This window comes from Pan troglodytes, chromosome 14, assembly GCF_028858775.2.
Source record: "Pan troglodytes isolate AG18354 chromosome 14, NHGRI_mPanTro3-v2.0_pri, whole genome shotgun sequence".
NCBI lineage: Eukaryota > Metazoa > Chordata > Mammalia > Primates > Hominidae > Pan > Pan troglodytes.
The window spans coordinates 2,709,797-2,853,975 of NC_072412.2; the positions used below are offsets into that span (position 1 = coordinate 2,709,797).

Sequence of the window (144,179 nt, forward strand, 5' to 3'; positions counted from 1 at the left end):
CCCTCTCTTTGCCGCCACAATTTGGAATGTGCTATTTACTCATGAGGCACCCTCCCCTTATCCAGGGAAATTTTTTAATACGACTTTCAAATGAGGAGCTCAAAAACCCAACAGGAACTGACATTTTCCCGTGACTTCAGACTCAGGGTCCAGTGCTCTGACACGTTTAGCTCTATCCCATCTTTATCTACCCAAAATGCCTCTGGAGTGGCCATGCCTCTCTCTGATTTGAAGGGCCTCCAGGGAGTAGAAGCATTTTTGCAGAGTCTCAGAGCAAAGAGTCTTAGTTCACCAATGAAGAACCAAGGCTGGCAGACACTTATGAGTATGTGAAACAATCGAGGTTACCCACTTCGAGCACCCCTATTTATGAGGAAGAAAACAGTCTTTTCTGTAGCCATTGTCTACATTAGGCTGAGGTGGAGCATAGCTCATTTTACTTCCAGCTCTCCACAGAGGTGGATGCAGAACCCCAGTCCTGTCCTCTCGAAACCGACCTGGAGAGGACCCCAGGTGAAGCACAACCCTGGAGCTGCTCATTCTCTGTGCCCCGGATATGTATCTAGGGAAGTGGATGCCCTTGCCTTATGACAGATCTGCCCGCCCAGCTATTCATTTGTAATACATGGCTTTTAATGCTTTGAAGTGAATTTATTTTACACCTAATTTGTTGAGAGTTTTTATCATAAAGCGATGTTACTTTTTGGAAAAAAGTTTTCTTCGTCTATTTAAATGTTATGCTTGATCCTGGGTCTGTCGTTCTGATCAGAAGCTGACAGGTGCATCCATTCCTAGAGGACAGCATGAGAACATCAGTTCTCACATTCTGTGAACATGACCTGCTTATGATGTCCACTCTGAGTGTCTGACTCCCTGAAGTAAATTGTGGCCCAGGAACTGTCATCTGCTGTCTTCACTGAATTAGGCCAATTGTCTGGGAAAATGCGTTATATATATGTGATGAATAAATAAGCCCTAACTACAACCTCTTTAGCTATGTCTGAGTGTGCCTGGGGCCCCTTTCCTACAGGATCTCTCTGTTTCAAAGACAAAGTCCAGCTAACAGGAAGCCCAAGTGCCCTTTACAAATGTAAGAACATGTTTGTTTTCTATATGAATGTCCAATTATAGAGGAACATGAGTCATTGTGACATGAAAGGCCTTCTGGGGTGAAAGAAGAGAAAAAAATAATAAATACCAACAATCAGAGCATGCCCCAGCAGCCTTTCCACAAAGCTGAGCATTAGGGAATGACTTTTCATGTTTTATGCCATTCATTTGTCACAAAAACCATATAAGGTTGTGGGGGAAAGTTAAATATTAAATTTGAATTCAATTGAACATGGACAAAAGCAATGGTCATTAAGTCCCAGAACAGATTGCATGAGCCACTTGAAGCATTCGTCCAGCAGTGTTTTGGAGAAATGTCTATTTCAATCTATTCCTATGTGTTAGTTATTGAAAAACAACAGACAATTGCAAAAACAAGATAACCTTTTCAAGTCCCTTGAGCCCAGTTGTGAATAGCCCTCGTGACTGGGCCTCATGCCAAACAACTCATTACAAAAAGAACTAGGGCCCTAGGCCACGCCGAAAGTTCCTAAGACCTCTTCTTGTCTGCACGGACGGGTGACCTACTCTGGAGTCGAGGCTATTGCTTCCCGGTCTGGTAATGAATCCTCCGCAGTCTGGTGAGCATAAATATGTATATATGTTTCCCTTCTCCCCTTCCCATTGCAATTTGCTTATTATTGCTGCAGTGCCATTTATGTGAGATAAAGCTTGTTTACCCTTAAAGGTTTTTTTTGTGTGTGTTTTCTTCTCTCCTTGCATGTCTCTCGTACAGAACAGAGGTTCATTTTACAATTCTCTATAAAGATGAAAATTGAGGCTGATAAAGATGCACTGGTATGCTAAGACATAGTTAGTAGCTGGCAGAGTCACCACTGTGCCTTGAAGAAGACATATGCTCAACTACTAGACAGCTGGGCCAGGAATTACAGAGTGGTGAGGAAGTCCTGGTAAAAGTTGAGAAAAATGATAAAGAAGAAGAGAGTTTGACCCTGGAAGGCTGCTGTCAGGGACTTCGTCATCTTCTCCGTTGTGCCTGGTTTGGCGCATTGGCATCATTCACACCTCTAGGTTAAGAATAGACTCATTTCCTCCTGGGGAGGGGACAAGGCTTTTCATGGTAAGACCATGAAACACCAGAGGCTTGGAATGTAGAGCTTAGATGAGGAAATCTCCATCCTTCAGAGACTTGGGCACGTGGACGACATGGGTGTTTATGGTGAAAAAGGTTTTAGGCCTCTGATATCAAATTTAATGTGGAGGTAGAGAATAATTAATCCATGAATACATTCAAGGCCTTCACGATATCATATCAGCTGTAAGACAACATCACCCACTTTTATTAATAATCTTTATGAACAGCATTATCCCAGAGGATTCCCAAAGAAAATACTCAGCCTACAAATGAGAAAACAAAGCTTTGTGATGTCAAATGGCTGCTCAGAAAAACACAGGTAAGAATGAGAATCTTCCACGGTGAGGGTTGCATGAAATTCCCTCTAAGCTACCTGAGGCTCTATGTCTGTCTCTGACATAGGGAGAAGGGCATGGGGAAGCCTCACTTTCTTTCTATTTTAGAGACAGGGCACAGGAAAAGATACCCTAAGACAACCCTTTTGACTTAAAGCAACTTAATTGGGTCTTTTAAAACCTTAAAGGGAGTCTTGAGAAACAACTACAGCAACCCCACACCTGACAAAGGTGTAGTGCTCGGGGACTCCAAGGTGAGAGAAACCCCTCACAGGGCCAAGGAATTGAGCGGATTAACTGAGAGAACAGAAAACTCAAATAGGTATAAATCAACTGAAAGGTAACTCAAATATATCAGTTGAAAAATTGAAATAGAAACATATTTTTTTGCCACATAGCTAGCAGATTGACAAAAAAATTAAAAGAATGTTGACATCCAAGAGGGTCTGGATACATAAAAGCAGATAAATTCAGAAACTACTCTTTACAGTATACCTTTCACAACCCTTTTGGAATATATTCCGGCTTTACCTATTAAAACTTTACACTTTCCTACTGTTTCACTGAGTAATCATTTTCCTGGGAGACTATAATCTACAAGGGATTAGTAAATGTTGTGAGCTAGATTGCATTCACTTCCTAAAAATTATATGTTCATGTCCTAACACCTAGTGCCTCAGAACCTGACTATATTTGAACATATAGCCTCTGCAAATGTAGTTAAGTTTAAATGAATTAATTGGGGTGCATCCTAATTCCAGATGACTGGAGCCCTTATTAGAAGAGGCAGGAAGGACAGAAAAGCACAAGAGAAGATCTTGTGAACACAGAGATAGTAGATGATGATCTACAAGCCAAGGATGGAGACCTCAGAGAAACCACACAGCCAGTAGCTTGAGGTTGGATTTCTAACTTCCGGAATTGTGCCACATTCAATTTTTGTTGTTAAAGAACTTCAGCCTGTGGTACTGTATCATGGAAGTCATAGCAAACCGTTACAGCCTATTAGGACACAGATAAGATGTTCCCTGTAGCGGCTGGGCGCTGTGGCTTACACCTGTAATCCAACACTTTGGGAGGCCGAGGCTAGTGGATCACGACATCAGGAGATTGAGACCATCCTAGCTAACACGGTGAAACTCTGTCTCTACTAAAAAAAAAAACCACACACACAGAGAAAAAAAATTAGCCGGGCGTGGTGACAGGCGCCTGTAGTCCCAGCTACTCAGGAGGCTGAAGCAGGAGGATGGCATGAACCCAGGAGGTGGAGTGCAGTAAGCCGAGACTGCACCACTGCACTCCCACCTGGGCGACAGAGCGAGACTCCGTCTCAAAAAAAAAAAAAAAAAAAAAAAAGTTACTCCCTGTAGCATGGCTGAAGTGGAAATAGAATTTATTATGTCAGGCTCCACCAGTATTAAAAGCCTAAATTACTGAGGGAAAGGCCCCACTTATGGAATCTTATGAAGACATATGAGGGCACAGCTCCTGTCCTGATGGGGCTATAGAGGTGGGCTCTGGGAGACACATGTAAAGAGTTATATAAGACCCTTTTGCGTAACTCCCACTTTTTGGGTAAAACGTCTCTCTAGTAACAGTGTGAACTTCTAAGAATTAGAGAAGGTCTGGCAAGGCAGCGAAGCTGCCTGCTACAGGAAGTATCTGGGGTGGGTAGATATAACAATAAAAATAATACCAACATGCAAAGATACTCACAACCTAATGTAAAGTAAAAACAACACAAAAGTGTTTCTTTTTTTTTTTTTTTTTTTTTTTTTTTCTTTTTTATTGATCATTCTTGGGTGTTTCTCGCAGAGGGGGATTTGGCAGGGTCACAGGACAATAGTGGAGGGAAGGTCAGCAGATAAACAAGTGAACAAAGTTCTCTGGTTTTCCTAGGCAGAGGACCCTGCGGCCTTCCGCAGTGTTTGTGTCCCTGGGTACTTGAGATTAAGGAGTGGTGATGACTCTTAACGAACATGCTGCCTTCAAGCATCTGTTTAACAAAGCACATCTTGCACCGCCCTTAATCCATTCAACCCTGAGTGGATACAGCACATGTTTCAGAGAGCACAGGGTTGGGGGTAAGGTCACAGATCAACAGGATCCCAAGGCAGAAGAATTTTTCTTAGTACAGAACAAAATGAAAAGTCTCCCGTGTCTACCTCTTTCTACACAGACACGGCAACCATCCGATTTCTCAATCTTTTCCCCACCTTTCCCCCCTTTCTATTCCACAAAACCGCCATTGTCTTCATGGCCCGTTCTCAATGAGCTGTTGAGTACACCTCCCAGATGGGGTGGTGGCCGGGCAGAGGAGCTCCTCACTTCCCAGTAGGGGCGGCCGGGCAGAAGCGCCCCTCACCTCCCGGACGGGGCGGCTGGCCGGGCGGGGGGCTGACCCCCCCCACCTCCCTCCCGGACGGGGCGGCTGGCCGGGCGGGGGGCTGACCCCCCACCTCCCTCCCGGACAGGGCGGCTGGCCAGGCTGAGGGGCTCCTCACTTCCCAGTAGGGGCGGCTGGGCAGAGGCGCCCCTCACTTCCCCGACGGGGCGGCTGGCCCGGCAGGGGGCTGACCCCCCCACCTCCCTCCCAGAGGGGGCGGCTGGCCGGGCAGAGGGGCTCCTCACTTCCCGGTAGGGGCGGCCGGGCAGAGGCGCCCCTCACCTCCCGGACAGGGCGGCTGGCCGGGCGGGGGGCTGACCCCCCCACCTCCCTCCCGGACGGGGCGGCTGGCCGGGCGGGGGGCTGACCCCCCACCTCCCTCCCGGACGGGGCGGCTGGCCGGGCGGGGGGCTGACCCCCCCACCTCCCTCCCGGACGGGGCGGCTGGCCGGGTGGGGGGCTGACCCCCCCACCTCCCTCCCGGAGGGGGCGGCTGGCCGGGCAGAGGGGCTCCTCACTTCCCGGTAGGGGTGGCCGGGCAGAGGCGCCCCTCACCTCCCGGACAGGGCGGCTGGCCGGGCGGGGGGCTGACCCCCCCACCTCCCTCCCGGACGGGGCGGCTGGCCGGGCGGGGGGCTGACCCCCCCACCTCCCTCCCGGACGGGGCGGCTGGCCGGGCGGGGGGCTGACCCCCCCACCTCCCTCCCGGACGGGGCGGCTGGCCGGGCGGGGGGCTGACCCCCCCACCTCCCTCCCGGACGGGGCGGCTGGCCGGGCGGGGGGCTGACCCCCCCACCTCCCTCCCGGACGGGGCGGCTGGCCGGGCGGGGGGCTGACCCCCCCACCTCCCTCCCGGACGGGGCGGCTGGCCGGGCGGGGGGCTGACCCCCCCACCTCCCTCCCGGACGGGGCGGCTGGCCGGGCAGAGGGGCTCCTCACTTCCCAGAAGGGGCGGCCGGGCAGAGGCGCCCCTCACCTCCCGGATGGGGCGGCTGGCCAGGCGGGGGGCTAACCCCCCCACCTCCCTCCCGGACGGGGCGGCTGGCCGGGCCGGGGGCTGACCCCCCCACCTCCCTCCCAGACAGAGCGGCTGGCCGGGCAGAGGGGCTCCTCACTTCCCAGTAGGGGCGGCCGGGCAGAGGCGCCCCCCCCACCTCCTGGACAGGGCGGCTGGCCGGGCAGGGGGCTGATCCCCCCACCTCCCTCCCGGACGGGGCGGCTGGCCAGGCGGGGGGCTGATCCCCCCACCTCCCTCCCGGACGGGGCGGCTGGCCGGGCGGGGGGCTGACCCCCCCACCTCCCTCCCGGACGGGGCGGCTGGCCGGGCAGAGGGGCTCCTCACTTCCCAGTAGGGGCGGCCGGGCAGAGGCACCCCTCGCCTCCCGGATGGGGTGGCTGGCCAGGCGGGGGGCTGACCCCCCCCACCTCCCTCCCGGACGAGGCGGCTGGCCGGGCAGAGGGGCTCCTCACTTCCCGGTAGGGGCGGCCGGGCAGAGGTGCCCCTCGCCTCCCGGACGGGGCGGCTGGCCGGGCGGGGGGCTGACCCCCCCACCTCCCTCCCAGACGAGGAGGGAGGACGCTCCTCACTTCTCAGACGGGGTGGCTGCCAGGCGGAGGGGCTCCTCACTTCTCAGACGGGGCGGTTGCCAGGCAGAGGGTCTCCTCACTTCTCAGACAGGGCAGCCGGGCAGAGACACTCCTCACATCCCGGACGGGGCGGCAGGGCAGAGGTGCTCCCCACATCTCAGACGATGGGCGGCCGGGCAGAGACACTCCTCACTTCCCAGATGTGATGGCGGCCGGGCAGAGACGCTCCTCACTTTCCAGACTGGGCAGCCAGGCAGAGGGGCTCCTCACATCCCAGACGATGGGCGGTCAGGCGGAGACGCTCCTCACTTCCCAGATGTCATGGCGGCCGGGAAGAGGCGCTCCTCACTTCCTAGATGGGATGGCGGCCGGGCAGAGACGCTCCTCACTTTCCAGACTGGGCAGCCAGGCAGAGGGGCTCCTCACATCCCAGACGATGGGCGGTCAGGCGGAGACGCTCCTCACTTCCCAGACGGGGTGGCTGCCAGGCAGAGGCTGCAATCTCGGCACTTAGGGAGGCCAAGGCAGGCGGCTGGGAGGTGGTTGTAGCGAGCCGAGATCACGCCACTGCACTCCAGCCTGGGCGCCATTGAGCACTGAGTTAACGAGACTCCGTCTGCAATCCCGGCACCTCGGGAGGCCGAGGCTGGCGGATCACTCGCGGTTAGGAGCTGGAGACCAGCCCAGCCGACACATCGAAACCCCGTCTCCACCAAAAAAATACGAAAACCAGTCAGGCGTGGCGGCACACGCCTGCAATCGCAGGCACTCGGCAGGCTGAGGCAGGAGAATCGGGCAGGGAGGTTGCAGTGAGCTGAGATGGCAGCAGTACCGTCCAGCTTCGGCTCGGCATCAGAGGGAGACCGTGGAAAGAGGGGAGAGGGGAGAGGGGGAGGGGGGAGGGGAGAGGGGAGAGGGGAGAGGGGAGAGGGAGCTCTATCTACCACCCACAAAAGTGTTTCTTTTGGCATTCCTGCAAGCATATGACCTGTGACTGTGTGCCTAAGTTGCCATTATGGACTAATGGAGGCCAGATTTCTCTGGGAATGAACTGTGGGTCCTTAATTGAGAAAGCCCTAAAACGGTTTCTGGGGAATCCTCACATTTGGGTCAGAGTCCTGGGCTTCCCTGGTCTTTTCCATTTGGAGACCTCTCTGTGCCCACCTTGACTCCAGTCTAGCACGGGCCATGGTTGTTGGCATGGTGCACCTGCCTTTTGTTCAATGAGATGGAGTAGTTGGACTCATCAAACAGCTCCTCAGGGATCTCCTGAATAGAGTTCTGCAAAGAAAGTGCCTGGAAGCCTGGCCAAGAGGCATCATTGGCATCCTGGCTTTCCCCACAGGGGAAATTCCAGTTAGAAAGTCTACTTCCCAGATCAGGCATATGGGAGCATTTGCATAGACCTCCAGCCACGGAGAAAACAAGATGACAGCTTGAAGCCTTAGAATAAACGTCTGAACGGACAAAGATGACCCCCAGCACTCACCTTCCCCTCCTGCCAGCTGTAACCTGCGGTATAAATTTGACAGACTTTTAGCCTCCGAATACCTGGAAACCTGCTCCTGTCAAGAAAGGACCCATTATCTCTTTATTTCCCACAAGATGTGGAGATGACGGGTGTGTGGCTACTGAGATGATATCAAAGGTGAGACCTGGCCTGGATAGGCCTGCCATGGGTGGCCTTGTGTTATCTATGGGTAACCCTTTCCAAATGACCAGAAGAGCCAGCGGTGCAGAATCAGCAATGTCTCCATCATAAAAAAAAATCTCTCAGTTCAAGCCTTCCTGAGATGAGAGCCTCAGAAATTCAAGACATAGCAGTAGAACATCTTGCTGTCTTCAGAGTCTCCTTAGTAAATACAAGGCTGTCTCTAGAATGAGGGCTGCAGGTTACCAGAGTTCTAAACTTTCTTTGAGTTTGTAACTAAGGAAGTGAGGTCACTTCGAGATTCCATCACCTGGGCTCCTGTGCGGGAAATGCACGAGGGGAAAAGAAAAGGCACCCACAATAATTTTAAGGATAAACAGCATTTATGCCAAGTGTATGGCAATACAGACATTAAAAGCAAATAATATAATAAGCAAATTTCAATGGGAAGGAGAGAAAGAAAAAATATATATGTATATTTATACATAAATATACATATATATATAAATATACATATATATATAAATATACATATATATATGTATATTTACACTCACCAGACTATGGAGGATTCATTATCAGACTGGGAAACAACAGCCTGGGCTCCAGAGTCGGCCACCTGTCCACGTACAGATGAGGAGAGGTCTCATGAAAGTTCGGCACAGTCTGGGACCCAGCTCTTTTTGTAATGAGTTGTATGGCATGAAGCACAGTCACAGGTGCCCTTCACAACTGGGCTCAAGGAACACAAAAGATCAACTTGTTTTTGCAGTTGTCTGTTGTTTTTTCAATCACTAATGTATAGGAATGGATTGAAAGATTTCTCTGAAACAGCGCTGGATGAACACCTCAAGGGGCTCATGCAACCTGTTCCAGGACTTGGTGACCATTGTTTGTGTCCATGTTCAATTGAGTTCATATTAAATATTTAACTTTTCCTCCATATTAGATTCCCAATTCTCAGAACCAAGTCCACCGCCACAGGGCCTGGCTGGGAATATTGTCACTCATAGAGTTTAGAAGATGGAATGCTGATCAGTGGTGATGCTAGGGTGTTGAGTGAAGGCAGCTGGGACAGTCCCTCCAGGTTGACAGAGGAGTTGGCCTCTCTTGTGGAGTCCTTGGCATGTCATTTCCCCTTTGGGTCTCTGTTTTCTTATGTGGAAAATGTAGGAATAATGAGCCTATTGGGCAGGCCTCACAAGGCGATGATGGGGCTCAGAGAGAAAGAGAATATGAGGGTGCTTGTGTCTGGCTCATCCTGAGAGGGATGATGGCGAGAGCAATCCTGACAGCCACATTAAACCGAGGTGTTAAAAGTCGTTGTGAGGTAGTTGGGTCCCACCACAATTTCCAGTTGAGGAAACAGCTCAAGAAAACCCGACTGCATGCCCAAAATGACACATCCAGGGAGTGTTGGACCTGGGAGTGAGTCTAGAGTCAGAGCTCACTGGAGGTGGTCATAGCATTGGACAAGCTGACTCAGGCCACTTATCCATGTCCAAGGTTAGCGTGGCTGTGGCATAACTGAAAGAAGCATATTTTCACTGACCTTGTCCCTCATCCTAGCAGGTGGAGACCTACAAGTTGTGTACCCTGTAGTGGAGTCCCAGAGAGCCCAGATGAGGCTGTGACAGCAGAAGGTGAATGTGCCTATGGTGGGGAAGGGCTCCAGGGTTTCAGAGAACAGAGCTTATTTCTCCCAGCTGGAAACCTCCAACTCAAAAAAGCAGAGGGCCTTTCTACTCCAGCCCTTTTCTCCTGGGGCTGCAGTGCCTAAAACACCTTCATTAGACAGAGCAGAGCAAGGCCTGGGAGAGCTGGGCTCCGTGTGGCTTTTAAAACAGGTGGAGCCAGGGACCACATGACCTTGTGGCTTTTAAAATCCCCCCAAGGAAGTAATTATGGTGAGGTTGGTGGCCATAGAGGCCAGCTAATGGGAAGACATAGAGAATTGGGAAAAGGCAGCTGAGGGTTCTCAGCTACTCCAAGTGGGTAACCTAGGTAGAGGGTGCCAGGAGGCAGGGGTTTATAAGATTTCAGGGGACAGGACTTGGGTGGGCACCTGAGAGCAGGTGCTCCTCACCACTACCACTCTGATGGTGCAGGTGTCATGCCCTCTCTGGGGACATTCCTCACTGATGTGGTGATGCTTGACATTCCCATGAAGGAGTGTGTGGATGTGAGTGAGCCTGGAGCAGACAGGTCAGGGACCAGGATCCTGAGGCCTGGGAGAAGAGAGTCTTGAACTGAGCTCCTAGATCTCAGTCCTTGCCAAAATTTTTTGCGAGGGCCTCACAGCCCTCCCCACCCCACAAACAGGGTATTTTACTCATGAGTGATGGAGGCTCCACAGCAGCCATCAGTCCCACTCCCTGAGTGGTGAAGCTGCAGAGCTGCAAGGCCTGTTTTGTGCACATTCCCTGACCCTGGTGGCTCTGATGGTGGTGAAGCTTGGAAATCGCTGGAAATGGAGGCTACTTATGGACCAGCGGACCTTTCTGATGGTCTTTGGCTTTCTGTCTTCCAGAGAAATGTGATCAAAACCCAGAAAAACTGAAAGGTGAGCAGTAGCTGAAGTACTGACTTTGCGGGAGGGTGGAGGTGGAAATCAGAAATCACCCTGGGCAGGACATTCCCTGGTCCCTTCTTCCGCATCTAAGATTTATTGAAAGGGAGTAATACACAGAGAAGGAGGAGACCTATCCTAATGCAGAGTGCAATCAGGGGAGTGAAGTTGATGACAACTTCCTAGAGGAAGGGCCGTGTACATTCAACTCTTAGAACCAGTTAGGGCTCCATGATATTGGAGGGGAGGTGAGAGCCCCTTAAAATAAACAAGCCAGACACCAGCCCTGCTCCCTTCTTCTTTTATAAGTCCCCTACAGAGTCTTTCACCCAGGCCCTGTCAGCATCCTGTCTTTCCCTCTGTCTCCAGAAGATTAAAGTCCTCCTGGAGATGCAGCAGTTCCAGATAGCTGGAAACCATCATCATCTTCAGACTCAAGAGGAATTTCGGGCTTGGTTCCAAGCCTGGAGCAGCACAATCAGAATAAAAGCCAAAGACCTAGCAGATGAGCATAGGGTAGGAGGGGAGACTGTCTTGCCACCAGCCTCACACAGCCTGCGGCCATGCTTCCCTGGCTGGCATCAGGTCCTGTTGCACCTGGATTCCAGCTGCTGGGGAGGAAATGGGGGACCAGAGGTGTGGCTTCTGGAACCTCACAGCTGTCACTCTTCTCTGAAGTTGCTAGCCATGAAGAACAGTCTGTGATAAAATCTCAGAGCCATTAAGTGCCTGTTGTTGGAATTGCTTTCATGGCTCATTGAAGTTTGTACTAAGCATGGGCTCTGGAAGTCAGGCAGCTCGAATAGGGTCCCAGCCTCACCATTGACCAGCCCTGCGAGTGGGGCAGAAAGCTCACTGCTCTGGCACTTGAGGCATCACGTCATAAATTTAATGCACCCAATTCCCTTTTCACTGTTACCTACCTTTCTCTATAATCACCATGACCTGATCTCTGCGAGCATTTCCTTTAAATGGATAAACATATGTTATATAGTATATATTATTATTCCTCATGATTTTTTTGCTATATTGTCTCTTTCCACTCATATGAGATATTTACAGCAGTTTAGTTCATAGAAACACAAAGTAGAAGAGTAGTTTCCAGGGACTACACAAAGGGCAATGGGAGGGGAGTGTTGTTTACTGGGTACACAGTTTCAGTTTTAAAAGATTGAAAAAAAGTTCCTTATGAACGTGGACAATGGTTGCAAAACAATGTGAATGTATTTAATTTCTTTAAACTGCACACAAAAAATACTAAAACGGTTAATTTTATGTATTTTTATATTTTACTAAAAGGTAAAAACTACTTTCTAAAATGAACAGACTATAGCTATTTGCAACTGGTGGGTGAATATCACAAATGTAATGTTGCATAAAAGAAAGCAGACATGCCAGCTTGGGCAACATGGTGAAACCTTGTCTCTACCAGAAATACAAAACAATTAGCCGGGCATGGTGGTGCAAGGCTGCGGTCCCAGTGACTCAAAAGGCTGAAGTGGAAGGATATCTTAAGCCTGGTAGGCAGAGGTTGCAGTGAGATCATGCCACTGCACACCAACCTGGGGAAAAGAAAGAAAGAAAAAAGAAGAGAGAAAGAAAGAAAGAAAGAGAGAAAGAAAGAAGAAAGAAAAGGAAAGAAAGAAAGAAAACAGAAAAGGAAATAAAGAAAATAGATGTACAAGTATACATACTATATAATTTCATTTATATAAAATACTACAATCAAATAAAACTGAGGTTCTGACTTCCACTAAGTGTGGAGTAGCTTGTTGAACTCTCACAAATAACAATGATGAAACTTGAATAAAATATATTATTATAGAAAAACGCCTATGCGTAATACATATATGATATGTGTGTTTAACAACTGAATGAAGATTTCAGCTATGCCCACTGTAGCGGAGATAAGCATTGGTTTGACACTAGCCCAATGAACTCTGTTTATAAAACAAAAGTCTTCAAGGTAAAACAACAAAATCCTGAATTTCTATTCTATAATTATCGTTTATAGTTTCTAGTACACAATTTTAAAATTCATAAGACTTGTAAAGAAATGTGAAAATGTCATCCATACACAATATCAAAAGCAGGCAGTAGAAGCTATCCCAGGATGTTGCAATCAGCAGACAAGAATTTGAAGGCAGTTTTTATGAATATGTTCATGGGGAAAAAAGAAAATATTCTCTTCATAAACAAACAGATGTGGAACTTCAGCAGAGAAATGAACTTATATATAAAAAAACTAATAGATAAGGAAATGAAAAAAATCTTTTGAGTTTAGCCACAGATTTAAAACAGAAGACACAGCAATAAAAATTATCCAGTCTGGGGAAAAAAAAAGTACAAAAAGTTTAAAGGAAATGAACAGAGCTCTCGAGACCTGTGGAATGACTGAGTCTAAGGAGAAGGGAGAGACAAAAAAAATTAAATAGGGAACAAAAGTAAATCAACAACTAATAGCGGAATACTTCCAAAAACTGTCCAAATACCTAAATATTTATATCCAAAAGGTCAATAAATACAAAACAAAATACAAATAAAACCACAGCAAGGCCATAACGTGGTTTATGAAACAGGCAATGCAGGGCTTTTGCTTGACTTGCTATGATATCTAATTGCTACTATTTATGGATACTATGGAAATAAATAATAAATAGAATGGGAGATAGGTTATTCTCAGAGTTTTTTTTTTTTTTTTTGCAAAGATGACTGTTATTAAAGGTAGATGACTTTCCAGCATGTCGAAAGGGGCGTGGCAGGGGAGGGGCGAGGAGGAGGGTCGGGGCTGAGGGAGGGGCCCTGCAAAGGTCTGGGCCCGCCCAGCTCCCCGAGACCAAGCGTTATGGCAACGCTGGGCAGGCTGTCGGAAGCTCCCGGGCTCTGTCTTGTCAGAGAGAAATCAAACTTCAGGCACAAATAGTCGTGCAACTGGCAAGTGGGGAGACTGTGTCACAATTACAAGTGAGACCACCTGCCCTGGCCACGCTGTCTCCTCGCACGCAGGAGAAGTTTGGGAACAGATAGGCTCCCCTCAGCAGGGCGGAATTGCACTGGAAACATGGAGGGGCGGAGGAGAAGATGAAATTTTCCCCGCAGTGTTGGAACTGTAGTCTCAGAGAAGATGAAATTTTCCCCGTAGTGTTGGAACTGTAGTCTCAGATCCACTCCCAGGCTTTTTGTCGCGGCAGTCGGACTATAATCCCAGCATGCGCTGGGCTTAGGGGAGGTGCCCAGCCCTGGAGGAAGGGTCAACAGGGTGGGTCCCTCGCAAGGCATCCTGGGAGTCATAGTCCTTAAACGGTTTCCAGCACGTTGATCGGAAGGCTACCGAACTACAATCCCAGCATGCACCGGGATTGGGGCGGTGTGTAACCCTGGAGGGAAGGATAGAGAGGCTCGTCCCTGGCCAGGGATGCTGGGAGTTATGGTCTCTTAAAGGTTTCCAGCGATGGCCCCCGGCCTGCAGACTACAATCCCAGCAGCACCGGGCTTCGAGGCGGTGTGTAGCACTGAAGGGAAGGACAGGGAGGTGCGACCTTTGCCAGGCGTGCTGGGAATTATAGTCTCTTAACAGTTTCCAGTCAGTTGGTCTCAGGGCTACCTGACTACAATCCCAGCATGCGTTGGGCTTGGAGGCGGTGCGCAGCCCTAGAGGAAGGATTGGGACGGCGGGTACCTCGCAAGGCATTCTGGGGGTCATAGTCCTTTAAGTATTTCCAGCCCATTGGTCGCGAGGCTAACGGACTACAATCTCAGCATGCGCTGGGTTTGGGGGCGGTGTGTAGTATGGAAGCGAAGGATAGGGAGGCGCGTCCCTAGCTAGGAGTGCTGGGAGTTATGGTGTCTTAACGATTTCCAGCCCATTGGTCGCCGACCTGCTAACTACAAAACCAGCATGCGCTGTCTGTCCTCCCCCGTGGTGCGCAGCCCTGGAGGGAGGGACAGGGCGGTGTGGACCTGGTCCTTTCCTAAGCGATGCCACATGCTGATTCTGTGCCAACCCCTCGCCAAGGGAGTCCGCAGAAGGACTTGAGGGGCAGGTCTAGGCTGGGCGATGAGGACGGTGTGACCCTGCGAAGTGCACCTCCGTTGCTCAAATCGGAGGTGTCTGGTCCTCACTGCACAGCCCACTGCACATCTCGGTGTCCTCTCAGATACACACCCGCGGGGGGTTTCCAGAGCATCGCACCTCTTCCAGCCCAAGAAGCCGCCTGCTCTGCTAAACTCCATGGGAACTGAGACATCCACCTGCTGCGTGGCCCAACCGTGAGCAACTCCATAGCTTTCAGGGGGTGATGCGGGCTGTGGCTCCTTCGTGAAAATGTCACCGTCTGCAGCGCCTTTCTTGTGATATAGAACTTGACGCGTGAGAGAGGGTATTTATTGGGTTACCCAGGATCTGCTAACAGCAGAGGAGAAAACCACAATTCCCAGGCATAAGAATCTACCTAAAGATGATGGTTTAGATATTTTACAGTTGAAATCACCAGCCTTATCTCAACTGAGTCCTGACTGACGAGTGTCTCAAAAACGCAGTTGGTGACCTGATCCCTCAGGAACAGGTGGTGCTCCAGCTTTGTGGGGATGACTTTCAAGGTGCAGAGCACTTGAGCAGTATTTGAAGTCATTCATGTTTTACATCTCTGCTTTGGATGGAAAGTTGATCACCCACAGCCGTTGGGGATGTACCTTAATATACTGGGGCTTATCAGTTAAATTTTTCTGTCTAGACAATGAAAACCCAGAAATTCCACTTGCAGGTAGCCTCTTAATAATCGACGTCCCTAAGTTCCTTATGTCCTCAGGATGGTTCCTTTTGTTCCCAGATGTTACCAACTTTCATCATGCATCTAATCTGTACAAACCTGTGTATTTCTCTATGTGAAAAGAATACTTTGTTCAAATTACATGTTCTTATAATTTTCACTTGTGATTAGTGAGTATAGGACACTATTAAAAAACCTGAAAAACCTCATCATAGCAATTGAATCACGTTACTGTACTTTATGAGGAATTAACCCCTTCAGGATTAATTACACATGGGTTCATCAGCACATTTGTAAAGAAAGGAAGAAAAACTGTATGGCCTTTATAAAATTGGAAAAATAAAGAACTATATATAGGGAGACCACAGAACAAAACTAGGGCCATTCTCTTATTTTAAATAGACTCTATGGGGTCGAATGCCTGCATTCTTAAGCTATCCTGCAATATTCTCATCCTACTCTTCACTGTGTATTTAGGTGGGGTTTTCTGAATTCACTTGTCCAGAGCGTTAGTGGGGATGTTGTAACGTGAGGGTATCCATCGTCTATCATCTTAATAATTAATGAAGAGAAGAGCCTTGAGATCTGTGTTCAGATGCACTGCTGCTGAGTATGTGCCTGCAAAGACACTGCCCACAGCGGTGGCCTCAGAAATTTGAACCTGATGCCACCACACCTGCTGTTCACAGATCTAGGTGCTCCTTGTGATTTGAGTCTCCTGCTTAGATTTGTGGTTGTGAACCTGCTATGCTCACTGCATTTATGGTAGTATCTTTTGTGTTGCCTTTTCTATTCCATTTGTTTCCTGGTAACTCACTGTGTAACTGCAATTCAGAGAATATGTGCGGATTCCACCCCCCACTACCTAAGTCACTGTACACTGGTCACATTTGTGTCATGTTGTCAGACTCCACGCACTTCCTCTCTAATGGAATTTGTGGAAGAAATATAGTTACCTGCAGATCTCCTCAGTGTAATGTGGCTGGGATTGATTACGAAGATGGGCATGTTGTCCTTGGCCTCATTGACATTATTCAAAATACCTTTCCCATATTTTGAAGTTTGATACTACTTTGATAATGTGAACACTTGCCATAGCAGGCTCTATTAAATATCTTTGTGAATTTAACTGTCAAAACAACTTATGAAGTAGGCACATGATCCCCATTTTACAGGTGAGGAAACCAATGTTCCAGGATTTTGAGTAATTTAATGAATTTTACACAACTTTCTGGTGCATTTTGAATCTTAAGTTGAATCTCTGCCTCCACAGTGTGTGGGCTTACCTCCTTTTCTATTTTGTGCCTCTCTTCTAGCATCTGCAAGCGTACATGTTTTATTTTTAGTACATCTACTACTTGATGGTAGGAAACTTGACAAACAGGTCCTTAGTGGGAGAGAAAACTCACTGGCATTTGTCCTTCTCTCTGCTGCTTCTTACCCTGGCAGGTGTGAGATTTATCAGGTGAGATGGAGCAGTGGTAGATCCTGACCAGTCCTCACCTGGAATATTTGTTATTATAAAAAAAATAGTCCTCTCACTTTTTACAAGTGTAATTTCTTTGCCTTAAAGTTTTGTCTGGGCTTTCTCTTACAGGTTCCTGCGAATGAAGTTGCAAATATTGATGAAGATAATACTACTGCCTTGCTGTCAAACAGTAACAGTCACTTTTTTTTGTATCTCCAATTATAAATGCAATACATACTGTAAAAAGAAAAGAACACATCATAAATATCTTTATAAAGTAAAATTCTTGGCTGGTGGCCGGGAGAAGTGACTCATGCATGTAATCTCAGCACTTTGTGAGGCCGAGGTGTGTGGATCATGAGGTCAGGAATTTGAGACCAGCCTAGCTGACATGGTGGAACCCCGTCTCTACTAAAAAATACAAAAATTAGCTGGTCTTGGTGGCGGGTGCCTGTAATCCCAGCTACCCACGAGGTTGAAGCAGGAGAATCACTTGAACCCAGGAGGTGAATGGTGCAGTGAGCCAAGATCGTGCCACTGCACTCTAGCCTGGGCAAGAGAGTGAGACTCCATCTCAAAAACAAAACAAAACAAAAACTTGGTTGGCCTAGTGGCTCAATCCCAGCACTTTGGGAGCCCAAGGCAGGTGAATTGCTTGAGCCCAGAAGCTCAAGACCAGTGTGGGCAACATGGTAAAACCCTCTCTCTACAAAAATACAAAAATTAACCAGTTATGGTGATGTACATCTGTATTCCCAGCTACTAGGGAGGCTGAGGTGAGAGGATTGTTTGAGCCTAGGACGCCAAATTTGCAGTGAGCTGTAATCACACCACTGCGCTTCCATGTGGACAACAAAGTGAGACCCTGACTCAAAAAATAAAGACATAATAAACTGAAAGTCCCCTTTATTCCCTTCTCTTCAAACTCACTTTTTTTTATTTGAAAAAACTGTTAAGAGGTTGTTTTTTATTCTTCTGGCTAAGTTGTATAAATTTCTTTTCTTTTTTTTTTTTTTTTTGAGAAAGCGTCTCGCTGTGTTGCCCAGGCTGGAGTGGAGTGGCACAATCTCGGCTCACTGCAAGCTCTGCCTCCTGGTTTCACACCATTCTCCTGCCTCAGCCTCTCGAGTAGCTGGGACTAGAGGTGTCCACCACCACGCCCGGCTAATTTTTTGTATTTTTAGTAGAGACAGGGTTTCACCGTGTTAGCCAGGATGGTCTTGGTCTCAATATCCGCCCCCCTGATCTGCCCACATCGTCTTCCCAGAGTGCTGGGATTACAGGCGTGAGGCACCGCGCCCTGCCTGTTCTATAAATTTCTAAGTGATACACATAAAGTTTATTTTAAAATTTACATCACACTACATTTTCTTAAATCTTCTGTTTCTCCAGGTGTATTCTATCTATCTATCTATCTATCTATCTATCTATCTATCTATCTATCTATCATCTATCTATCTATCTATGACAAGGCCTTGCTCTGTCACCCAGACTGGAGTTCAGTAGCTCAATTATGGCTCACTGCAGACTCAAACTCTCAGGCTCAAATGATTTTCTAACTTCAGCTTCTGAAGTAGCTGGGAGTACAGGTGCATGCCACTACTCCTGGCTAATTGTTAGTTGTTTTTTTTTTTTTTCTTTAAACAGGGTCTCACTCTGTCACCTGGGCTGGAATGCAATGCACAATCACAGCTCACTCTAGCCTTGACGACTCAGGCTCAGGCAATTCTCCTGCCTCAGCCTCCTGAGCAGCTGGGACCACAAATGTGTATTAGCACACTTGGCTGTTTATTATTATTTGCAGAGACAGGGTCTCCCTATGCTGCCCAGGCATGTTGTGAACTCTTGTGCTTAAGCAGTCTGCTACCTCGGCCTCCCAAAGTGCTGGAATTACAGGTGTGAGCCACCACAACTTACTCAGCCTTTTTACTTTGTGTAAGAATAGCATCAGTGTATTAAAAATATAACGGAAATTATTTATGGTGTCTTTTCAATTCTTATCCATTAAAATTCTCTTGTTAGAGCCTTTTATTAATGGTTATACTGTATTTTCTGTGAAATTTTACTGTCATACACTACATGCCAATGATTCAAGGTACCCGAACTTCATGACTGCACAGTCACAGTAGAATATTTTAGTTATCTAAAAAATATTTTTATAAATGATATATCAAGTTTATATGCAAGGTAGCCTGGTCTGGTAGCAGGTGCTTGTAATCTCAGTGAAGGCTGAGGCAGGAGAATGGTTTGAACTCAGGAGGCGGAGGTTGAAATGAGCCGTCGTCTGGCCACTGCACTTCAGCCTGGGTGACAGAGTGAGACTCTGTCTCAAAAAAAGAAAAAAAACTTTGCTTGCAAGATTTTATGAGTAAATATGTTTCTTGTTTTTCTTTACAATTCCATATTACTGTCTCGATTATTTAGAATAGGTTTCAGGGCAGCTGTTGATTTTATTTTCGGTTTTACGTATGTATTATAACATTGGATGTTATAATTTCCAACTCTGCCTGTACACTTCAAGTCAATGTGGATTTTTAAAAAAATTTTAATAGTACAAACTATTCATGGATTCAACTTCATAATGTTAAAAGCAATGGCAGCTCCTGGTTTAAAAAGGGAACGGTGGAAGCAGCAGGCCATTTTATTTAAAATCGCGTTAGGTTTTTCGGATGGATGATAGTTAAGATCATTAAATCCCATTACTGCTTCTAAGATTTCCACAAAATAGCACATTAAATCCTCAGTCCTAAGCAATCACGACAGAGATTCAAAATTGCCTCTCAATGTCAAGGTAAACAGCGCACTGTCTTCTCTTCCAGTAAAGGAACATCATTTGATATGCAAGGGAGAATAGCAATCAGACACTTACAAGATCCTGCTGTAGAAATAACTTCCATGTTTTCATCCGCCATGTGTATCCTCACCTCTGTCTCCCATGCAGTAACACTATCAGTTTCCTCATCTGTCCTTTCTACTTTCTTTGAAAGAGCATGCTGATTGCAGACAATACACGACAGAGGCATTTCAAATCAGAAAGCAGTTTCTTGAGATATACGTGATTTTAGTTTTAAGTAGAATGTCCTGAAGAGTTTTAGTTACAATACCACCTTCAAGAGGATGGTGGTGAAATTCATAGTAAACATTTGGCAAAATATAGGTTATGAGGCAGCCATCTCCTAGAAACACTTCATCGGGGTTTATATATGAAATGTGAAGTATCGTAGGTTTAATCCTGGCACAGAACCAAAACTGAATGCATTGCACTTGAACAGCTGACCAGTCCCCAGCACAGGTCCATATCAAGAAACGGAGAAGAAAGAATCCTTTTAACCACAGAAAGGTCTTCATTTGCCCAAATTGAAAACCAAATTTCACTCAGGAAACCAATGTTGGGTTTAATTAAAATATAAATCGGTCATACGTTTTCAAAATTAAATTATATGTGTGTTTGTTTGTCTCTATAAATATGTCCCCAACTTTGCTCATGGCTTATCTTCCATATTTTTTGGCTGATTTTCAGTGGCTGTCTTTTCTTGTGTGGATGAATAGTCAATGAAATAGTCTTAATTTCACAATGTGTTTAATTATAAATCTATACTTCCTTTGTGTGAGAGAAAATCTTTTGTGAACAAAATTTAATTTTTGGAAAGCTTTATAAGTCCATATCTTTCCTTTTAAAAATTGCGATTGTGGTAAAAACACATAATGTAAAATTTACCATTTTAATTCTTTTTAAGTGTATATTTCATTAGCGTTAAGTACATTCACATAGTTATGCAAAAGACCTGCGGAACTTCTGTGTCTTGCAAAACTAACATTAAATGTCTTTTAAGACAATTGCCCATTTTACCATCTCTTGAGCCCTTGACAAACACCATTCTAACTTTTTTTTTCCTATGAGTTTGTCTACTTAAGATACCTGATTATGAATGGAATCATAGACTGTCACTTTGTTCCTGGCTTATTTCAGTTAACGTGATATTCTCCAGAATTATCATATAATGTGACTTTTTAAAGACTGAATAATATTCCACTTTGTGTATGTGCCACTTGTTATTAATCTGTTCATTGGTCAAGGGACATCTGGATTGTTTCTGCCTTTTGGCTTGTGTTAGTAATGTTGCAATAAATTTGGGTGTGCAAATATCTCTTCCGGATCATGTGTTGTATATTTTAAATACATAGCCAGAATGGGGTTTGCTGGATTGTATAATAATCTCATTTTAAATTTTTTGAAGAGCTTTCATACTTTTTTAAAAATAGGTTTGAGGTGATAGATTATTGTGACTTTTCTTTGTATTTTTCCAGAAGAGAGTTGTCGAGTATCCTTTTAAATGCCTAGTCATTTCTATGTCTTCTTTGGAGAAAGTCATTTCAAACATGTGCCATTCTAAATCAAGTTATTAACTTGTTTTGTTGTTGAGTTTTAGGAATTTATATATTTTGAAAATTAACACCTACCAAATATGTGATTAGAAAATATTTTTACTCTTTTTTGTTATATGTATGTATGTATGCATATCTGTAACCCTATACAAGACAGGGTCTTGCTATGTTTTCATGGCTAGTCTCAAAGTTTTGGCCTCAAGTGATTGTTCTGCCTTGGCCTCCTAAAGTTGTAGAATTAAAGGCATGAGACACCATGCCTAGCTTTCACCCACTTATTAGGTGACGTTTGTATGGCACTAAATGTTTTATTTGATGTGTAGAATAGTTGAAGCTTAATGTAGTCCCTTTTTTTGGTCGTTGTTCTTTTCCTTGTTGCTTATGAATTTGATGTCAAACTTAAGGAAAGAGTTTTAAGACTTATGTCATAAACTTTTCCCTTATGTTTACTTCTAAGAATTTTATTAGGTTTTATGTTTAAGTATTGAATTCATTTTAAAAACTTTTCTTTTTATATATGATACAAAGGAAGCATCCAACTTTATTTTTTTCTCTGTAAATATTCAATTTGGAAAATTATTTGTTAAATAGATTCTTATTTTTCTATTGTGTGGTCATGGAAAGCTTATGGAAGATTATTTTATCACATATGCAAGGGTTTATTTCTGGGATCTCTATTCTGTTTCATCATCTATGTATCTGTTTTTGTGGCAATACCATATTGTTTTTATTTTTGTAGCTTTGTATCATGATTTTGAATCAGAAAATGTAATACCGCTTTGTTCTTTTTAAAGGGTGTTTGGCTAGTCACCTTTCCTAAGCAACCTTTAGAATTATACACAAAAATTCTGCAAAAAAAATACCATTGGGATTTTGACAAAAATTACCTTACATTTTTATATCATCATGAGTAGTACTGACAACATTTTTTTTTTTTTTTTTTTTTTTTTTTTTTTTTTTTTTGGAGATGGAGATTTAGTGAGTCACTCAGGCTGAAGGGCGGGGTGTGAGATGTGCTCACTGCAGGCTCCGCTTCCCAGGTTCAAGCAATTCTCCAGTCTCAGCCACCAGAGTAGCTGGGATTACAGTCATGCACCATCACATCTAGCTAACTTTTGTATTTTTAGTAGAGATAGGGTTTTGCCATATTCACTAGGCTAGTCTCAAACTTCTGATCTCAAGTGATCCACCCACTTTGGCCTCCCAAAGTCCTGGGATTACAGGCATGAGCCTCATGCCGGCCCTGACATCTTAACAATATTAAGTCACCTGACACTTGAGCAAGACTATATGAAAGATTTTGCTTAATTTCCTCTTATTTACATATTTGCCACATTTTCTTGCTTTTGTATTCTAGTTTCATTTACATTGTATGGCTTCAATTTTCTTAAATTTAATAAGACATGTATCCTAACAGAATGTACCATGTGTGATTTAGAATATTGCAGATTTTGCTCCTTTAAATTGGAGAGTTCTGTAAATACTAGTTGGGTCTATAATGTTCAGGTTTGGCTTTCTTACTGATATTACTTCTGACTATTCTAGTCATTACTGAAAGTGGAGTCTTGAAGTCCACCATTGTTGTGTTGCTATGTATTTCTTGCTTGACTTCTGTCAATATTTGTTTTACATATTTGAAAGACGAGAATCAGTTGAACCTGGGAGGAGGAGGTTGAAGTGAGCCTATCGCGAGATCGTGCCACTGCCCTCCAGCCTGAGAGAAAGAAACTCTCTCTAAAAAAAAAAAAAAGAAAGAAAGATGTCAGTGCTATTTATAGTAATACAAAAATTTAATGTAATTTCTGTCAAAATCTCAATGGTATATTTTTGCAGATTTTTCAAATTATATATATATGATTTATAAATTATTGTTATAGATTCCTGGAAAGTTAATCCATCTCAGCATTACATAATACCAATCTCTCTCGGCCGGGCGCAGTGGCTCAAGCCTGTAGTCTCAGCACTTTGGGAGGCCGAGGCCGAGGCGGGTGAATCATGAGGTCCAGAGATCGAGACCATCCTGGCCAACAAGGTGAAACCCCATATCTACTAAAAAGTACAAAAATTAGCTGGGTGAGGTGGCGGTGTGTGCCTGTAGTCCCAGCTACTCGGGAAGCTGAAGCAGGAGAATCGATTGAACCAGGGAGGTGGTGGTTGCAGTGAGCCGAGACCGTGCCACTGCACTCCAGCCTGGTGACAGAATGAGACTCTGTCTCCAAAAACAAAAACAAAAACACAATACCAATCTGTCTCTTGTTCATATTTTTGATTTAAAATATATTTTGTTTAGTATAATTATGACCATGGCCCTCCAATTGTAGCTACTGTTTGCATAAAATATATTTTCTTTATACTGTTACTTTCAACTTATTTGAGTCCTTAGAGCTGAAGTGACTCTTGTAGAGAGCACATTGCTGGATCTTCTTTGTTCTTATTCCATTAAATTATTTATTAATTTTCTTTAAGGTATTTAACTTTTTATATTTGAAGTAATTACTGCAGTTAATGAAGTTACTTTATTATTTGTAATTGTCTTCTGTGTTTCTTGTAGATGTGTTATTTATCATTTTTTCTCTTACTGCTTTATTTCTGTTTGTTGATTTTGTAGTGACGTGATTGAATTTCTTTCTCATTTGCCTTTGCTTACATTCTACAGGTTTTTTTGGTAATCATCCTGAGAAATAAAGACTTCATAAATCATCTTAAAGTTATGACAGTATATAACAACTATATTTCAACTGAATGCAAAGTTGTACCTCTTCACACCCCCACTGTTTTATTAATATCACATATTATCTTTCCTTATGGTCTAAGAACACAAATTTATGCAGAATTTGCTTCATGTTTTAAACTCCATGGCAATATTTTGAAAGTTTTGTGCACCATGATTATGACAGTAGAGATTTCTTTACCTGTTTATATATTTACCTTTAATAGAGAGCTTTCTATTTTCATGTGCTGTTATGATGCTGTGCAGCATCATTTCATTTTTGGACGTGATAGACTCTTTTACATTTCCTTTAGGACGGTTCTAGTGGTTAGTAACACACTCAACTTTTATTTATTTTGGAAAGGTTTAGTTTTTTTATTTCTGAAGTGATATTACTCCAGTTGAAGGTTTTTGTTTGGAAGTATTTCTTCTTGTTTAATTACGTTGTCATCTGGGGATTTCTCAGCTACTTTTTAAAAATAACCTCTTTATTACTTTTCTCCTATATTGTTTTTGTAAGACTCCTTTCATAAATATAATGGTCCACTTGATGGTGTGCAATACGTCCCATACTTTTTTCTTCATTCTGCTTAAATAATTTGTTTTCATCACTCAGTATTTATAACTACAATGTCGTCAACTGTGTAATTTTTTCTCCTGTATTAGTCTGCTTTTGTGACTGTTGATTAAATTTTTAATATAGCTATTATGTTCTTCAGATTCACAATTGGTTTTTAAAAATCTATTTATCAATATCTCATTTTCTTTATGTATCACTTCTTCTAATATTCTTTTGTTGTCTATGTTCTGTTTTTGTTCATTAAGCAGTTTTTTCTAATTACATTTTATTGAAAACTGCACTGAATGCTAAATGTCCATCTTTACAATAAACAACTACAGTAACGGTAACTCGCACTACACTAAAACAAAACGTACTTCCGATAGCCATTATTTTTCTGCTTGGGACAATTTAAAAAATTTTTCTTTTCTTACAAAAACGGGAATGTACCTAATCAAAGGATCAAAATAGGCCATCTTTTTAAACAAAAAGACAATGATTCACAAAAGACTATGAATAGAACATGTAACTAATTGATGCAAATCTAATAGAATTTGTTAAAATCAGTCACATCGAATACGTCTGAACTGTTCTTGTGTAAAACACAACGTGAAGAAAAGAAGACTTTATCAGTGTCTTAAAAAGTGGGTTTTTCATAGACCATCTGACAAGTTACCATTAAAAGTGTTTCCTGTGACATAAGAAAATGCAATATTATTTTTCTTGAACGCTTTTAGTGCAAGACTTTCCACTCGATAAAATAGCAGAGGATATGAAACTGAGAAAATATACTTGATTACAAACAGGTTGTGAAACTTAATACTTTTTTTTTTTTTGTATTATCGGAGGCTTTTACTGAACTTAGAACCAACTTGCCCTCTCAGTATGTAGTTCAGATGTGAGATGCTTCTCTGTACAGGAGCCGGTACTGTCTTCAATCCTATGCGTGCAGGTGTCAACCACAGGCAAACAGTTTACTCCACATTTTCTAGTAATGTGATCTTCCTATTAGCAAAAAGCTGTAAACAGTCCCTGTAGACTGAGGGGACTCAAGTCACAAGATGGGGATTTCCTCCTCATGGTTTTTATTTTGATGTTTGAAGTCTTGATGCAACATTCTGAGCAGGGTGTTCCGGACCTGCTGTGCCCAAGGGACTGATAAAGGAAAAAGTTGTATTTATTCTTTGTGATTTGACGAACAGATGAAAAACTTAACACACAATAACGGAAGCTGGTTGTTAATAAATCACACTCTAGTCTTTCAGAGCTTCCGTAAGCAGACGACATCTTCAGTTTTCTAGCTCTTGTAGTTTTAACACCGCAATACCAATGAGCGTACGTACAGAATCAGCTAAAAAGAGCGTCAGATTCTTTTTCTCTTAGTTTATCTATTTTTCACTGTCTCTTGTTCCCAAGTGTATCTGAATGATTACCTTCCGGCATTGTCTGTTATTTCTCGTTGGCGTACTCTCGATTGTCCCCGTGTTTGAGGGCTGGTTGGGAGAGGGCGCTTGGGAAGGATGTGCCACTGTCGGGAGTTTGTGAGTCACCGGGATGTCTCCAGGGAAGATCCCTTCCATGGATGCAGGAAGTCCTCCTGGAGCCACACCCATGATGCCTGGACGAATTGCTTGCTGGTCTATTTCCCACCAAAGCACAGATGTGACAAAGAATTCCTTGTTCACACAGTTTCTTAAGCTTCCTGGGATGCGACCTGTGATGGCTCGGCGGATCTTGGTGGCAGCTGTCTCCCTCATCTCCAGTGACACCTGCTGGCTGTAGCAGGCAGTGTGAGGAGTGCAGATGAGATTGGGGGCATCTTTCAACGGACCCTGAGCAAAGCTAAACGGCTGCGACTCATTCACGTCGAGGACTGCCCCTCCTATCCTGCCCTCCTTGAGGGCCTGTGCTAAGGCTTTCTCATCCATCAGGCCACCACGGGCTGCGTTCACAAGGAATGCTCCCTGCCTCATCCGCTTTATGGTAAATTCATTGATGAGGTGATGCTTATGTTCGTTGAGACTGCAGCGCAAGGAGACGCAGTCGCTCTGATACAGCCAATCCTGCAGGGTGTAGACCCTCTGCATGCCCAGGGACTGCTCGATCCCATCCTTCAAGTAGGGGTAATAAAATATGACGCTGAATCCAAAGGCTGTGGCTGGAACTGCAAAAGCCTGCTGCGTGCGACCGTAGCCGATGAGGTCCGGCGTCTTCCCACGAATGCGGGCCACTCCCGAGGCCACCTCGCAGATCTGCTCCATGTTCTGAACCCGCTTGCCTTCCACAGTGCCTGGTACAGCCATGTGTTCCTCCGGTACATGTTGAGAATGTGGCAGTTGGTGGAATTGGCTGTCTCTTCCACGGCTGCGGACAGGATGTTTCACACAGCAATTCCGAGCTCACTGGCAGCCTTGATGTCCACGTTGTCATAGCCACTGCCCACCCCACGATCACTCTCAAGGACTTGAAATTTGCCAGAACCTCCCTGGTGAGGTGATTGTGTGGTGCATCATGGCGCCCACGGCTCTGTTTAGAACTTTCTCGTGGGTTTCCTGCGTGGGCTGCATCATAGAAGGCCACGGTGGCCAGGTCCTTCAGGATGGGCATGTCCACGGTGCAGTCACGGCCGACCAGGACCGCTGCCAGTGAGCGGGGTCTTGGGGGGTCTTTCATGATCTGGCGGCGAATTCCTTCACAAATTCTGTCCAATCGCTGTCTCTTGACTTAGCGCTTATCCACAGGGCCATTCTTTACGGAACTTTGCAACTCTCAGATCAAAAGGTAAAGCAGTCCTCTAAGAACTTAGGGGAACTCGCAGGAGTCTGTGTGCATGATGCCACTATGAACCCAATATAAATTTGTTCACAAACTCTATAGTTCACACGATGGGCTGTCCGTCTTTTTAAGGGAATATAGCTTCATTGGTTCAAAACCATTTAAGGTGATGAAACCCATTTGCTTGCAACTCAGCCACCATCGCGCAGTCAATCAACGAATCTCACCACCACCCCAGGTCTGGAGCTCCTGGAGTCCGCGACCGCTGGGGGTGGACGTGGCTTCGGCCTGGTGCAGCCAGGTCCTTGCTCCTGCTCTGAGCCTCGGGCGTGGGTTGGGGGTCCACCCGGGTGTCCCGCATGGTGTCTAGGCTCCTCCCTTGCCGGAGCCCTGCGGACCGGAGGAGTGTTCATATTATTAAGGAGCTTTGATAATTATTTTGATTTTTAAAATTATATAATTCAAAAACAACAACAACAAAGAATAAACCTACAAATTTTGACCTTTAAAAGTCAACAAAGATTTTTAAAGGTCAATATTTGTAGGTTTATTTTATTTCTTCAATTGGGACATGTTTTCGTCCTTTTCTGTATGCCCTGCAATCTTTTGATGAGATTCAGAAATTTATAAAACAACTGTGTAATGTAGTATGTACAAACTTGCTTACTACAAGATAATACAACAATCAGTGAGGCTGTACATTCTGGTACTTCATTAACAGTGTCTTCAATGTGTCTTCTCTGGGCTTGTGTGTGTATTTTTAAGGTAAAGATATTTTTCCCATTGTTTTCCAGACACTGTAGTCCTTTGCTTCCGCAGTTGATTGTAGTGTTTGTTTCTCTGAGGCTGTGATAAGCATGTAACTTCTCTTCTCAGCAGTCATAAGTTGTCATTCTCATTACTCTGCCATTTCCTTTAGCATTCTGTGTTGGGGGAGACAGAATCTAGTCATCAGCGGTAGCCCACAAAGCCAAACCTTTGAACATATGTTCCACTGTTCTCATTCTATACTGAGGGAGATACTAAAAGTTGGACATTTTCTCTTGAGCCCAATTGCTGTTCTGGGAAAGAAGAAGGGATGTGGTGAATATAAGCCAGACCTGGTTGCCTTGTACAGCAAGCTTTTCCAACCCACCTTGTTTTGTTTTTGTTATGGCTCTGTTTTGTTTTAGGTTTTTAGCAGCCTGCAGCAATGGTTTTTGGGTTCTGTCTCTAGTCATAAGTGGAAAAGGGGGATGAGGAAAGGGCCTTACTGGCTCAACCAGAAACAGAAACTAAGAACTCATGGCTGTAGTCTCCCATGGATGCCCCTGTTCTACAGTAAAGGAAATATCTTTGGAATGTAAAAAGAGAGAAAATAATAGGCATCACCCCAATAGGGAAGAATGAACAAATAACAAAGATGAGAGGTGCAAAGGCCAAGGAGAAAACCTTAAAAATGTGGTGTGGGAAGTTCTGCTTCAAAGAAATTGGTTCTGGAAAATTATAAATTTACTTCTTTTGCTGCCACAGGTGGAAATTTCCTACCCTATGCTTATTATGCTCTTAAATCTTCTAAGGCTTCTCCTGTTCATCCACTAACATTTCAGGGCATTCACAGTGAGAGCCAAAGTTCGCCTCTTCTTTCTGATATTCCCATGAAGGCCTTGTGGTCTGAGTGCTTTTCCATTGTTTTTGGGATCTGAGGAAATCTGCACATTTTGTGAGACTTCTATGTTAAGCTGTTTTGTAAAAATCTGTGCCTCATGTCAGAAGTTTGTGAGAGTAAAAGTGCAGGCATTGGGGTTTGGTTCACATATTTCAGAAACTCCAAGGACAAATGTTTCTTCCTCATAATTTTCAGTCCTATGATTTCAAATGTGTTCCTGCAAAAAAATCAGAAAAAAAATTTATCAGAGCCCAAAGCACCTCAGCACATATGATAAAGCTGAATCTTCTATTTCACTTTATTCTTTTTTTCATCTCTGGTAATGTAGGTCAAAAAGTTTTCTTTCCCTTAGTAGAAACTAACTGAGAAATGTGAACTCTCTATGCCAAACATCTCACCTGTGGAATAGTTTATTGTATCTACTCATCTCAAAGAATTTTTAAAGATCTTAATCCATAGAAAAACTTAGAAACATGCCAGGAATAGAACAAATTCTTAACTGTTACATTATTTCTTAATGAGTTATTTTATTAATTAATCTTATATAAAGCTTAGTGGGACTGTGATCTGTACGTTTTCCCTATCCTGTTTTTATGTATGTCAAATTAGCCTATAATTTTAGCTTCAGGGGTTTCAGAAAACATACTTGAATTTGTGTGTTATATAAAAAGTGAATTGGATAGTATGCACATCACATTAAGAAAAGTTTTAGTTTGTGTCTAAGTTCACTGCATAGAAAAACTTATCATTAGTGTTTCCATTTACTTTCCTCAACATTTATCTGAATGATAGTATAATTTATTTCTAATTGCTTATTATATTGTAGTTTTCCACAGCATATTTTACAATATTCATGTTGTTCCCATATGTAAAAATGTAAGGCTTTTCTTTGCTTTGAAAAAAATAAATTATAGGCCAGTGCTGTGTTTCATGCTTGTAATCACAGCACATTAAAAGGTTGAGATGGGTGGATCACGAGGTCCGGAGTTCAAGACCTTCCTGGCTAATACGGTGAAACCCCGTCTATACTAAAAATACACAAAAATTAGCCGGGCGTGATGGTGGGCGCCTGTAGTCCCAGCTACTCAGGAGGCTGAGGCAGGAGAATGGTGTGAACCCGGGAGGTGGAGGTTGCAGTGAGCCGAGGTCTCGCCACTACACTCCAGCCTGGGTGACAAAGCGAGACTCCATCTCAAAAAATTAAAAATAAATAAATAAATTATAGCCTTTCCATTTGTATAAAAAGAGGAGTAATATATTAAGAACATAATAAAAAGTGTCTCTAATATCATTGAAATCTTTATTAAAATTTTCTTCTAAATGCTCTTTATGGGAGATTATAATGTATTTGTTGTGCAATTTTGTTACTGTAACCATATGCTAAGAATTCAAAATCTGCTCTTTATGGGAGCCCAGTTATGGTTGAACATGCTTGTTATATAGAAAGAGTCTTCTTCCATTGCATGCTTTGTTTATTCGGTATTTCACAGGCTAATGTTTATTTAATTTTATTTTCTAATATTATATATTCTTGTATTTCCTTGTTAGGATAGGCTGCCTTACATTATTTAATTGTGTTTTTAGATTCTGCCTATATATTATAATTTTGTATGACTATATTCAACTGTGTACAGTTGAATATGAATCAGTCAAATATGAATCAACCACACGTCTATTGCCAACATAATTCTCTGTTCATTTGCCTGTATAAACATTACTCATTCTTTATTTATGACTTGTGTATTTGTTTTATTAGTTGGTGGTCAATTATTTTTTTAATCCTCTCTGGGTGAGTAGTTGTGGAAATTGTCTTAATTTCCACTTCTATATGTTAATGAATCTATATTACTTTTGTGTTGAAGGAAACACTTCTGTGATTTGAAGGTAATTTTTTTTTACCTCTGAACTTTTTACTGGCCTCCTGCTCCCCAAAGGGACCTTGCTTCTCATGGCTTACCACAACAAAACGTCTGTATTGTTGGTCTCAGACACCACTTTGCCGTCCACTATCCTGTGGGGGCTGTTCTTTTGGATAGCTTGCAGGTATTTACTGCTGTCCAGAGCATCCGGGAGATTGAAATCCTTCCCGTCTTCTAGCAGGCGGCAGTAAGTGGCAATCTCAGCCTCCAGCGCGACCTTGATGTTCCACAGGTCCTCGTGCTCTTGGGCGTGGTGCCTCTCTTCCCGGTTTTGGGATAGCTCTGACTCCAGGTGCAGCAGGATCCTGTTGAGCTGCTCCATCTGCATCTACCTCCCTCAGGCTGTTCTCCAAGCTGACTTTCAGATATCTCATTGAGTCCAGTTCGATATCCAAGGACTGGACTGTACATCTCAACCCCCTGAGCATCCTCTCAGCAGTTCCGATCTCAGCGGACTGCATGGTGACTACTCTGGTGCTCTCCTCAGTCTGCTGGGACCAGGACTTGTCCAGCTCCTCTCAGCTGTTCTCAGTCATCTCGTCATATTGGGCCCAGATGCCTGTCATGATCTTGCCAAGGTCCTGAGACTTGGGGACATCTACCTCCATGGTCAACCAAGAGCTGGAAATCAGGTATTATAGACCTTCAACTTCCTCCTCATGATTCTTCATGAAGAGCAGCTCTTCCTTGAGGGCCTCCATCTCTGTCTCCAGCAGAGGCTCAGTGACACTGGTATTATCAGTAATGTCGCTCTCCACAAACTGGCACATGGCCATCTCTGTCTCACACTTTAAAGTCATCAGCAGCAAAATGATCATTGTCAGTCTGCAGGATGATGCAGGCACTGTCTGCAGAAGTGGCAAAGATTTTTTTATTAGTCTAATTGTCTGTCTTTATGCCAGTAATATAAGATTTTGATTACTGTAGATTTCTAACATGTCTTGAAATCAGGAATTGTAATGCTTCCAACTTTTTTTATGTGGTCCCCTGAAATTCCGTATACTTTGGGGAGTCACATTCTCTGTTTCTGTCAAAAATAATATTAAGAATTTCATAGGGATTGTATTAAATCTTCAGCTCACTTTGGGCATTATAGATACGTTCAAAATATTAAATTTTTAACTCTTGAACAAAAACATGTTGAAGAATAAATTGTTTAATTATCATGTATTTGTGAATTTTATGAATTTTATTCGGTTATTGATTTCTAGTTTTAATCCATTTTGGTCAGAAATTATGGTTTGTAACCTTCAATTTTTATTACACTTTAAGTTCTAGGATACATGTGCAGAACGTACAGGTTTGTTACACAGGTATACATGTGTCATGTTGATTTGCTGCACCCATCAACTCATCATTTACATTAAGTGTTCTCCTAATGCTATCTCTTTCATAGCCCCCCACCCCCAAACAGGCACTAGCGTTTGATGTTCCCTGTCCTGTGTCCACGTGTTCTCATGTTTAACTCCTTCCTATGACTGAAAACATGCAGTGTTTGTTTTTCTGTCCTTGTGATAGTTTGCTGAGAATGATGGTTTCCAGCTTCATCCATGTCCCTGCAAATGACATGAACTCATCCTCTTTTAAGGCTGCGTAGTATTCCATGGTGTATATGTGTCACAATTTCTTAATCCAGTCTATCATTGATGGATATTTGGGTTGGTTCCAAGACTTTGCTATTCTGAACAGTGCCACAATAAACATACGTGTGCATGTGTCTTTATAGTAGCATGATTTATAATCCTTTGGATATATACCCAGTAATGGGATTGCTGGGTCAAATGGTATTTCTGGTTGTAGATACATGAGGAATTACCACACTGTCTTCCACAGTGTTTGAACTAATTTACACTCCAACCCACAGTGTAAAAGCATTTTTTTCCACGTCCTCTCCAGCATCTGTTGTTTCCTGACATTTTAATGATCCCCATTCTAACTAGCGTAAGATGGTATCTCATTGTGGTTTTCATTTGCATTTCTCTGATGACCAGTGATGATGAGCAATTTTTCATGTCTGTTGGTTACATAAATGTCTGCTTTTGAGAAGTGTCTGTTCATATCCTTTGCCCACTTTTTGATGGGATTGCTCATTTTTTTCTTGTAAATTTGTTTAAATTATTTGTAGATTCTGGATGTGAGTCCTTTGTCAGATGGGTAGATTCCAAAAATTTTCTCCCATTCTGTAGGTTGCCTGTTCACTCTAATGATAGTTTCGTTTGCTGTGTAGAAGCTTTTAAGTTTAATTAGATTTCATTTGTATATTTTGGCTTTTGTTGCTATTGTTTTTGGTGTTTTAGTCATGAAGTCTTTGCCCATGCCTATGTCCTGAATGGTATTGCCCAGGTTTTCTCTTAGGTTTTTATGGTTTTGGGTCTTACATTTAAGTCTTTAATCCATCTTGAGTCAATTTATGTATAGGGTGTAAGGAAGAAATCCAGTTTCAGTTTTCTGCATATGGCTCGCCATTTTTCCCAGCAACATTTATTAAATAAGGAATCCTTTCCCCATTGTTTGTTTTTGTCACATTTGTCCAAGATCCAATGGTTGTAGATGTGTGGTGGTATTTCTGAGGCCTCTGTTTTTTTCCATTGATCTATATATCTGTTTTGGTACCAGTACCGTGCTGTTTTGGTTACTGTAGACCTGTAGTATAGATTGAAGTCAGGTAGTGTGATACCTCCAGCTTTTCTCTTTTTGCGTAGGATTTTCTTGCCTATGCAGGCTGTTTTTTGGTTCCATGTGAACTTCAAAGTAGTTTTTTCCAATTCTGTGAAGAAAGTCAGTGGTAGCTTGATGGGGATAGCATTGAATCTGGAAGTTATCTTGGGCAGCATGGTCATTTTCATGATATTGATTCTTCCTTTCCAGGAGCATGGAATGTTCTTCCATTTGTTTGTGTCCTCTTTTATTTCATGGAGCAGTGGTTTGTAGTTCTCCTTGAAAATGTCCTTCACATCCCTTGTAAGTTGGATTCCTAGGTATTTTATTCTCTTTGTAGCAATTGTTGAGTGAGAGTTCACTCATAATTTGGCTCTCTGTTCGTCTGTTATTGGTGTATGGAAATACTTGTGATTTTTGCACATTATTTTGTATCCTGAGACTTTGCTGAAGTTGCTTATCAGATTTAAGGAGATTTTGGGCTGAGACAATGGGGTTTTCTAAATATACAATCATGTCATCTGCAAACAGAGACAATTTGGCTTCCTCTTTTTCCTAATCGAATGTCCTTTATTTGTTTCTCTTGCCTGATGGCCCTGGCCAGAATTTCCAATACTATGTTGAGTGGGAGTGGTGAGAGAGGGCATCGTTGTCTTGTGCTGGTTTTCAAAGGGAATGCTTCCAGGTTTTGCCCATTCTGCATGATATTGGCTGTGGGTTTGTCATAAATAGCTCTTATTATTTTCAGATATGTTCCATCAATACCTAGTTTATTTAGAGTTTTTATCATGAAAGGCTGTTGAGTTTTGTTGAAGGCCTTTTCTGCATCTATTGAGATAGTCATGAGATTTTTGTCATTGGTTCTGTTTATGTGATGAATTATGTTTATTGATTTGCATATGTTGAACCAGGCTTGCATCCCAGGGATGAAGCTGAATTGATCGTGGTGGATAAGCTTTTGGATGTGCTGCTGGATTTGGTTTGTCAGTATTTTATTGAGGATGTTTGCATTGATGTTCATCAGGGATATTGTTTTTTTGTTGTGTCTCTGCCAGGCTTTGGTATCAGGAGGATGCTGACCTCATAAAATGAGTTAAGGAAGATTCCCTCTTTTTCTATTGATTTCGAATATTTTCAGAAGGGATGGTAGCAGCTCCTCTTTGTACCTCTGGTAGAATTCAGTTGTGAATTCGTCTGGTCCTGGACTTTTTTTGGTTCGTAAGCTATTAATTATTGCCTCAATTTCAGAACCTGCTACTGGTCTACTCAGAGATTCAACTTCTTCCTCGTTTAGTCTTGGAGGTGTGGATGTTTCCAGGAATTTATCAATTTCTTCTAGGTTTTCCAGTTTATTTCCGTAGAGGTGTTTATAGTATTCTCTGATGGTAGTTTGTATTTCTGTGGGTTTGGTGGTGATATCCCCTTTGTCGTTTTTTATTGTGTCTCTTTGATTCTTCTCTCTTTTCTTCTTTATTTGTCTTAATAGCCATCTATCTATTTTGTTAATCTTTTCAAAAAACCGGCTTCTGTGTTGATTGATTTTTTGAAGTGTTTTCTGTAACATTCAATTTTTTTAAATTCTGTTAAAAATTTTTTTTCCTTATATTTATTTTTAGGACAAAGTTTTATGAGCTTTTGACAAGACTGTGAGTTTTGTTGTTGTGTAGAGTGATCTCTATGCATCTGTTACATCTAACTGTTTTACAGTATTTTCATGTCCTCTGTTTTCTTTTTAACATTCTCTCTGGCTTTATTATTAATTACAGAACTGGTGTATTAAAATATTGTTCTCAGTATATTGCAGTTTTTTGTTTATGTTCTGACAAAATATTATTGATTTATTTTAAAATCTTCATGTGAGGTTCATATATATGTGTGTCTGTATACATAATTAGATAAATACACACAGTTATATAAATGTATATTATATAAATGTATATAATTTTCCTAGGTTTCCAGTGAATAAACTTTTTTATTATTTTGTCCTTTGTTTTCTTTGACAGTTTTAACTTATAGTTTATTTTATAAACTAAGACAGTTATTTAAAAAGTATTTTGCATAATGTGCTTGTGACGTTGTCTTCATTTCATTACGATTTGCATAAAATTGTTTTGATGCATCTTGCCACTTTTAGTCTGTTTTTGTTACTATATAGTAAGATGGCTCATATCTGTCATCCAAGCATTTTAGGAGATTGAGGTTGGAGGTTAACTTGAGCCCAGAAGTTTGAGACCAGCCTGGGAAACAAAGCAATACCATGTCTCTAAAATAAATAAAAAAAAAATAAATTGAATCCCCTGTAGACAGATGTAGTTAGATTTTATTTTATTTTTTATCTCTGTACTCAATTTATGACTTTTGTTTGAGAAGTTTAGTTTGTGAGTAGCTACATAATTTCCTGCATTTGAAGGAATTACTTTTGACACTTTGTGGAGTAAAAGGTAAATATTAAATTTGAACTCAATTGAACATGGACTCAAACAATTGTCACCAAGTCCCGGAACAGGTTGTGTGAGCCCCTTGAAGCCTTCATCCAGCGCTGTTTCAGATAAATCTGTATTTCAATTTATTCCTATATCTTAGTTATTGAAAAACAATAGACAATCAAAAAAACAAGTTGACCTTTTTGTGTTCCTTGAGCCCCGTTGTGAAGAGCCTTCCTGACCAGACTTCAAATTTTAATCTGACTTCCAGACTGGCCCTGGTACCATGCCAGGCCTGTCTTGACTGATTAGGCTCAAAGCTATCAGCCTGTTGCTGAAAAAACAGCTGTCCGAGTGGCCCAGTCAGGGTAAAACTGAATAACTAGTCAGTTTTCAGGGCTTGAAGAGGGTAAAAACCCAAATCCTATCTCAACGATGGGAAGTTAACTCTAATAAAATTCAATGGCCTGCACAAAGTGTAAAGTTCCTTGGCATCCTATGGACTGCAGGGAAACAGTCCATTTTACCAAAGGCTAACGCTAAAATACTAGAATTTGCAGCCCTACCACTGAAAAGGAGGTCCAAAATTGTATTGGCTTGTTTGGATTCTGGAGACATCATATTCCCCACTTGGGTAACATATTACAACCTCTGCATGAAGTCACTAGAAAACACTATGAATATCACTGGAGAGAGAAAGACAGCCTGGCTTTTCAACAAGCAAAACAAGCGGAGCAACTGGCCCTGGATCTATGGCCCTTATAGGATGAGTCAACAGAACTGCAAGTAACTGTCCTACATCAACATGCTAATTGGAGCCTTAGGTAGAAGCAAGATGGGAAAAAGATACCTTTGGAGTTTTAGACCCAGAAGCTGCCAGAGGCTGGCAAAGCTTATACTCTTTGAGAAGCAGCTGTTGGCCTGCTACTGTGCTTTACAGGAAGCAGAACACCTTTGTTTTAATCATGATGTTTTTATGATGCCCCAAATTCCTATTATGACTTGGGTCATGAGCTCCCTCAAAACCCATTGGATAGGGTACACTCAAGAATGTAGTATCATAAAATGGAAATGGTACATACAAGACCAGGATAAGCCAGAACTAAAAGGGGTATCATTTTTACATGAAGATGTGCAAAACTTGCCAACTCAGGAAACCACAGGGCAAGTCCTGCAGATAGGGAAGGAAACCTCCCCTGCCCAATGGGGCAAATCCTTTAAAGAACTAAGCCCAGAGGATCAGAAACACGCTTGGTTACTGATGGTTCCACCAAATACATTGATGGGACCCGATGCTGGGAGGCCGTGGCTTATAATCCTGTTAAAAACATAAGCATTTCTGAGGAAGGGAGGGGTGTGAGCAGCCAGCTGGCTGAACTAGAAGCCATCCTCCGAACTATTCAGGAGGAGGCCAGAGCGATTTGTTGCTTGTATACCGACTGTTGGTCAGCAGAAAATGGTCTTACTACCTAGTTGCCCGAATGGCAATGAAACAAATGGTGAATAATGAATACAGAGGTTTGGAGAAAACAATACTAGGAAGATACCTGAATCCTGATGCACATTACTATTATTGCTGTTTTTCATATCGATTCTCATGCATCTCTGCATTCTCTTGACAGACTAAACAGCAGGTAGATCAACAGGCCAAAATTTCCAGCATAAATGCAAACTTGAATGTGGGTGAATGGATTACAACACGTTCAAGCCTGGCAATGAGACACATTATAATGTATGGTGGTATAATTGATAATGATTACCGGGAAGAGTTAAAGTTCACTTTACACAACACCACTCCACATTCTTTTGTTACAAGACTGCAGATTTGGGTTGCTCAATTGTCAGTGGTACCTGGTACCTTGTTAACAATTAACCCCTGAGGAAATCTCTGCCCCAACAGAGGCTACGTACAGAACTGGGAAATTAAGATCCACTGGTATAGGTAGCTTAAATCCTGAAGCGAAAATATGGATACAGCCTCCATCAGATCCTGCCCCTAAGGCTGGTGACCTTGTAGCTATGGGAGCAGAAAATAAAAGGGTAGTACAATTTCCTAAAAATGAAAAACAATATCATGTTCCCCTTCAGTTTTGTTGTTACAGAGAATAACCTGTCTACTAGTAATCAGTACCTGGGTCATCATGTCTGAGGTGGAGAGTGAATTCATCAACTGGGCAGCAACCACTGCAACAGAAGCCAACCGCAGTCAATGCTGGCTATGCATCAAATTGCCAGAGGCCACAGGAAATGGACTGCCTTGGAGAGTTGTCCTTGCCAATATTTCTGAATGGCTCTGTCACTACAAATGGGGCCAAAACAACAACACTTGCAATCCAACCTGGACTTCCTTTGCTACTTTAATAACATCTTAATACACTATAATTGTAGTTTAACCATTGCTGTCCCCTGGGGGGCCCTCTGGGTATGCAGACCCTATGGGTGGCCTACCTGCCCCCTTATTGGATGGGGAGATTCACTTGGGGGTGCCATTAATTCCATTCACCATCCGGGATAATATTCCCTTCCCCAATAATCTAGATGCTTACAAAGGTAGCTGGTTATGAACGTGCCAGACTCCCTGGTGTTGGAAACCTATCACAGTATTCTCCCTTGCCCCTTGTACAATCCTGCTTCAGCAACAAATTAAAATATTAAGTCTACATATAGAAAAAGCTCCTAAGATAGTAGCACTGGACTTCTGTTGTTATCAGAAGAACTTGTTCAGCTGTGTACTTGTGTTGCAAAATCGAATGGCATTAGGTATGTTTACCGCAGCCCAAGGAGGGGTTTGAGTCTTGCTGCATTCTGAATGTTGTGTGTATCCCTGACAGTTCTCACAGTATTACTCTCCTTGCCGAAGACATGCAAGGACAAGTAAAACAGTTAGAATCTAACCATCAGGACCCCAACGTGGACTGGCTGTCAAACTGGCATTGGCGTTGGCCATGGTGGGTGTGGTTTCTATTAATTGTGCTTTTAATTCTCCTCTGCTCTATCTGTAATCTATACCAGTTGTGCCTTCCCCGTATAACTGTAAAAATATTTTCCTATGATTCAGTGTCAAATTGAGGCTGAATGAGGAGGAAAAGTTAAATATTAAATTTGAACTCAATGAACATGGACAGAAACAATGGTCACTAAGTCCTGGAACAGGTTGTGTGAACCCCTTGTGGAATTCATCCAGCACTGTTTCTGAGAAATAGTTATTGAAAAACAACAGAAAATCGCAAAAACAAGTTGGCCTTTTCGTTTTCCTTGAGTCCAGTCACGAAGGGCCCTTGTGAGTGGGCCTCATGCCGAACAAATCGTTACAAAAAAAGCTATGGTCCCAGACTGTGCTGAAGCTTAATGAGACCTCTCCTTGTCTGTGCAGGGGTGGGTGGCTGACTCTGGAGCCCAGGCTGATGCTTTCCTATAGGCAAAGCTCAGGGAACAGAGAAGAGTCACATCAAATAGTTGATGAGTCAAGAGATATGTCACAGGGACTCCTGTATGCAGGGTCCAGACAGGAAATCCACATCGTTTTGGTGCTGAGCCCAGCAATATATTACAATGTCTTCTGAGGGAAGAACCAAGGCAAAAAAATTAATGTCACTTTGGTGTTAAGCCCAGTGATACATCACAATTTCCACTGCAGGAAGAACCTAGGCAGAAAAGAATAGTTACATCAGCTAGATGGTTCCCCCATTGATATGTCACAATCTCCACTTGAACAGGAATCAGTCAGCAGAAGCAAGTCACATCACCTGAGTGATGGGTACAGAGATAAGTCACAATGTCCCCTGTAGGCAGAGCACAGAAAGGAGAGCTGCATAACCTGGGTGTTGGACCCAGCAATATAGCTTATTTGGTAGACCCCTGGCAGAAAAATTACAACACGTGGGTGCAGCACCAAGTATGTTATAATGTCCCCTGTGGGCAGCACCAAGGCAGGACAGGAGACTCACATCACTTGGTTGCTAGGACAAGTGATCTGCTACAATCTTCTTCGTAGGCAGGGTGCACACACTTTTTCTAGGTGGTGAATGCAGAGAGATGTCACAAAGCCCCCTGTGAACAGGGCTCAGGCAGTAGCCATCAATTCCCTAGGTATTATGCCCAGCAGTATGTTACAATATACAAAATATGCAGGGCCCAGGCAAAAGAGGAGAGTCACATCATGTGGGTGCTTGTCCCAGTGATTTGTCACAATCTCTCTTTTTGACAAGACCCAAGCAGAAGAGGAGGGTCATAGGTGCTGGGTTCAATAATGTCAGAATTTTATCATGGGCTGGGCTACGCAGAAGAGTCAAGTCACTCACGAGCTGGGCCGAGATATATTTCACAGTTACACCTCCAGGAAAGTCCAGGGTTGAGACTGACAATCCTGCACGTGTCCCATATCTAGGTGTGAGAGCAAACACATTCTGTTTGTTGGGTCTAAGTGTACAAGTCACAGCCTCAATGGTGCACTGGATCTGTGCATGGCAGCTTCAGTCTTTCCCGAGGACCGTGGCCCCTTAATGGAGTCACAGCCTCACGTGTTTGCTGAATGTTGGTTTTAGAGTCACTGACTCAAACATGGATCGCATCTACTTATGAGAGTCAATTGTTCATCTCTCAACTGCCTCCAGGTGTGAGATTTGGAACCTCAACAGTGGGCTGTGTTCATGTGAAAAGATGACAATTTTTACTCTTGGCTCATAGTAGATATGAGTGTCACAATCTGTTTTTGTTCTAGGCCCTGTCAGGACACTCTCTTCACCACATGAAGTCTTTATAAAGTATGCATGAATGTAAAAATCCTCTCTGAAACCTTAAGCAGGCACCTCCTTAAGCGGAACCCTCCTTGTACCTTTAGCTTTAAGCCCTGGTATGACAGTCAACATCTTTCTAATTGGATGGGTCCAAATAAGAGTTCTTAACTGCCTATGAGCTGTGTTTAAAAATGAGTCACCATCCCACCTGTGGCTGGATGTTCACATATGAAAGTCACAATCCCAACTGTGGACTGTGTCTGCATGTGTAATTCAGGACCTCAAGAGTGGGCTCTCTCCACGTGTGATAGAGACCATCCTGAATATTGGTGGGGTGTGCATCTGAGAAGCATAATCTCACCAGTGTGGTGAGCCCTGTGGTGACAATTTCTCTACCATAGTTTACACAATATGTATGACAGTGGTACTCCTCCGTGTGACATATCACTGGGTCTTGCACACAGGTAATCTGAGTCTCCTCTCCTGCCTTGGAATGCTCACAGGAGGCATTGGGACATACCACTGAACCTGATATTCAGGTTATGTGACTGTCTTTCCTGTGCTCTGTCCATGGGCTTTTGTGACATATTTCTGGGTCCAAAACACAGGAGACATAACTCTCCTGTCTGAACTCTGCCTAGAGAGGGCATGGTGGCATATCTCTGCACCAGCCACTAGATGATGTGACTCTATCTTCTGTCTAGTCTCTGCCTACAGGGTGAATTGTGAGTTATCACCCGGCACAGCATTTACCTAATGTGACTCTTCCCTTTTTTCAGGTTCTGCCCTCGGGGGAGATTGTGACATATCGATTTGTAAAACACCAAAATGATTTTACTCTTTTGTCTTGGCTCTGCCCTCAGAAGGCTTTGGGATATATTGCTGAACAAGCACCAAGGTAATGTGATTGTCCTACCTGAACCCTGCCCACAGGGAGCATTGTGACATATCTCTGAGCCCATGAAATATTTGATATGGCTCTATTCTCTTACCTGGGCTTTGCCCATGGGAAAGATTGTGAAGTATTTCTTGATCCAGTGCTTAAGTAATGTGATTCTCCTCTCCAGCCTGAGACATGCCCACAGAAGTAAGAGTGACATCTCCAGGCCTAGCCCACAGGTGATGTGACTCTTATCCCTTGTTTCTGCCCAGGGGAGTCACTGTGATGTATCTCTGAGACCATTATTACAATGATGTGACTCTCCTGTTCTTACTGCGACCTGTCCACAGTGGGGATGATGATGTATCACTTAGGCCAGCACATATGTGGTGTGACTCTCTTCTCATGCCTGTGCCCTGCCCCCTGGGTTAATTGTGACATATAACTGGGCCCCTCCCCTAGGTTATGCAACATATCCCTGTGATAACACTCTTTGTACCATTTAAGAGCTTTATATAATATGAGAGAGTTGTATTCCTCTAAGACCTTCATACAAAAGGAAGACTTAAGACCTACCGGTTTCCCGAAGCCTCCCTATGAAAAATAGCATTTCTCTTAGTGGCAGGTTTGAGGTATGAGAGTCATTATTACACCTGTGAGCTGGCCAAGATATATGTTTGAATCTCTCCTGTGGGTAGGAAGTGAGCAGGAGAGTCACGTCACCAGGATGCTTGGCCTGAGATCTGTCAATATCTTCCCTGATGGCAGGGAACAGGTAGGAGAGTCACATACCTAAGGTTGGGCCAGGGATATGTAACAATGTTTTCTGAGGTCAGAGGCTAGGAAGGGAGTCCCATCACTTGTGTGCTCACAGGGGATATGTTACAATCCCCTCCTGAAATCAGAGTACAAACAGCAGAGTCAAATCACCTGAATATTGAGCTCAGTGATATGTCACCACACTCCCTGAGGGCAAGGCCATAGCAGGAGAGAAACATCATCTGATTACTGATTACTGAGACCAGTGATATGTCAGAATGTTTCCTGTGGGCAAGGTGCAGGCAGAAAGGAGAGTCACATCAACTGGTGTTGGAAGCAGAAATATGCTACAAGGCTCACTGTGGACTGAGTTCAGGAAGGAGCCTCTAATCTCCTAGGTGTTAAGTTCAGTGATACGTTACAATGCTCCCTGTGGGCAGCACGAAGGCAAGAGAATAGAGCCACATCACCTATGTTCTAGGTATAATGATATGTCCCAATTTTATTTGTGAGCTGGGCTTAAACAGAAGAGTCTAATCACTCAGGTGCTGGACAAATGTGTATGCTTGTCACAATGACACCTGCAGGAAAGTCCAGATATGGGATGAATCCCGCACATATTCTGGTTTTACGCATGAGAGTGAACACCTTCTGTATGTTTGATCTAAGTACACAAGTCACTATCTCAATAGTGGACTAAATTTGTGCATGGCAGCCCCATTTTCTCTTGCGTACTTTGTCCCCTAATTGAAATCACAGCTTCCTAGGTGTGCTGACTCATGATCTGAGAGTCATCAACACATCTGTGACTCTCAAATATGAGAGTCAATTTTTCAACTTTTCAATCTGCCTTTGGGTATGGGATTCAGAGCCTCAAAAGTGAACTATGATCATGTGAAAGAACGACAATCTTTAATGTTGGCTGGGTGTGCATCCCAATGTCATTATATTACTGTGTGCTGAGCCCTATTAGGACTTTCTGTGTTGCACCTGAGGGCTTTATGTGGTATGCATGACAGTCTCAATTCTTTCAGAGATTTTCATGCTGGTATGGACCCATGATCAAACCTGTGGCCCTAAGCCTATATATGAGTCAACATCTTTACAATTGGCGGGGTCCAGATAAGAGAATCATCACCTTTCTATGCGGTGGGTTTATAACGAAGTTCCCATTCCAACTGTGGCCAGATCTTTACATATGAGATTCGCAATTCCAACTGTAAACTGCATTCATGTGTGAAATTCAGGACCTCACCAGTGGGTTCTGTTTATATGTGAGGGTGAAAATCATAATGGTCAGGAGGGTGCAGGGTGCGCATAGGAGTAATAAATTTCACTTGTGTGCTGGGCCCTGTGATAAGACTCTCTACCACCCGAGGACTTTCTGTAATATGTGAGAGAGTGGATGATTTTAGCGAGGAGACCCAGGGCTTTTTTTCATTTCCCTAAGTGTAGCTAGGAGAAGCAATATCTCTTCTATTGGCTGGTTTGACATATGAATGTCATCATTGCACCTGTGTGTTGTGTTCCAAGATATATGTCACAATTACACCTGCATATAGGAAGAGAGCAGGAGAGTAAAATCAGTTGGACGCTGGGCCAGTGATATGTGGCTTCCCTGAGGACAGGGACCAGGCAACAGTCACGTTACCTGAATGTTCAGGCATCAGTATGTTGCAATCCACTCCTCACATTAGGAACCAGGCAGCAGAGACACATCACCTGCATGCTGGATCTAGCAATATGTCACAATCCTCTCTGTGGTCAGGATGCAGGCAGAAGTGTCAAATCTTCTTGGTGATGAATGCAGAAATATGTCACAAGCTTCACTGCGCGTAAGGTAGAGGAATAAACCTTTTATTCCCTAAGTGTTGGGCCCAGGGATATGTCACAATACCCAAAATATGCAAACCCAGGCAAAAGAGAACAGTCACATCACCTTGGTGGTAGGGTCAGTGATATGTCACAATCCCCTCTTTTGGAAGGGCCCAGGTAGGAGTGGAGAGTCACATCGCCTAGGCAATGAATAGAAGAGTATGTCATAATACCCCTGTTGGCAAGACCTATGCAGAAGAGTCACATCATCTATGTGTTCAACCCAGATATATGTTACTGTACACCATGTATGCAGGGCCCAGGCAAGAGAAAAGGCCACATCACCTCCGTTCTGGGCCCAGCAATATATCACAATTCCCTCTAAGAGGACGTAACAGACAGGAGAGTCACATCACCTAGGTCTGAGGAGCAGAGCTATACGGTAGTGCCCTGTGTGTGTGGGCCCAAAAATAGAGGAGAGTTACATCATCTGAAGACTGTACCCAGCTATAAGTCTCAATCACCCCTGTGGGCAGCACCCAAGTGTGAGAAGAGAGTACCATCATGTAGGTGCTGTGCCAGGCTGTATTTCACAATCTCCACTATGGATAGGTTTCAGGGGGAAGAGGAGCATCACATTATCTAGTTGATGAGTCTAGAGATATGTCAAAATGACCCCTCTGGAGACACCAGGATGCAGAATCACATGACCTGTGTGCTGGGTCTAGGAATAACCCACTCTCCCTTCTGTAAACATGGCCACGCAGAAGATGAGGGTCACATATTTAAGGTGATGAACGCGGAAAGATTTCACAAGTCTCCCTGTAGGCAAGACCCAGGCAGGACTTTCCCTTCCCTCAGTTGTTGGGAGGAGAAATACATCACAATGTGGGGCTCAAGCAGAAAACAAAAGAAATATCACCTATTTTCTGGGCTCAGAATTATGTCAAAATCTCTCCTATGGGCAAAGCCTTTGTTAAAAAAGGAGAATCTTGTCAAATAGTTGATGGGCTCAGAGATATGTCCCAATGCCATATGTTACAAATTGCTGTAGGCAGGCTTCAGGCAGGAGACTCACCTTGGTTTGGGCCCAATAATGTGTCACAGTGCTTTCTGCTTGCAGAGCAAAGTCAACAGAGTAATGTCACTGAGAAGTTGGACCCACCAATGTATCACAATCTTCTTCCAAACAAATCCTAAAAAACAAAAGAAGAGTAACATGAGCTAGGTGCTGGGTACGGTGATATGTCACAATCCTTTCTTTAAGCAGGGACTAGGCAGGAGAAGAAAATCACACCACATGGGTGATGGGTTCATAGATATTTCACAATGTCCCCTTAGGCAAAGCTCAGGAAGGAGAGATAGATCATCTAGGTTTTGGATGCAACAATATGTCAAAATGGCCATTGTGGACTGGGCACCGGCAGAAGAGTCACATAACATGGATGTGGGACCCAGCAATACATCACAACACCCCTGTGAGTAGCACTAATGCAAGACAGAAAACATACATTACCTAGGTGCAAGGCCAAGTGATATGTCCCAATGTCCCCTGTGGGCAGCACCAAGGCAGGAGATAAGAGTCACATAACTTAGGTGCTGGCTTCAGTGATATATCAGAATCCCATCTGTGAGCTGGACACAGGAAACAGAGCTAAAACACTCAGGAGCTGGGCAGAGATGTATGTCACAATCCCACCTGCAGAAAGCGACAGGGATGAGATGAACAACTCCACACATGTCCGGATTCCAGGTATGAGAATTTGTATGTTTGGCCTAGGTACACCAGTCCCAATCTCAACAGTGAACTGGATTCATAAATGAGTCTTCTCTGGCTGAGAAGAACTTCTCCCCTTAGGAGAGTTACAGTCTCACAGATGTAATGAATTTTGGTTTGAGTGTCACACACCTACCTGTGGACAAAATCCATATATGAGAGTCAATTTTCTCTCTCTTTCTTTCTTTCTTCCTTTCTTTCTTTCTTTCTTTCTTTCTTTCTTTCTTTCTTTCTTCCTTCCTTCCTTCCTTCCTTCTTTCTTCTTTCTTTCTTTCTTTCTTTCTCTTTCTTTCTTTCTTTCCTTCTTTCTTCTTTTGGTCCCTTGAGACGGAGTTTCACACTATCGCCAGGCTAGAGTGCAGTGGGGCGATCTCGGCTCTCTGCAACTTCTGCCTCCTGGGTTCAAGCAACTCTTTTGCCTCAGCTTCCCGAGTAGCTGGGATTGCAGGTACGTGCCACCACGCTCAGCTAATTTTTGTATTTTTAGTAGAGATGGGGTGGCCAGGCACAGTGTCCCATGCCTGTAATCCCAGCACTTTGGGAGGTCGAGGTGGGGGGATCACCTGAGGTCAGGAGTTTGAGACCAGCCTAATCAATATGGTGAAACCCCGTCTCCACTAAAAATACAAAAATTAGCTGGGTATGGTGGCATGAGCCTGTAGTCCCTGCTACTCGGGAAGCTGAGACAAGAGAATTGTTTGAACCCGGGAGGCGGATGTTGCAGTAAGCCTAGATGGTGCCACTGAACTCCAGTCTGGGTGACAGAGCAAGACTCTGTCTCAAAATAATAATAATAATCATCATCATCATCATCATCATCATCATCATAAATAGTAGAGAGACGTGGTTTCACCATGTTGGCCAGGATGGTCTTGATCTCTTGATCTCGTGATCTGTCCGCCTTGGCTTCCCAAAGTGCTGCGATTACAGGCATGAGCCACTGAGCCACACCGGTTGTGCCCATTTTTGAGGATGGTAACTTTTATTGTCACCAGAGTGTGCATGAGTGTTAGAATCTCACCTGTTTGCTGGGCCCTGTTAGGACACTATGTACCTCCTGTGGGCCTTGTAGAGTATGCATTAAACATAATCCACTCTGAGGTCTTCATGCTGATATGAACCTATGATCACACCTGTGGCCATAAGTCCAGGTATGAGAGTCAACATCTCTCCAGCTGGCTGGATCCAGATAAGAGGATCTTTACTTGGCTGTAAACTGGGTTCAGAAATAAGTCACTATCCCAACTGTGACTGGATGTTCACATATGATAGTTACAATTCCAGCTGTGGACTGCATTCAGGTATGAGCTTTAGACCTCCCTAATCACCTCTGTTCCTGTGTAGGAATGAGAATTCTGATGATTGGTGGGTGTGTATACAGAGAAAACAATCTCACCTGTGTTCTGGGCACTGTGATGACACTGTACAATCTGAGTGCTTTACAGGATATGCAAGAGTGCTTACTTTCTCTGACCTTCATAGTAAGAGAAGACCCATAATTTTGCAAGTTTTGTTAAGCCTGGCTGTGAGAGAAAGTATCTCTGCTATTGGTTGGTTTAAGGTATGAATATCATCATCACACCTACATGCTAGGCCAAAATATATGTGACAATCTCACATTTGGGTAGTCAGAAGCAGGAGAGTCTCATCACCTGGGTCTGTGTCAGGGACATGTTGCAGTCTTCCCTGAGGACAGGGACAAGGCAAGAGAGTCACATCCCTAAGTGTTCTGCCAGGGATATGTTCTTGTTCCCTCCTGAAAGCACGACACATGCAGCAGAGTTACCCCACCTGGGTTCTGGGCCCAGTGATATGTCACAATTTTCCCTGTGAACTAAGCACAGGCAGGTGAAACACATCACCTGTTTGCTGGGCCCAGAAATATGCTACAATTTTTCTTGTGAGCATGGTTCAGGCAGAAATGGTGGGGGGGATCATATTTTCTAGGTGATAAATGCAGAGCTATGTCACAAGGCCCCCAGTAGTCAGGGTCTTGGCAGAAGCTTCCTATTGTCTAGGTGATTGGCCCAGTGATACGTCACAATAGCTAAATTATGTGGGGCCCAAGGCAAAGAGGACAGTTGCATCACCTAAGTGATGAACAAAAAGATACTTCATAGTACCCATGGGGAAATGGCCCATGCAGGTGAGTCACATTACCTACGTGTTGGACCCAGTGATATGTCACAATACACAATATATGTAGGGCACAGCCAAGAGCGGAGAGTCAAATAGCTCAGGTGCTGGGCCCGGTGATACATTGTAATCTCTCTTTGGTCAGAGCCCTACAGTAGAAAAACTCAGTTCACCTCGATGCTGAGGTCAGCCATATGTCACAATACCCCTGAGAAATGAGCCCAGGCAAAGAGTCACTACATTTAGGTGAGAGGCTCACAGATATTTTGCAATGGCTCCTGTGGGTAGCGCTCAGTAAAAAGACAGTCACATTACCTAGAGTCTGCCCTCAACGATTTGTAACAATCCCTGCTATGAACAGGTAGCAGTCAGGAGAAGTGAGTCCCATCACCTGGGTGGTCAGTGTAGAGATATGTCACAATGCCCCCTGTAGGCAAAGCCTAGACAAGAGTTACATCACCTGGGTGTTGGACCCAGCAATATGTCACAATGGCTCATGTGGGCAAAGCACAGGACAGAGTCACATAACAAAGTGCCAGGACCAGTGTTAGGTCAGGATACCCATTATGGGCAGTGCCAAGACAGGAGAATAGAAGCATATTAATTAGGTGCTGGATTCAGGGATATATCACAATCTCATCTGTGGGCTACACCCAGGCAAAAATGTCAAATCACTCAGGTGCTGGCTAGAGGTGTACGTCAGAATCACACCTGCAGGAAGGTCCATGGATGAGATTAACAATCCCACATAAGTTCCAGTTCTGGGTAGGAGAGTGAACGCCTCCTGTATGTTGCATCTATGTGCATAAATCACAATCTCAATGGAGGAATGGGTTTTTTCCATGAGAGCCTTAATCCCTTTTGAAAACGGAGTTATCTTAGTGGACTCACAGCCTCACAAGCGTTTTGGATCTTGGTCAGGGAGTCACAAACCCACTTAAGGACAATATCCACTTTTAAGAGCCAATTTTCCAACTTTTGACTGCCTCTGGGTGTGAGTTTCAGAACGTCAATTATGGTCCATGTTCGTGTGGGAGAATGACAATTTTGACAGATGGCTGGGCTCAGGCAGGAGCCTTTCATCCTGCAGGTTTTGAGACAAAGGATATGATACAACACCTAAAATATGCTGGGTGCAGACAAAAGAGGAGACTCATATTAGCTGGTTGCTAGGTCCAGTTATATGTCACCACCTCCCTTTTTGGCAGGGCTAAGGAAAAAGAGGAGAGTCAGAGCTAAAGAAATGTCATACTATCCCTGTGGGTAGGGTCTATGCATAAGAGTTGCATCACCTAGTCATTGAACCCAGCCATATATTACAATACATAATGTATACAAGGCCCAGGCAAGAAAGGAGAGAATATCACATAGGTGCTGTGTCCAGCAATATGTCACCATACCCCCCAGAGGGGAGGCTCCAGGCAACAGGGTAACATTACCTAAGTGAAGTGCCCACAGAGATGTTTCAATGCCCCGGTGGGTAGGATTTTGAAAAAGGAGAAGTTACAGAACCTAGGGGCTAGGCCTAGGTATGTGTCACATTCATCTCCAAGACGGAGCCCAGATGTGAGAGAAATCTCACATGATGTAGGGCATGTAATATGTCACAATCCTTATGTGAGCAGACCCTAGGAAGAAGTAGAGAGACACATAGTCTAGATGATGGGCCCAGAGGCATTTGACAACGACTCCTGTATGTAGGAACCAGGCAGAAGAATCACATCACCCGTGTGCTGTGCCCAGTTATAAGTCACACTTCCTTCTGTGGGCATGACCCAGGCAGGGAGAATTCACATCATCCCAGTGCTAGACCCAGGGATATGCCACAATCTCTCTTATGGGCAATGCTCAGGTAAGAGAGGAGAGTCTCATCAAATAGGTGATGCACCCAGAGGTATGTCACGATGCCTTCTGTGAACTCGATCCAGGCAGAAGATTCACATCAACATCAACTTGGTGCTAAGCCCAGCAACGTGTCACAATCCCTTCTGTGTAAAGGGACCAGGCAGGAGAAGAGAATCACATCACCTGGCTGATGAGCACAGAGATATATCACAATGCCCCTGTAAGGCAGGGCCCAGGCAGGGGAGTTACATCGCCTGAGTAGTGGACCCAGCAATATAACACAGTGTCCCATATGGGCAGTGCACAAGCCGGAGAGTCACATAACCTGGATGCGAGGCCAAGCTATATATAACAACGCTTCCTGAGGGCAGCGCCAAGGCAGAAGAGGAGACTCACATCACCTGGGTGTAAGGTCTAGCGATATGTCAAAATACTCACTGTGGGCAGTGCCAAGGAAGGAGAATAGAGTTACACCCTCAATGTGCTGGATCCAGCAATATGTTAATATCCCATCTGTGGGCTGGGTCCATGCGAGATCATCAAGTCACTCAGGTGCTAGGCACCGGAAATTTCACAATGGAAGCTGCAGAATGGTCCAGGAATTAGATTAACAATCCCACAGCTGTCTCAGTTGTAGGCATGACATTCAACACCTCCTGTATGTTGGGTCTAAGCCCACGAATAATCATCTCAACACCAGACTGGATTTGCGCATGAGAGCCTCAATTCCTCTGCAGACTGACCTGTGTTCCCGTGAGAGGATGACAATAGTTACTGTTGGCTGGGTGTGCATATGAGTGTCACAATCTCACCTGTGTGCTCGGCCCAGTTAGCACTCTCTGTGTACTACCCAATGGCCCTATACAGTATGCATGAGAGTTGTAATCAGCTTTGAGACCTTCCTAATCGTAGGGACCCATGATCATACTTGTAGCATTAAGCCCAAGGATGAGAGTCAACATCATTACAATTAACTCGGTCAGGATAGGAGACTCATCCCTTGCCTATAAGCTGGGTTTAGAAACGAGCCACCATTTCAACTCTGGTTGAATGTTTATATATGAACACGGGCCTAGCACCAATGTGATGTGAGTCTTTGGCCTAGACACTTCAAGCAGGAGGCAATGTGACATATCTCTGGGTCTATCAACTATTTGATGTGACCTTCCTTTTTTACCTGAGCTTTCCCTATAAAAGAGATGTGACATATGTCTAGACCCAGCACCTGGGTGATGTGGCTCTTCTTTATTGACTGAGCCCTGTGTATTTTGGGTATTCTGACATATCCCTGTACCTAACTTCTGGAAGATAAGAAGATCCAGCATGGGCCCTGCCTAAAAAGTCTCTTGTGACAAATTTCTACATGAATCACCTTGGAGATTTGACTCTTCTCTCTTACCTGAGCTTTGCCCATAAGAGAGATTGTTACGTACCTCTGCAGCAAGCACCTAAATGCCGTGACTCTTCTTTCTTGCCTGGGTCATGCCCGCAGATGAAAGGTGGCTTATCGCTGTGTCCAGCACACCGGTTATGTGATTATGCTGCCTGATCTCTTCTCACAGGAGCCGTTGTGACTAATCCCTGGGCCCAGAAACTATTTAATATGACTCTCCTCAATGACCTTAACTTTGTGCATGGGATAAATTGTGACATACCTCTGGATCCAGCACCTAGGTGATGCAACTCTCCTTTTCTGCATGGGCTATGCTTACAAGAAGGAGGCCGACTTATTGCTGTGTTGACAACTGATGTGATACCTCTGTTCTTGTCTTCTTAGATTTTAAGAATTTAAACAAGAGACACCAAGAAAAAAAGTACAGCATAATTTATTGGAAAAGAAAATATTTGAAAATTAAGTGCAGAATACAGTATACCCTGAGAGAGATATTCCAGGGCGGACTGCTCATAAGAGTGAGACAGCGTGGATTGTCGCTGGAGAAACCCCTTTATGGCAGTTTTACATTATTATTAATAAGGAGGAGGGAAGAGGAGTTGCTAGTAAGCATGTTATCTGTGGTATTCTGGGTGCATATGCGCAGTAGCTGTACATGATTGTTCATATGTTGCATGTCTCGTTAGCATCTTATATTTCCACCCAGGAGTGTATTTCTGTTTGTTTGTTTGTTTGTTTGAGACAGAGTCTCGCCGTGTTGCCCAAGCTGGTGTGCAGTGGTGTGATCTCTGCTCACTGCAACCTCTGCCTCCTGAGTTCAAGCCATGCTCGTGCCTCTGCCTCCTGAGTATCTGGGATTACAGGCATTCACCATCATACCCTGCTAATTTTTGTATTTTTCATTTAGACGGGGTTTCACTATGTTGGCCAGTCTAGTCTCAAGCTTCTAGTTTGAAGTGATCCATCTTCCTCAGCCTCCCAAAGTGCTGGGAGTACAGGTATAAGCCACCGTGCCTGGCTAGGGGGTGCATTTTTTGCTATTAAAATAAGCAAAATTTAAGTTTGAGGGCGGGTAATATCAAAATACACATGCTCTCTAGAACAGAAAGTCCTTAATGAGGATAGCTTTGCTCGAATAAGCGCAATTACAATGCGAATGCTAAGGCTTATTGTTTTGGCTGTACAGTCACCACGGTTTCTGTATCCCGAGATCATGGTCATTTTCTGGACTATCTAGTCTGCCTCAATTTCCCCCTAAGAGACTTTAGGGCAATAACCATATTGGAGGTTGAGGGGTTAGACCAATTTTTCTGGAGCTGTTTCCTGCTGAGTGGGTGTTACTTCTGCCTAGCCTGGGCCTTAAAGTTTCTTCCTGTGTGATCTAACAGGGTGTAAACCATGTCGTTCGTGGAACCAGTGGGAAGATGTTGGCAGCCAAAGATTGAAAGCCTTGCAAACCATCATGCAAACATGGAGCTGCCACAAGCAAGATAGCAGGAAATCAGTTAACATTTTAAACAAAATTGGAACAAAAGTAAAAGTTGAAAATATAATAATGACTGGTACTATTAAAGAGAGCAAGGCAGGCAATGGACATCACTTTCATGTTCCCATGGAAGTTCCTAGAGATTCAATTTTGTCTGCCTGGGTGATGATATTATTAATATTTTCTTGGACTAAACCAGACTGATTGATCTCAAAAAACAGCATTCTTCTTTTAGATATAAACATGTTCCTCTTTGCCTGGCTGGGAGAAGATCCCAGGCTCTTTGGTTTTGTTGGACTACAGTGGCCATGGAGTCCAGATGTTGTTGAAGTCTATTGAGGCCCTCTACTCCCTGTTGGGGACACACTGAGATTTTCTGAGATACTTTATACTGGATTCCCAAGGATCCAACTTATGGTGACCTTTGTGCTGCAAAAGAATTCTGCTTTAAAATGGTGAAAGCAGCAAAAGTTTTAAATCTTTTCTATTTTTCGCAAATAAGAAAAAGTTTTGTGCAGCTGAGTTGGCAGCAGTCATTGGGTCCATTTATGGATGGTGAAGTTGAACGGTGGTCAAAGTTAGAGACTGAAAGGCTTCAGTAACGCGCTGAAGTTGTCTGAGAGCCATCAGAGCTGTTGCTTACGTTGGATTAGATCATTTATTGAGAAGAGAACAAGCACTCTGATGGTCCTCTCTCCATTTGAGACTTTCTGTAAGCGGATCAAATTCTCTGGCCCTGCATGGTGTGAAGCTCCACTGTGAGTAACTGCAGCTGGACTGGTCTCTATTGTAACTGGCAAAGGCTGATAGAGGAGCATAAGGAGGAGATGAAACAAGCTTAGATTCTACAGAAGACTCTGATAGTGTGGGGACGCTGGGGATTCTAAAGCAGGTGTAGGCCTCTGAGGGCCCCTATCTGGAGCTGGTATTGGGCTGTAGGGTCTGAGGTCCCTTGCCCATAAAACAAATGATCTTCTAATGGTTCTGAGGGGCTTTGTGGCTTATTAGGCTTTAGCCCACAGGTGCTGCATAGAGCTGGGTTTTGTTGTCGGGCCAGAAAGTCTTGCATATAGGATACTTCAGACCATTTTCCCTGATTACTACAGAAAAGATCTAGCTGTATGATGGTGTTAAATTTCACAGTCTCATTCTCCAGCCATGTTTTGTCAGCTAATCTGTATGCAGGCTAAATAGTTTTACAAAAGAAGATAATTGTTTTTTTGCTTCATTTAGCCAAAAGCTGTTTCAATTTTTAAATATACATCCCAGGTGTGTTTCAGTGACAGTAGAGGAAGTGATTCCCATGGTGCCGAAAGAATCCTGCAAACGACAGAACATGTGCTAAAGTCCAGGAGGCTGTGGGCAGCCCCATGGGCCAAGTGGAACCACCAAGTTGTCCAACTCATCCCCTTGAAACCCCATTAACTGAAGCTCTAGGAGGTCATAGGCATTTACCATGCACTGTCCTAGCTCTCACCAGCGCTGGACATCTCCAGCCCTGCCGAGATGACCCCCACTGCTCGCTGGGGAGCAGATGTCTGGCTGACAAGCCTTTCCCTAATTCAGTGGTTTGCCATTTATGATGCCCAATTATAACACCTGCAATGCTCAGATTCAAACCCTATGACTGGGCATATACACGACTGTGCATCTTTTGTTCAGCAAAGAAAACCTGTTGAAGAACAATTTCAAGGAGCTGGGAAATGCATAAAGCCTGAAGGGACAGGGTTTCCCCAGAACTTTAGTGAAACAGCGCTGGAAGAACCAGCGGTAGTTAACCAGGTAGTCTGGAAGTGGCACAGTATTCACGGCAAGTAAAGGGAAAGTGAAATCAGTGAAGCGGACAGACCTCTCTCCGGGCCATGGCAAAAGAAATGTTGATGGCTGATGTAACACCTTGATTCTTATTTTCTTAGTTTAAAAGAATTTAAACAAGAAACACACAGCAAAAGAAGTACAGCATAGAGTAATTTATTGCACACAAAAAAAGAAAGGACTACTTTGAAAATTAAGTGCAGAACAGACGGTACATTCTGAGAAAGAGATTCCAGGGCAGTCTGCTCATAAGAGTGAGACAGCATTAATTGTTACTGGAGAAACCCTCCTTCTGGGGGTTTTGCACGATTATTCATAAGAAGGTGGAAAGAAGTGTTAGTGTAAGCATGTTTTGAGTGGTCTTCTGGGTGCACATGTGCACTAACTGTACATATTTGTGCATACATTGCATGTCTCATTAGCACCTTAAGTCTCCACCTAGGAATGTGTTTTTACTATTAAAATGAGCAAAAGTTCAGTTTGAGGACAGATAAAATCAAAATGCACATGCTCTCTAGAAGTAAAAGTCCCTACTGAAGATAGCGGGTTTCAAACGAGCTCAAGTGCTCCACATCTTAAATGTCGCTCCAACAAAGCTGGAACACTATCTGCTCCTGAGGGATCAGGTCCCATTTGTGTTTCTGAGACACTGGCAAGTCAGGCGTGACTTGAGATGAGATCGATGATTTCAAGTGTAAAATGCCTAAATAGTCAGCAGCTTCAGGTTTCATTTTGGAGCTTGTCCACTTAAATGGGTTGATGAAAATGGCTCACAAGACTGATGCCTCGGAAATGGGGTTTTCTCCTTTGCTGTTAGCAGATTTTGTGCAACCCAATAATTAACCTTCCTGATGCCTCAACTTTCACATTCGTGAAAAAGGCGCCATTGAGAGTGACATTTCCAGGAAGGCACAGACCTTGTCACCCCCTACAGAATTCTGAAGCTGTTCATAAGCAGGCCACATGGAAGATTTCTCTCAAAAGCTGTTGAGCATGAGCCCTGGCTAGAGAAAAAAGAGGGCCGCGGCACAATGGACAGTGTCTCAGACATCAGGACAGTTTCCACAGCAGTTTAGGAAAGAAGGCAGCGCCCTGGGCTGCAGAAGGCGCAATGCTCTGGAAAGAACCCTGGGTGCAGCTGAAAGAGGAACTTGAGAAGGATAGGGCCAATCAGTTGAGGACAACCCGCCCGATTTGGGCAAAGGTAAGGTGCCTACGTAGGGTAATACCCTCCTCAATGCTCAGCGCAGACCTGTCCTCTAGGTCCACCTATGTACTCATTCTCCTTGGCAAAGAGTCGGCATAGCATAAGAACTCAGCAGTGCTTTGGACACCGGGAAGTCCACACCGCTCTGCCCCTCCCTCCAGGGCTATGCACCCCGGATCCCAGTACATGCTGTGATTATAGTTCTGAAGCCTACCAACAAACAGGCTGAGAGCAGTTAACAGACTACAGCTCCCAGCATATTAGGTGGGGCGTGTACCACTCTGCCCCTTCTTCCAGGACTGTACCTCACCCCAGAGACTGGCACATGCTGGGATCGTAGTCCTGTAGCCCTTTGACCAAAGGGCTGGGAGTGTTTATGAGAATACATCTCCCAGCAAGCCGAGGGAGACGCACACAGCCCCGCCTCTTTCTCCACTGACGGGCCGTGTCTCTGACCCCAGTGCATAATGGGATGGTAGTCCTGCAGCCCGGTGATGAGAGGTCTGGGAGTATTTATGAGACTGCAACTCCCACCAAGCCCAGAGAGGCGTGCACAACCCTGCCTCTTCCTCCAGTGACGCGCACTTTCCTTGCGCCCGGTCCATGCTAGGATTGTAGCGCTGCAGCCCAGTGACCAAAGGGCTGGGAGTGTTTATGAGACTGCATCTCCCAGCAAGACCAGCGAGGCGTGCAGAGCCTCGCCCCTTTCTCCACTGATTAGCGCACTCTCCCTGATCCCGATGTATGCTGGGATTGTAGTGATGCAGTCCAGTGACCAAAGGGCTGGGAGTGTTTACGAGAATACGTATCCCAAAAAGCATAGCGAGAACAGCACAGGTCCACCTCTTCCTACAGTGACGCGCGTTGTCCCTGAGCAGGATTCATGCTGGGATTGTAGTCCTGAAGCCCTGTGACCAAAGGGCTGGGAGAAATAAAGAGACAACATCTCCCAGAAAGCCCAGCAAGGCGCTCACACCCCTTTCTCTTCCTCCAGTGAGGCGGACTGCCCCGGCGCCCCGTGCATGCTGGAATTGTAGTCCTACAGCGATGTGATGAAAGGGCTGGTAGTGTTTATGAGACTACCTCTCCCAGCATGCCCAGAGAGGTGCGCACAGACCTGCCTTTTCCTCCAGTGACTAGTGCACTCTCCCTGAGCCAGAGACATGCTGAAATTGTAGTGCTGCAGCCCTGTGACCAAAGGACTGGGGTAGTTATGAGACTGCATCTCCCTGCAAGCCCAGCGAGGCACACGCAGAGCTCCACGTCTTCCTCCAGTGATACACACTGTCCATGAACCCGCTGCATGCTGGCATTGTAGTCCTGCAGCCCTGTGACCAAAGGGCCAATAGACTACATCTCCCAGAAGACCTAGGGAGACGCACACAGCTCCGCATCTTTTCTCCGTGACGCATACTGCTTTGATCCCGATGCATCCTGGGATTGTAGTCCTGCAGCGTTGTGACAAAAGGTCTGAGAGTCTTTATGAAACAACATCTCCCAGCAAACGCGGCGAGGTGCGCACAACCTGCCCCTCTTTCTGCAGTGATGTGGACTCTCCGTGAGCCCCGTGCATGCTGGGATTGTAGTCTTATAGCACTGTGACCATAGGGCAGGGAGAGGCCATGAGACTACATCTCCCAGGAAGCCCAGCAAGGCGCACACTGCCCTGCCTCTTTCTCCTTAGACTAGCGCACTGTCACTGAGCTGGGTGCATGCTAGGATTGTAGTCCTGCAGCCTTATGACCAAAGGGATGGGAGTGTTTATGAGGATACATCTCCCAGTACGCCCAGGAGGTGCACACAGCCCTGCCTCTTCCTGCAGTGACTAGCGCATTATCCCTGAGCTGGGTGCATGTTGGGGTTGCAGTCCTGGATCTCTGTGACCAAAGGGCTGGGAGCATTAATGAGACTACATCTCCCAAAAAAGCACAGCTAGAAGCGCAAAGCCCTACCTCTTCCTCCAGTGACGCGCGCTGTCCCTGAGTCCAGTGCATGCTGGGGCTGGAAGTGTAGTCCTTCAGCCCTGTGATGAAAGGGCTGGGTTTATGAGAATACAACTCCCAGCAAGCCTGGCGAGTAGCACACAACCCCGCGTCTTCCTCCACTGACGCACAATTTTCCTGAGCTCGGTGCTGGCTGGGATTGTAGTCTTCCGCCTCTTCCTCCAGTGACAGGCACTGTCTCTTAGCCAGGTGCATGCTGGGATTGTAGTCTTGCCGCCCTGTGACCAAAGGTTTGGGCATGTTTATGAGAATACATATCCCACCAAGTCCAGCGAGGCGTGCACAATCCCGCCTCATTCTCCAGTTACGCGCACTATCCTTGATCTTGGTGCATACTGGGATTGTAGTCCTGCTGCCCTGTAATGAAAAGTCTGGGTGTCTTTATGAAACTACATCTCCCAGGAAGCCAAACGAGGCGCTCAAAACTTTGTCTCTTCGCCCAGGCACATGCACTATCCCTGATCCCGGTGCATGATGGGAATGTAGTCCTGCAGCACTGTGACCAAAGGGCTGGGAGTGTTATGAGACTGCATCTCAGCAAGCAAAGCAAGGCCTACATAGCTCCGCCTTTTCCTCCAGTGAGGCGCACTGTTCATTAAGGAGTGTTCATGAGATTACATTTTCCTTCAAGCCCAGAGAGTCACGCACAGCTCTACCTCTTCCTCTGCCGGCGCGCACTGTCTCTGATTCCGGTGTATGCTGGAATTGCGGTGCTGCAGCCCTGTGACCAAAGGGCTGGGAGTCTTTATAAGACTACATCTCCCAGCAAGCACAAGAGGTGCTCACAGCCGCACACCACCCTCCCCGCCCCACTTTTCCTTCAGTGACCGTGCACTGTCCCGTGAACCTGGTGCATGCTGGAATTCTCCTGTTGTGGGATTCAGGAGGATGAGAGAGACCTCGGGTTGAAACAGGAGAATTTTTATTGAGTGCACTCAGTGTCAGGCCTCTGAGCCTAAGCTAAGCCATCATATCTTCTGTGACCTGCACGTACACATCCAGATGGCCGGTTCTTGTTTTAACTGATGACATTCCACCACAAAAGAAGTGAAAATGGCCTGTTCCTGCCTTAACTGATGACATTGTCTTGTGAAATTCCTTCTCCTGGCTCATCCTGGCTCAAAAGCTCCCCCACTGTGTACCTTGTGACCCCCCACTCCTGCCCGCCAGAGAACAACCCCCCTTTTTCCTTTACCTACCCAAATCCTATAAAATGGCCCCACCCCTATGTACGTTTGCTGACTCTCTTTTCGGACTCAGCCTGACTGCACCCAGGTGATTAAAAGCTTTTATTGCTTACACGAAGCCTGTTTGGTGGTCTCTTCACACGGACGCGCATGAAACTGAGGACAAGCTAACTCACGTCAAAAAGACTGGGCCCGGAACAAAGACAGAACCTGACTTTTATACACACTTCACAAAAGGAGGTGGGCTAGCTTGAAGCAAGCTTACAGTGGCGTGAAAGCAGGGATACAGAGGCAGGACAGACAGGATTGCACATGACCATTGCCAAGCAACCCACACGTCCATTTTGTAGGTTTCCCTGGGCATGGGCTTATCCTATAACCCTCACTATGGTGACCAAACAGCTGTAGTTCAGCCTACTCAGGCTTCTCATGACTTACATCGTACTTCTTAGATAAAACAGAATACTTGAAGTCACTGGTTACAGAGAACAATAATCTATAAACTCATTCCGTAAAAAAAGGAAATTTGTTTTTCTTTTCCGTATGTTGGGGGAAAATTGGGAGAGACTCCAGGGCACATTAGATAATATTATCAAGACTTTTCCTGGTTCTGGGCTGTGCCTGTTGATGCCTCTGGGACAAGTCAGCCCAATACAAGAAAATTTGTTTCTCTTTCTTTTTAATTTTATTTTTCTTTAATTTCCCTCCTCAGTCCCAGAGCCCTGTGACCAAAACACTGGGAGTGTATGTCAGGCCTCTGAGACCAAGCCAAGCCATCGCATCCCCTGTGACTTGCACGTATACGCCCAGATGGCCTGAAGTAACTGAAGAATCACAAAAGAAGTGAATATGCCCTGCCCCACCTTAACTGATGACATTCCACCACAAAAGAAGTGTAAATGGCCGGTCCTTGCCTTAACTGATGACATTACCTTGTGAGAGTCCTTTTCCTGGCTCATCCTGGCTCAAAAAGCACCCCCACTGAGCACCTTGCGACCCCCACTCCTGCCCACCAGAGAACAAACTCCCTTTGACTATAATTTTCCTTTACCTACCCAAATCCTATAAAACGGCTCCAGCCTTATCTCCCTTCGCTGACTCTCTTTTCGGACTCAGCCCGCCTGCACCCAGGTGAAATAAACAGCCATGTTGCTCACACACAGCCTGTTTGGCAGTCTCTTCACACGGACACGCACGAAAGTGTACAGTTACACTTCTGTTCACTTGTCATGAGACTGTTTTCTTTTACCCCCATGAACGTACTTACCAAAGCTTCTTTCAAATCTTATCTAGTGATTACAGCATCTTGCACATCTTGAGAATAGGTTCTATTGTCTGCTTTTTATCTTGTGAATCGATTACACTTTCATGCTTCTTCACGCATCTCATGAATTTTTAAATTGTGTGATAGGAACTACAGGGACTCTGGATTCTGTTGTATTTCTTTGAAAATTATTATTTTAAGAGGGAGTTAATTTGAATAGATTCAAACCCCAATCCTTATCTCTTCCACAGTGGCATAGATAAAATCTTCATTCAGTCTTCTAAACAGTGTGCCTCTCTATATAGCAAAATATAGTATTTTTTTAAGCTTTATTATTGTTATCTGTGAAATAGTTATTCAACGAACTAGTCTACTTCATTATTACTGGAAGCCAGAACCTCAGTTGTGTTCACTTTCTGGATTTTATATAAGTGAAATTATATAATATGTATACTTTTACATCTACTTTCTTCTAGGCAACTTTATATTTATGATATTAATTCTTGCTATTGCAGATAGCTATAGTTTGTTTATTTAAAAAATATTTTTTACATTTTGGCAAAGTATACATAAAATTAACCATTTTAACTATTTTAAGTGTTCAGCTCAGAGAAATTAACTACACTCACATTGTTTTGCAACTATTATTCCCATTCATAAGGATCTTTTTTCAACTTCCAAACCAAAATTCAATACACATTAAATAACAGCTCCCTGTTACTCCCCCTCCAGCTCCTAGGAACCACTCTTCTACGTGGGTTTCCAGAATTTAACTACTTTAAGTATCTCATAAGTGGAATGATACAGTATTTGTCCTTTTATGACTGGCTCATGTCACTTTGCACAATGTCCTTAAGGTTCATGCATGACGTACCATGTGTCAGAATTTCCTTATTTTTCATAACTCAATAATATCCCACTGTATGTATAAATCACATTTTATCTATTTATTCATTAATGATAATTCGAACAACACAGGTAATTCAAAAACCTTTTGAGTGATGTGAGTAATGCTGCTATGAGCTTAGGTGTACGTGTATTATTTTGTGTCTTCGCTTTCACATCTTTTGCAATATACCAAGATGTGAAATTGCTGGATCATATGGTGATTTTGAGTGTAAATTATTTCGTTACTATGGTGTTGTTTTATAGCAGCTGCAGCATTTTACATTTCCACCAACAGTGTACAAGGGTTCTAACTGCTCCACTTCCTCACCAACACTTGTGATTTTCTGTTTTTTTTTTTCTTTTGGTACTAGTTATGCTGATGTGTATTAGGTGATATGTCATTTGGGGTTAGATTTTCATTTTACTAATGAAAATGAAAAGGTTTTGTTGAGTACCTTTTCATGGGCTTATAAGCCACTTCACATAATTTTTAGAGAAATATCTATTTAGGTATTTTGCCCATATTTTAAACAAGTAGTTTGTTTTATTATTGCTGAACTGTTCTTTGTATATTCTGGATAGACTCCTCTTTATCTATTTTTCTTTTGTTTCTTGCGTTTTTGGTGTCCTGTTAAAAAAAATCACTGCCAAATCCAGCCTTATGTCATGTTTTACCTACATTTTATACTAAGAATTTTGTAGTTTTAGCTCTTACATTTAGGTCTTTGATCCAGTTAGTTAATTTTTTCTTATAGTAGAAGTTAAGGGCCCAGCTTCACTCTTTTACATGTGGGCACCCAATTTCCCCAGCACTAATTGTTGTAAAGGCAGTTCATTTCCCATAAAAATCATTTGACCTTATATATGAGGGTTTATTTATATGGGCTTTCTATATTACTCCATTAGTCTCTTTGTAGCATGCTATTTTGGAATTTTGTAGTAAGTCTTGAAATCATTAAGTGTGACTTCTCTAACTTTGGTATTTTTTTTCAAAATTATTTTTGCAATTTAAAGATCTTTGAGATTCCCCATAAACTTAAAAATTGATTTTTTAATATCTACACAAAAGTAATTGGCATTTTACTTCTTGGTTACTTCTTAACTACTTTATTCTTTTGATACTATTGTAAATTGAATTGTTTTCAGAGTTTTCTTCTCAGATTATTCATGTTACTACATAAAATGCAGTTTGTTTTTGTGTGTTGATTATGTATGCTACTACTCAGCTGAATTTATTAGTTGTAATATTTTTTGTGTGGAATCTTAAAGATTTTCCAAATATAAGAATATATTTTCTGTACACACTTTGATGCAGTTTATTTCATTGTCTTTTTTAATTTCTCTGAATGAAACTTCTAATACAGTGTTGAATAAAAGTGGCTGGCAAGAGCAGATATTCACTCTGTCTTCTGAGCTTAGAGGAAATACTTTTGATCTATTCCTCTGGAATATGTTGTTTGCTGTGGGTTTTTATATGTGAATTTTACAATGCTGGTTTCCTTTTATTCCTAATTTATTGTTTTTATTATAAAATATTTTGAATTTTGTAAAATACGTTATCTGTATTAATGAGAGAATACTTTTTAAAAATTTTGACAATGTGGAATATGCATTGATTAATTTTCATATGCTTAAACTTTTGTTAAGAAAGGCTAGCTAAGTGAACCAGTGAGACTGGAAAAAGAATAAAGAAATCTATACTGGTTGTGATCAATTATTTGTAAACACCACTGCACTGAAACCACCCATATGCTGAAACTTCCTTTCATTCCAATAATAAACTCCCCTTGGTCATGTGGTGTAATCTTGCTAGTATGCTGCTGAATGTAGTTAGCTAGGATGTTGCTGACTAGTTTTGCATCCGTGTTCATAAGGCATATTAGTCTATGGGTTTTTGTAGTATCTCTGACTGGCTTCGGTATGAGCTAATGGTGGCTTCATGGAATAAGTTTGGAACTGCTCTCTTCAGGCTTTTGGTGGACTTTGGAAAGGATTTTTGTTCTATAAATGCTTGATCTAAATCACTAGTGAAGCCAACAAAATAAGGGCTTTTCTTTATGAAGAGGCTTTTAATTACTGATTCCATTTCCTTAGTAGTTTTGTATCTATTCAGATTTTGTATTTCTTTGTAATCAAGTCTTGTATACGTAGGAATCTGCCCACTTTATCTAGGTTTTCCAATTTATCATCCTATCATAGTTCACAGTACACTTTTTAAAACATTTTAATTCTTTGAATTAGTAGTAATGTCCCACTTTCATTTCTCATTTTAGTATGTGAATATGCTGTTAATTTTTTTTGCATGTAGCTGAAAGTTTGCCAATTGTTAATTTTTTGAAGAAGTGAGAATGAACTTTTGGTTTTTTGGAATTCTGTGGTTTGTATAATCTCCATTGCATTTATCTCTGCTAAAAGCTTTAATATTTTCTTCTTTGTCTTTGCTTTGCATCTAATTTGGTGTTATTTTTCTAATTTACTAGGTGATAAAGTTATTATTTATTTGAAATCTTTGTTCTTTTTAAACATATTTTAGCTGCAAACTTTACATCTTAGCACTCTTTTTGCTGTTTCCCTTAACTTTTGATGTGTTTTGTTTTCATTTTTCTTCCTCTGTAAGTATGTTCCTACTTCCTCTGTGATTTCTTCTTTTACTTATTTGTTGTTTAAGGGTATGTTGTTTAATTTATACAGTTTTGTAAACTTTCTAACGTTTCTTCTGTTATTGATTTAATTTGAGATCTATTATACAGCCCATCGTGGGGAATTCCCCATGTGCATTTGAGAAAAGTGTGTAGTCTCTTTTGTTGGATGGAGTATATTGTATATATCTGTTAGATCAATTTGGTTCATTGAGTTAGTCAAGTCCTCTATTTCCTAATTTATCATCTATCTCATTTTTCTATTCATTACTCAGAGTGGAGTATTAACATCTTCAACTATTATTTTAGAACCGCCTTTTTGCCCCTTTAATTCTGTCAACTTATGCTTTCTATATCTAAATGTTTTATTATTAGGTATGGGTTTAAACTATTTCTATCTTCCTGCCAAATGGACAATCTATGACTATATAATGTCTTGTTGTCTCTTTTAAGTTTTTAAGTCTATTTTGTCTGCTATTAACATAGTCATTCCCAGTCTCTTTTTCATACTATTGGTATAAAATAATTATTTTCTTCCTTTTTTTTTTATAACCCTCAAGTCCTGTGGAAGGCTAAGAGCAGCATTACTTAATTAAAAAAACAGACAAATCTTAAATCAATAGTTTAATATTTGTAAAAGCATTTAAATGGAAATGAGCTACGCAGTCTACCAGGAACAAAGGATATCAGTTGGCTCTAAGAATAATCATGTCAAAAAGCTCCAGGAGGAAAAGCTGCTGGGAATTAGGACTGTGATAACGGTCTTTGGGATCAAGAAGGAAATGGGGAATTGGGGATGCTCAGGATCAGGTACATACTTAGCAAAAGACCCAGAAAACCCTAAGCGCTCACCTCTGCATTTTAAACTCTGCACAAGTAGAAAGTAGAGGCACAAGGAGAGTTGTAACTTTATGCTGATTGGTAAAGGCATGCTCCAACACACATACATAGATCTCAGGTGAGAAAATCAGATATTTATGTTTAGTGAGAGTTAAAAAATCTGGAGTCTTACTTTCCAATTAAGGTTTAGTGAAAATATTTGGGGAGATTTGCATTGATCAATTCATCCTGAGGTCAAGAAAATCTTGATTTTGGCATTTGGAGCCTCCAGTAAAGGACTAGCCTCCTCCCAGAGGTGTTCTTTGGGCTTTTGGACTCAGTGACACACTACTGGTTACACTGATTTGAAAGTCAGCTAAGAGCTTGCTGCAGAACTCCTGCCAAACTCAGTTTCACCCATAGAGGGCTAGAGCATCCCCAACTGCTAGAGATTTTATGCCTCCTTCTATCCTCTGAAGCAAAGCTGCTGTCTCTGTGGGGCCCCCAATTTACTGAGCATTTCCTATATGACTGGTCCTGGTTCATAGATGAGTCAGGGAAGGTGAAACCTCATGATGTCCACTGTGCCGCTGTGGCTGTTTAATCTGTGCCAGTCATACAGAACCTGAAATGAGTGGTTGCTCCTCTCAAAGGTCAGAACTCAGGGTTTGTGGTAATTGCACATATTCTATCTGTTTGGTTATCTACAATGGAAACTGTAGACTGTCTGAATGTCTTTTGGGTTGCAAACCGGAAACAATATCAGATGCTGATCTAACTGGATCACTCATCTAGAAGTCCATGGTAAGGGTTTGTTTTCTAGAGAGTGACAACAATCAAGCTGCAGATTGAACCTAAATCTGTGTCTAACGCAGAGTCTAATACTGCAAGCCAGACTTGGGGTTGCTGGTGAAAGTTGGCCTATTTGTCTCATGGTTGAAAAATTCCTACACCATACCTAGCAGAATAACCAGAAGTGGACTTTTGGCCCACTTCTTGAGATATCAGTCACCACTCTTGACATCTTCAGCATAACAATATGCCGACTCCATCCATACCATGTGTCCCTTGAAGCTAATCTGTGCCATCTTTTAGGCTTTTGAGACCAACTGAGCTCTGACTTCGTGGCATTTTTCACCACACGTACTAAAACAAGCCAACTCTATGATGTTCCCTCCTTTTCCACACATGTTGGTTAGACAATTTGTTGATTAGGTATGGTTTATTTTCTCTTCCTGATTGCCTCCAAGATAAGGATGAAATGTTTGGGGGATCTAGGAATCTATTTCACAAACTTGGAATTTCGTGCTAATAATTCCTGGGTGAAATGTGACTTTCTTTCCCATAACTGCAATTCTAGGCAAGCCTGGCTTTTGTATCCTCTGAGTTGCATCTCAGCCTAGTAGCAGTTATGGGACTCCAACTTAGTTCCAGCTAAGTTTTATGTAAATATTCTTGTCTCTATTTTACCTGGCTCTAGTAGATAAAGTGTCTAGAAAAAAGTAGAGGGCGACTAGAATAAAGATGAGATTATAGGTACCGGAATGAGACACACTGATTCTGTGGAAGTAGTGGGAGAACAACCTGGAACCTGTGGTATGAACAACACAGACCTCGGAAGCTACGGGAAACGGTGGGACATTAACAACTTTTTTTCTTTCTGAACAACCCCTGGTGCAGCCCACAGAAAGGTCTGGAAATATATTAGTTAGATCAGACGGTAAGGCAGAGGCTGTGGATTCATCTCCTTTTGGCCCCCACATTACTCTTAAGAATCCCTTGAGACTATTCTATCTCTCCGTGATGTAGGCATGGAACTCTAGTGGGCAGTGTGCACTCTCGGTGCCCATAGTTCCAGGCCACAGTTTTTCAGATGATGGACAACAATTGCTTTTTCCTGAAGAGACTTAGTACCCTGTGGCTGAGCTTAAGCGGGACTCTAGACAGCATTGATTGCATTTTCTTCTTCCTCTATGAACTGGGATTTCTCCTTCTGTTTTTCTACTGCTTAGAGGTGAATCTGTATTTGTCAATATTTAGGTAAATCAGAGACATAAATCAGGTAAGGAACCCTAGACACTGCTTCTAGGCTAGCTGGACTCTTGCCTATTTCCCTTCTCACTTTATGAGATCAATTATATTGGCACAGGTTGATACCCTTAGATAGTGTCTCTCAGGAGCAATTAGAGAAGCATACTTCTAGAGAAGCTGGTAGGACAGGGCAGGACGGCCAATGAGGATCAAAGTTTCTGTCCAAATTTTTGAGCCTAGCTGTGTGTGGCCGACGAATCCAGGAAATATCCCAGATCCCTGGAAGGGATTGTTAAGAGAGGATCCATTAGATTAGAATGCTAGGGTGGGTGTACATCCGTCGCCTTCTGAGTGGGATTTTCAGGGTTAAGTCTGTGGTAGGGCTGCAGAGAAATGCTATCCTGGGAAAGCCTCTGATCGAGTGCAACATAGGTGGCTCCAGCACAAGGAGAAGTCCTCTATTTGAGGAACATTATACGTGTGTGGATGTGTCTGTGTTCTTCCTCAGCAGAGCCCCACTGACTGAATGATTGAGAATTATGAGTAAAGAGCCCTATATTATTTTGAATTTAGTAAATATTGGAAGAGAAACAAACAATATTATCTACTTTCAAATTGAATAACAGCATGAGCAATTTCCAGGAAAATGTCACAGGAGGAAAGTCCAGGGCCTTGCTCATCCCTGGAAACCTTGAAAATCCTGATGCAACCTGTAGGGTTAAACTTATCAACACTTAATTTTTTGCCATATAGATTTATCTTTATAAAAAATATTTTCATTGGACCTTTATTTTGATATATGCCATGAAGAATAAATCATTTATTTCCTTTGTGATAAGAACATCACATTTTTACACCTCATGTATAAATGATGCCATCACCCATGTACTTTTTATTGCTATGGCCTGAATGTTTATGTCCCCTTTCAAATTCATATGTGTATAATTTTAGGCGTGAGGCCTTTGGGAAAGTGGTGAAGCCAAGAGTTCTTCATCTTCATGAATGGAATCAGTGCTCTTTCAAAGGAAGTTAAAGGGAATGCCCTTGTCCCGTGTGCGAGATGGTACCATCTATGGGGAATAGGGCTCTCACCATATACTAAATTTGCTGCTGCCTTGATCTTGCACTTTCCAGACTCCATAACTGTGAAAAATACATTTCTCTTATTTATCCTTTACCCAGTCTAAGGTATTTTGTTATAACAGCCAAGATGCACTATGACACTTTCTTAGGCACTTTGGTTTATTTCTGAATTTTTAGTTTCAGTGATCCATGAGTTTTTTAATCAATCAAGATTTTACACAGGGCTTGCCAGTGTTTTTTTTTTTTTTTTTTCAGAGTTTTCTTGTCTATTCTTGTTTGCGTTTTCATCTATATAATATTTTATAGTAACGTGTACTTGCAATATTTAATGTTACCTGTATAGGAACAAAATTGAATTTATAAATAACTTTAAGGACAATTGATGTTGATAATATTGAGTTTTTCTGCCTAAGAATATGATACAAATTGTCTATTTGCTTATGTCTACATTCATATATTTCATAAACTTTCTGTGTTTTTTCCATATTCCGTAGACACTTTTGTAATATTTATTCATAGTTTATTCTGCTAAAAAGTAATTTGAGACACAATGAAATTGCAAAGTGTTTATTTGAGTAACAGCAATTGATAAATTATAAAATATCAGACGGAAAGATATTGAGTGCTTCATTGACAGTGTGAGAAGCAAGTATTTATTTGAAAAATGTAGAAACAAAGAAATCATTTGATTGGTGGTAGCACAACTTTTTTTATTGTTTTGTGTTTGTCTGTTTACCTTGTTGGACAGTTTCTATTTATATAAGGTTGTTGGCTACTTCTGATTGGTTGAGCTTCATTTCTCTTTTTTAAATATGCAGCTACAAGAAATAATTTGTTTTGTTTGTATTTGCAAATCAAGCAAGGTTGAGATCACTTATGAGACCTAACTAATTTTGTCTGCTCTGAGATTATTGAGACATGATCTCCATTTTAATTTCCTTTAACAAATTTTCTGTACTTTTACTTTCCATCCAAACTGTAACTTATAAATTATTATTGTTATACATATGTTGGCCCATGTTGTGTATGCTTTGAAGACATGTCCTGCATTCAAACTCATCTGTATTATGTTATTATTGAATTTGCCCCATTTATCGGAATTATAAACTGCAATCCCCCAACTACAAGAGGTATGAGCTCTGATGAGATAAGAGTAAAGATGAATCAGAAGTGAAAACAGTCCTCCAACCCACACATGCAGTAAAAACAAATTTCACATGAATACAATGAGTAATTATCTAAAATTTAAAGTACCCTGAAAACATTAATGTTTATCTCATTATTATGTAATATGGAAATTACAAGACAAAAAAATCCAAAGACTTACTGTTTAAGTATAATTGAAGCTTTTTATATGATGAAGTGGTCCATAATTTAAATGTAAAAAGCCAATAGGAAATATATGAAATAAAATAAAATTATATGTAAAAGTGACAAAGCCTGTATTAGATTTAACAATATCTTACAATAAAATAAGTTGAAACCTACAAAATGGAAGAAAGTTTAAAATTAGGCAGATATTATCAGCCCAGTGAAGAATAAATACATATGTCAATAAGCATTTAATGTATTTTGTCTTAGATTTTATATGAAATAATAAAAAGTAAGCAAACCAATAGCATGGTAGTTTCACCCTGATTGATTCAAACAGAAAAAATATTAACATTTCTCCATTAGAAGTTGGATTCATGGATTGGACTCATGCTGCATTCAAGGCACTTTAGCCAGGATCCAACACTCATTGCCAAGAGTCAGCAGGCTAGAAGTTTGCTTTTAAGATGTTCCCCGGCCTGTGACCAAGACACTTTTTCCTGACTACTTCTTCAACTCTGACATAGGTTTTGCTGATATAAATGCAAACCCGGCTCTATACCTACCAAGTATCTACTTGGCTAGAGCTGCAAATGGAGCATTTAGGCACTAGGCAAGAGCTCTTCCCACGTTTCCAAGCAGACTTTCTAGAATTTCCCAAAAATACTGACATTGTCTTTCAGACCACATCTCCCAAAGAGAATCAGAGAGGCAGTCTGGAAGCCATTTAGAATCTCCAGCCTCCAACCTAGTAACAACGGACTTGGATAAAAAGATGCAACCTACTGACCTCAAAGACACCAGCCCAGATTCTGGGCATTGAATTCATGCCTCCCCATGAAAGATCTCAACTGAGTCATATCAAAGCCCACACTCTTCTTCAACGTTCACCTTCCAGACACGCTCCAAAACAGCCCCTCAGAATTGTCTTGAGATGAAACAAAAGGTAATGAAGGTACCGGTTTGGAATGCCTGCCTCATTCCTCACTCCTGAAAAGTCTACACCTGCTGGTTAGAACTCTCATACCTTAGGGAGCCCGGGCTCTCAGAGTGCATCCTCTAAAAGGACCTCCTGGCCTTTCCCTCCTTGGAGGAGAGTGCCCAAGAATAATAGGGAATACAAGGCCTCCACTCTCACATGACTTGATTGACTGATGAACTGATGTCGGAGGAGGAAACATATGTAGGGAACAGCCTGGGTCTTGTGAATCCCTGTTTCCCCAAGTATGATGCCTGTGCAAATGGAGGGAGAATCCTCAAGTATTATTGGGTGGTAGACAGACACTGCCTAATAAAATTAAGTAAATGTAAGGTGACTTGAAGGGGAATTTATCATATGTCATATACAAAATTTTAGTTGGTCAACTTTATTTAAAAACAGTCACAATTTGTAAGGGCATTCAAATATAATTTTAATAGGGAGCTATGAAAATTATCTGCACTTGCTATGTAAATGATTGAGTTAGGGGTAACTATCTGAAGTTCATGAGCTTGATATCTGCTACTTAATTTCATAAGACATTTACTTGCAAATGGTTGCCATTTTTGCTCTCACTATATGAAAATTTTTTCTTGCAAAGAGCATTCCTATGAAAGAAAAACTAAAAATTTTGCCAATTTCGGCTATTAAAACGATAAAACTGGTTTGTTTGTTATTCTTAACCAAATGCTCTTACAGATGACACATAGTACCCATGCTTTGATTGTTTTTTGTTTTTTTTTTCACCTTAGGTCAATTGCCTTTCATTTTATTCATCAAACTGTATTTACTGTAGATGGACATTGCAGTTGTCATGTGCCCTATGGATTTGTACTTTGTTAGAAATAAGAATTCTCAGGCCGAGTATATTGGCTTACGCCTGTAATCCCAGCAATTTGGGTAGCTGAAGCAGGTGGATCACCTGAGGACAGGAGTTCAAGACTAGCCTGGTCAACATGGTGAAACCCCATCTCTCTACTATTTACAGTTCACATTGTACCTTGCAATGAATATACATTTTATCCAAAAAGCCTAAAAAATAATGAAATTGGGGTGGGAATGGCTGGAAGTATAGGTGAAACAAAAATGACACATGACTAGTAGCTGTTAAAGCTGGGTGACTGGTCTGTTATCCTTTTTTTTGTATTGTGTATACATTTTTAATGTTCTGTAATAAAACACTTGTAGAAAATGACAAAGTTTATCTACTCTTAGCTCTTAAGGTCTTGGTTACCTTTGGGAAGGGGAAAGTGTCAAGGGCATGAGCAAATCTGATTCTTACATACACAAGTGTATTTATTTAGTAATAATTCATCAAGCATTCCATAAATATTTTGTTCCTATATTGCTGTATGCATGTTATTCATCAATAAATATTTAAATAGTACATATTTGCATAACAATCCTAAATTAATATTTTAGAATAATAGTAATGTTTTGTTTTGTTTTAAAGTGGGGCGTGTTCACTCAGGACATCATCAGGTGTATATTAATGTTCCAAGATATTTATTTACATTTTAACTTTTGGAAGAGTCCCCTAGGTCTTTTAATTTTTACCTCAGTACAGTAAGTAGCATGGTTTTAACTTTTTGGAATGCAGCTTTGTTTTCAGAAAGGTTCTCCCCGAAGAATGATGCTCACCCAGGCCAGCGCACACAGCACAGTGACCCGTGCACAGGATGCACTGAGCACACACGGCACTGGGTGAACCAGGAACAGAAGGAGAAGCCAGCCTGGGTCTGCAAAATATACTTTGCAGGAAAAGCAAGTAAAATTGAAAGGTCACAATTCAGCAGCATATGTTTTTACATTCATGTGAGAAATCATTTCTAACAAAAGCTGCTCATTAAAGCCATGGTTTTCTGGCTTGCCTACACATTGTAATCACCTGCACAACTTTCAACCGTATTTTTTTCAGATCCAGCTCCAAGGATTCTGATTGAGTTGTGCGGTTACAACTTGGGTTTAAGGGATTTTGAAAGTTTTCCTCCCCGCAGGTGATTCTCTTGTGCCAGGGGTAAGAAGCGCTGGATAGGGGTGAGGGATGCTTTAGCTGTGAGAGATAGCCATGTACACTTCAGGATTTGCCCCATCACATATCTGGAGTTCGGGGTCTTAGAAAATATTCTTGCCCTGTTAAAAATTAAAGGATGGCTTCAATACATACTTAGCTAGTTGGCTACGTTGCAGAAAAAGAAAATGCCTTTCCAGAGATCAGTTTTTTGAGTCAGAGTTTTGTTCTGTCAGTGAGGCTGGAGTGCAGTGGTGTGATCATGGCTCACTGCAGCCTTGACCTCCCAGGCTCAGGTGATCCTCCAGCTCCAGCCTTCTGAGTAGCTGGGACTGAAGTCATACACCAGGCATGGCTAATTTTTCAATTTTTTTTTTTTTTTTTGTGGAGATGGCTTTCTCTATGCTGCCTGGGCTAGTCTCAAACTCCTGGCCTCAAATGATCCTCCTACATCAGTCTCCCAAAGAGTTCAACCTACAGGCACAGGCAAGCATGCCTGGTGTATTTATTAAAATGTAGCTACTAGAATATTTAAAATTCACATGTGCCTCACATATTATTTCTTAGAGAATTGCCTCATTTTTGAAATCTCAGGCTGCCTGCTCTAAAACCTGGGTGTGCCAGGAAAGTAAAAAATCTGAAATTTTAAAATAATTGTCATTATATTGCTTCCATGTATGAATAACACATATATATTTTTCATAAATACAAATAATCTTACACACAAATGAAAATGCAAGTATTTTACATGCAGGGCCAGTGTCCAGTGCATGAAGGAAGCCCTGCCAGAAAAGGATCCAGGAAAAACCTATAATTCTTGCTTAATTCAATCCAGTGTCAAATCACATATGTCACTGAGGGGGCGTGGTGGGGAATTGAACTATATCCAATCATGGGTTCTGGAGTGCAAATTATCTAATCAGGTGCACAGCTGGAGAAGAATGGACAGCTTTTTGGATCTAGGGATGCCTTTGCCTGTCTCTCCACTCAGAGCTCAGGACACTAGAGCCACCTCAACGCAATCGCCTGTTTTTTAGTTGTTTTAACACTCCAAAAGAGAATTAGTTTTCTCATGCATTTTCCAAATGTGTGGCAAGAAGAGCCTCAAATCTACCACCCTGTTACCCCAGCCTAACTCTGGCTTGCAGTCAGAGTTTAAATTTCCAGTTCTTTCCTGACACTTACCAACACTAACTAACCTTGTGTAACTCACAACATTATCAACTGTTCTTTATTGTACATTTTAGACACAGTATTTTAATTCTGCATTTTTTCAAAAAGCAGTGGATGACACTTAAAAAAATATTTTTCATTTGTAAACATTTTACAGGACATGAAAGCAGATAATAATCCCCTGACAATCCACAGTAAAAAAAAAGAAAAGAAAAGAAAAGAAAATATTTGTGCCCCTTTCTTTAATCTTCCCTTGGCACAGACACCTCATCAGAATGTCTTTGGGTTGAGGTTTCATTTCGGAAACCTCACAGGGCAATACATCCTCAGCCATCCTGTGTTATTTTCTTGGTTTTGGGTTTCAAAACTGCTTGAGAATCCCCAAGATACCAACACTGGCCATGACTCTTGAAGTGTCTAGTAAATAGCATCCCTTGTGTCATCTCCTCTCAGGGAACAGCCCAAAGTATGGGAATGCAGCCTCTTTTTGGAGTGGTTGGATGCACTATACCTGGAAGGAATCTCCAGGTATACCTTTGCGTTAAAAGCAAACCCCTTAGGACATTAAGAATTTCTTACCCCAATGCTTAGTTTCCATTCCTTAGAGACACACTGCAGGCCAGGCAACTGGATGCTGATATTGAGGAAAAAATGTCCTCAGATTGGTGAAGGGAGAGAAAATATTTCAAAGGACAAAGAAATCCAACCTAGTGAGGCAGTGCAAAAACCTGCAAAGTAAAATGCACCTCAGAGACACAGTGGAGCAGGGTGTAGCAGCTCCTGGGAGGACGCTCATGACCCACTTCACTGAACCAGATGGGAGCAGGGAAAATATCCCAAGTAATAGAATGGCTTGACTTGACCCTTGGGTCAGATATGTCTGTGCTTCAATCAGCATTGTCACCTTCTAATTTTGTCACCTTGAAAATATGATTGTATTTATTTTAACTTCACTTTTCATTAACTGAAAATTATGTTTTATCAGTAGAGCTTCAAAGGTATGAGAATATTTATAAAGCACATTAAGTTGGTGAATTTTGAATAAAATTAAGTAGTAATATATTTCATTTGTTAAAAATTGTTACTTACCTATTTCTTCAGCAGAATGAGTGTAGCGTGTCTCCCAGGTCTGTTTTTTATTTGTTTGAGAGGTGATTTCAAGCAGAATCTCACAGCTTACTGTTGGAAATGCTATCAGTTGTAAAGATAGGGATAGCCTCTCTTCCACTACGGTGGTAGGAATTGAATACATATCTGCAAGCACATGAGGTAGATTAATTGTCAAATTACATAAATTTATCACATAAGTTATTCTTTTTTTCAAAACAGAGAACTTGTGAAAGTGAATAACTCTATTCCATATGCTGCCATCTGGGTGTTTGAGGGTAATGTTAAGTTTTAGGAGCTGGGACTTTGCACCTCCTGAAGTGTTCACATATGATTAATTGTTTACTAAATGATTTGTTATGAACATAATTAAATTACATGTTTATTTTCTGAAAGGGATAGATACTTTGGCTTTTCTTGATGAATTATAAGATATAAGCCCCTTAAAATGTTTTTATTTTATTTTATTCTGTTATTTTTTAGATGTAGTTTCACTCTTGTTGCCCAGGCTGGCGTGCAATGGCAAGACATCTGCTCACTGTAAACTCCACCTCCTGGGTTCAAGCGAATCTCCTGCCTCGGCCTCCCGAGTAGCTGGGATTACAGGCATACAACACCACACCTGGCTAATTTTGTATTTTTAGTAGAGACGGGGTTTCTTCATGTTGGTCAGGCTGGTCTCAAACTCCTGATCTCAGGTCATCTGCCCGCCTAGGCCTCCCAAAATGCAGGGATTACAGGCATGAGTCACCATGCCTGGCTGTAATTTCCTCTCTTTTATACCTTAGATTTGAATAATTTTTGCTGGATTCTTCAAACATGAAGTATTTTTTGAATTGAAAACTAACTGAATGACTAACTGGTAAGTGGAAAGAGCCTTTGTCACTGCCAGAAGATATAGAGCCTTGGTAAGCTGGAAGTTCACAGGCAGATGCAGTTGAGGTTGAGATAGAAGAAATGTTGGGAGATTCTTCTTAGAATGGAATTGTTATTGTCCTCAAACTGTTTCTAGACTTGGTCTAAGAAGTTACCTAAGAAGTATTGGAACAAAGAAAAAGTACAAATGATTAGATCTTTGAGGATCTCAAAGGTTAGGTGGAAAAGGGCCTTATTTCATAGGGAGGAGAAAACAAGTTTACAAAGAAGGTTGGAAAGGAAGCACAGGATGGAGGGTAGCAAAATCAGATCCCAGATAAGAATGTTTCACCTTGAAGTCAGCCTGTTCTTAGGAGGGGTATGTATAAATAAGGGTTGTAGGTTTGCTGAAGCTGTGGGTGAGTCAAAGTTCAGGGGCTGGTTGGAAGAAGAGAAACAAGCAAAGTTTCTGTAAAGAGTATGTTATTTTGACCACTGAAGACTAAATTACTGAATGGTTGTTCATTTTTAAAAATGGGAATTTGCAATTTGTGTCCATTTTTGTGATAGGTTAAAAAAACAGCAGGGAGCATCCTCAAAGTCATCAGGGGAAGCACGTTTCTCTTCACTAAGCTGTTCTTTGAGAATGCAAAGAATGGGGGAATTTCTTTAAATATAGCTATTTCCAGGATTACCTTCACCTACAACTGTTCCTTGCCCTAGACATCTCTTCCATTTGGCTGTTTCTGAGTTACATTTTTATAATAAAGTAGTGAATATAATTACAGTTATTTGTTGAGGTTTTCTTTTTAGTAATTCTATCAAATTATTTAACTTGAAAAGGGGTTTATGCTAGTCTTAGATTTATAGGAGGTAGCTCAGAAGTGTAGATGGGCTGCAGGGATGTGTAACTCTCCTCTACAGTGAGACAGGTGATGTGGGACTGAGCCCTGAATTTCTGGGGTCTATGCAAACTCTAAGTTGTGTCAGAATTAAATTTTGGGGCAACAAATGGGTGTTGGAGAATCAGTGGGTTTTCAGGGAACTTTCTACATTTAGGATCAAAAGCATTGTAAAAAGAAAGACAATGTGGGGGCCTCTGCTGGAGAGAGACTCCAGGTGTCTCGGGGAAGGTAGGCTCTGCTCTGCACACAGGCTGCTACACCATGCACTGCCCTGTGGTTCCACGCATCCTCCCATGGTAAAAAGGACCGACGACTCTGAGGGAAGAAGTTCTGAGAACAGATGCCTTCTACCCTCCTGCCAACCTGAGGCCACCACATGTTTTTCACCCACTGAACATATGCACCACATGTTGATGTGGTCAAGCCCCTCCCAGCACAGGGCTTCAGCATCAAGATTATTGCCCATGCTACCTATCCTCATAGACTTTCCCACCAAAAACCCACACATGTGCCTAAAAGACCCCTGGCATATGCTGTACCTCAGACACGGAATCTGCAGGGGCAACCTGGTTTTTTCACCATCCCAGATTTCTGTGCCACCTGATCATAATCTCGTCTTCCTGCATGGACATAAAAATAAGTCAGAGCAAAGTTTCACCTGGGTCAGTATCTGTAGCATGAACCAGTCCTTCCACCAACCCTGTACTGTCTCCCAATTGTGGGTTCTTAATAACACCTTCCCCTCTTTTACCTTTTAGTTCACCTCAAACCTTTTTTTTACGTGCACTCAGTGTGTCCAAGCCACCCCTTAGTTGCCTGAATCCAGCACCTACTAAAATCCAGATGTCCAGTAGTTCAAGACCATGGGCCTAGACCATGTTTTTACAGAAGGAAATACAAATTAGAAATGAGAGGCTCTATTCTCCCATTTGAAAATTTAAAAAGATATTTTTTCTTTTCCCTTTTCTTAAACAATGTAATTTAGAAAACTTTTTTTATTAATTTTTTGAGACGGAATCTTACTCTTTTGCTTAGTCTGAAGTGAAATGGCATAATCATAGCTCACTATAACCTTAACTTCTTGGGTTTGAGCAGTCCTCCTGCGTCAACCTCTTAATTACTTAGGACTATAGGCATGCACCTCCAGGCCTGGCTAACTTTATTTATTTATTTATTTTTTCAAGACAGTGTCTTGCTCTGTGGGCCAGGCTAGAGTGTAGTGGCATGATCTTGGCTCAATGCAACCTCCGCCTCCCAGGTTCAAGCAATTCTCTTGCTTCAACCTTTTGAGTAGCTGGCATTACAGGCGCACAGCACTATGCCTGGCTAATTTTTTATTGTTATTATTTTTAGGAGAGAAAGGGTTTCACCATTTTGGCCAGGCTGGTCTCGAACCCCTGACCTCATTATCCACCTGCTTCCGACTCCCAAAGTGCTGGTATTACAAGCGTGAACCACCATGCCCAGCCATATTTATTTTATTTATTTTTTTATGGTGACAGAATTTCACCATGTTGCGTGTACTGGACTCAAACATTTGGCTTCAAGAGATCCTCCTGCCTTGGCCTCCCCAAATGTTGGGATTACAGGCATGAACCACCGTGCCTGGCCTGGAAAACTTTTATATGTATCTTTTTTTCTCTGCTTCTTTGAAATATAAGCAAATCATTTTAACAGCTAAATAAGCCTTTTGCCACTCTTCATGATACAGAATTGTCTTTGTCTAAGACCTGGAAACTATTGTTTTGTTTTTTAATTTGGCAAAGATTTATTGATTTTTTATTTTCAGTCTTTTGAAGTAGGCACAGCTCAGTACAGTGGCTCATGTTTTTAATCCCAGTGCTTTGGGAGGCTGAGATGAGAGAATTGCTTGGGCCCAGGAGTTTGAGACCAGCCTGGGCAGCATAATGAGTCTCCTTCTTTATCAAAAATTAAAATCAACTAGCAGGGCATGGTGGCACAGGAGGCTGAGGTGAGAGAATCATTTGAGCCCAAGAGTTTGAAGCTGCAATGAGCCATGATCACAGCACTCTACCACTGTACTCCAGCTTGGGTAACAGACGGAGACCCTGTCTCTAAATAAATAAGTAAATAAAGAAAAGTGTTTTTCCATACATAAAAATAAGTAAATAAACAGATAAATAAAATAGACATGGATTTGCTGAGAATAAAGCTAATTACAAGATAACAGAAAAGTGAGCACCAAAGATGGGATTCACCCTAGCAAATGATTCCAGCCTATTAGGACACTCACAGAATTTTCCCTGCAGCATGACCGACTTGAAAGTAGAATGTCATCATGTCAGGCTGTACCAGCGTTGGAAGACTAAACACTGTGGGGAAGAACCTCCCTTATGGAATATTATCAACAGGTGAGAGCCCAGCTCCTGCCCTGATGGGCTACAGAAATCAGTTCCTGAGATAACACATTGCAGAAACATGCATAGAGTAGTTTAACCTTTTTGGTGTGTAACCCTTTCACCATTTTCCTGCGAAATCCTCCCTAGTAATAGTGTTAGCTTTTAAGTTTTGAGGGTCCGATAGGACTGAAGCTGCATGCTGCAGGAGATACCTGGGGCAGGAAACTAACACAAACTGCAGCCACAGGCATAAATACTCATGGTCTAATGTAGAGTGAAAACAATACAAAAGTCTTTACTGTTATTCGCACAAGTGTGTAAAGAGAGACTTTCCACATAACCAACTTGCCACTGAGACTAATGAAGGCCAGATTCCACTGCAACAAGACTATCAGTTACTAATGGGAAGGCCTTAGGACAAAGCCCAGAGATTTTTCATATTTGAGTCTGGGTCCTGGGTCTGTCCCGGTCTTCTCGGCTTTCTGTCTGTAGAGACCCCTATGTGGCTGCTCTCAGCACAGCCCAGTGCTGGCTGTGTTTGCTGGTTTAGTGCACCTGCTTTTTTTCCAAAAAGAGGGAGGAGTTGGCCACATCAAACTGAATGATGAAGCTCCTCATCAATCTGAATGCAGCTTTGTAAATGTGCCTAGAAACCACACAAAGAAAAGTCTGTGATCTGCCTTGCTTTGACCGTATGTGACACCTCCATTAGAAATTCTGCTTTTCTCTGCACTCCAGCCTGGGTAACAGAGTGAGATTTCATGATAAATAAAAAAGAAAGAGAGAGAGAAGGAAAGAAAGAAAGAGAGAGATGGAAAGAAAGAAAGAGAAAGAAAAAGAAAGAAAAAAGAAAGAAAGAAAGAAAGAAAGAAAAGAAAAGAGAAGAAAGGAAAAAAGAAAAGAAGAAAGGAAAAATGAAAAGAAAAGAAAAGAAATTCTGCTCTTCACATTAGGCACATAAGGAGAATCTGTATAAATCTCCATGAAGGAAGGAAACCAGAGGAGAAGTTAAAGTCTTGGAATTCACATCTGAGTACACAGATTCGTTCTCCAACCCTCTTCTTTTTATTCTGTCAGCTATGGCCTAGGTATGAACATGACAGGTACACAAGAGTTCCAACACCCGACAATCTACTTCAGTCCAAGAAGAGTGCCCTCCCTCTTGCTCCCCATCCAACTGATGGTACTAAGAAGTGGTGTGGGACTGCCCAGATGAGTTGACAAGAGAGGCTGGCGTGGAGGGGCCTGTCCTGGGCTGCCCTGTGTTATTTGTAGGTGCACCCGGCCAATAGCCAGGGACATCAGTGATCAGGGCTCAGTTGACATCTGTGTTATCAGATAAGACTTTTACCTTGAGCCTTTGTAAGGCTGAAACTCAGAAATTTCAGGGCACAATGAAAGAGCATCTCACTCTCTTGAGCAACCCTCACCAACAGAGGTGGATACAGAGCTGCCTCAAGAATGTGGATTCCTGGTTTCTTAACTGCTGTTGGGTTCTGACACCAAGAAAGTGTGTTAAACTCTTCAAGGTTCCATCTACTGGGCCCCATGTTTCTGTAAGACATACTGAAAGGCCCCCCTATGCTACTGATTGCTCAGTCTCCTCTTCCATGTCAACTCTTTATTTGTACACAATTATGCAAACACAACTTCCCTTAATTCCCTGGAAAGACCTAAATGCAACCTGGGTAACCCAGTAAAAGTCACTGTATTCAAGGCTTCCCCAGCCTCCTAACATGCACAGTGGTGATGATGCTAACATCTACTTCCTAGGGAATGTATTAGGTGTATATAAGATAAGACATAAAAATAATGATGTAGTGTCACCTGTAGATAATGCACACACTTAGAGATGGAAGCATTAGGAGAATAGGTGGGAGGTAGCATGGGCCACAACTCAAACAGTCCTGGTGTCTGGCAGGGTGATCTTGGGAATATCACTTCTCCACTGGGCCTCATTTTCATTCTGCTCCAGTATGAAGTTGAAATTAAATGTAGATACTGTCCTCTGGCATTCATATATTTTAGCTGTGCGTCCCCACCCAAAACTCATTGTGTATTATAACCCCTAGGTGTTAAGGGAAAACCTGAGGGGAGATGATTGGATTATGGGGACGGGTTCTCCTCATACTGTTCTTGTGATAGTGAGTTCTCACGAGATCTGATAGTTTCATAAGCATCTGGTACATCCCCTGCTCTCACTCACTTCACTTGTCAGCCACTGTAATTGGAAGGTTTCTGAGGTGCCCCCCCAATTATGTGGAACTGTGAGTCAATTAAACTTCTTTTCTTTATAAGTTACCCAGTCTCAGGTACTCCATCATTGCAGTATGAGAATGATCTAATACAGGAATTCAACTTTCTAGTGCTTTCTCTTTATATTTAGAATCATATCCATGTGCCTTATCACGTCTATGACAGAGGAAGTCTTCACAAAGTCTCCCAGTACTAGGTATTGAGTGACTCAGTTTTTTATTGAATAAAATGGAATATTTCCTGATGCCAGTACTATGGCCCTTCGGTTTTGAGGAAAATATCATCTTGTAGGTTGGCTAACAAGGAGAGAGGAGTTCAAATCAAATTTGTTTTGTCATACTGGCTTTAAGGCACTGATTAGAAAAGGCCTAATAGGTGGGTTCTGTAGGGGATTGCTGGAAGGAAAGTAGGAATATGGAAAGTCATGAGACATATACAGTCATCTCTTCTTGTTTCCTCACAGGTCACATACAAATTCAGGGAGAGTTAGTATGAAGCACACAATGGAAATTTGGGCTCCAACATCTGCAAACTGATGCTTTATGGACTTCAGTTGGCCATATTGGTTCCAACAATTTCAGCCAATGTTTAAAAAACTTATAGCAGTTAAAATTTTAGTGTTTCAACAAGCCATTTCCTATCTTTCATTCTGAAGATCGATTTTTTAAGTCTTTTTTTTTTTTTAACAGTATAGGGGGTACAAATTCAGCTTCTGTCCAATGAAATACAGAAAAGGATATCACTTTTGTATTAGTTCAGGCTGCTATACCAAAGAACCATAGATAGGCAGCATATAGACAACAGGACTTAATTTCTCATACCTCCAGAGGTTCAAATTTGAGATCAGGGTGTCAGCATGGTTGAGATCTGGTGATGACTCGCTTCTGAATTTCAGCCTGCACACTTCAGGTTTTACCCTCATTTTGCAGGAGGATGAGAGCCGTCTGCGGTTTCTTGTATAAAGCCAGTAATCTCTATTATGAGGGTCCCACCCTAAGGGGTTAATTACATTCTACCTCCTTATAGCCGGGGGTTACAATTTTAACACAAATATAGAAGAAAAATTATAGTAACTTTCAAGTTTTTTTTCTTTCTTTCTTTCTTTCTTTCTTTTTTTTTTTAGACACAGTTTCACTCTTGTATCCCAGGCTGGAGTGCAGTGGTGTGATCTCGGCTTATTGGAACCTTCGCCTCCCAGGTTCAATTGATTCTCCTGCCTCAGTCTCCCAAGTAGCTGGGATTACAGGCATACGCCACCACATCTGGCTCATTTTGTATTTTTAGAAGAGACGGTGGTTTCACCATTTTGTCCAGGTTGGTTTCAAACCCTTGACCTTAGGCGATCCACATGTCTCAGCATCCCAAAGTGCTGGGATTACAGTTGTGAGCCACCGCACCCTGTCAAGATTTTTTTAAAGCTCTAATTTTTCTCCTACTTGGTTTTTCTCGTTTGCGCCCTCGATCTTTCTCTCTGTCTCTTTTTGTGTAAACCTTTTTGTCTAATTCTGTCTATTGTATTCCTCAAACACAGGACGCAAGCTCCAATGCTATGAGATGCTCCATGTAGAGACCCACATAACAAAGGGTGAGGGGGTGCTCAGACGAGTAGAGAGAAAGAAAGTCAGGCTCTCTGTCCACACTAAACCCTGTCAATTTTCACATGAGTCAGCTTAAAGGCTCATGCTTTCCCAGTCCAGCTTCAGTTAAGACCACAGCCCCCAGTCTCATAAAAGACCTGAAGGCAGAGGTAGCCAGCTGAACTGTGTCCAGATTCTGGTCCACACAAATTATGAGATATTATATGTTGTTGAAAAGTGCTGAGTTTTAGGGCAATATTGTTCAGAAAGGAGCAGATATCTAACCTCATCTCCCAGGCCCTAGGATTCTCCACCCCTCTGCTTATCTCTTCCTCAGGCTCTCTGCAGCCAAACTAGTCCCTTTTTACCTCTGCCAAACTCACACCTATGAGTCTTTTCACTAAGGGTGGCTTCTCCCTGACACATGCTTGTGCAGATGCCTCCCTGCTGTCATCCTCATCATGGATTAAAAGTCACCTCAGTGAGGCCTGAGGTCCTCCCATGCAATAATTTTCCAGGTTTTCTTCTCAATAATCTACTTTATATTATAGTCCTTGCTCTTTTCTTTCACATATACTTGCTTTAGTGCTTTTGTCCAACGGTCCTCAGACTGTTTGGTCCTGGGTTGGGGGGTGCAGGCATGATGTAATAATTTTCTGTACCACATGTTGGACCCACCAGGGTAGCTGGCAAATGGTGAGTGCAAGGGAAAAAAGACTGGCTAAGTGATTATATGGGGGATCTCTAATATCCCTTCCTCTTTTGACCACATGATAATGTGGAGATCACTGATAACAACATGAGGTGTGTGACTCTTACTTGTTCCAGCTGCTCCAGCAAAGCTCAGTGGGCAGCAGAAACACAGCAGGCTGTAACCACCTCCTGGCCATCACTAAACCTACAGCCCCAAGCAGGAGCACTATGGAACAAATCTGATACCTTGATTTTTCTGTCCTCAAGGCACTGGTTCTTCAAGGTCCTAGGGGATAAAGTAGCAGGATCTGAAGGCCCCAAGTATAATGAGTGACCTAGGAATCCCGTTTTGCCCTCTCTTTGCCTCCAACTTTTGGGTTGTGCTATTTATCCATGAGATATCCTCCCCTTATCCAGTGAAATTATTTTCTACCACTTTCAAATGAGGACCTTAAGAACCCAACAGTAGCTGAGATTTTCCGTGGACGTCAGCCTCAGAGTCAAATGCTCTGGCACATTTAACTCTGTCTCATCTTCATCTACCCAAGATGCCTCTCAAGTGGCCATGCCTCCCTCTGATTTGAAAGATCTGCAGAGAGTGGGTGCATTTTTGCAGTCTCAGAGCAAGAATCCAGGCTGGCAGGCACTTATGAGTATGTGAAATCATCAACGTCACCCACTTCAGGCACCCTTATTTATGAGGAAGGAAACAGGCTTTCCTGTAGGGATTGTCTACATTACGCTGAGGTGGAGCATAGCTCATTTTACTTCCAGGTGCCCTCAGAGCTGGATGCAGAACCCCAGTCCTGTTATCTTGAAACTGACATGGAGAGGTTCCCATGTGAACAGAACCCTGAATCTGCTCATTTTCTGTGCTCCTGAATGTATAGCTACAGACTCTAATTTCGAAAACAAACCTGATAGGTGGGACGGAGCCAAGGCCTAGGAAGCTGGAGCCCTCTCTAATGCTCTGGAGCCTGCCCACCTCCTGAGATCTGGACCAGTCTCTGCCTCTTCTGGGGCCTCAGTTTCCCAAATGTAATGTAATGAGAAATTAAATGTAAAACTGCATAAACATATGCTCTGTGAGAATTTGGTGTCAGAGTTCTCAATACTGGATGATATTTTGGAGTGGGGTGGGTTTGGGAACCATGGTTTCTCAGGCCTCCTGTCATACCCAGTGCAGTAGGTGTAGAGCTCTGGACAGCCAGGTGTTCTTTCCTGAGCCAGCTGATTACAACACAATGGACCAAGGGCTCTGATCTTAAATATGGTTTCACAGGATACCCCACCTTCAGCCAGCACCTGCTCTGTGCTTCCCATATTTTGGGGAGCTGATGACAAACCCCATTATAGTGAGGAAGACCAAGAAACTAGACTTGTGGGCCTGGGGAAAAGAAAAAACACTTCTATTTCTCCCAAACTGTAGAATCTCTTGTCAAATATTTAATTTTGATTATATCTGAGCTTGATAATACATTCATGTGTTAACAGCTGCTTAAATTTATTTTTTCTGTGAAGTGTGGGATAATGTCTTTGCCATATTTTAAATCAAATTCTAAAAGCTCTCTTTAGAGTGGATAAGTGAGCATCTTTGTAATATGAACTTCACATATTTGTTGCCAGTTTGTTCTTTATGTTTTTGTTAAAATGTTTTGTTTTATTCTGATTTGGATGTCTTTTGCTGTTTTGCTTTGTGACTATTTATTACTACAGTGTAACTTCTCCTCTAATTGACTGACAGGTTTGTACATTCTCAATAAAATATTTTCATAAAATCTTTGTAAAAATTGTGTAGTCAATTTTACATTACATAAACATAAAACAGTCAAGACTATCATGATGAAAAAGAAAGATTGAGGGCTTAAAAAGTAAAATACAACACAGCTAAAGTAGTCTGTAAAGGGAAATTTACAGCACTAAATCCCCACAAGAGAAAGCAGAAAAATGTCTAAAATTGACACCGTAACTTCACAATTAAAAAAACTAGGGAAGCAAGAGCAAACAAATTCAAAAACTAGCAGAAGACAAGATTTAAGATCATAGCAGAACTGAAGGAGATAGAGACACAAAAAGCCCATCCAAAAAATCAATGAATCCAGGAGCTGGTTTTTTGAAAAGATCAAGAAAATAAATAAACTTCTAGCCAGACAAATAAGGAAGAAGAGAAGAATCAAATACATGCAATAGGAAATGATAAAGGGGATATAACCATTGATCCCACAGAAATAAAAAGTATCATTAGAGAATATTATAAATACCTCTTTGCAAATTAACTAGAAAATCTAGACGAAATGGATAAATTCCTGGTCACATATACTCTCCCAAGTGCAAACCAGTAAGAAGTCGAATCCCTGAATAGGCCAATAACAAGTTCTAAAATTGAGGCAGTAATTAGTAGCCTACCAACAAAAAGAAGTCCAGGACCAGACGGATTCACAGCCGAATTCTACCAAAGGTACAAAGAGGAGCTGGTACCATTCCTTCTGAAACTTTCAAACAATAGAAAAAGAGGTACTCCTCCCTAATTCATTTTATGTGGCCAGCATCATCCTGAAACTAAAACCTGGCAAAGGCACAACAGAAAAAGAAAATTTCAGGCCCGTATCCCTGATGAACATCGATGTGAAAATCCTCAATAAAATACTGGCAAACTGAATCCAGCAGCACATCAAAGAGCTTATCCACCACGATCTAGTCAGCTTAATCCCTGGGATACAAATCTGGTTCAACATATGCAAATCAATAAATAAAATCCATCACATAAACAGAACTAATGACAAAAACCACATGATTATCTCAATAGATGCAAAAAAGGCCTTCAATAAAATTCCACACCTCTTCATGGTAAAAACTCTCCATGAATTATGTATTGATGGAACCTATCTCAACACAATAAGAGTTATTTATGACAAATGCACAGATAATATCATACTGAATGGGCAAAAACTGGAAGCATTCCCTTTGAAAACCTGCACAAGACAAGAACACCCTTTCTCCCCACTCCTATTCATTATAGTATTGGAAGTTCTGGCAATCAGCCAAAGAAAGAAAGAAATAAAGCGTATTCAGATAGGAAGAGAGGAAGTCAAATTGTCTCTGTTTGCAGATGACATGATTGTATATCTAGAAAACCCTACCATCTCAGCCCAAAATTTCCTTAAATTGATAAGCAACTTCAGCAAAGTCTCAGGATACAAAATCAATGTTCAAAAATCACAAGCATTCCTATACGCAATAATAGGCAAACAGAGAGCCAAATCATGTGTTAACTCCCATTCACAGTTACTACAAAGGGAATAAAATACCTAGGAATCCAACTTAAAAATGATGTAAAGGACCTCTTCAAGGAGAACTACAAACCACTGCTCAAGGAAATGAAAGAGGACACAAACAAACAGAAAACAATCCATGCTCATGGATAGGAAGAATCAATATTGTGAAAATGGCCATACTGCCCAAAGTAATTTATAAATTCATTGCTATCCCCATCAAGCTCCCGTTGACTTTCTTCACAGAATTAGAAAAAAAACTACTTCAAATTTCATATGGAATCAAAAAAGATCTTGCATAGATAAGACAATACTATGCAAAAAGAACAAAGGTGGAGGCATCATGCTAGCCGTCTTCAAACTATACAAAAAGGCCACAGTAACCAAGACAGGATGGTACTCGTACCAAAACAGATATATTGACAAATGGAACAGAACAGAGGCCTCAGAAATAACACTCAATATCTAGAATCATCTGATATTTGATGAACCTGACAAAAACAAGTAATGGGGAAAGGATTCCCTATTTAATAAATGGTGTTGGAAAACTAGCTAGCCATATGCAAAAAACTGAAACTGGACTTCTTCCTTACTCGTTACACAAAACATAACTGAAGATGGATTAAAGACTTAAACATAAGACTTAAAACCATAAAAACCCCAGAAGAAAACCAAGGCAGTACCATTCAGGACATAGGCATGGGCAAAGACTTCATGACTAAAACACCAAAAACAATGGCAACAAAAGCCAAAATTGACAAACGAGATATAATTAAACTAAAGAGCTTCTGCACAACAAAAGAAACTATATCAGAGTGAACAGGCAACCTAAAGAATGGGAGAAAATTTCTGCAATCTATCCATCTGACAATGGGCTGATATGTAGAATCTACAAAGAACTTAAACAAATTTACAAGAAAAAAAGAAACAACAACATCGAAAATGGGCAAAGGATTTGAACAGACACTTCTCAAAAGGAGACATTTATGCAGCCAATAAACATATGAAAAAAAGGACATCATCACTGGTTATTAGACACATGCAAATCAAAAACACAATGAGAAACCATCCCACACCAGTTAGAATGGTGATCATTAAAAAAATCAGGAAACAACAAAGGATGTGGAAAAATAGGAAGACTTATACACTGTTGGTGAGAGTGTAAATTAGTTCAACCAGTGTGGAAGATAGTGTGGTGATTCCTCAAGGATCCACAATGAGAAATACCATTTGACCCAGCAATCCCATTACTGGGTATATACCCAAAGGATTATAAATTATTCTATTATAAAGATACATGCATACGTATGTTTATTATGGCACTGTTCACAAGAGCAAAAACTTTGAAACAAACCAAATGACCATCAATATAGACTGAATAAAGAAAACTTGGCATGTACACATCATGGAATACGATGCAGTCATAAAAAGGATGAGTTCATGTCCTTTGCAGGGACATGGATGAAGCTGGAAACCACCATTCTCAGCAAACTAACACAAGAGTAGAAAAGCTAACATCGCATGTTCTCACTCATAATAGGGAGTTAAACAAAGAGAACACAGGGACACAGGAAGGGGAACACCACACACTGGAGCCTGTCGGGAAGTGGGGGACTATGGGAGGGATAGCATTAGAAGAAATATTCCTGGCCTAGGCCATTATTTAGATTTTCCAAATTTTGTTTCAAAAACATGATATGTTTCAAAAATTGTTATTGGTATGTAATTATATAAATATATAGTTCAGAAAAAAGAATCAACATTAATTATGCTTTTTCCAAAATACTTTATGGTTTTGAGCTCTTCTAGCAGTGACATTTTTGCTGTAGGTAATTGCTGTATATCTGGTATATTCATCATAGCATCCTTTGTGCCGTTTACACTTATCCTTCAATTTCCCACTCTCCTTAAGTGTAAAAGTTCAAGGCCAGAGCTCCCATATCTTCCCAATATTACTTTTTGAAAAGAAGCTTCTATGTACTGTTTTCTCTGGGTCTTGATTGGATATATTGCTAAAAGAGCTGAAAAATAATAATTTTTTTAAAAATTCGGTGATGAGATTAAAGTAAATATATTTTATAAATCTAATGTACAAAATGAGGTCAGCTGAGAAGACAATGACAGTTGAAGCGGAACCTGAGATCCTGTTTCTCTCAATTGACATATGAACTTAACTACAATTGGGCGAGCAAAGCCAGTTGAGTTTGTAGCACCCCACATGAGAAAAAAGCCAACCATAACCAATTTAGAAGAAAATTTGGTCACATTTGTGCACTACAGAACAGCGCAGTTAGATAAAAATCTGTCCATTCCATGATTCTCCTTCGGGAAAGAAAAAAGAGTGAAATGCATATGCAAACTTCTGACTTACTGAGTCCTACCGGGGTTATCCAAAGACTGGAAATTGCTTCCTTTAACATTTAGTGTTGACGAGAATAGAGACAGAGTTTAAATGACAGCTTGGGTCAACCGAGAATAAAGATAAATGCTTCTTACAACAACAGAGACTGTAGTGCCTACAACAGTGACGAAGGGAAGAGACTAAAGGCTCCTAAGAGGAAACAGAGGTAAACCTTATTAACAAGAAAATACATACAGTAGTCCAAAGAAGACACATTTTGACAACAGATTGGAGAAGCTCCCAGTATGACTACTGTGGCTGAATGTTGTCAATTTTCCCATGTATAAAGCTCTTTCATAAAAGATAAAATAGGTAGTGGTTTCTTAATTGATCAAAACCTTAACAAAACTACAGTATGTAAAAGCAACCAGGAAATATAACCTAATCAAAGGAGAAAAATATATATTCAAGTGAAACTAAAGAAGTGGAGATCTAGGAATTATTTTTTTAACTTAAAATCATTTTATTTTCATTTACTTTTTCATTTTATGCACAGGATCTTACTTTATCTCCTGGGACAGAGTACACTGGTGGAATCACAGCTCACTGTAACCTCAAATTTCAGAAGTCAAGCAGTCATGCCACCTATGTCTCCTGAGTAAATATGACCACAGTTGTGCACGTTACCCCTCCTGTATAGTTTCTTTAAAAAAATTTGTACAAACAGTATGTTGCTGTGTTGCCTCAGCTGGTCTCAAACTCCTGGTCTCAGGCAATCTGACTGCTTCAGTCTGGAAGTGCTGGCACAAGCCATCATACCTGGAATTGTTTCTCTTTTAAGAAAAAAGAGCTTTAAATCATTAATAGTAAAATAAAACAAAGAAAGGTATTGAGTAACGATAAAGGGTTCAATTCAACAAGAAGACTTCACTATCCTAAATGTAGATGCACCCAACTTTGGGGAACATAGAGTTATACAACAAGTACAGCTAGACCTACAATAAGACTCAAGTAGACACACAATAATAGTTAGTAGGGGAATGCAACTCCCCACTAAGTGTTCGACAGATTATCTAGGCAGAAACTTAACAAAGAAATTCTGGAGTTTGATTCGACACTTGATCAATTGAAACTAACAGACATTTATAGTATATGCGACACATCATCTAAAGAAAGTAAATTCTTCTCATCTGCTCACAGAATATGACAGGCCACAATGGAACAAAGACAAAAATCAATACCAAGAAAATCTCACAAAATCACAGAATGATATTGAAATTAAACAACTTGCTCCTGAATGAATTTTGGATAAACAAAAAAATTAAGGCAGAAAATTAAAAAGATTTTGAAATAGAAGAGACACAATATAACAAAATGTCTGGGTTGTAGGAAGAGCTCTTTTAAGAGGAAAGTTGAGAGTGCTAAATACCTGCATCAAGAAGTTAGAATGATCTCAAACTAACAATTTAACTTCACACTTAGAGAAACTAGAAAAATAAAAACTAACTTACCCCAAAGCTAGCAGAATGGGAAAAATATTCATAACCTATGAACCTGACAAAATCTAATACTCAGAATATATAAGAAACTTAAAGAATTCACAAGGAAAATATTACCCCATGAAAAAGTGGGCAATAACAGACTCTGTTCAAAAGAACACATACAAGTGGCCAAATAACATGAAAAAAGCTTATCATCACTAACCATCAAGGAAATGTAAATAAAAACCACAATAAGACACCATCGTACACCAGTTAGAATGGCTTTTGTTAAAAAGTAAAATGATAATAGATGTTGATGAGGTTTTAGAGGGAAAAAACCACTTATACACTGTTAATAGGAATGTAAATTAGTTCAGCCACTGTGGAGAGCAGCTTGGAGATTTTCCAAATAACTGAGAGTTAAACTGTGATTCAACCCAGCAATTTCACCGCTGGGTATATACCCAAAAGAGAATAAACTATTCTACCAAAATAGCACATGCACTTGTTGGTTCATCACTACACTATTCATAAGAGGAAGGACGTGAATCAACCTACGTGCCTATTAAAGGTAATTTTTTATTTTTTTGAGATGTCGTGTCACTCTGTTGCCCAGGCTGGAGTGCAGTGGCACTATCTCAGCTCACTACAACCTCCACCTCCCAGGTTCAAGCAATTCTCCTGCCTCAGCCACCCGAGTAGCTGGGACTACAGGCGCATGTCAACAAGCCTGGCTAACTTTTGTATTTCCAGTAGAGACGGGGTTTCATTACGTTGTCCAGGATGGTCTCGATCTCCTGACCTCATGATCCACCCGCCTTGGCCTCCCACAGCACTGGGATTACAGGCATCAGCCACCATGTCCAGCCTATTGATGGTAAATTGAATTTAAAAAGTGTCACATGTACAGCAATACTACTTAGCAAAAACAAACAAAAAAAACCTCCTTTGCGCAACGTTAACACAACTAAAGGCCATTATACAAAGCAAATTAATGCAGAAATGGAAAATGAAAATACTGCATATTCTCACTTATAAATGGAAATTAACACTGGGTACACATGGATAGAAAAACAAAAATAATAGACAACTCTTAGAGGGTGGAGAGAGGGAGGGACCAAGAACTGAAAAACTGTCTACTTAGTACTATGCTCACTACTTGAGTGATGGAATTACTCATACTTCAAACCTCAGGATTATACAAAATACCCATGTAAAAAACCTGTGTAGGTACCTCCTAAATCTAAAATAAATTTGAAATTCTAAAAAGAGGTCTTACTCTCTCACCCAGACAGGAACACAATACCATGATTATAGCTCAATGCAGCCTCAAGTTCCTGGGGAACTCAAGGAATAATCTTACATCAGCCTCCAACTTCCTGAGACTACAGGAACATTCCACAATGCCTGACTAATCTGTGAAAATATTTTTTACCAATAGCTTCTCACAATATTGCCCAGGGGAGTCTCAAACTCCTGGCTTTAAGTAATTGATAGGGTTTGGCTCTGTGTCCCCAATCAAATCTCATCTTAAATGGTAATAATCCCCATATGTCCTGGGAGGGACCCTGTGGGAGGTAATAGAATCATGCGGGTGGGATTTTCCCGTGCTGTTCTCATGATAACAAATAAGTCTCATGTGATCTGATGGTTTTATAAGTGGAGGTTCCCTGAACAAAGTCTCTTGCTTGTTCCAATAAGGGTGAGACCTCCCTAACCATGTGAAACTGTGAGGCCATTAAACCTTTTTTCATGATAAATTACGTAGTCTTGTTTATGTCCTTATTATTAGCATGATAATGGATTAATACAGTAGTCCTCTTGCCTTAGCTTTCAAAGTAGCTGGAGTTACATGTACATGTCACTGTGCCTGGCTAAAACACCTAGCTTAAAGATGCTCAGTCAGCTAAAGAAGAATATAGAAAACTAAACAGGAAAGGAAAACAATGCATGAAGATAATGAGATTATCAAAGAAGTGATTAAAAGTGCAAAATAGAAACAACGTGTAGAGCTGAAAAGTAAAATACCTGAGTTTAGAGATTCACTAGAAGGTCCAACAACAGGTTTGATCTAGCAGGAAAAAATTCAGCAAGCCTCATAAGAAGTCACTTGAAATTATAGGGTGAGGAGGCTAAAAATAATTTAAAAAATTAAGAGAGCCTAAGGGACTTATAGGATACCATTAAGATGGCCAATATACTCATAATGGGAATTCTAAAATAAAAAGAAAAAAGAGAGCACCAAAGTTATTTCAAGAAACAAACAGTGACACAGAACTCAGAATTTGAGGGAGAAAATGACCTAAAATATAATGAAACTTTACCAACTCTAACTAATAACAACACAGGGAGACCCATGACAAGACACATTATAATCAGAGATTCAAAAGTTAAAACACCGAGAATCTTGAAGTCAGCAAGAAAAAAGTGACTTAGCATGTACAAGTTTACCCCTGCAGGATGACCAGCAGATGTCACAGCAAAAAAACTTGCAGGTAAGAGGTTGTAGGATGACATAGTCAAAGTGCTGAAAAAATTGCAAGTACCATCCAAGAACACTATGTCTACCAAAACTATCATTTCAAATGAATTAAAAAATAAAAATAAAGAATATTCAAGATCATCAAAAACTGTATAAATTTATACCCACTAGGCCTGTCTTAAAAATGCTAAATAGTCATTCACATTAAAAAATGAAATAATGATGACAGCAACATAAAATTATGTAAAATATGATGTTTTCTAATAGAGAAAATTATGTACACAATCATAATATTCTTTGTAATTATAATGAAGATGCACAGAATACTTTAATTCTGCTATATATTTGAGATAACAAAGACTTAAAAATGACTATAAATCTGTGCCAATAGATTCACAACACAAAATGATATAATTTGTGACATCAATAAAACACATAGGGAGCCATAAAGAGGCAGGGTTTTATATGCAATAGTAGTTATTCTTGGTAATATCTATAGTAACAACAAAGAAAATACCTACAGTTCTTAGGATTTTGAGACTAGTCTGGGCAACATGGCAAAACCCTGTCTCCATGCAAAATAACAACTGTTAGCCAGGAGTAGTTGTGCACATCTGTGGTCCCAGGTACTCAGAAGGCTGTGGTGGGAGGATTGTTTGAGTTGAGCCTGAGAGGCAGAGCTTGAGTAAGCAGAGATTGTGCCACTGCACTCCAGCCTGGGTGACAGAGCAAGACCCTGTCAAAAAAAAAAAAAAAAAAAAGGAAATACCTATAGTACACACACACAAAGACATACACACACAGAGAGTAGTGAGAAAAGAATTAAAACATGTCACTACAAAAATCAATAGTACACTAAGAAAGAGAACAAGAGAGAAAAATAGGAAAGAAATAGCTACAGGACCGGCCAGGGGCGGTGGCTCACGCTTGTAATCCGAGCAATTTGGGAGGCCGAGGTGGGTGGATCAACGAGGTCAGGAGATTGAGACCATCCTGGCTAACACGGTGAAACCACGTCTCTACCAAAAAAAAAAAAAAAAAAAAAAAAAATAGCCGGGCGTGGTGGCAGGCTCCTGCAATCCCAGCTGCTGGGGAATCTGAGACAGGAGAATGGCATGAACCGGGAGGCAGAGCTTACATTGAGCCAAGATCTCACCACTGCACTCCAACCTGGGCGACAGAGAGAGACTCCGTCTCAAAAAAAAAAAAAAAAAAAAAAAAAAAAGCTACAGTACCTAAAACAAAAAAGAAACAAAATGCAATACGAAATCATTCCCTTTTAGTAATTTTTTAATATAAATCAATTATGTCAATCAAAAACATACTTTCACTAAATAAATTCATGAAACAAGATTCAACTCTCGGCTTCCTACAAATAACCAAATTATGATCTGGAACACATATAACCTGTACATGAAAGAATAATAAAAAATATTAAATGCAAAATCAAATACTGTCATGGTAGACAAAATACATATTATATCAAAAACTTCCTCAAGAGACAAGAGGAAAAGGACAATAAAAACAACAACAATAAAAGCAACAACAATAAAGCAACATACAACAATAAAAGCAACAACATTAAAACAACATACAACAATAAAACAACAACAGTAACGTATGTGCCTTACATCACAGTTCCCAAACATATGAAGCAACATTTTACAGAATTGAAACATGAAGTAGCCAGCACCTGATAACAGTAAATGACTTTTATATCTGATTTTAGTAATGTAAATTAAAAAACAAACATAAGATGGACAATTAAACAGAGGATTTCAACAACACGATAGAAAAATTAGACCTAACAGTCACATTTACAACTCTCCACTCAACAGTAGAATCTGCAATACTTTCAATCACACATGCCACAATATTCCAGATAGACCACCTGTTAAGTTAAAAAACGAATCTTAGCAAATTTAAGCAGATGGAATTACAAAATTATTGCTAACTATGATACAATAGAACAAGAAGTTAAAAACACTAGCATGTCAAAGAATAAGTAAAAATTAAACAACAAATTCTCAAACACACTCTTGTTCAAGAGCTTATAGACTTAATATTGTTAACATGTCACTACTACCAAAAGTGGTTCACCGATTCAATGCTCTTTCTTTTCTTTTCTTTTCTTTCTTTTTATCTTGAGATGGGTTTTTGCTCTTGTTGCCCAGGGTGGAGTGCAATGGTGTGATCTCAGTTCACTGCAACCTCCACCTCCTGGGTTCAAGCTGTTCTCCTGCCTCAGCCTCCTGAGTAGCTGGGATTACAGGCAAGTGCCACCAAACCTGGCTAATTTTGTATTTTTAGTAGAGATGGGGTTTCTCCATGGCTGGTCTCGAACTCCTGACCTCAGGTGATCCACCTTCCTCAGCCTCCCAAAGTGCTGGGATTACAGGCATGAGCCACCACCCCTACCTGATTCAATATACTTTCTATCAAAATACCAATGAAACTTTTTGTAGAAGCTTTAAAATATTCTATAATTTTTATGGAATTTCAAGTGACTGCAAACAGCCAAATAATATTGGCAAAAAAATATAAAGATAGAGGCATCATACTTTCTAATTTCAAAACATACTATAAAGGTATAGTAATCAAAACAGTTTGGTACTGACATAAAGACAAATGAATGATGAAACAGATGAGAGAGTTCGGACATAAGACCTCATGGGTTTAGTAAACGTATTTTTAAAAACTGTTCCAAGAACTCACAATAAGGAAAGAACAGTCTCTTCAACAAACAGTATTGGGAATAATAAAAATTTACAAGGAAAAAATAACAAAGTTAGACCTTACCTTGCACCAATAAAAACATAAACTTAAGGCCGGGTGTGGTGGCTCACACCTGTAATCCCAGCACTTTGGGAGGCTGAGGCAAGTGAATCACAAGGTCAGGAGATCAAGACCATCCTAGCCAACATGGGGAAACAAAGTCTCTACTAAAAATACAAAGAAAAATTAGTTGGCGGTGGTGGCACATGCCTATAGTTCCAGCCACTCAGGAGGCTGAGGCAGGAGAGTCTCTGGAACCCGGGAGGCAAGAATTTCAGTGAGTGGAGATCACACCACTGTGCTTCAGCCTGGCGACAGAGAAAGACTCCACCTCATATAAAGAAATAAACTCAAAATAACTAATTTTGGTTAGTTATTAAAATGGAATTTTAAACTTTATTTTTCAGATATTTTGCTATCAGCATACAGAAAGCTGCTACTCTGTTGATTTTCTGCAATGTTACAGAATTTGTTTAGTAGTTCTATTAGGTTTTGGTGTAGTGTTTAGAGTTTTTCACATATAAGATTATTTTGTCCACAATCAGAGACCATTTGACTTCGTCCTTTCCTATTAGTATGAGTTTATTTCTACCTCTTGCATAATGTCCTTGGCTAGGACTTCCAGTACTATGTTGAATAAGAGGTCTGAAAGTGGGGATGATTACTCTTGTTCCAGATCTCAGAGAGAAAGCTTTCAGCTTTTCCTTATTCAGTATAATGTTAGCATTGCTTTGTCATAAATGGCCTTTATTGTGTTGAGGAACATAACTTCTATTCCTAATTTGTTGAGAGTTTTCATCATAATGAATGTTGCATTTCATCCAACGTTTCTTCTGCATAAGCAAAAGGTACAAAAATTAAAATACTTAATGTGATGGTTAATACTGGCTGTCAAATTGATTGGATTGGAGAATAGAAAGCATTGATCCTGGGTGTGTCTGTGAGGGTGTTGACAAACGAGATTAACATTTGAGTCAGTGGGCTGGGAAAGGGAGGCCCACTCTTAAATGGGTGAGCACCATCTAATCAGCTGCCAGTGAATATAAAGCAGGCAGGAAAACGTAAAAAGGAGAGACTGGCCTAAGCTCCCAGACTACATCTTTCTCCTGTGCTGGACACTTGCAGCCCTCAAACACCAGACTCCAAGTTCTTCAGCTTTGGGGCGTGGACCGCCTCTCCTTGCTCCTCAAACTTGCAGACAACCTATTGTGGGATCTCATGATCTCTCTAGGGAAGCCCAACTAATACACCTAGCAACAAACTTAACTAAAAAGGTAAAAGATCTCTACTCTGAAAACGACAAAACATGGATAAAAAATATAAAATACAAATGAATAAATGAAAAAATCTTGTGTTTATACACTGGAAGAATACTGTTAATATAGCTACCCAAAGTGATCTACAGACGTAAAGTGATTTTTATCAAAATATCAATGACATTTTTTCACAGAAATAGAAAAAATATTTTAAATTTATGTGGATCCACAAAAAACTCTGAATAGACAAATAACTTTGAGCAAAGTAAGCAAAGCTAAAGGCATCACTTTATCAAACTTAAAAACTTGCTACAAAGCTATAGTAACCAAAACAGCACTGTACTGGCATAAAAACAAACACATAGACTAATGTGCCCAATAAGCCCAGAAGTTAGTTTATGCACCTAAAGCCAACTGATTGTCAACAAAATTGCCAAGAACACACTTTAGGGAAAAGCTAATCTCTTCAATAAACGGTGCAGGGCCATTTAAATATTTAAATTCAGAAAAATTATACTAGACCCCAGTGCCTTGCCATATGTGATAATCAACTCAAACTAAAGACTTAAATGTAATGCTATCAATTATGAAGCTATTAGAGAAAAACTAAAAAATGCTTTATAACATTAGATGGGAAAAGGATTATTAAAATAACATGTCAAAACATAGGCAACAAAATCAAAAATAAGCAAACAACATTATGTCCAACTAAAATGCTTTTCCATATTAAAAAAAACTAAAAGATTGAAGAGACAGCTTAGGCAATAAAAGAAAATGCTTTCAGGCTATACATATGACAAAAGGCTAATATTCAGAATAAATAAGAAACTTTAAAATCTCAAAATAAAATACACTTATAATCTAATTTAAAAAATGCAAAAGATCTTAATAGATGTTTGTCAAAAAGTGATACAAAAATGGCTAACTGGAACATAAAAAGTTGTTCTACATTACTAATCACCAAGGAAATGAAAATCCAAACCACAATGAGGTACTGCCTCACTCCCATTTAGAATGGCTATAATAAAAAAAAATTAATAAAACAAGTACTAATGAGGATATAAAATGAGTGAATGTATACATTGTTGGTGGAATTGTAAATTAGTATGGCCACTATAGAAAATACTATGGAGGTTTCTGAAAGAAATTAAAAATAGATGTATTACATGATCCAGCGATTTTACTCCTGCATGTATATACAAAAGAAAGGATATCACTGTGTCAAAAAGATATTTGCATTTCCATGTTAGTTACAGAACTAGTTATAATAGCTTATATATAGAATCAATTCAAATGTACAGCAACAGATAAATGGATAAGGAAAATGTACTATATATGCCCAGTGAAATACTATTCAGCCATAAGAAAGGATAAAATTCTGTCAGTTAAAGGAGCATGGATGAACCTTGAACATACCATGTTAAGTAAAATAAGCCACATAGAGAAACACAAATACTTTATGATCTTATTATCCCACTCATTTGAGGAACCTGAAAAAAAGGGTTGATATAAGCAAAGAGTACAACAGGGGTTACCAGAGACTGAAGCAGGGAGATGGTAAAAGGTAGCTTCAAAAGTATTGTGTTACAATTAGATAGGAGAAATAAGTTTTTGTTTTTTGTTACACAGCAGAATAATAATAATTAATGAAAAGGTATCGCATATTACAAAATAGCTAAAAGAGACCAGTTGTGGTGGCACATTCCTGCCATCCATACATTTTGGGAGAATAAGGTAGGAGAATCACTTGAAGACAGAAGTTCAAGATGAGCCTGGACAACATAGTGTGACCCCGTCTCTATGAAAAATTAAAACATTATCCAGGCATGGAGGCAGCTTCCTGTAGTCTCAGCTAATTGGGAAGCTGAGGTTAGAAGATTGTTTGAGGTTACAGTGAGCTAGGATTGCACCACTGCACTCCAATCTGTGTGTTAGAGCAAGATCCTGTCTCTAAAAAAAGTTAATACATAAAGATATAAAAAATAGCTAGAAAAGAAGCTTTTGAATGTTCTCACCACAAAAATAACAAATGTATGAGGCAATAATTACACTAAGTACTCTGATTTTTATTGCTATACAACATATATACATAATTGTTTCCCCAAAATTTGTACAATTACATGTGTCAATTTTAAAAAATTAAGACTATAATGTAAAATCTATAGCTGTAAAATTCCTAGCACAATACAGAAGGGTGAAGCTTCATGACAATTGGTCTCGGCAATAATTTGGGGGATGTAACATCAACGGATCAGACAACAAAAGCAAGGGAATACACATGGTACTAAATCAGTGTGTGAAAAATATCCCAAACAGGCAAAGCAGAACATGGAATAGATACATGCACAATTATGTACACTGTAGCATTACTCACAAACATACTACCTGGAAGCAAATGTACCTTTAAGGATGAGTAGATTCAACAAACAGGGCATGTATATTCACTGGGATAGCATTCAGCCTTAAAAATAAGGAAATCTTGAAAAGTACTACAATAAGGACAAATCTCGAAAACATTCTGTTAAGTAAAACAAGACAGTCAAAAAGGAAAACTGTATAATTACACCTATGTAAAATATTTAGTCAAACTCAAAGAAACCAAGTGTTGTAGTCTCAGCAGTGCACCAAGATGTAACAGTCTCTCATAGTCTGAGATAGCATCGAAAGTTCTTTGTTCTACTTCTAAGGAGATTAAGGAGCGTGAACACAAAGGTGAGGTTAGACTGAAAGTTTGATAAGCAAGAGAAGAAAGCTCTTTGCCAGCAGAGATAGTTTCTGAATGGGGTGACCTCTGTGAGGCTGGGGTCCAAGGTTTTTATGGACTGGGAAAGGAAGAGAAGGAAATGTGCCTAGTTCACAGGCTGTCTTGAAAAAAGTGTGGCTCAGCTTGGCCCAGGACTTTGGCCCGGGACCAATCAGGAGCTGAAGGGATGATTCATAGATGCTATTTAGATTGGCCCAAGACTTATCAGAAGCTAAAGTGAAAGCTTGGCGCAGGAGCTTGTCCCGGGAGCAATCAGGGGCTGAAGTAATTATTCACAGAGGTCAGACTTACAGTTCAAGTAAAGGAGAGTGTCGACCGGAATGCACCAGGGCCCACTGCGCTTATGCCCACAAAAGGAGAAGAAACATTTTCCTGGGAGCCCACTGACTGCACAAAGTACAAAGGCGTTTCTTTTTTTCATTTTCTTTTCTTTAATTCTTTCATTTTTTTTTTGAGATGTACTTTCTTATCATTTATTTATTTATTTATTTATTTATTTTGAGACGTAGTTTTGCTCTTGTTGCCCAGGCTGGAGCGCAATGGTGTGATCTCGGCCCACAGCAAACTCCGCCACCTGGGTTTAAGTGATTCTCCTGCCTCAGCCACCCAAGTATCTGGGATTACAGGCATGAGGCACCACGCCCGGCTAATTTTGAATTTTTAGTAGAGACGGGGTTTCTCCATGTTGGTCATGCTGGTCTCGAACTCCTGACCTCAGGTGATCCGCCCACTTCTGCCTCCCAAATTGCTGGAATTACGGGCATAAGCCACCGTGCCTGGCCAAACAAAGGCATTTCTATGCCAGGTCGGTCTTGTTCCCTTATCTCAGTGAGCTGGAGGTTTGTACAAGTTTTTATCCAAATGGGCCAGAGGTTTTTCTGTCTGTGCAGCCATGGGCATGTCTCCAAGCACAACATCATGTGCTAGTTACCTTGTTAGTGTCTGCAGCTTGATTTTTTCCAGGATTCCTTTTATGTTATGCAGGGATGAGACACTGACCCAAGGGCCAGGGACTTTCCAGGGACCCTTCTCTTGCTATCTAACTAAAGCAAGCTAACTAACTTGTTTCACAATTAATTGAGTATTCACTTTTACTTTTGTAAGACAAAAATTATCTAAAACATATTGCAAAAAAAATAGAGCTATACTTACCACTTCTAAACCATATACTTAAAATGTTAGAAATGAAAATGGCATGTTTTTAACTACAATTAGAAATTTAGGACTACCTAAAAGGCACGGTTACAAAATCTTCAAACATCCCCTTCAAATAACAAAGGGTTCTTCTCACATAATTATTTAGATTTAAACTATAAGTTGATTGTAAATTTAAGATTATTTCCCTGACTACTCACCAAGATAGAATAAAATAATCACTAGAAATGAAGAAAAGAGGGAAATTTATAGCACTAATGTCCACATCAAAAAGCTAGAAAGGGCCGGTCATGGTGGCTCATGCCTGTAATTCCAGCACTTTGGGAGGCTGGGGTAGGCAGATCACTTGAGACCAGGTGTTCAGGACCATCCTGGCCAACAGCAAAACCATATCTCTACAAAAAAATACAAAAATTAGCTAGGTGTGGTGATTCACAACTGTAATCCCAGCTACTCAGGAGGCTGAGACAGCAGAAGTGACTTAAAACCGAGAAGTGGAGGTTGCAGTGAGCCGAGATTATGCCACTGTACTCCAGCCTGTGTGACAGAGTGAAACTGTCCCACAAGAAAAAAAAAAAATTAGAAAGATCTAAAGTTAACAGCCTAACATCTTGACTAAAAGAACAAGAAAACCAAGTGAAAACAAACCTGAAAGCTAGCAGAAAACAAGAAATAGCCAAGATCAGAGTAGAGCTGAAGGAGATAGAGACACTGAAAACTCTTCCAAAAAAAAAAAATAATAATAACTCAACCAATCCAGGAGCTGTTTTTATGAAAAAAAAAATTAATAAACTAGATGGAACACTAGCTAGGCAAATAAATAAGAAAAGAAAGAACAAAACACAAATAGAAATAATAAGGGAGATATCATCACTGATCCCATGGAAATAAGAACAACGATCAGAGAATACTATAAACACCTCTATGCTCATAAACCAGAAAATCTAGAAGAAATGGACAATTTCCTTGCAAAATAAACTCTCCACAAGACTGAACCCTGAATAGATCAATAATGTGTTCTGAAATTGAGGCAGTAAGAACTAGCCTACCAAGCAAGCTGAATTTGACTTGAGGTAAAGAGGAGATAGTACATTTTCTCCTAAAACTATCCAAAAAAAATTGAAGACAAAGAAGTTCTCTCTAACTCATTCTGTCAGGCCAGCATCATCCTGATACCAAAACCTAACATAGATACAACAACAACAACAACAACAACAACACATCATGCCAATGTCTTTGATGAACACTGTGCAAAAATCCTCAATAAAATACTGGCAAACCAAACCCAGCAGCACATTAAAAAGTGCATCCACCACAATGGAATTGGCTTTGTCCCCAGGATGCAAGATTGATTCAACATATGTAAATCAACAAATGTGACTCATCACATAAAGAAAACTAAATAAAAAAAACCACATGATTACCTCAATAGATGCAGAAAAAGCACCCAGTAAAATTCAACATTCCTTCACGTTTAAAATTCTCAATAAACTAGGAACTGAAGAAACATACCTCAAAATAATAAGAGCCATATACAACAAACCCACAGCCAATATCATACTGAATGTGCAAAGGCTGGAAACATTCCCCCTGAAAACCGGCACAAGAAAAGTATGCTCTCTCTCACCACTCCCATTACAACTCCCGTTCGGAAACCTTGTCCAGGAAAATCAGGCCAGAGGAAGAAATAAAGAGTATTCAAATAGAAAGAGAGGAAGTCAAATTATCTTTGTTTACAGATGACCTGACCCAATATCTAGAAAGCCTCTTCGTCTCAGCCCCAAAGCTTCTTAAGGTGATAAGCAACAGTAGCAAAATCTCAGGATATAAAATCAATGTGCAAAAGTAGCTAGCATTCCCATACACAAGCAACAGGCAAGCAGGGAGACAAATCATGAATGAACTTTCATTCACATTTGCTATAAAGAGAAAAAAATACCAAGGAATACAGCTCTGAAGGAAAGTGAAGGATATCTTCAAGGAGAACTACAAACAACTACTCAGAGGAATCAGAGTGGACACAAAAGAAATGGAGAAACGTTCCATGCTCATGGAGAGGAAGAATCATTACCACGAATATGAGCACATTGCCCTAAGTAATTTATAGATTCAATGCTGTTCCCATTGAACTACTGACATTCTTCAGATAATTAGAAAAAAAAAACTTTTTAAAATTCATATGGAACCAAAAAAGAGCCCAAATGGCCAAGCCAACCTTAAGAAAAAAAAAAAAGCTGAAAGGGTCATTGCCTAACTTCAAACTGTACTAGAAGAGTACAGTAACAAAAACAGCATGGTACTGGTATAGAAACAGACACATAGACAAATGAAACAAAATAGAGAGCATAGAAATAAAGCCAAAAACCTACAACAACCTGATCTTTGACAAAGTCAACAAAAACAAGGAATTAGGGAAAAGTCTCCCTATTCAATAAATGGTGCTAGGATAACTGGCTAGTCATGTGCAGAGAATTAAAACTGGAACCCTTCCTAACACCATAGACAAAAATTGACTCAAGATGGATTAAAGACTTGAATGTAAAACCCAAAACTATAAAAACCTTAGAAGAAAAAATCTAGATAATACCATTCAGGATATAGGCATGAGGAAGGATTTGATGACAAAAAGACCAAAAGAAATAGCAACAAAAGCAAAAATTGACTAATGGGGTCTAATTAAACTAAAGAGCTTCTGCAGAGCCAAAGAAGCTATCATCAGAGCAGAGAAGCTAGAGAATGGGAGAAAAATTTTGCAACGTATTCATCTGACAAATGTCTAATACCCAGAATCTATGAGGGATTTAAAATTTACAAGAGAAAAACAAACAACCCCATTAAAAAGTGGTCAAAGGACATGAACAGACATATCTCAAAAGAAGACATACATGTGCCCAACAAACAGGGAAAGCTCAACATCACTGATAACTGGATAAATACACATCAAAACAACAATGAGATACCATCTCACACAAATTATAATGGCTATTAATAAAAAGTAAAAAAGAAATAAAAACAGATGCTGGTGAGGTTGTGGAGAAAAGGGAACACTTTTACACTGTTGGTGGGATTGTAAATTATTTCAAGCATTGTGGAAGAGAGTGTGGCGATTCCTCAAAGACCTAGAAGCAGAAATACCATTTGACCCAGCAATACTATTACTGGGCATACACCCAAAGGAATATAAATCTATTTTAAATATACATGTATACATATGTTCATTGCAGCAATATTTACAATAGCAACGTCATGTAATCAATCTACATGCCCATCAATGATACACTGGATAAAGAAAATGTGGTACACATACACCATGGAACACTATGAAGCCATAAAATGTAATGAGATGATGTCGTTTGCAGGGACATGGTTGGAATTTGAAGCCATTACTCCCAGCAAACTAATGCAGGAACAGAAAACCAAACACCACCTATTATTATTCTAACTTATTAGCAGAAGCAGATCAATGAGAACACATGGACACATCAGGAAGAACAACACACACTGGACACCTGTTTCATGGCATGGGGGAGGGGAAGGAGAGCAACAGGAAGAATAGCTGTGGATGCTGGGCTTAGTACCTGGGTGATGAGATGATCTGTGCAGTAAAGCACAATGGCACACGTTTATCTATGTAAGAGACCTGCATATCCTGCACATGGACCCCTAAACTTAAAATAAAAGTTGAAAAAAAAGCTTATCACATATGGACCACTGAACTTAAAATAAAACTTGAAAAAACACTGAGTATGAGGTGGATTCCCTATGTTAGACCCAAACTGAGGATCCTGAAGCTCCTACTGGGGAATTGGGGCTGGGTGCACCCTGGGGAGCTGCTGCCAAGGCCGTCCACTGTCCCTACAGGCCGCCTCCCTTCCCAGCCTGTGATGGAAAGGAGAAGGGGTATGTGAACAGCTGTGGAAGTCAGACTCTCGGGAACTGAATCAGGCCCCAGCCCATGCCCCCCAGCCCAATCCAGCCAACGTGCCCGCTGTCTTCCCACCCAGCCAGGCAAGCCCTCAGGACTGTTAGATGGAAGCAGGCTCCATCATCACCCAGGCATGGAAGGAAGATGCCCTGGTCCTTAGCAAGCAAGGCCTGGTTTCCAAAGTGCTCTCCGAAGAGGCCTCATGTTTGTCACATCTTAGAAGGTACCTTTCTGCTGCTCTTGCACCCAGCATGTTGGCAAGTCAAGTTCCCCCACTGACTTCTCCACACATAAGGAGGGAGTCAACACCATTGCTAAGTCGGATCAGCTCCAGGGTCTCCAGTATCAGTTTTATCAGATCCCAGGGACCTGCCTGCTCCCAGAGGTGACAGAGAAAAATCAAGGAACGATCTGTATGGTCACTGACATGGATGAAACCCTTGTGCATAGCTCCATTAAGCCAATCAGCAATGCTGACTGCCTAGTGACTGTAAAGATTGAGGGGACCATGAAGCCTTATATGGATGAGTTCCTGAGATGACTGGAGGAACTGTTTAAATGTGTTTTCTTCTTTGCTCTCTTCATTCCAGCCTGAACAAGTATGCAGATCCTGTTGAGAGGTGACAGCGTGCTGGCAGTCCTCACAACCCTTGCTCGCTCTCAGGGCCTCCTCTGCCTGGGCTCCCACTTTGGCAGCACTTTAGGAGCCCTTCAGCCTGTCGCTGCACTGTGGGAGCCCCTTTCTGGGCTGGCCAAGGTCGGAGCCGGCTCCCTCAGCTTGCGACGAGGTGTGGAGGGAGAGGTGCGTGTGGGAACCAGGGCGGCATGCAGTGCTTGCAGGCCAGCCCGAGCCCGGCAGACCCCGCACTCGGAGCCGCCGGCTGGCCCCACCGGCCCCAGGCAGTGAGGGGCTTAACACCTCGGCCAGCAGCTGCTGTGCTCAATTTCTCGATGGGCCTTAGCTGCCTTCCCACAGGGCAGGGCTTGGGTCCTGCAGCCTGCCATGCCTGAGCCTCCCCACCATCCGTGGGCTCCTGTCTGCCCAAGCCTCCTGGATGAGTGCCACCCCCTGCTCCACGGCACCCAGTCCCATCAACCACCCAAGGGCTGAGAAGTGCGGGTGCACAGCGCCAGACTGGCAGGCAGCTACACCTGCAGACCCTGTGGGGGATCCACTGGGTGAAGCCAGCTGGGCTCCTGAGTCTGGTGGGGACATGGAGAAACTTTGTGTCTAGCTCAGGGATTGTAAATACACCAATCGGCACTCTGTATCTAGCTCAAGGTTTGTAAACACACCAACAAGCACCCTGTGTCTAGCTCAGGGTTTGTGAATGCACCAATCAACACTCTGTATCTAGCTACACTGGTGGGGATGTGGAGAACCTTTGTGTCTAGCTCAGGGATTGTAAACACACCAATCAGCGCCCTGTGAAAAAAGACCACTCGGCTCTAACAATCAGCAAGATGTGCGTGGGGCCAGATAAGAGAATAAAAGTAGGCTGCCCCAGCCAGCAGTGGCGACCCACTCGGGTCCCCTTCCACACTGTGGAAGCTTTGTTCTTTTGCTCTTTGCAATAAATCTTGCTGCTGCTCACTCTTTGGGTCCACAATGCCTTTATGAGCTGTAACACTCACTGTGAAGGTCCACAACTTCACTCCTGAAGCCAGAGAGAACACGAACCCACCTGCAGGAATGAACAACTCCAGATGCGCCACCTTAAGAGCTGTAACACTCACCGCGAACGTCTGCAGCTTCACTCCTGAGCCAGTGAGACCACGAGCCCACCAGAAGGAAGAAACTCTCAACACATCCGAATGTCAGAACGAACAAACTCCAGACATGCCACCTTTAAGAACTGTAACACTCACCGTGAGGGTCTGTGGCTTCATTCTTGAAGTCAGTGAGAACAAGAACCCACCAATTCCAGACACATTGTGATGGGTGTGATGGATCAGTGTGAGGTGTTCTGGAGTTGCCTAGCCCATGAGTCACGTTTGTTCCACCAAGACTGCTATGTCAATGACCTCAGCCATCTGGGGAGGGACCTGAGGAAAACTCTCATCCTGGACAACTCGCCTGCTTCTTACGTCTTCCACACAGAGAATGCAGTGCCTGTGCAGTCCTGGTTTGATAACATTCCAGACAGCAGCTGCTGCACCTGATATCAATCTTTGAGGAGATGAGTGGAGCAGAGGGTGTCTACACTAGCCTTGGGCAGCAGTGGGCCCTTAGCCTTTCCTGCTTCCCAGCAATGGCCATCACAGTAGGGGATTTTCCCGCACTGTGCCTTTATGATCAGCCTGAAAGAATGAAGCCTGGAATACCTACCCACATGGGCCTGGAAACAGTGAGAAGTGATTGAAAAGAGCTTTAGGACAGCTTAGGTGCCCAGTGGGTGAATGCCAGACCAAGGATACCCAGAGCTACCTGCCATCAAGTTTTTGGGTTCCCGAGATGTGGGTGTGAGAGAAAGAAAGAGAGCATGTGTGTTTTGCTATGAACTGTGGGCCAAATATATAGTGTTTCAGTAGGGGAGAAGCTGAAGGACAAAGACTCTTCCCAAGTTAGCTTTGTCTCCTCTCCTGTCACCCTATGAGACCCTGAGTTCCATAGGGATGAAGACTGTTGAAGGCTCCATTGCAAACCTGGTCTTTCTTCAGTGCTGCAAGGCCTATGCCAAGGAGAAAGGAAAAGTATGCCTTTGGGTGTTCCAGACACACATCTTTCTGAAATATTTCTCCAGCCAGTTGTTGCAGATAAAAGACGATATTTCTGGGAAGATGGGGACTTACGTCCAGACCAGCACCCAAGACATCAGGTCTTGTGGCCCAAAGGCTATGCTTACTTAAGTCCAGCCAAGTGCCTGGGATGGATCCTTTCTGCATCTCCCCAAGACTCACCACTTAGGTATAGCCTTAAACCTGTGGGGAAGGAAGTTGTCTCCCCGCCCTGCAAGAGGACAAATAACTGATTTCTGTTCTTTCGACTCTGTTTTAAAATTCTCTTAAAAAAAAATAAAAGCCTATCTGAAACTGAAAAGAAAAAAACAAAAAAACAAGGAAAAAGATGTCATACTTACATAAGTGAAAAACATACAGATATACCTATAAGCAACAAACACAGCTAATTCACACATATATTAAACATCACATTGAGATAAACTGTACCGAGCTAAAAATTATCTTTCGACTGATGATATCAAGCTTTAAAACAAAAATACAGTTAACTGATCTGAGAAAACATAACTCCCAAGAAAAGAAACACAATAACACGGAATTGAAAACAAGAAGAGAGATTTTCGAGCATAAAATCCTGAATACAACATAGATTTACAATGGAAAATAACCGTTTTTTTTTTTAAATTTTTTTTTGAGACAGAGTCTTGCCCTGTCGCCCAGGCTGGAGTGCAGTGGCGCAATCTCGGCTCAGTGAAAACTCTGCCCACTGAGTTCACGCCATTCTCCTGCCTCAGCCTCCTGAGTAGCTGGGAATACAGGCGCCTGCCACTATGCCCGGCTAATTTTTTGTATATTTAGTAGAGACGGGGTTTCACCATGTTAGTCAGGGTTCTCTCGATCTCCTGACCTCGTGATCCACCCGCCTTGGCCTCCCAAAGTGCTGGGAATACAGGCATGAGCCACCACAACCGGCCAAAAAATAATTCTTTAGATATCTACAGCATTCAACTGTGTGCACTCATGAAAAGCAGACAAATTAAGTCATTAGAATTTAATAAATTGCAGTAAAATTATACCGAAAATACATTACAATCATTAATAACAGGCTCTAATGAGAAGAATTTAATAAATAATCATTAAAAAGACAGGATAATTTTATTATGTTCTCAATATGTTGCTGCACTTCTTACCACAAAATATAATAAAATTATATGCCTATAATATAGATTTCAGGAGCTAAAAAAGCCTTATATTTCCAAATAAAAGAACAACATAAATTTTGCAAAATATGACGAGCATTACTGCAGTATAAAGTAAATATCTGGAATTAAAATATACCATCATTTAGATACAGTCTAAAAAAAAGAATATAAATGTTAATGATTCCTTTCTGCCTGCAGTGAGCTTAAAATTACAACCAAAAATTTTAATAAATATGTAGCACCTACAAGACATTTTATTAATAGCTTACATAATGTGGAAATTTCAGCAATTTATTTTAGAATTTTTGAATCTAAAAATCACCAGCTTGACATTCATTTGCGAAAGTGAAACATAAAGGAGAGTAACATAAGCAAGACGACAGAATGGGAGGTTCTGCATGCACATCCCCCACAACATAATGCAGCTGCCACAGGAAACATAAGTGCATTCATGAAAGCCTTAGAATCCAGTTGAGTTTGTGACACCCAGCTGGAGGCAAAGAGCAAGGAAGACATCTTCAGAGGGTAAGCACTTGACCAAATGGCAAGCTTGCCAATCATGGTCCTCGCTTCAAAACAGAATACTACCACATCTTACTGTAGACTTGGCTACAACTCATTTGACCTTGGTCCTGCCACTGCAAAAATCTGTGAAAAACACAAGAGAATTCATACTCACCTGAGACTTAGGTGACAGGCCTGCAGAACTTGGTTCTCTCTATAGTCGCTGAATCAGGCAAAACACACCTTCTTTCCTTCTCCAGCCGTGGTCTGGAAGAAATCTTCACATTGATATGATGAAATGCTAACTAAAAATATGAAAAATGCTAAATGTCACTAAAAATGGTAAATACATACTGAAATTCAGAATACTCTAAATTGTTATCATCTTAAACTAGACTATTAAAATACAAGATGTTTTACATAAGTCTCATGATAACCACTGGGGAAAAAAAACATAGTAAAGAAAAAGAGAAAGTAATTAAAGCATACACAAACAACAAAAATTACACATTGGATATGGTGGCTCCTGCTTATAATTCCAACACTTTTGGAGGCCAAGGTGGAAGAATCATAAGCTCCTTGGGTGTTGTGGTACATGTCCAAGTAGTCCAAGCTACTTGGGTGGCTAAGGTGGGAGGATTGCTTGAGCCCAGGAGGTTGAGGCTACAGTGAGCTGTGATATGCCACTGAACTTCAGTCTGAGCAAGAAAGCATAACTTTGTCTCAACAAAAATGAACAATACCACAGGAAAGACAGAACCAGAAAAAAAAGAAGCAAACTTAAAATGGACAGAAAACTACAAATGTACAATAGTAACTGCTTACCTATCACTACCTTACAAATAAGAAGATTAAATTATCTACTAAACAGATACTTCTGTAGACTGAATGTCATCTCCAAAATTTACGATAAAATAGCCAATGTGATAGAATTAAGAGGCAGAACCTTTAAAAATTAATTAAGCTATAAGCACTCTGCCCTCATGAATGGATTAATGTTCTTATTATGGGAATGGGCTAATTTTAACAAGAATGGATCTGTTATATATTAAAAAAAAAAAAAAAGCTCTCTCTCCCTCACATCTTTGGCCATGTTATTATCCAGCAACTAGACCTTCAACAGATACCAGTAACATGGTGTTTTACCTTCCCAGCCTCCAGAATCATGAGTCAAATAAAATTCTGTTCTTTATTAATTACCAGTCTGTGATATTCTGTTATAACAGCCAAAAGAGACTAAAGCAGACAGAGTGGATAAATGAAACTTTTAAACCTTGTAATATGCTGCTTACAGGAGACTCAATTATGAATAAAGAGCATAGGCTAAAAGTGAAAGGATAGAAAATGATATTCCATGCAAATAATAGCCATAGGAGTTCAATGGTAGTTATGCTTAAATTAGACAAAATAGACTTTCTAGCAATGTCTCTCACAAGCATGAAATGAGTTTGCCATACAATAATAATAGAGGTTAATTTGTCAAGCAAATACAGCTATATATATTTATGCACCCAAAAGGGAGGCTTCTAAATATAAAAAGCAAATATGGGCAGAACTGTAGGGAGAAGTAGAAATAAATCCAATAATAGAAAACTTTAATGAAATGTATAATAAAGGACAAATAGTTAACAACATTGTAAATTTGCAAGGGAAACTGTTCTCCTGTGTTGCATTTGAGAATGCAGCAAAGAAAGTGGGAACTGATAATTTTACCGCAAGTCTGAGTTAGGCTGAAAAACAGGGTGGTCGATTAGAGGTTCCACTTGCCATATATTAAAAAAACACAGGAGAAAACCAGTCCTCCTCTGGAGTGTTAAAATAATTAAAGAGCAGAAAATTAGTCTAAAGTGGCTCTAGTGCCCTGTGTTCATAGGTAAAAAAACAAACAAACAAACAAACTAAAACCTAACTCAAATACATTTCCTATAAACCATTATCTTAGCCTGAAACAAAATGCACGTTTAACCAATGGCAAACATGCAATTAACCTCTGAATATGTAACCAGGACATTTCCATCTGGATAGTTCAAATAAGGTGACTACATAACTGGAACCAATTATTGAATTTTGGTTGCTTTCTCATGCATCTTATGAAAGCCTTTCCTTTATGCCCCTCTGGTGGACCAGAAATCATGGCTGGGTGCTTTCCATTTCACCAATCACTGTTTGTTCAGATAAACTGGTTAACGTTTTAACTAACATAGACTCCCCTTAATTTTTAACAAGAGAGACTGGGGACGCCACGGGCCGCAGCTCCTCCCACGCAAACACCCAGTGGCAGTTTTTCCCTGATGACCCACCAGGCCTCCCTGAACAATCTGGGAAATACTCATGGCTGTGGGCGCAGAGCAGGGCGCTGCCCAGGGACAGGACCGGATGGGCCGGGCGGGACGTGGGGGCCTCGGGGCTGGCCCAGCGGCCATCTTGCAGCCACAGGGGACTGAGGGCCAAGCTGCGGGAGACTCGGAGCTAACCGTGGGGAGGCCGGTCCTGCCGGTTTCACAGCCTGTTCTCCCCTCTCGGGATGCTTAACCCCGTATACTCACCATTTCCCAGCTTCCAGGATGTCCTGGCATCTTAACTGTGCGTCCCCAAGGACGTACAGATCACAGGGCAACAGGGGCTGTGAAAGAGTAGCCCGGGGCTCCCAAAGTGGAGGAGGCGAAAGAGGAGACGGATCCCAAGTTCCTGTGCCAACGCCAGGAAGAGACAAAGATCCCGCCAAACGCCGGAAGCCACGCCCTCCTCTCCTGTCCTCTCCAACTGAGCGCCTGATTGGGCGGTTCCCACATCAGTGTCAATGACTGGATAAAACTCCAGGACTCACCCATCCCCGCCTGACTCCTGCCCCTACCCCCACTCCCCTTCAGCCTTAGTGCATTTTTGTTAGTTTGTTTTACTTTAAGTTCTGGAATACATGTGCAGAACGTGCAGGTTTGTTACATAGTTTTACATGTGCCATGGTGGTTTGCTGCTTCTATCAACCTGACGTCTAGGATTTAAGCCCCATATGCATTAGGTATTTGCCCTAATTTTCTCCCTCCCCTTGACCTCAACACCCTAACAGGCCCCAGTGTGTGATGTTTTGTTCCCGGTGTCCATGTGTTCTCATTGTTCAACTCCCACATATGAGTGAGAACATATCGTGTTTTGTTTCCTGTTCCCGTTTTAGTTTGCTGAAGAGAATGGTTTCCAGCGTCATTCACGTCCCTGCAAAGGACATGAACTCATTCTTTTTATGGCTGAATATTATTTCATGGTGTATACGTGCCACATTTTCTTTTTCCAGTCTATCAATGATGGGCATTAGGTTGGTTCCAAGTCTTTGTTTTTGTAAACAGTGCTGCAATAGATATATGAGTGCATGTGTCTTTATGCTAGAATGATTTATATTCCTTTGGGTATATACCCAGTAATGAGATTGCTGGGTCAAATGGTATTTCTGGTTCTAGATACTTGGGGAATCACCACACTGTCTTCCATAATGGTTGAACTTATTTACACCCCCTCCAGCAGTGTAAAAGCGTTTCTATTTCTCCACAGCCTCACCAGCATCTGTTGTTCCTGACATTTTAATAACTGCCATTCCAAATGGTGTGAGACGGTATCCCATTGTGGTTTTGATTTGCATTTCTCTAATCATCAGTGATGATGAGCTTTTTTCTTTTTCCTTTTGTGTGTTTGTTGACCACATAAATGTCTCCTCCTCCTCCTTCTTCTTCTTCTTCTTCTTCTTCTTCTTCTTCTTCTCCTTCTTCCTTTTCTTCTCATTTATTTTATTTATTATTATTTTTAAGATGGAGTCTTGCTCTGTCACCCAGGCTGGAGTGCAGTGGCAGGATCTCAGCTCACTGCAACATCTGCCACCCAGGTTAAAGTGATTCTCCTGCCTTATCCCCCCAAGAAGCTGGAATCGCAGCCACCCGCCAAAACACCATGCTAATTTTTTGTGTTTTTAGTAGAGACATGGTTTCACCATGTTGCCCAGGCTAGTCTTGAACACCTGACCTCATGATCCACCTGCCTCCACGGCTGAAAGTGCTGGGATTACAGGCTTGATCAACCACGCTCAGCCAAATGTCTTCTTTTGAGAATAGTCTGTTCATATTCTTTACTCACTTTTTGATGTTTTTTGTGTGTGTGTGTGTGTGAATTTAAGTTCCTTGTAGATTCTGGATATTAGACCTCTGACACATGGATAGATTGCAAAAATTTTCTGTCATTCTGTACGTTGCCTGGTCACTCTGATGATAGATTCTTTTGCTGTGCAGAAGCTTCTTAGTTTAATTAGATCTCATTTGTCAATTTTAGCTTTTGTTGTGATTGCTTTTGGTATTTTATTTCTGAAGTCTTTGCTCATGCCTATGTCCTGAATGGTGTTGCCTAGGTTTTCTTCTAGGGTTTTTATGGTTTGGCGTTTTATATTTAAGACTTTAATCCATCTTGAGAAAATGTTTATATAAAGTGTAAGGAAGGGGTCCAGTTTCTGTTTTCTGAATGTGGCTAGCCAGTTCTTTCAGCACCATTTGTTAAGTAGGAAATCTTTCTCCATTGCTTGTTTTTGTCAGGTTTGTCGGAGATCAGATGGTTGTAGATGTGTGATGTTATTACTGAGGCCTCTGTTCTGTTCCATTGGTCTATATATCTGTTTTGGTATCAGTACTGTGCTGTTTTGGTTACTGCAGCCTTGTAGTATAGTTTGAAGTCAGGTAGCAGGATGCCTCAAGCTTTGGTGTTTTTGCTTAGGATTGTTTTGGGTTGACAGGCAAACAGGCTCATATAGTTGGGGTCACATGCCCAGAGTATCACAGCTAATTAAGACGTGAGCTGAGACTTGAAATGCACATGCTCCTTCCCTTACCTGGGTCTGTTGTATAATGCATCTTAGCAGCTATTTAAGAGTAGGAATTAGAACATTTGGACATCTTTTTAACAACTTTTTAACCTGCATTTTGATAATGCAGGAAAGACCTTCATCCCATCCCTGAGCCCCTCTCTCACCATGCTACATCCCACTGCTGACCACATTGTAGGGTGGCCATTAGGAATCAGGCAGGCAGTGGGGGCCGGGAATAAATAAGCAAGGATTATGCTGCCCAAATTTGCTCATCTTAGAAAGTCTCCTCAACCATTCTGTGTGAAGTGATTATTCCAGGGTAATTGTGGCCTGACTGCACTGCATGTCAGTCTGACTTGTCTTTTTGAAAATCACTGGATTACTGTCATGAACGGGGGTATTTCTCTTTCTATTTAATAATGGCCAACTGTCCTCTGCAGGTGTCCTGATTTGCTAGTTGAGACAGTGAAGGTAGCGGTGAGAATATATTTGGGCCACATCAGAATACCTATTCTCAGCTGGAGGATATATAGAAATTTCTTAATAATATCTAACCATTTTCTCAATAACCATTATATTTAACATTGATAGCTTGGAGGGCAGGGAAGGACACAGATGACATAATCTTAAAATTTAATTTGTTTATAAGGGTTTTTTTTGTTCTTGTTTAGTTTTGCTTAGTTTTTGGATACAAGGTCTTGCTCTTGTGCCCAGGCTGGAGGGCAGTGGCATAATCATACCTCATAATTTGGTTGTAACGGTTCTTTAAAATATATTTTTGCTGAGAGTGGTAGCTCACACCTGTAATCTAAACACTTTGGGTGGCCAAGGTGGGATGATCGCTGGATCCCAGGAGTTCAAGACGTGTCTGGGCAACATAAGTAGGCTCAGTCTCTAGAAAAATATTTAAAAATTGTCTGGGCGTAGCTTTGCATGCCTGTAGTCCCAGCTACTTGACAGGCTGAGGTGAAAGCATCACTGGAGCCTAAGAGTTTGAGGCTGCAGTGAACCAAGATTCAGCCCCTGCACTGACAGAGTGTGACGTGTGTGTGTGTGTGTATAAACAATTTCTATGTGAAAAAAATTCAAGCACAGGAGAAAAGTGAAAGCCCATGGTGGGGGATGTGGAGAAAGGTGACTATGGCTGCAGCAACTCAGTGAGACTTGGTTTTCCATCTTGAAGAATTGCCCATCCACATTGAAACCATAGCCTAACAAATGCCCGTTCTCACATTCCACCTGCTGGGATACCAGTATGTAGCCTTTTGAAAAAAATAAAATCTTTCACCTAAGAGAAGGACAAGAGAAAACGAGGGTTTCACATCTAAAGGCTTCATTTTCTTTATGAATCAACAGCCACTTGTCATTTGAATTGTCCAAAGGCGACTGACAGCACTAATACACTTAATGAATCAACCAGGAAAAATGGGCCTCTCAGGTGAGGAGGAGGCACAATGGTCACAAAACCCAATCCGTTCTCAGCTTTGCATGGTGCTCGCATCTCAAGAAGTGGTGTTAGCCATGTGAACCGTGTTCACTGGACAAGGCCAGAGGAAAGAATATTTAGTACAACACAACTATGGGGCTGCAAATCAAACTGGTAGTGGGAGCATGCATGAGGCTTCAGTGGCCGAGACACTGGTGGCTACCCTTCGGTGTCACTTAAACCTTTGAGGTGAAGGATGTTTTTTTTCCCCAATTGGCTCAGAGAAACTAATCAACATTAAAATTGAGATTTGTTTTTCTTTTCAAAATTTCTAAGACATAGAGGACTCTAACACTCCAAAAGACATTCAGATATTTGTGCAGCTGAGGACCTGCCTGCTCTGTAGAGGGATGGCAGAGCAGCAGCCACCAGCTTTAAGACCTTTAAGCTCCTCCTCTTATAGGGACAGGCCACCCCCACACAACCCCCTTAACTTCATAGGCTCTGGCTGTCAGGTGCACCTGGGGGACTGTCTTCCTCCCATCTCATTAGCTCTCCAAGACAGTCCAGCTCAATCTAAAACCTACCGTAAGCTGGTGGGATGTAGACTCTCCTCCATTCTCCCAGCTCAGTGTGACTTCTGGAGAGTGCTCCCCCATCGTCTTACCTCAAATAATATGAAAAGAGCTGGTTCCCAGGTAGTTAGATGTTCAGTGATCTAACAGGCCCAGCATGTGCAGGGCCTGGTGCCACAGCGTGGCACCTCTCCCCTACCTGGCCTTCACATCGGCCTTTTCTCTTCTGTCACCAATGTCAGGTGATGGTCACCAGTGCCACACTCTCATGAGTTTGGTAAGTAGCAGGGGTGTAAACCCCAACAGATTTCCTGTGACTCTACCCTCTTACCTCCCACTCAAGTGACATTATAAGCATAATTTTATATTTGATCTAATTTATGCATAAATTTTTTATAACATTTCTGACAACAGCCCCCACAACCACATGAGTCTGGGTCACAGAACACATGGCCGAGGCTCGGGTAGCAGGTTTCACTTACTTTATTCCAATGTGAAATGAAGATTGATGATTTAAAAACAAGACAAAGTTGTTTATCAGCTGTGGGGTGGCTACATTTGCTAGCTCTTGCTCACTTCCTTTGAAACAAGGTATCTGGACAGACCATATTCATAAGTAGGTCTTCGCAAAACCCCAGACAGAAGTTCCAGTCAGACACAGCTCCATCAGGCTCACAGGGTGGCAACTGCCTCCATGTTAGGCTCTGACAGCAGGCAAGGAAAGGAGCACAGGCAGCAGGGGACAAGGAGGGCCCGGGACTGTAGGGATCCCCAAATGCACCAGAGCTATTCTCTGTAGAAGGGCGCACGCAGGTCTCACTGTGTCAGTGCAGTGGCTGAATCATGGGTCACTGCAGCCTCAAACTCTTAGGCTCCAGTGATGCTTTCACCTCAGCCTCTTTTGTAGCTGTATGGCAAAAAGCCTCCTACTTTTTACTTAAAACCTGGACTTTAAGCCAGGTTGGGCCGGGAATAGTGGCAGCAAAAGCCGCAGCCAAATGTATACACTCCAGATGTCTACACTCATGGGCACAGGCATATTCCACACTTGCTGGAGCATGAGAGGCCTGAGAGGCACCTGTTTCCCAGTTGCTAACTGATGTCCACACACCCCATTCACGTGTCTTCATTTAGGTCTCTGCATCGTATATTTGCTCAGCCAGTGCAAACACATCTTCTGGGGGACATCATTAATTGCAGCACCTGCCCCACTTGTTCTGGGAGGGAGTCAAGAGGAATCTGGTCAGCTCCTAATCCCCCAGGACAAAGGTGATGCCCTCTTTTCAGGACTTACATCCAGCAGCGTCATCTCGGGATGGGTTTTTCAAACACAAGCAGCATGAGGTAGCAAGAATGGTGTGACAGGCTCAGGGCAATGGGCAGCCGGCTGCTGGAGAAGCAGCACAGGGCAGGCACATCTGTGGGTGGCACCATGACAAGCCAAGACAGCCACAGCCCCTAATCCCAACAGCTCCAGCCCAGATGGCATTCAAATCTTCCCGGATAGTACTGGGGTACTCGATGCCCATCACTCGCCCTCTCATTAGCACAGCCTTGTTGGTTACTCAGGGACTAAGGAGAGGGGGTGGGGGATGTAGATCCAGGGTGGGCACCGCCTCACAGCCAGAGTCTACCTGACTGCAGGCCAGCAAGCAAGCCCAAGCAGCTCAGCTGTAGTCACCTCTGGCTGCACTTTTTACGTGTACTTTACACAAAGGCAGCAAAAGGAGGTCAACGTTAGCTGTTGTGACATGAAAGTCTATGCCCCATTAAGACCTTAAAATGCTATTGTCTTAAGCTCCCTTTATTCTAAGAAAATTTATACAAATAAACACATACAAGCTGAACTACTGTAAAGGAAATATTAGGATTTTTTAAACCCATAAAGAGACATGAACACAGTCACTGTTTGATTGCAGAGAAAGTGAGATTCTAAAGCAGCTGACCACAAAACAGCCTCACCAAACCCCAGGCAGGCCAGGCAGTCTGAACACTACAAGGCCACGTGATGGTCACAGAGGATGACAGCTCCCATGAGTATTCCAAGGCACTGTTTTAGCTTCTCACTCACAGTCTCAGAATACCCTGTGAGGGGAGGCCCCGTCTCACTAGAGCACAGGAGGTTCCTGAGCTCTTCCCAAAAAATGGTCATCAAACGATGGAGCAGGGGAAGCCCAGACAGAACAAGTGAGTCCCTAGGGTTTCCTTAACCTCCCTCAGCTCCTCCACATGGGTCCCTGAGGGAAAGTGAGCAGTCTCCTAACCCCTTTGTTAGGGTTCCAGTCCTGCAGGTCTGGACTCTCTCATTTTATGCTACCATAGGGGGTGACAATGCAACCCCAGGCTCCTTTTTTGCCATCCCTCAATGCCAGGCCAGACCCAGAGCCCTTTGCTAACACTGCCCAGGGGATGCTCAAGGCCCACCTTGGCACAGTCACCTGTAGTGTACTGAGATGAGCAAGGAGGTGCAAGTAGACACAAATCCCCATGGGCTTGGCCTCAGGCATGTTCCACAGGCTCAGGGCCTCGCTGATGAGCTCACAGCCCTCCTTCAGGAATCCTGCAGATCACACCATCAGGGAGCAGTGCTCAGATGAGCAGGCAGGCCCCACAACCCCCACCCCATGAAGCTCTGATCTACTTGGCAGGCTTCTGCATTGGTCAGTCCCCACTGCTTTCTGGTGAGATGTCCGAGTTGAAGTGAATGTTGAATGCCACACAGCTGATGGGGCTCACTGCCTTGCACATGTCATAAAACACCTCCTGGCTCCAAGGGTCAGCTGTGGAGACTCAGCTTGATGGGAGGTAGGCCCACTCCACCGTCAGTGGTGCTGGGTTGCCCTGATCTGCACCTTCCAGATACTTGCTGAGATATCTGTATGCTTCTCTAAGGGACTGGGTCACGAGACACCCCTGGCAAGGACCAGCTGGCAGAACAGGCTGGACACTCTCCTTCAGCCTCCCCAGCAGCTCTGCCTGTGCTGTCATCTGTGCTGATGATCTCTGTGGTAAGATTATGGGAAACTTTTACAGCAAGTTTTCTTTTCTCACTTCCCTATCTTAATAACAGCACTGATAACTTTTAAGCCCTAGCAAGCTGAAACTGCAAGACACATGATCTTCTGCCTTAGAAGGGCCATGTTTGGGCAGTGTGTGCCCAGATGAGAGCCCCATGGTTGTTAGTGGCAGCGGGGAGCTGGATGGGCCTGGCCCCATAGCCTAGTGAAAAGTGGGACCCTCTTCTCCCAGAGCATGGAAGTCTCAGAGGCTGGAAAAAGGTGCCTGAGTGGCCTGCCAAAAAGCATAAGGCTAGAAGGCCTGGAAGGAACCCCAACAGTCTTCAAGGTGCCTGAGAGGGCTGGGCTCATTCCAGCTTTCTTTGCTTTCATCCTGTTAGCAAGAAAACCTGCTCACAGATGGCAGGCTGGCCTGAGGCTGCCATTCCCTCATCAGGGGCTATAGGCACCTTTAATGTGGCTCTTTCTTGAAGCAGCTGCTGAGGCAGGTACTCGAAGAGAAGTCCCCTCATTATCCACAGGTCCTTGTTCCAGCCCCGTGTCTGCAGAGGGACTAGGGAGGGAGAAATTCGCTCAGCCTGTGACCCACAACCTGCTCTGAGATATCTCTTTTTTCACTTCCTCATGGACAGCATCAAACTTCCAAATGAACAGACCAGCATGGAGCCTCCAGAAAAGTGCACAGAATTCTGTCTTGTACCCAGATGGAAGGGGGTTCCCAGTGAGGGCAGGGCCAGGCTGCATGCACCTCTTCAGGAATGTTCTCCTCATGGTCCAACTTCAAGGTGTGCATCCTCTGTGTGCATGCAGTCCATGGCAGGCTTTGCCTGGGGAACCGTCCAGCTGCACACCTGCAATGTGGTGGTGACCCTCTTGAATGAGTGGTTGTGGGCCCCATGGCAGTCATCAGAGAGGGAGATGCTTAGCCCACCAAGCCCAGAGCCCTGACACAGGCTTCTGTGAGGCCTCCATCTGCTCTGGGTTCTTGCCCTGAAATGCTGTCCTGAAGTCAAACAGAAGCAGGTGGGCCTCTCTTCCAGGGCTGCTCTCTATCCTACTGACAGCTCCCTAGAGGGTGACTCAGATAGCAGGGACAGATTCCTCAGGCAGAAGGACTGGAGTTTAGGCTGACTGGTTCATTCCTTACCCCCACATGACATGACACAAGGCAGGGGCTGTGTGACAAAGGCATTGCCTTTCCTTCTGGGATGAGGAATGGCTTAGGAAACAGGGTATGGTGGGGCTGGGGTTGAGCGATGGGCTTCACTGAGTAAGTGTCCTGGTTATCTGTCCACAGACCCAGAACAAGTGGCATCCCAGGAGCCTGGGAGGGGCTGGCAGAGACTTACTGGTTACAGCAAAAGCCCATGTGGATGCAGTAATGCTGCCTGCTGGTCCTTGGCTGTAATTACAAACAGGTACTTGAGGTCCCCATGCATCTTGCAGCTCTCAGAGAGTGGGTTCCAGCTGCTTATGGTAGGTACTTTTAGTCACTGAACGTGCTTCAGGAATGGCCAAGCTTGATTAAGCCAGGCGTCTTGCTGTGAGACCCTCCACCCAACTGAGGACCCTCTTCCTTGTTCCCCCTGGCAGTTTCACCTTCCAGTTCTGGTTGTAGAGACACGATGGCCCCTCTTGGGCCCCTGGGAGAATGTGCTCAGGTGACACACTGTCAACAGTGCCCATTTCCAAGCCATTCTTCCATTTCTCACTGTTTGAGGGGCCGAGGCCAGTGATCAGCACAGGGCCACCCAGGGCCAGCTGTCTGCACCTAAATGTCATGCTGGTCTGGATGTCTCAGGGCCAGAACTCTCCAGGTGAGATGGCCTGGTCCTCAGCACCTGGCCTCCATGCTCCTTTTTCCTCTGTTCAATCCTGGCCCCAATGCCTCCCGCAACTCTCAGGTCACCATTGGAGAAGATGCTCAGGAAGAAGAAGCCGCTGCAGTCAACCCTGCTGAGGGTGGCATATGGGTCCAGGCTCTTGAGCTGGTCTTCGACATGGTACACGTGGATACAGGCTTTGAGCAGTGTGAGTAGCTCTTTCCGGAAGGAGGGGAAAACGGTGTTACCAGGGTCCTACACCCTAGAACGACCCATCTAGCACAGAAAAGAGTTTGCAACGTGCTATCGTGTGTGATTTTAATTTTCAGCTTTAGGCTTTCATTTCCAAATTCCACAATAAACACATAAGGTGGGGTTCTGATTTCAACACACATACACACACACACACACACAAACACACACACATTCTCTCTCTCCCCCTCTCTCTTAGAATCTTCCAGTGCATTCACACTGAAAGCCAAAGTCCTCGCAGTATCTTGTGAGAACCTAAATGATCTGAATAGTTTGTCATTGCTTTTGGGGATCTGGGAAAATCTCTGCACATTTCTGGAGACCGCTGTTATGCCATTTTTAAAAAATCTGTTGTGCTTCAATTCAGAAGTGTGTGAGGGGAGTTGTGGAGGAATTGGCATTTGGGTAAGAAATTCCAGGAACACCAGAGAAAGATGACCCCTGTTTTCTGCTTTATAATGTCAAGTTTTACGACGGCTAAAACCTAATTCTACAAGAAAATGAGACTGAAAAACTTTATAGGCAAAAACTATCTTATTAAATAGGAAAATCTAATTATTTTATTTTAAAATTTCCTTTTTCTTAGTAGGACCTAATCATAGAAATGTAAACTCTATATGCCAACAGCCTCTACTGTAGGATGGTTTATTGTATGTACTCATTTTACTGATTTCTTACAAAAACTTTTTCCGTAAGGGAAATTAGAATATTGTTCAACATATATTGAATTCACAATTATTACTTTATTTCTCACTTAGTATTTTATGATTCTGTCTTCTTTAATATGAAGATTACTATGACTGTGTTTTCACTTTCTGAATTATCATGTGTCACATTTGTCTGTAATTTCCTTTCAGAAGTTGTAAAATAGCCTGCTCAAATGTATATATTATGTATAAATTATATAATTTATAATTTATTAAAATATTTGGCTTGTATGTTTAATTGACTCTAGGCACAATGTTACTATTAGCATCTTCTTCCAGTTTTCCCAACTTTTATTTGACTAATAGTACAATTTATTTCCAATTTTTATTTTATATGTCAATGTTTTATACTATATTTACAATATTTATATTGTTACCATATTTAGAAATGTAAGACTTTTCAATTAAAAGCTAGATTACAGCCTTACCGTTTTGTGTAAGAAAAGCAGCAATGCATCAGTAGCATAATTTAAAACTTTCTCTAGTATTACTTAAATGCTTATTCCTTAAAACTTTCTCATCACAGCTCTTTGTAATAATTATAATGTGTTTTCTCTGAAATGTTGTTGCCCTAACTGTATCCAAATAATTCAAAATTTATACTTTTCATGGATTCACAGGAAGAGTTAAAAATTGTAGTTACCTATGATTCTTTTTCATTTGGACAATATGTTTATTCAGGATTTTATGGATTAAAGTTTCTCTTAATTATGTTTCATAATTTTATGTTTCTGTATTTTTTAGAGTAGGCTGTCTCACATCAGTTAATTGTGTTTTTACTTTCTAGCTATTAATTATGATTTTGAATTGCATTATTCAAATAAGAATTTGGGGGTTAATGTTTCTTTTAACTTTGTTTTGCAATTTTACATTTCTGTGTTTCATGTTTTAGGGTAGGGCACCTTATATTAGTTTATTGTTTTAAGTTTTAATTTATATAATATAATATTGTGTAACAATATTCAACTCTGTATGCCTTAAGACAGTGTGGGGCAAAAGTCAAATATGAACCATCCCTATGTCTTTTGTTAATATAATGATTTAACTCTTTGTTTGCCTGTATAAATATTGCCCCTATTTTGTTTATGACTTGTATATTTTCTTCTTATTTAATGGCCAATAATTTATTCTGTCTAAGTGAGTAATCATGGAAATTGTCTTAATTTCAACATCTATTGTTTATATTATCTTAGTGTGAAAGAAAGATTTATGCGATTTGAAGATAATTTTTCAGAAACTTTGTAACTCTGTCTCTTCGGGTGTCTTTTTTTTTTTTTTTTTTTTTTGACAGACTCTCACCCTGTCGCCAAAGTGCAGTGGCACAATCTTGGATCACTGCAACCGCCACCTCCCAGGTTAAAGCAATTCTCCAGCTGCTGCCTCTTGAGTAGCTGGCATTAAAGTTGTGCACCACCGCGCCTGGCTAATTTTTGTATTTTTCATGAAGCTGGGGTTTCACCATGTTGGCCAGGCTGGTCTTGAACTCAAGGCCTCAAGTAACCTGCATGCCTCAGCCTCCCAGAGTGCTGGGATTACAGGCATGAGTGATGACTCCTGGCCCTTGGGTGTCATTTTTAATTTCGATTGTGGTAAAAATACATAACATAAAATTTAGAATCTTTAATATTTTTTCTTATACAGTTCAGATATGTTAAGTGTATTTACATTGTTATGCAACATATTTGTAAAATTTTTTCTTTTGCAAAACTAAAACTCAGTACACATGAAATGACAACTACCCATTTTCCTTACCACCTGGCTCCTGATAAAAATCATTCTATTTTCTGGTTCTAAGTTTCAATACTTTGGATATTACATATAAGTAGAATCATAGAGTATCTGTTTTATTGTGACTAATTTTACTTAGCATTATGTTCTCAAGATTCCTCTTTATTGTGGATATTACAAGATTTTCTTCCTTTAAAAGCTAAGTAATATTCCATTACTTTTATATTGCAAATTGTATTTATTTATTCATTCAATGAGGAAAGTTTGTGTTGCTTTCACCTATTGGCCTTTGTGAATAATGCTGCAATGAATATGGGTATGCAAATAGCTATTTGCTCATGTGTGTGAGGTTTACATGTGTGCTACCTTCTGTTTTATTGGAAAAATTGTCTGTCTTTATGCCAGAAACAAACTGTTTTCATTGCTGTTGCTTTGTAAAGTGCTTTGAAATCAGAAAAGTTGAGGTCACTAACATTGTTTTTTTTTAAACATTTTTGGGCTCTTTATGGTCGCTTGAGATTCCATATAATTTGTTGGTTCCTTTTTCTATTTCAAAAAAAAAGTTCTTAATTTAAAAGGGATTGCATTGAATCTGTAACTCGCTTTAGACATCATGAGCATTATTCATAATATTAAGTCTTACAACCCTTAAACATGAGCATGCTCAAAAGTGAGTTGTTTAATTTCCATATATATGTTGCTATTTTTGTTTTCTTCTCTTATTCATTTCTAGTTTTATTCCATTTTGATCAGAAATAATAGCCATTGAAGGGCTAAACCACTCTGGGAAGTGACCTCCATTATAGAACATTACAAAGATATGTGAGGGCACCACTTCTGCCCTGAAGGGCTACTGGGATGAGTTCTCTTAGATGACACCTTGCAGACAAATGCAGGAAACAATATAACCCCTTTTTCATGTAAACTCTTCCCTATTTTTGTAGAGTATTAGTGATAGTGGTGGCTTTCAAGTCTTGGAGAAAGTCTGGCAGTACCGTGAACCTGCCTGCTACAGATGATACCAGTGTGGAATAATTAAAACCATACAAACTGTAGTAACATGAATAAATACAGCCTAGTGTAAAGTAAAAAAAACACAAAGGTCTTCTCTGATATTTCTACAAGAATGTAAAAAGGAACTTTACAGTTAACCAAGTTGCCACTGGGACCAGTTAAGGCTACATTTTTGGGGGGTAGATCTGTGGGTCTCTCATGGAAATGCCCTAGGAGAAAGCGCAGAGAAATTCCATATTTGGGTCTGGATCCTGGGCCCATCCTGGTTTTGTCAGGTCCCTCTCTGTAGAGACCCCCATGTGCCTGCTCTCACCATAACTCATTGTATGCCATGCTTGGGGGTGTGGTGAACCTGCCAGTTGTCCAAGGAGATGGGGGAGTTGACCCCATCAAATATCTGCTCACTGATTTTAATGCAGCTCTACAAAGAGTGTTCCCAGCAGCGAAAAAATTTAATTGTCTTCTTTGTTTTTACCACCAGGTGACACCTCCATTAGAAATTCTGTTTCCCAGATCAGGAACATAGGAGTATCTGCATAGACCGCCAGCCAATGAGGAAACCTGAGGACAGCTTAAGGCCTTGGGATTCACATCTGAGTAGACGTACTTGGTCCACAACTTACAACTTTTTATTCCACCAACCGTGACCTGGGTATGAAAATGACAGACCCACCAGGGTTCCTGTGTCTTAAAACCTGCCCCTGTGAGGAAAAGCCCCCTCCTTTCCTACTCCCCTTGCAACACATGGCAATGGTAGGCAGGGTCGGGTTGCCTAGATTAGATGACACGGGTGGCCTGGCATGGACGGACCTGCCCTGGGCTACACTGTGTTACCTGTGGGTGCCTCTTGTCGAATGGCCAGTGGTATGAAGGATGTGGGCTGAGCCAGTATGTATACTGTCAGAAAAGGCTCTCACTTTGAGCCTTTCTCAGGCAACAGCTTGGGAATATAGCATACAATGAGAACACAGTGCCCTCTCAAGCATCTCCCATGAAGTTAGCTAGATACAGGGCTGTCTCTAGAATGTGGGTGTCTGGTTCCCAAAGTTCTAAATTCTGTTAGGTTTTGTCACAAGGGAAGTCTGTTAACTTCTTCAAGGTTTTATCCCCTGAGCCCTTTTCCTCCATAAATCTATGCAAAGTCCCTGCTGGGCTGCTGATTGCTCACCCTCCTCTCCCATCTCAGCTCTTTACCTGTAAACAGTTATGCAAACACAATTATGTCCCTTACTCCCCAAAAAGATCTAAATGCAGCCAAGGCTCCAGGTTTGAGAGAACAGAGTTGGATTAAAATCTTCTTTTCCTTTTCATTTCTGTGACCATATAAAAATGACTGTGTGCTTCAGGTCTCCCCAGCCCTGAAGTATGCATAATGGAATTATGCTAACATCAACTTCCAAAAACAGTCTTTGGTGATTTAAGAGATAGAATGAATCAAAATCAGTTTGATGCAGTGGCTCTTGCCTGTAATCTTAGCAGATTGGTAGACCGAGACGACGGGTGGAACACTTAAGGCCAGGGGTTTGAAACCAGCCATGGCCAGCATGGCAAAAACTCTTCTCTACTAAGAATCCAAAAGTTAGCCAGATGTGTTGATGCATGCCTGTAATCCCAGCCACTCAGGAGGCTGAGGTGTAAGAATCACTTGAGCCCAGGAAGCAGAGATTACATTGAGCCATGATCCTGCCACTGCACTCCAGCCTGGGTGACAGAGCGAGACTTTGTCTCAAAAAACATATATATATTATGTATATAAATATTTTTATTTATATATTATATATAACTATATATATCAATTATATATAACTATATATAAGATATAAACTTATACATATATATCTTTATATATAAAAGATACATAGTTTATGTATCTTTATACATAAAAGATATATATTTTATATATATGGCCTTAATTTTCCATTCCACAGCAGAAGAGGTTGAAATTAAAAGAAAATCAGATACTGTCTTCTGGCATTAAATATTCCAGTGCTGTGCATTATATCTAGAGTCATATGGATATGCCTCATCTCAGCCTATGTGGTGGGCGCCCCCAACAAATTCTCACAACAACACTAAGTTGTGAGTGACTCTGTTATTTAAAAATGCAGCTCACCTCTCAGTGCCTCAGAAGCAGGTACTATAACACCGGGTTTCTAACAAAGAGATGGGATTCCAGCTCAAGTCTGTTTCCCTGTGCTTACTTAAAGGTAGTAATATTCTCAGAAAGGTTTAGGAGGTGGGTTTTGGATTAGTACGGAATTGCTGAAAGGAAAAATGTATGGAAAGTCATTGGGTATGAACAGCTATTTTTTCTTGCTACACACAGATCTCATGTGCAAATTTGGGGACAGTTAGTACAAAACATGTGATGGAAATTTGGGCTCTGACATCAGTGAGCTTATTTCACACAGACTTCAGTTGACCATATTGGTTCCGACCAATTTTAGCCAGTTTTTAGAAGTCTCGTAAGTGGAATACATTTCATTCTTTCAACAAGTTGTATCTTTTCTTACCTGTCATTCTGCAAACTGAAGAACTTCTGCTAGTAATTGGTTGAACTCTTTGGGGACCTGGTTCTAGTTTCTGTCAAAGGGAATACAACAAATGTGATAGGTTATCACTTCTGACTTAGTTCAGACTTCTATACCAAAAAACATAGACTAGGCAACTTATAAATAAAAGACATTAGTTCTGGAGGCCAGAAATTTGAGATTGGGCTTCCAGCATGGTTGGGGTCTGGTAAGGACTCTCTTCTGAGTTTCAAACTCCAGACTTCAGGTTGTTTTCTCATTTAGCAGAGAGAGGGAGAGACAGCCTTCTGCGGTTTCTTTTACAAAGCCAGTAATTGCTATCATGAGGTCCTCATTCTTTGGACTTAATTACCTCTGACCTGCTAAGGCCATTACACTGGGGATTAAGGTTCTGGAATGTGAATATGGTGGGGAATCACGTAGTCTACTGCAACTTCCAAAGTTATATTTCTAAAACAGTTATTTTCCTCTTACTTGCCTTGTCCTGTGCGTCCTCTCTCAATCTCTCCGTCTCCCTTTCTCTCTTTTTCTCTGCATATGTCTGTCTATCTCTTTCATTTTCCATCTCTGTATTGTAATCCTCAAGATTAGGAAGCGGTCTCCAGTGTCCTAAGATGTTCTAGGCACAGACCCACATGATAGAGAACTGAGGAGATGCCCAGGCCAATCGAGAGGAAGGAACTTGGGCTCTCAGTTCACACTGAATCGTGCCAGTTTCCATGAGGCAGATAGAAGGCTGATCTCTCCTCAAATCCAGCTTCAGTTGAAATCACAGTCCCAGCCTCGTAAGAGACCTTGAGGCAGAGGCACCCTATTAAGCTATATCGAGATTCTGGTTCACAAAAGTTGTGAGATAGTATTTGTTGTCAAAATGTGCTAAAATTCAGGGAAATTTTGTCATAGAGGGGCAAGTGACTAATCTCTTTCAGTCCCCAGGATCCTCTCTCCCCTCTTTTCCTTTCTTTCTCAGGCTGCCTGCAGCCACAATTGTCCCGTTATAACCTCCTCTGCTGAACTCACCTGTGCCTGTGAGTCTCTTCACAAAGACTGGCTTTTCCCTGGCACACTTTCCACACCTGCGCAGGACTGGCTCTCTGTTGTCATTCTGGTGACAACATAATGTCACCTCAGGGAGGCATTCATGTCCGCTCCAGGCAACCTCTCCCCAGCCCTCCCTCCCAACATTCTACTTTATTTCCATTATAAAATGCTCTTTCCTTTCACATGTACTTGTTTTAGTGTTTTTGTCCTGCCGTCCTCAGACTGTGGGCTCCCGCCGGGAGGCAGGGATAACATAATCATTTTTGGTACCACATGGTGAACCTACCAAGGTAGCTGCTACAGGGTGAGTGCTAGGGGAAGAGTCGCTGAGTAAAATAACATGGAAAATCACAAAGCCCTTCTTCCCGCTTTTGGCCACCCAATAATGTGGAGATCATGAATGGTAACAGGAACTGCAGGACCTCAGGCTGACTGTCCCCCTAGCTCCAGCTGCTCCAGTAAAGCCCAGCGGGCACAAGAAACACGGGGTCTGCCGCCACCTAGAGGTCTCCACTACCACTGAAGTCCCAGGCGGAAGCATCACAAAACAGGTACCTGCAATGGGGAATTCTCAAGGCAGTGGCTCTTCAGGGACCCCTGGGAAAGGGAGCAGTATCTGAAGACTCCAAGGGCCATAAAAGTAACCTCGGAAACCTCCCTTGATTCCTATTTTCCTCAGCCTCTTTGAGTGTGCTGTGCACTCATTAAACACTTTAACAGCATTCGGAGACATTATTTTCTTCCACTTCTGAATGAGGACCTCAAGGACAGCCCAAAAAACTAGTATTTTTTCTGGGCCCCACACTCCAGAGCCCAGCGCATTGTCACATTCTGCTTTATTCAAAGTCCTCATCTGCCCACATCTCTAGGCCTCTCTCTTCTCTGAAGGACCTCTAGAACCTGAAAAGCCTCTTCCCAGAGTCTCAAAGCACAATGAGTTACCAATGAAGAGCCAAGGGGAGCAGACACTTATGAGTATCTAGAATTCTTGGTATTATTCCTTTTGAGTACCCTTATTTATGAGAGGGAAAACGAAGGTTTTCTTTCCCGTAGCCTCACTTTATATCACATGGGGTGGTTGGGGGAGGGCATAGCTCATTTTAGTTCCAGGTGCCCACAGAGTTGGGAGTCACAACCCCTGTCCTGTCCTCTTGAAACACCTGGGAAGGTCCTCAGGCCTGGAAGAACCCAGGGAACCTGGAGGATCCTTCATCCCATGCTGTCAGCTCCTGGACAGGTAGCTGGGGTAGTGGATGCCTCTTCCTCATGGCAAAGCTGCCTCTGCTATTTCTTCCCATTTTGTCACTTCTCTGGTTTCCTCTTCTCTGACCTCACCTCCATGATCTCCACCTTAGAAGCCTGTGTGTGCGTGTGTGTGGTGTGTTTGTGTGTGCATGCCTGCACACCTATGTGAGAATAAGGAAGAGTAGAAAGCCCAGGTAGAAAGTAGAGCACAGGGTTTTCCAGGATTTAGGAGCACTCATTTCCAAAGCAAACCTGATGGGTGGGGTGCATGCAAGGCCTTGGAAGCTGGCTCCCTTCCTAATACTCTGCTCTTCCCAATTTCTGGGATATGGACCAGTCTTTGCCTTTTTGGGGGGCCTCAGTCTTCCTTTTGTAAAATGGAGAGGTGGTCACAAAACTGTATAAGAACATGCTCAGTAAAGACAGGGTGTCATGCTCAATACCAGATAGAATATTGGGATGGGGAGAGTTTGGGCAGACTTATGTGTCCACGGGAGCTCAGGCCTCTGAACAGGGCAAATGCAGGCGAACATAAAGCACGGCATAGCCAGGTTTTCTTACCAGGGCTACGGGATGAAACAATGCACCACAGGCTCTGTTCTGGAGGCTGGTCCTGCAAGATTTTCCCTCCTTCAACCAGCAACTGTTTGATGAATTTCATGTCCTGTGAAGCCCATATCCACCCCCATTACAGTGAGGGGCACAGGGCACTAGACCTGTAAAATAATGTCTTTTGCCTTTTTTTCTTTTCTTTTCTTTTTCTTTTTCTTTTTTTTTTAACTGAGTGGCTGTTTCTTCTTTCTCTTTTTCTGTTTTGTTTGTTTTTTAACTAATTTTTAAGAGGTCTTTACAGGTCAGCTGTGGTGCCCCACATCTGTAATTTCAACACTTTGAGAGGCTGAGGCGGGTGGATCATTTGAGGTCAGGAGGTAAAAACCAGCCTGGCGAAACTGGTGAAACCCCGTCTCTACTAAAATTACAAAAAATTAGCCGGGAATGGTGGCACAAGACTGTAGCCCCAGCTACTCAGGAGGCTGAGACAGAAGAATTGCTGAAACTTGGGAGGCGGAGGTTGCAGTGAGCCGAGATTGCACGACTGCACTCAAGACAGGGTAACAGAGTGAGTCTCTGTGGAAAAAAAAAAAAGAGAGAGAGAGAGGGAGAGAGAGAGTGCCCTTTATGGAAATGCGAGCCCCTTTGTAATTTCATGAGTTGTAGATATTTATTCCAATTTGGGAATTTCTTTTCTTATTGTGGTGTTCTCTTTAAGTTTGTTTTGGATGTTATTAGTGTTTTGTTTTGCTTTGTTTCTATGTAACTTCTCCCCAAATTGATTTATAGATTTCCATTTTCACAATACAATATTTTGGCAGAAATCTTGTGGAAACTGTCTAATCAGTTTAAAAAATTTAAATACATATAAAAAATCGAAGAAATGTAAAAACTGTCCTGAAGAATAACAAAGTTTGTGAGCTTAAAATGACATATATTCAGACTTAGATTAAAGTTACAGTAATAAAAGCTATCTATGGTAGTAATGAAAAAATAGGCACAAAGAAAACTAGAAAAACTCGAGAGTCCAACTCAGACTCACACATTTGGACATTTTATATATTACAAAAAAGTCATAGTAGAGGAGTGAAGACAGTCTTCTCGGTAAATAGCCTTGGGTCAACCAGTTATTTATGTGAGAAAAAACACTCCTATCTTATATTACTAACAAATTCCAATGAAAAGTGGATTTTAAATTTTAAGGTCAAAGTTGAAAACAATATTTCTAGTAGATAACATAGATAAATATGTCCATGACTGGCACAGGCCCAGATTTCTCGGGACACAAAATGCATTAATTCTCAAGACAAAAATATGACAAATTGGACTTTATTAGAATTAAAACCTTCTCTTCATAAAAAAAAAAAAACCTTCAGGAGAGCTGAAAGGCAAGAACAAAGTGGAAATCAACATTTGTCATATATTGATGTGGCAAAAGCCTTTTATCTAGTTTATTTAAGTAAATCCCATCAATTAATAAACAAAGATGCATACATTGAACAAAATTGGCAAACATGTGACTAGGAGTTCCACATACAGAACCGAAGGGCCAACAAGTAGATGAACATATCCACATCCTTATGCATCAGAGCAATGCATATGAAAACTACAATTGAATACCACTATGCAATCATTAACATTTTTGAAAACTGACAAAATTAAGTACTAGTGATGATGTCAAGCAACTGGAACTTTCTTATACCATTCTGTGTGCAAACTGTTATAACGGCATTCAAAACCTCCTGAGTAGTAACTCCTTACATACACGATGTACATAAGCACACTCTAGGACCCAGCAACTCTGCTACTAGGTATATACACCCAATAGAAATGCCAGCATATTTTCCAATGCAGAAAAATGCTCTAAGCAGCATTATTTGGTACTGTTCCAAACTGAAAAAAACTCAAATGTGCATCAATAATAAAATAACTAAATAAAACAGCTACTTATTCCTTTATAAGGGGACATTATACAGATATAAAATAAATTGGAGACATATTAAAATATACAAAAATCTAACAAATAAAATTTAATTAGATTTAAAAGTCCTATCCACAGCAATCAGCCAGTAGAAAAGAAAAAGGCATACAAATAGAAAAAAAAATTCAATTCTCTTTCTCCATTTGCAATATGAGTCACTACGTAGAGAATGCTAAAGTCTTTCCAAAACTCCTTTTGGAGAAAACTTGAAAAGCCTCCTGAAATGGATAAGCAAGTAAAGTTTTAGGACACAAAACCAATGTACAAAAATCAGTAGCATTTCTATGCATCAACAACTTTGAATTCCTGAACATCTTCTGGTTTTATTGCATTTTCAATTTCTTCCCCCAGTTAACTATACATTTTTTCTTTTTTCAGCTAAACTAATTTATTCTTCTGTATAATTTCACCTTGTTAATAAACCCCAGGCCAAAAAGTGAGAATAAAGTATTTGTCTGCATCCTGTTTCCTCATTTTGAAAACTAGTCTAGATGAAACCTATACTTGTTCTAGGGAGTTGGCATAGACAGCATTTATTTCCATTCTCAGCAGTGATGCCAGCCAGAAAGAGGGAGTTCCGCATTTTCACTTTGGTTACACAGGACTCTGGATGGTTGTAGGGGAAAAGATCCAAACTCTAAGGGAGCCAAATCGGACATTGCAAAGATTTATGCATTTACTCCGGGAGCAATTATTGTGTTAATTTTGTGCAAAACAGTGCGCAAAGAGCAATTAAAGTGAAAATTATTAAGGCATTACCTTTACCTTGCGAAACTCACACTAGTCAGATTCTCCGAACCCCAGAACTTAACAACAACCTAGTAAAATCTTGTTCAGAGTGAAGAGAGGGTGGGAGCAGGAAGGTAAGTTTAAAAATTAGGCTGGTTGAATGAGATAATTACCCCTAGTCAAGCTGTGGAAGTATGGATGGCTTTGGGATGGGTGAAGACAAAAGAATCTCAGCAGAGGGTGCAGATAAAAAAGGGCAGAAACACAGGAGGCTCATGCAGGAAGAGGAATGAGTTTGCTGGACTGGGGAGAGTGACAGTAAAAAGCAGAGGATAATAGGCATCTCTCGTCATCTAGGGACTATAGGATGGATTAGTTGGGGGTTACAGAATCAGTGAGGTACTTTTTAACAGTAAGATGGGTAAATAAGTGCTATAATTTGGAATAATTATGTAGCAATGGTGGTTAGGAGCAATAGAAACTCAAAGTATTACATAAATTTTTTTTTCTTATTCTCCCACACAAGCGTTTTGCCTTTCCTCTTAAACTGAGAAAGGAGTGGTTTGCTATGATGTTTTTAAATTCTCACAGACAAGCATTATTCTTTGCTGCCTTTTAGTAATGGTTAGTTTTAATCAAATTAAAGAAGATTGAATGGATTTTCTTGCTCATAATGGTTGAGTGCAACATCTCATACCTTCTACTAGTTTTCAGTATAACTGAAATAACAGAGTGTCAATACTCCATTGAGGGGTGCTCCGCTTGCTAAGTCTCCCTCCTCTGGGCTAGGCCTTCTACACCATGGCTGTCCTGCTGTGGCTGGAGCTGGAATTTGGATTGACCTCTGTGTGTCTTCCTAGCACACAATAGGTGTCCAATTAGCATGGGCAGAATCAAGCTCCTCCCTCTCACCATTTATTTCTCCATTTGTCCCTTGTTGGGAATGGAGAGTCCTGCAACTGAGTTCAGCCCAGGGTTGAAGTTCAAATCTCAGCTGATACTTGGTGGATGTTGACTTTTTTGAGAAGAACTTGGGAGAATAAAACATTATAAAGGCGCTGGCCAGGCACGGTGTCTCATGCCTGTATTCCTGGCATATTGATGGGCTGAGGAGATAGAATTGCTTGAGGCCAGGAATTTGATACCAGCCTTGTCAACATAGTGAGACCCCATTTATACAAAAAACTTGAAGCATTAAAAAAATTTAGCCAGCTGTGATAGTTCCAAACTGTTGCTTCAGCTATGCTGGACATTGAGGCAGAGGATCACTTGAGCCAGGAGTTCTAGGCTGCAGTGAGCTATGATCACGCTACTGCACTCCAACCAGGCAACCATGCAAGATGATTCAAAAATAAAATCTTTTATTATTCTTCACCCCTATAGTCTCTCTAGAAATTGTGCACTATGTAGCAGAAAGAATCAGACTCCCCAAGAGTTTGGTTCTTGCTTATGATTTGGTTTTCTGCTGCTTGGCTGCCCCCTCATTTCCCCATTTTGTATAAAATAAGAACCCCCCGGTGAAGTGGAGTTTCTCCCCAGCAGAGGGTCTCACCAAGGCCCCAGGACTGGCACTTTAGGAGAAGGCTTGCCTTTCAGCCTCTGAATAATAATTGCTACTAAAATTAAGAAGTTTTCCAGACACCAGCTTCCTGAAAGGAGCATCCAGTCAGAAGACAAGATGAGGTCAGTAGCAAAGGTGACTCAGGCTGAGTGGGGAAGTCCACCAGCATATCTGAAGACTGAGCTAGGGGAGGGTTTCCCTGATATTCACTCCTTCTGCCCTCCATAAATTCCTCTACTTTTCCCAAACTTCCCTCTGACATCCTCCAAACTTTCTATCTTCCCAGGGCTTTCTTGCCAGGGAGTCTAATGAAGTAAAAGCTTTAAAATTGCTTTGATTTCAAAAATAATTTTATTGATTCTTAAAATGTACCGACACAAAATTAGAATACCAATTCCTAAAATGCTTAAAAAGTAAATTAAGTGTAAGTTTACATTTAATTATCTTAATTGATTCCTAATTAAAATACAAAAAAATTTTTTTGAAACAAGGTCTTGCTCTGTCACCCAGACTGGAGTGCAGTGGTGAGATCTTGGGTTATTGCAACCTCCACCCCCTAGGTTCAAGAGATTCTCATGCGTCAGCCTCCCAAATAGCTGGGACTACAAGCGCACACCACCAATTGGCTAATTTTTGTGTTTTTAGTAGATATGAGGTTTTGCCATGGTGCCCATACTGGTCGCAAACTCCTGGTCTCAAGTGATTCACCCACCTCGGCCTCCCAAAGTGCTGGGATTACAGGTTTGAGTCACCACACCTGACCTTAAATTTTTTTTAAAAATTATAGGTAAATTTAAATTACTCAGAAATAGTCAGAATTAACCGTTGAATACCCTGAATCTTTTTCCCATGCATAAGCCTTTCTAATCTTTCTATTCAAATTTAGGATTTGATTCAGTTCTAGTGTTTTAAAACCTGCTTTTTTCCTTCAAAGGAACGCAGACCATCTCACAGGCCAATGGACATCACGGATTTTCTGATGCTTAGAAGCTGACTGGTTGTTTATCTATGACCTCCCATAATGTACTTAAGTAACAGCCTCTTGATGATGGGGTTAAGTTGTTGAAATTACCTTGTCTTTTCTGAAGCACTACGTGGAAAAAATTAGATCTTGAAAGAAACACATAAACCCATACCACACACTTCCTTTGAACTTCTCTGCTGCTTATTTAAAGAGATGTTTATTCCTGACTAAGGTCCTACATTACACTCTCTGTAGAACTTTTGGAAACTATAAAAGTACAAGAGAATCAATAAAGCAATTTAATTTCTCACAGGATCCTGATTCCTATAAGAAACACATCAATTCCTATAATTCGGCATATTTCCTGTCAATCATTTTTCTACACGTTTTAAATTTTGAGCTCTAATGTATAAGTTTGGTTATACTTTTTAATGTATGCCTTTCATTAATATGTTTAATGGTATATCATCTCATAAGCACTTCTCCATGTGATAAAAAATTCTTTGTACATCCCATTTTTAATACGTATATGTAGCTCCAAAGAAAATGCATATCTTGTTTACTCTTCTAATCCCGTAGTATTCGAAAACTTTGTTTTTCCAATTCTTTGAGATAATAAACTGGTTAGGGTTAGTATTTTGGTCCCCATTTAAATTTTCTAAGGGTTGCCTTTCTATAAGTGGCTAAGTGACTGTTACAAGGAGAAGAGCCCTCCTGAAGGGGTGTGCCATGGGGTTGAGGCCTCCTTGCAAAGTGCCTTCCTTCTGGCAGATCCCCATGTGTCTTTCTAAAGTCAGCACAGTCATACTGAGTGTGATTGGAATTCTGCAGCTGTGACCCCTCTCGAATCTTCCTTGAAATCAGGTGCAACTAATCTCCTCCTTGGTGGACACCAGGAAGTAGGCTGTAGAGCATTCTGTGACCCTGAAGAATGACACGATGTTCTTGATGAAGAGGGTGGATATTCCTGAAGGAGAAATATTGTTTTCTCAACAGCAGAAGCAGATATCAAGTTTATTCAATGACTGGGTCATGGAAAATCCTGTTCTCTACAGGTTGATGCTACATTCCAGGCAAACCCACACCCTCGGTGTATGCCAGAGGCTTCAGAAACCCAAAGGAGCTCATACGAGATGAGTGCCAGGTAGCTATGAAGCCTCAAGAACTTCCACTGGAACAGAAGATAATAACTTACTCTGAAGAATTGTTTGCATCTCCCTGCCCATCCCCTGGCTACTGAGTGCAACCATGCAACTCATTGCTTGCAACTATAAATATAGCTACAACTATGAAAAGAGCTGAGATTCTAAACCACAAATACAGACAACTACGAATATAGGTGAGACGAAAAACTGTAAACCTTCTTAAGGGTGTACAACATGTAACAACGGCTCCCATTAGCTCATGTTTAGATACCAAGGAAATAATAGCAGGAATGTTTTATGTTCACATTCCAAACAAAACCTATTATCATTCATCGTCAGTTCATTTAGTCCTGTTTTACTCATACTTGTTTTACTCTATCTTGTAAGCAGATATGCTTCTCTGCTAGAATTAGAGAAATAACTTAGTCCACTGATAGTGTTTCAAAGTTATGTAAGTCATTCTATCAGAAGCCTGTTTATAGGAGTACTTGGCACAGTTATTTCTGTGGGTCTCTGAGACATTCTTATTTTGTTGAAGACAAAGCCCTGTGGCCTGGAACTGATTTGCAAGCACTTTTAGAAAAATAGCCGAGTACAACCAAAAGTATATATTAATGAAAAAGTAAGCCATGCTTTCAGGTATGTAGTTAGTTGATACACTAAAATATTCTTTTATATAATGCAAACAGCACTAACACTTTAAAAAATAGAATTATATTATGCACAGTGAGGGCACTGGAAATTTTTTTAAAAACTTTAATTTCTGGATTATTTACGTTAATAACAATTATGTAAAAAATTTAACCTAGGGGAAGCTAAGCATATGTCTTATTATTTAATATAACAAGATGCAAAATAGGCACGTTTCCATATATGATAGTAGGACATAAAGTGTGCTGATACAAATATGAAACATAAAATATAAGTAAGAAATAGAAAAAATGACCTGTGTATGTTGTTTATTTATATGTGTGTTTATTACTATTTTTAGTAACTTAGATTATGTAAATATGTATTATATTTTAGGCAGCAGCAAATATTAACACATTTTTTAACATCCAGCTTAGATAAGAATCGATGATTACAATTTATTAATATTAGCTACTTACGACAAACATTATGCAAAAAGAAATTCTAAAAATAATTTTGTATTAACTTTGAAAATTTTAAACTCTTTTCTACAGAAGTTTTTAAATTACAGACAATAAAATAGAAAATTTATAAAAAAGAAAATGCTACTGAGAAATAGTTGGATTTTGATTCATTATTTTTTCTGAATATTAGTACTTGGAGCTTCACTGTTAATAATGCCAATAGGCTACACAAATTTTCTCTTCAGTAAAATGGCAAAACAGAAGGCATTCGATTTTTAAATATACGATGCAATTTTATTACCGTTTTTCTATATAAAAGACACAAAATTTAGACCAATAAAAACAGAATTTCTTCCATGAAATTTCAAGAGCTGAGCTGAGCTGGAAAGAGCTAACCTGCTTAATATCAGAGTTTTAAATTAAAGCAAGAGGCCCACATCAAAGAAATAGTTATGCCTTTTTGTCTTCCTTTCTGTGATTGTGTTAAACAACAGGCAACATTAGATCAAGCACCGACTCCTCATTGTTCCATTTTTTCCTCATGGAAAGCACCAGGAAAGGGTCAGATGGATCAGCACAAACATGGGGCAGTGTCTCACTGCCGAGGTGGCACCCTCATAAAAAACAGGCCCGCAATTTTGTGGAAAAGGGGGTAGGAGAGCGTAGAGGAGAATGTATGAGCAAGATTAAAGAGAATTGAATATTAATAGGAATGTATAAAAATTATTATCAAAGTTCCATTTCTTCTCCAGAAACAGGGATCTGAACAAAAGTTTCTGAAGAAGGCCTCAACCAAAAGCCCCTCAGGTAGGTGCCCCTGAATCTAGATGCCTGGACTGGGAATGAAAATCTACATGTGAGCCTCAGTGGCCAAGATTTCCGGTATTGTTTATTTCAACCCCTCAGAGACTGCAAAGCACTGACATTTACATGCTTCTCCTAAATGCACATGTCAGCAACAGTGTGACAACCAATGCTTTCAAAGATATAATGTGGGTATCAGAGTTTCTGGCAAAAATTTAGATAATCTTATCTTTTCAACCTCAAATAACAATATATGCTGAGAAACTTCAAAGGCATGTACCTCCACAAATAATTTTTCAGGAAAGAATAAAGAAGCACAGCTGTAGAATAAAAATTAGGCTGGAAGTTGATGCTACCTGTGGGAATTGCTAATAATGGAAGCACAGGTTGTTAGAATTTAACATGTCTGATTGGTGAATATAATGTAACAGCAGCATAGATGCAGGAGTACTTGGATCTGACTATGCTATCTAAAGCTAGAATCCTTACATTTTCAAAAGTTTAGAAAAATAGGTTAGTTAGTGGAGGTGGTATTTCTCCTCTTTGGTTGATTTGGGAATTAACACCAATCATCATATGAGTTTCTGGTTCATATGTACACTATGTGTTTTACTCAGGACAATTTAGGTAAATATATAGACTTAATCATTTTCAGGTGTCTGTAAAGGGTGCATTATTAACATTACAGATAACTTTTCACTGCAGTAAAATACCTCGACCCAGAATCTTCAATGGCCCAATCAATTGAGGTCAGTCATTTAAAATAAAATGAAGTCTACTATTCTTTTTAAAATATACAAAGTAAAAGTCATCAAGATCAAAGTTATTAAGGAACAAAATTATAAGAAAAACACAGCTGTACCATTACATCTTAATAAATCCCAAAATTGTATATATAATGTAGAAATAATATAAGTAGTTATAATGTTTAAATATATTAGAGAAAAAGTTTAAAAGTAAGATCAAAATAAGGTATATTATCAAAATAATTAGGTAAAAATTTTAAATTTAAAGGATAGAATACATAGAAAAATTACATAATTGAAAAAGAAATTATGAATTAGAAGATATGATGAAGTGAATATTTAGAAGTCCCAATAGGGATAAAACAAATAAACAATATGAAAAATTAAAACACATAAAAATGTAGAATAAGTTATGTTGTTTAAGTGCAAGTTCAAATAAATAAAATGGAGTGAATGTCAAACAGGGAATAAAAATATATAATTATTAAAATAATTAATTATAATAACTTAAAGACATTCTGATCAAAAGAAAAACAATAGTTAAAAGCATAATACCATAATAGAGAAAATCAAGTAAAGCTATCTAAGATAAAATTCAAATTAATTATAAAGCAATGAAAAGAAACACATTTCTCAATATGTGAATAAGATCAAGAATCCAATGGGTTATTGTTTTCAAAGTTCTGAGGGAAAAACATGTAAATTTAAAATTACATATATTTGAAAAGTTATTTTCAGGTTTAAGGACAAAATGTAACTTAATACACAAATACAACGTAAACAGTATAATTACGTCAGTGAAATGCATTTAAAATTTGCTGAAAATTTAGTTTATGAAGAAAAATACTCTTCCTGAGAACAAACATTGAGATAAAATAAATGCGCAAACATCTAAATAGATGGAAACTATATTAACACTGTGTGAAATTATACACAATATGTGATATATCCATGTGAAGCATATTTGTGGAAGCATAAAAGAAAATGTTATCCCAAGGGTTATATTAAATAAAAGAGTAAATTTGGTAATAGATGAGTAACTTATTTTATATCAGTATAATGTGTATTTAAGAGATTTTTGTCACTAAATTATTAAATGTTGAGTGCAAATCCTGTATACTGTTTGAACAATACTATTATTTTCTCAGCAAAGATCAGCACTGAAAGACTGACTCCTGCATAGCCACTGACCACAGCTTCTGGAACAACAAAAGCATTGAATCATTAATCCTGAATATGGCCAATGAGCATGAGATGAGGAAATCTACCCAGTTCATGACCACAAAGCAACTCACCAGCAGCTGGACGGCCTAGGTAGCTTATTTCTCTGGAGAGACTCTTACACAGTGACTCCTGATACAGAGATGCTGAGACTGCATTTTGTGCCTGGAGGAGAGAATTACCACGTGTGATTTGAGAGCATCAGTGTTCCTCCATAAGAGACATTTCTAAATGCTGCTAGTGTGAAAAACGAGCTTATGTTCACGTAGCCCCTGGGGGAAGAAAAACAGTAATATTTAACAGTACATTTTAAGAACCAATAAAATTATTTTTAAGATCAAAGCAATTTTAAAGCGTTTACTTCATTAGACTCCCTGGCAAGAAAGTCCTGGGAAGATAGAAAGTTTGGAGGATGTCAGAGGGAAGTTTGGGAAAAGTAGAGGAATGTACGGCCCACTCAGCCTGGGTCACCTTCGCTGCTGACCTCATCTTGTCTCGACTGGGTGCTCCTTTCAGGAAGCTGGTGTCTGGAAAACTTCTCAATTTTAGTAGCAATTATTATTCAGAGGTTGAAAGGCAAGCCTCCACCTAAAGTGCCAGTCCTGGGGCCTTGGTGAGACCCTCTGCTGGGGAGAAACTCCACTTCACCGGGGGGTTCTTATTTTATACAAAATGGGGAAATGAGGGGACAGCCAAGCAGCAGAAAACCAAATCATAAGCAAGAACCAAACTCTTGGGGAGTTTGATTCTTTCTGCTACATAGTGCGCAAGTTCTGGAGAGACTATAGGGGTGAAGAATAATAAAAGATTTTATTTTTGAAACATCTTGCATGGTTGCCCTGGTTGGAGTGCAGCAGCACAATCATAGCTCCCTGTAGCCTAGAACTCCTGGCTCAAGTGATCCTCTGCCTCAATGTCCAGCATAGCTGAGACAACAGTTTGGAACTATCACAGCTGGCTAAATTTTTTTAATGCTTCAAGTTTTTTGTATAAATGGGGTCTCACTATGTTGACAAGGCTGGTATCAAATTCCTGGCCTCAAGCAATTCTATCTCCTCAGCCCATCAATATGCCAGGAATACAGGCATGAGACACCGTGCCTGGCCAGCGCCTTTATAATGTTTTATTCTCCCAAGTTCTTCTCAAAAAAGTCAACATCCACCAAGTATCAGCTGAGATTTGAACTTCAACCCTGGGCTGAACTCAGTTGCAGGACTCTCCATTCCCAACAAGGGACAAATGGAGAAATAAATGGTGAGAGGGAGGAGCTTGATTCTGCCCATGCTAATTGGACACCTATTGTGCGCTAGGAAGACACACAGAGGTCAATCCAAATTCCACCTCCAGCCACAGCAGGACAGCCATGGTGTAGAAGGCCTAGCCCAGAGGAGGGAGACTTAGCAAGCGGAGCACCGCTCCATGGAGTATCGACACTCTGTTACTTCAGTTATACAGAAAACTAGTAGAAGGTATGAGATGTTGCACTCAACCATTATGAGCAAGAAAATCCATTCAATCTTCTTTAATTTGGTTAAAATTAGCCTTTATTAAAAGGCAGCACAGAGTAATGCTTGCCTGTCAGAATTTAAAAACATCATAGCAAACCACTCCGTTCTCAGTTTAAGAGGGAAGGCGAAAGGCTTGTGTGGGAGAATAAGAAAAAAAAATTTATGTAATACTTTGAGTTTCTATTGCTCCTAACCACCATTGCTACGTAATTATTCCAAAATATAGCTCTTCTTTATCCATCCTACTGTTAAAAAGTACCTCACTGATTCTGTAACCCCCAACTAATCCATCCTATAGTCCCTAGATGACGAGAGATGCCTATTATCCTCTGCTTTTTACTGTCACTCTCCCCAGTCCAGCAAACTCATTCCTCTTTCTGCATAAGCCTCCTGTGTTTCTGCCCTTTTTTATCTGCACCCTCTGCTGAGATTCTTTTGTCTTCACCCATCCCAAAGCCATCCATACTTCCACTGTATTACTAGGGGTAATTATCTCATTCAACCAGCCTAATTGTTAAACTTACCTTCCTGAACAAGATTTTACTATGTTGCTGTTCACCCTCTCTTCACTCTGAACAAGATTTTACTATGTTGCTGTTAATTTCTGGAGTTTGGAGAATCTGACTAGTGTGAGTTTCGCAAGGTACAGGTAATGCCTTAATAATTTTCACTTTAATTGCTCTTTGCGCAGTGTTTTGCACAAAATTTAACACAATAATTGCTCCCGGAGTAAACGCATAAATCTTTGCAATGTCCTATTTGGCTCCCTTAGAGTCTGGAACTTTTCCCCTACAATCATCCAGAGTCCTGTCTAACCAAAGTGAAAATGGGGAACTCCATCTTCTGGCTGGCATCACTGCCGAGAACGGAAATAAATGCTGTCTATGCCAACTCCCTAGAACAAGTATAGATTTCATCTAGGCTAGTTTTCAAAATGAGGGAACAGGATGCAGATAAATACTTTATTCTCACATTTTGGCCTGGGGTTTATTAACAAGGTGAAATTATACAGAAGAATAAATTAGTTTAGCTGAAAAAAGGAAAAAATGTAAAGTTAACTGAGGGAAGAAATTGAAAATGCAATAAAACCAGAAGATGTTCAGGAATTCAAAGTTGTTGGTGCATAGAAATGCTACTGATTTTTGTACATTGGTTTTGTGTCCTAAAACTTTACTTGCTTATCCATTTCAGGAGGCTTTTCAAGTTTTCCCCAAAAGTAGTTTTGGAGAGGCTTTAGCATTCTCATTGTAGTGACTCATATTGCAAATGGAGAAAGAGAATTGAATTTTTTTTTCTATTTGTATGCCTTTTTCTTTTCTATTGGCTGATTGCTGTGGATAGGAGTTTTAAATCTAATTAAATTGTGTTTGTCAGATTTTTGTATATTTTAATATGTCTCCAATTAATTTTATATCTGTATAATGTCCCCTTATAAAGGAATATGTAGCTGTTTTAGTTATTTATTTCACTATTGACGCACATTTGAGTTTTTTTTCAGTTTGGAAAAGTACCAAATAATGCTGCTTCGAGCACTTTACTACATTGGAAAGTATGCTGGCAATTCTATTGGGTGTATATACCTAGTAGCAGAGTTGCTGGGTTCTAGAGTGTGCTTACGTACATCGTGTATGTAAGGAGATACTACTCAAGTGGTTTTGAATGCGGTTATAACAGTTTACACACAGAATGGTATAAGAAAGTTCCAGTTGCTTGACATCATCACTAGTACTTAATTTTGTCAGTTTTCAAAAATGTTAATGATTGCATAGTGGTATTCAATTGTAGTTTTCATATGCATTGTTCTGATGCATAAGGATGTGGATATGTTCATCTACTTGTTGGCCCTTCGGTTCTGTATGTGGAACTCCTAGTCATATCTTTGCCAATTTTGTTCAATGTATGCATCTTTGTTTATTAAGTGATGGAATTTAGCTTAATAATCTAGATAAAAGGCTTTTGCCACATCAATATATGACAAATGTTGATTTCCACTTTGTTCTTGCCTTTCAGCTCTCCTGAAGCTTTTCTTTATGAAGAGAAGGTTTTAATTCTAATAAAGTCCAATTTGTTATATTTTTGTCTTGATAATTTATGCATTTTGTGTCCCAAGAAATCTTGGCCTGTGCCAAAGTCATGGACATATTTATCTATGTTATCTACTAGAAATATTGTTTTCAATTTTCACCTTAAAATTTAAAATCCACTTGTCTTGAAATTTGTTAACAATATAAGATAGGTTTATTTCTTTCTCACATAAATAACCAGTTGACCCAAGGCTAATTACCGAGATGCTGTCTTCTCTCCACTGCTCTTCTGTGCCTGTTTTGTAATATACAAAATGTCTAAATGTGTGAGTCTGAGTTGGTCTCTCGAGTTTTTCTAGTTTTCTTTGTGCCTATTTTTGCATTACTACCATAGATAGCTTTTATTACTATAGCTTTAATCTAAGTCTGAATATATGGCATTGTAAGCTCACAAACTTTGTTATTCTTCAGGACAGTTTTTACAGTTCTTTGATTTTTTTATATGTATTTAAATTTTTAAACTGATTAGACAGTTTCCACAAGATTTCTGCCAAAATATTGTATTGTGAAAATGGAAATCTATAAATCAATTTGGGGAGAAGTTACATAGAAACAAAGCAAAACAAAACACTAATAACATCCAAACCAAACTTAAAGAGAACACCACAATAAGAAAAGAAATTCCAAAATTGGAATAAATATTTTCAACACATGAAATTACAAAGGGGCTCACATTTCCATAAAGAGCACTCTCTCTCTCCCTATCTCTCTCTCTCTCT

At 41.5% G+C, this 144,179-nt stretch overlaps 1 long non-coding RNA gene and 1 pseudogene across 1 annotated transcript; one reads left to right on the forward strand and one right to left on the reverse strand.

The window, feature by feature from the left end:
* The first annotated feature begins 13,442 nt into the window (after window positions 1-13,442).
* Window positions 13,443-21,117, forward strand: LOC129136791 (uncharacterized). Its single transcript, XR_010150315.1, has 2 exons — window positions 13,443-16,968; window positions 17,101-21,117. It is a non-coding gene; the product is annotated as an uncharacterized LOC129136791 (long non-coding RNA).
* Window positions 21,118-26,075: 4,958 nt separating this feature from the next.
* Window positions 26,076-111,703, reverse strand: LOC739274 (C-terminal-binding protein 2-like; annotated as a pseudogene).
* Between the last annotated feature and the right edge of the window lie 32,476 nt (window positions 111,704-144,179).